Source organism: Lytechinus variegatus, chromosome 12 (assembly GCF_018143015.1).
Source record: "Lytechinus variegatus isolate NC3 chromosome 12, Lvar_3.0, whole genome shotgun sequence".
In the NCBI taxonomy this organism is placed as follows: domain Eukaryota; kingdom Metazoa; phylum Echinodermata; class Echinoidea; order Temnopleuroida; family Toxopneustidae; genus Lytechinus; species Lytechinus variegatus.
In genome coordinates this window covers 21,223,793-21,358,403 of record NC_054751.1, presented here as the reverse complement: position 1 = coordinate 21,358,403, position 134,611 = coordinate 21,223,793, and the positions used below count along the sequence as shown (strand labels likewise).

Genomic DNA, 134,611 nt, shown 5'->3' with positions numbered 1-134,611 from the left:
ATCTTCCCATCCAACCAAAGTTGACATGGATCATCTATTCATATCTTCTTAATTGATCCCTTGTCTTTCCTTTTTAATCATAAGCTCAGTCCACCTTACTCCAACACAAAAGAAAAAGAAGTGTGTGCAGTTAAAGAAAGTGACCTCTAACCTTTACAAAGATATATTGTGTCTACTTCCTCTTGAATAAATACCCTGAAGTATTCAAATCCAAACTCTGGCATAACACAGAGGATTTTACTGTATGTACTTAGTCATCTTCAATTGTATTCAAGGCTTAGTAAACTACTATACAGGTTTACTTCTTAGAGCTCCAGATAGTCTCTGTTTAATGCTTAGTGTAGAGACATGAGATCCTTTGAGCAAGGAGGTTCAATCTTCAAACAGCAAAGAATATGTGGTACATGTAATGTGGGAAAACAAAGTGAACAATTTTGCAGCATTCTTAATTTTAAAAACAGCATGTATCATATTTTCTTTTACAATACAAGGGAACTTTACCTGACCTGTACATAAACTTTAAAGATACATAACTATAGATTTGTTGTTACAGAAGTTCAAATTGTCACAAGTTAAAAACAGGTACCTGGAATACAGAGTCAAGGATTTATAGTTTAAAACTAATATAACATTTAAAAACAAGTAATGATAATTCAAGTGGGTAAAATTTTTCCTTTCAAAATAACCCTGATTTCTTTTGTTTTACAACTGAAGGTAAATTGTATATTCTGTATGCTCCTTCCAACTTCTCATGTCTTCAGCATTTTCATGTAACCTTCAGGTAAAACCATCCATTCATTAAGTGCACACCCACAGTTAGTGCTAAACTCACAAACCAGAAAAAAATAATGATTATTCTTACCAGCATAAAAATCAGTAGAATTGCTTCTATCTGTATCCAAATTAGCAGAATCTTTAGATGGCACTCCCTCCACATCTTCCAGCTTTAGGACTTGGTCATCATGGTCTGAGAAGTTGAGATTCTGTGTCTTTCTCTCTGGGTATTGCTCTTCCAAGAGAACTTTGAAGACCTCTAGAACAGACCTGAGACTTTTTGAGTACTGAGTCAGTACAGGAGCTACTTTGGCATCACCAGCTATGCCCTTAATCTCCCGACGTAATCTCCCAAATGCCAAAAGTGCATTCTTGTCATTTTCAATCCTTTCCTTGAGGTTCTGGATCAAGTGTGGAAGCTGACTGGTCATATTGGATTCAACAGCATTCAACACAGTCTTGTTCTTGAAGAGCCTTTCTTGGATTTCTCCTTCAGTGTATGTCATCAGGACTTGGTGGTTTGCAGAGGGAAGCGATCGATTTGCAAATGATTTCAGTGTGACCGGTTTTGGGTTGGAGAGGCTCAGCTGTTCAAGCTGCTGAATGGCTGTTTTGTAGGAAGCAGTAGTTTTCTCAAATTCAATTTTGAGACCATCATGAAGGTTCATGAGAGATCCTGCGACTTTGACCAAGCTGTGCTCACCTATCCCTTGGAGGGCATTGTCCATCATCTTTTTCCGAGCATGGACTACAGAAACAATGTCTGGCTTGACAAAGAGGACAATTTGTAAGATGTTTCTAATAGACTTGTTTGTTTCATCATTTGCTTCATGGGAGCCACCATCAAGCATGGAGTCTGCCAAGGCTAAGTGTCGCACAATCTGGAAAACTGTAGCTTCAATAGCTAGCTTTTCCACAGGGAAGCTCTCTGGGTCTAGAACAAACAGTTTAGAATACAAACTCTCTACTGCGACAAGGGAATCTGGGATGTTTTCAATAAAAGTATGAATAGGCAATTCATGCAGGACAGACTTGATGGTAACATTGTTGAGCTGGTTAATGAGTTGTGAGACGTCAACATATTTCTCTTTCTCCAGAAGAAGAACAATCTTCCGCAGAGCAAAGGCTGGATTGAGGTCCTGGGGGTTTCCTAGAGGGCTTGGTCCCTGGGAAGAGAAACTCTGGACCCAGGATGAATCCCTCCAAGGTCCTGATTGATTGTTTGGAACTGGCGCTCTTCGTTTGGTCCTTCTCTGCCTGGGACCAACACCCATGCTATTGGGTGCAGAAGAATAGGCGGATGATGCTGTTGAATACATTGCTGACATGATTCACTATCCCTAGAATGACAAGAAAATGGAAAGAAAACAAAGAACTTTTCTGTGAGTAAGGGAAGGATTGATTACAAATTCATTACATGTTAGACAAACAGAAATAATTCTCACATGGCTGGCTGGTATAACAAATTTTCGTAGACCCGTTTCATAAAGAGTTACAACTGTTGTAACTTTGCCATTATGGCAACTACCATGGTAACCATGATTTTGATTGGCTGCTGAGAGCTGTTGCCATGGTAGTTGCATAATGGCAAAGTTACAACAGTTGCAAATCTTCATGAAATGTTCCCATACATGTATCTATAGAGCTGAACCATGTTGTTAAAATTGATGGAAGATAAATAACAACATTTAGTATACATGACTGATAGCCCTTGTATTCACATAATGCCAAAGTGCCCAATGCATATTCAAAATATAAAGTTTTTAAAGTTAAAGTTAGTCCAAGAACTAGTAATTGGTATTATTTCAATTCACCACTAGATGTGTAAAACTGTTATTGCTGAGATATAAAATATACATGTATAAGGTATAGGCCTACATTAAAATTGATATGATACAGAGCTACCAAGTCTCACGCATTGTGCGTGAGACTCACGCATTCAGGGTCCGTCTCACGATCTCACGCATGGCACCCATTTTTCTCACGCATCGGGACCCGACAGAAAAAAAAGAGAAAAAGTAGCATTATTCGCCAGATTATACGACTGGCCGACCGCCTTCGCGTCTAGCCCGGCACGCGAGACGAATCGAGAGCGCAGTCAGCGCACAGCTAGCTAGTACGTGATACAATGAATCGCGTGGTTTTGAAGCCCATATCTCATGCGCGCGCGCCTTTTCGCAACGTACGTACGAGTGTACTGGCCGCGCGTGCACAGAGACGTCGAGTCATGAAAATCTCACGCATAACATTTTTTTGAACTTGGCATCTCTGATGATACATGAAAAATATATCATTTGTATCTGGATACATATGATGCAGGGCCCTCCTGGGCGTAAACGCATCGGGTACTTTATTTTGCCGGGACCGGCAAGGCTGGGATCAAGACAAAAACTATTTCTTTTCTAGGTAAGCCTACTTAAAGAATAATTAATTTTTAATATGCTATCACTTCATTTGTAAAATAAATGTTGAAAAAGCTTGGTTGAAAAGAAAATTGAAATGTTGAGGACTCCAATGTAATTTACATTACCCAAATCTTAGCTAGTCGAAACATTCACAGAACAAAAAGCAATTACAAATATATACAAAACAGGGCCTTGACAAATAAAGGAAGATTAAAAATTTCAAAACAAAAATTAAAATAACACCATGGGAAGAACAATGTACTTTGAATTTGATGTTAATAGAACCATAGCATAACACATACTAAATCATAGTTTGACCATTAAGACAATCATTCAATGAACAAGGTTATAATATAACCTTGTTCTCAGTTATATCTCCATGTGTGGCAATATAAGGGTGGCAATGTTTGGCTTATTTTCTCTTTTTCTTTGGGGCAAATGCTTGATTTTTTTACACTGACAGTTTCCATTACACCTATTATTCATAAAACTTGGCTCTAATTAAAATTTGATTCTTTAAATCATTTTTTCTTAATTAAAAATAGAGATTAAAAAATGAAAATTTTCTTGCCATATTACTTTCCACCAATAGAGGGCGTACCCAAAAATATGCCCAAAATTCAAGTTTTTGAACGCTCTGGTGAATACAAAATTATTCCCAAGTTACTAATGAAAAATAAATTGCAACTGTATGGAAATTAGTAATTTTGGTCACAAAAGTGATATTTTAATGATTTTTTAAAGTGTGTGCTCTGTACAACATTGGCATACTATAGTCCTACCTGTAGGTTCCCCACAGGCAGGGTGGTAGCAGTGAACAAGTGCATTAAGACATGAAAGTCAGCCTCCATGTGCATGAATACAGAATCTGAATTTTTGTTTGCGAGAAGAAAAAAATAAAACAAGTCCTTTCACAATTAGGCACTACACCGCACCATTACATTCATTTGTGAGTCAAGACAATAAAGTCAATATTCAATAATGATTGTCATTAATCAAAGCTTTATAAGTTATTTGGTGTGAAATATCAACATGTAAAGTGCAACCTTACCTGGATTACACTTTTTGAAAACATACATTGAGATATTGAGTTTACAGGCTGAATCTATTCAAAAGTTTTAAATTAAAGCTTAAACAAAAGTTTAAAGTTTTAAGGTACACATCTTAAAATCGCCCCCCCCCCCCCACAAAAACAAAAACAAAAACAAGGTCTAGATCAAACAAGAATAAATGTCGTTTCTGGGGATTTATTAGAAAATATCTGACATTTACTGTGAGTGGAGCCAAAATAGTTCAGTGGAGCAACCAATGTACAGAAATTGAAGTTTTTGGTCTACAAAACAAGTAAAACCAGATGAGTGGCGCCGTTTAATTACCTTGGTCATAGCCACGGGAGCTCGAGGAATCAGGCCGAATCTTTCGGGGAGCGATCTTTGCCGATTCCGGAGGAAGAATTGACGTTCAGTAGAGATAGAGGCGATCAAACGGTACCTACATCAACACGGCGACTCTTTCGGCAAAACACCATCCTGAGACTCAGAATAGCTCTTAATTTCGGCTTTGTTACGACCTGATTCCATCGGTAGAATTGTGAAAAGAGAATTTAGTCAAAAAATTATAGACTTCTTTATCGCAGTCATTCACACTTTTCTGATTGTCATAGCCATACATACAGGATACTGAGCATTGTCGATCGCCGTCGTATTCTCTCTGCGCTGGTCACAAAGCGACGGATGCATGACGAAAAAAGAGACGCACTGCGTCTATCTATTCATTCATTCCCATTCAAAGGCACGCAAGCGTGAAGACGAATTCGTCAACCAAGCGTTGGCAGTGGTCGGCATGGTCGGTATATTCACGAGTTGAAATAATTTTGTTTGCTGCGTTTTGGACCCGGGGGCCACTTACATTGACGAGTGGATACCATGCGCGACCAAAAAAACACGTAAAAAGGATGTCTTTTTCACGATAGGGCACGTTACGTACGTAACGTGATAAGGGTGTCAAAAACGCAAAAATAATGAAAAAAGGGTATCTATTTCACTAGGAAAATTACGTGTTTAGGGTCGAATTTGCGGGGATGATGAGACAAAATTAAAATGTCTTATAAAGGATGTCCTTTTTGCCCCAACACTACGTGTTTAGAGTCCGATTTGCGCGGGGTGTAGAAGGTGGGGTCGTACTAAATCAAATAAGGTAAAGCCGACGACCGAAGGACCCGTAACAATAAAACATTCCTGTACTTGTTTAGGGGTTCATTTCAGGGAATATTTGCCAAGAATATCGTTTTGTTTCGAATACTTGTTAAGGGTAGGGTTTCACACGCCAATACTTGTTAAGGGGTGCATTATCAGAATATGGAAATTACGTGTTTAGGGTACTTTTCGAGACCCCATGGTCGCGCATGGTATCCACTCGTGAATGGAAGTGCCCCCCCCCCCGGGGTTTTGGATTGAGTGATCTAAGTTATATTTGAATTAGTAAATGTCCGTTGTAATTTTAAAAGCAAGCTAGGGAACAAAATTATCAGGCTAAAAGCTGCCCGGAAAGCTGCTGAGTTCCTCCGGAAGTTTCTTAATATAAAAAAAAAAAGAGAGAAAGAAATATTCTGCTTGGGCAACAAAATTTGAAGTTAAAGTTCAATTTGTTTCACCAATCATTAATCAAATTAAAAAATATATTGATACATCTATAGCACAAACAAGGGAAAGGAGGGAGAAAATCGAGAAATAACCAATGGAAAATAGATGAAATACAGGATCTAGTTGCAGGACTAGTGTATTCAATTCATTATCTCGTATGATTTGCAGAGCGCCATCTTCCGTTTTGAGGGGCACCAAGAAAAAAAGAGCACTTCCAAAAACACAGAAAACCTATTTTTTGTAGATCAGTGAACTGCTCCATCCGATTAATCATAAAAATAATAATGATGATGATGATGGTGATGATGGAAATGATAATAATACTGATGATAATAATAATAATAATGATTATGATGAAAATACTACTAATAATGATGATGATAATAATAATAAATAAAATAAGTTATAATGATGATGATGACGATAAGAACAAAATTTCACTGATTTTCTAGATGAGAATGTTTTCATTTACAATATTTTCTTCCTCCTCCCTTTTTTCAGTCGAAGAGTTTTTCATCTTAATCATGGCTGTATTCGACCACTGGTGGATCCGGCCCAATAAGCGACAAAATCCGTGGCGCATATTTATTTTGAAATATTTTTTTATAACTTCAATACCGAGAAAGTGCTTATTTTGTACAATCGTTCATAATATGTAAAACGTATATCTTTTTACATTATTACGCGAAACAAAATTTGCTTTCCATCCGTGTTATGCTTAGAAATGTTTTGTAAATGTAATCAAAACTTCGGATTGTCACAGTATTCCCAATATACATCCGATGTGGATTGAATTTTTAACGTTGTTCGACCTTTTTCCCTATTCATTCAAATAAATTTGTTGTATGGTGATGGACTTCTCTTTTCAAAGTATAATTTGATCTTCATTTAGGGGTGCTCCCAAACGGGCCTCCACTCGCTAACGATATAATACAGGAACACTATTTGATGATTTTAAAAAAAAATCTGTCTTGAAAAGTGTGGGGTTGATTGTACATGCCATACCCCCTCTCTAAAAAGTTGGAATATATCCTCGCACCCCCCCCCCCCCCGAGATTTACTCCCGTGCAATATGTATCACAAAAATCAGCTCGCTCTTTGCGCTCACAATTTGCGTTTTTAGCAGTGAGATACTTATCCTGCTCATATTTTTTTTACAAATAGTCCTCAAAGTGTTCCTTTTAAGATTAGTTTATGAAAAAAATAGCGCGCGATTCTCGCTTGCACTTATTTTGGAATTTAGGATAAATGATCAACTTGTAAAAAATAAGCTTTCCGATTTAGCCCAAAATATGGCTCGATTTTTTCTTTCCTGTCCATACTGGACCGGCTACTACCACTGGTAAACCTTTATCATAATAATCTACAGGCCAACAACTTCATTATCTCCGTCGGGTCTGAATATTGTATTCATTTTGTGATATTGCGAATAGGCATGAATATATACCGGGTGAGTAGAAAAAAATGATACTTCACAAATTCCCAATTTTAGGACAAATATGTAATGAATACATATCACCAGAAAGAGTATCTTCTCCAAAATATATCGATTTCATATTTATGTGGTATATCTTCACGCTTGGACCATCAGTAGGTATTTGATTTGATTTGATTTTATTGTTTACTTCTGCAATTACATCATTCGTATATAATACATTTTCCATAACATAACAAACATAGTATATTGAGAACTTCTTTTGGCATGAATCATAACTAAATGTACTAAAATTATCATTACAAACAAAACTGATCTCATACCAAATTAGTTAACATTTACAATTTGCAGGAGAAGGATTGTCATCATAAGCAGATTGCTTGAAAAAATGACAACCCCAGGTTAGAACTCATTGATTAATATAATACATTAATACAGCAGAATCGATAAACAGTTCATTTCATGAAAAACAGCAGTAATGTAATTTGAGCAATGAAGATGGAGATGATAAGGATGAAGATGATGGTGAAATGGTGAAGATGAAGGCGATGGAGAGGATGATGGTGATGATGCTTTAATGACACATCGACACAGAAATTTTACTTCAAATATTCTGATATCAACATAGATTTAACGTTTGCCTTAAATGAGTAAAGAGACGTGGATCTTTTTATAGATTCAGGTAGAGAGTTCCACAAATCAGGACCATGGTGTCTTATGGATCTCTGCGCAATAAGCAATTTGGGGTTGATTAAATGGAAATTAGAAGAGTTCCGCGTAGGGTATGAATGGATAGATGTGTTCATAGTATAAAAATTGTGAAATGAAGGTGGGAGCATGTTATTTACGTATTTGAACATAAGCAGTAAGCTTTGAAATGAGTTTATGTCAAAAATAGTTAGAGTCTTTAGTTTATGGAATAATGGATTTGTGTGTGATAAATATTGCGAATTAGTACAAATTCGAATTGCTTTTTTCTGTAATAAGTATATTATATTAATTTTAGTTTTTGCACACGTTGCCCAAACTATATTGCAGTACGATATATACGGCAATATTAATGAATTGTATAGTAGAACGAGTGTAGTATGAGGAATTATGTTTTTCATTTTGTAAAGTACACCTACGTTTCTGGAGATGTTAGTAGTTATACAACGTATATGTTCATTCCAATTTAAATGTTCATCTATTGTGACACCTAAAAACTTTGTTTCTTTTTTCCTTTTGAGTGGAATATTATCTATGCTTATGTCGTATGGAAACTCAGTAATATGTGAACTTGTATGCGTAAAATACATAAAGTTTGTTTTGTCTATATTAAGTGAGAGCCTATTACATTTAAACCATAAAGATAGTTTAGGTAATTCACGATTAAATGTATCTACTAAAGTTTCTAAGCTAGTGTTTGAACAAAAAAATGTTTGTGTCATCGGCAAATAATACAAATGATAATAAAGGCGTTACAGTAGTCAAATCATTAATATATATAAGGAAAAGTAAGGGGCCAAGGATCGATCCTTGTGGAACTCCGCATTTTATTGACTGAAAGTTAGAAGAAATATTGTTGTGAGTGACATATTGTTTCCTATCAGACAAATAACTCTCAAACCATGATAGTGCGATTCCCCGAATTCCATAATTTTCAAGTTTTTTAAGTAAAATCTGGTGGTCAAGAGTGTCGAATGCTTTGCTTAGGTCCATGAATACTCCTATTATGTGTTCTTTATTTGTCATTGCATTTGTAATTTTATCGTATATTTGTATTAAAGCCTGATCAGTTGAATGCCCTTTCCTGAATCCATATTGGTTTGAATTTAGAAACTGAAAAGTATCTAGGAACTTATAAAGTCTTTTGTAAATAATCTTCTCTAATATTTTGGATATGCTGGGGAGAATAGAAATAGGCCTATAATTTGTTATTTCGTGTGGATTGTCTTTTTTTAAAACAGGATTTACCTTTGCAATTTTTAGGGAATCTGGACATTTACCGGTGCTGATCGACAGATTAAAAATATGACACAATGGAGAGACAATATAATGTATGATCTGCTTAAGAAGGAAAGTACTAATTCTATCATATCCCTGTGATTTGCTGGATTTGAGATTTTTAGTTATTTCAATTATTTCCTGAACATTTGTGGGGTTAAAGAATAGGGAAGAATTGATGGGTGTGGGAAGAAATTTTGCAAAACTTTGGTTTGGTCTGGCAAGGTTGTTAGCCAAAGAGGGTCCTATGTTAACGAAAAAGGAATTAAAGGTATCAGCTACATCATCTAAATTTATTGCAGCAGCATGAACTGTGAAATTGTCTTTAGGTAATACTTTGGGTTTCTTGCCAATCAAATCATTGATTATCTCCCATGTGGCTTTCATGTTTGATTTAACTTTGTTAAGTTTCTGGGAATAAAACAATTTGCGAGAAGCCCGAATTATATTGGTTAGTCTATTTCTATAAGTTTTATATTTATTTTTGTTTTGAATAGAAGGGTTCTTTAAAAATGTCTTGTATAGTTTATTTCGGGTGTGTATGGATCGTAGAATAGCTTTAGTGATCCATGGCATTTTTGCTTTTCTTTTTTTGATAGGTGATAGAGGAAAATTTTTATCGTAATATTTCTGCAATTTTTTGTTAAAATTTGTGTAAGCAATATCTGAATTTGACTCATTAAATACATCTAACCATTCCTCAATTGCAAGATCACTTTTAAACGATTCAATATTGATTGGTGTTTCTTTACTATACATTGTAGATTTAGGTGAATTTTCTTTTGAAATATCATTATCACATAATAAAAAAACCGGTAAATGATCAGCTATATCAGATATTATTAATCCGCTGGAAGTATCTCTGTTTAGTATGTTTGAAAATATGTTGTCGATAAGTGTTGATGAATGGCTATCAATTCTGGTCGGTTGATCTATGTGGGGATAATAACCAAATGAATGCATAGTGTGTAGGAATAAATCGTTTTCATTATTTTGGGATAACAGGTCAATGTTAAAATCACCCATTAAATATATTTGTTTATCTTCTTTTGTTATGGTATGAAGGCATGTTTCAAGCTCTTCGCAAAATAAATTTGCATTGCCATGAGGGGGTCTGTAAACTAACCCAATAATTATATTTTTGCCTTTCGGCTTCATGATTTCTAAGAATAAAGTTTCACTTTGTTTTAATGATATTTCTTTTCTTATTTTAAACTGCAAATGTTCATTGATGCAAATGTTCATTGAGGTATTCTTTGCAGTGATATAACTTTGATTTCAACTTGCGCCAAAATGACTCCAGTAATAAATCCAGATGTCAATAAACCATATGAAGGGGCCGCGGAAACGGGGGGGGGGGGTGGGGCATTATTTTCCCAAACCGTGTACAAAAACGTAAAAATGACCATCTGATTTTGATTTTTTGCATGGTCAGCCCCCCACTTTTGGCTCAGCCCCCTCATTCAAAACCGTTCCGCGGTCCCATATGCAAGACACTTATAAGAAACATCAATCGGAATTATCAACAAACTCAAAATATTTTCTTCCATCTCACACGCTACTTACACTACATTTATTATATTTTAGCATGGGGTTGTGCAATCCCAAAACAAACAAAGGATACTGTTCTTGCAGAAGAAGGCCCTTATATGTTCTCAATTCAGATAGCACACAGATATCCTATTTTTCAAAAATGATGAAATGAATGATTTATATCTTTAAGTCGCTCGATTTATGCTTACACTAAGTAGCCTGATTTCCCCATATTTTTTTTTTGCAAACTCCGATACACGATTACCAAACGAGACAATGCAACTATTATCACCTACCCCAACGGACCCCACGAGTACTATATTCGCAAAAACTTGTCTTTTTTGAGCAGTGCAAATTCCCTGCCGAACGACTTTAAAGGACCTCTAAGCATATTGTTTTCAAACGCAAAATTAAAAAAAGATGCTAATTTGTCAATACTTCACACCAACAGGTCAGGCTAACACAATATAACAAACACTGAAAGTATTTACATTATTTTGTCAAATATTACAATTAACGCACTGATTCATTGATTTGCCAATACACGCACATCATTCCCCACACCTTACGCACACACACACACACACAAAATATGGTGCCGGGTAAAAATGGCAGAGGTAAAACTGGCAAAGGTAAAAATGGCAGAGGTAAATATGGCAAAGGTAAAAATTGCGTAGTTAAAAATGATAGAGTTAAAGGTGGCAGAAGCAAAAATGACAAAGGTAAAGATGACATGCTACAGCAACGAGAGAGAGAGAGAGAGAGAGCCTTTTGATCTTGAACAGAGTCTTTTTGATGAAATGAGCTATATGAACAAATTACATATTATTTGTCTTATTTTTAATCATTATATTAGGTTTATAATTTATCGTTGATATTATTAAACTAAAAAAAAGTCTTGCCAAAATTCCCGGGGGGGGGGGCACTTACATTGACGAGTGGATACCATGCGCGACCAAAAAAAACACGTAAATAGGATGTCTTTTTCACGACGTGATAAGGGTGTCAAAAACACAAAAATAATGAAAAAAGGATATCTATTTCACTAGGAAAATTACGTGTTTAGGGTCGATTTTGCGGGGATGATGAAACAAAAATAAAATGTTTTATAGAGGATGTCCTTTTTGCCCCAACACTACGTGTTTAGAGTCCGATTTGCGCGAGGTGTAGAAGGTGGGGTCGAACTAAACCAAATAAGGTAAAGCCGACGACCGAAGGACCCGTAACAATAAAACATTCCTATACTTGTTTAGGGGTTCATTTCGGGGAATATTTGCCGAGAGTATCGTTTTGTTTCCAATACTTGTTAAGAGTAGGGTTTCACACGTCAGTACTTGTTAAGGGGTGCATTTTCAGAATATGGAAATTACGTGTTTAGGGTGCTTTTCGAGACCCAATGGTCGCGCATGGTATCCACTCGTGAATGGAACTGCCCCCCCCCGGGCCAAAATTATTTCAATTAGTGAGTAATGAAAAGATTTATCTTGGCCTGTTCGCAAGTAGAACAGCGCTTCACATGCAAACGCAACGAATTTAATATAAACACCAATACGAACCACCATGAACATACTGAAATATACAAGTTGAGATTACACTTGCATAAATTAGATAACAGAAAAACAACATTCTGTAATAAAAATAATTGTCTTTACTTCCACATCATAATAGATCCGAAGAGATATAAATATGGCACATTGTTTAATGTAAATGATGCAATGTTTTAAGTAATGACTCATTGTAGCTAGTCCAAGTGAACGTCACTCGGTTCCCAAACAAATTTCTATGGTACGGATACCGCATGAATTTGGAAATATTTAGCGATAAAATGTATGGATGTTTCTTACACTCTTGAAAATGTTGGGCAACTACTGTCCACACAACAATTGGTTAAAACTTTATCTAATTCTGGGCAGTTTTAAACCAATGTGTGCTTTGGGTGAAAACTGCAGCATTCGTTGAAAACTATACCAAAACTTGGATAATTTTTTAAAACCAATATTTGTTGTGTGGACAGTATGTTGCGTGACATTTTAAGAGTGAAGGATCAATTCTATCGACCTCTTTTGAAGGGGAAGTAATTCGCTCTGAAGAATAGTTGTAAGTGATTGCAGAAAAATTATGTTGGTGAAGGTTTTAGGAAAATCCATTAAATATTGAGAACGTTATTAAAATATTTTGATCTGTGATATATATATATATATATACCTTATTTGGGGAAACTGTAGTAAAACCAACCTTGAACATTTACTTTTATTACAAAAGAAAGCTGTTGGAATTTGCACAAAATCAACATATCTTTCACACACTGATCCTCTTTTTTATCGTCTAAAAACGTATAAGATATATGATATAAATACCATACAAATAGCTATTTTCATGTATAAATATCATTACAAACTGCCGTATTTACCGATTTCTTTTCATATAATAACAACTTATCCAACACGGACTTGTCAGAATATTCACTTAGAAAATCCTATACTATTAGCACATAAAACACTTAGACATCATGGGCCTGACATATGGAATACATCAAGTTCGCTGAAACAGTTAAGATTCATTTCTCCTTTCAAAAAAGGTATTAAATCACTATTATTGAATAAATATTCACAAAGTTAATAGGCTATTTCTCTATATCTTATGAAACATGTTTAAAAAAACAGAAAAACAACAACTATGAGAATACAAATAAAGCATACATTATGAGGACCAAGCGCCCCCCCCCTCCCCCGTCATTATGCACCTGCACCCTTACGTTAAGATAATGTAGTAAGAATAATTATCATCGTTTTCTGGGGTTGCCACGCAGTCAAGCTTAGCTTATAGTGGCAGTCCCTGCAACCTTCTAATAATCGATGTTTTAATAGAAAATGCATTATTTTTTTTGTATGTTTTGCTTGTCAGTTATATGTATATTATTGTTAATATGTTCATGAAAAACTGTTGCAGAAACCAATAAATGAAATGAAATATATATATATATATATATATATACGAGCACCAACCCTATATTTTATGTACTGTAAAATGTGTATACTTTCCAATTTTTTAATGCTTCATGATTGCTAAAAAAAAAATTTAAGGAGCGGATGTGAAATGATCGATTTATCCGTTGATAAACCGAAGGACAATGAAAAACCGTCTTCCCTTTTTTTTTTTTAGAAAATGACATTTTATTTTCGTTTATCACACCATGCATACATGGGAAAGCTGCTCGATCGCAAATGGCGTCACCATTCACATATAACATTCTAATAGTTTCTTTTAATCTTGGATGGATTTCCTGAACCGTCACCAATACCATTTTAATTATTTTTTTCCTGCTATTTATACAATAAACTTAACGCATGGAGGGTGTTGGATTTAACTTGGCTCACTTCAATCTGGTAGATTATCTGCGCCAGGTCGTTCGCATGGGCGAACTTCCCCTCTAAAACAATACTTGGGATCCAAAGTGTGCTTCAAATTTGAATGTTAGTAGAGCGATTTGACACAAGAAGGCCAAAGTACATGTAAGTCCAGGACAAAATACCAACCCATATATATATATATATATATTGGCCCTAATTATATCGTACAGCATCACGTATTGGATTAAGATAACAGAACAATCAAGACAAATGGGACAAATCCCGGAGACAAATTCAGTTATAATGCTGCAGACGACCTATATATATATATATATATATCCCGGGGGCCACTTCCATTCACGAGTGGACCATGCGCGACCATGGGGTCTCGAAAAGCACCCTAAACACGTAATTTCCATATTCTGAAAATGCACCCCTTAACGTGTGAAACCCTACCCTAAACAAGTAACATTACGATATGTAAATATCTTGGTAAATATTCCCTGAAATGAACCCCTAAACTATACAGGAATGTTTATTGTTACGGGTCCTTTGGTTGTCGGCTTTACCTATACGACCCGACCTCTCGGTTCTACACCTCGCGCAAATAGGACTCTAAACACGTAGTGTTGGGGCAAAAAGGAATCCTTTATAAAATATTTTAATTTTGCATCCCCGCAAATTCGACCCTAAACACGTAATTTTCCTCGCTAGCGAAATAGATACCCTTTTTTCATTATTTTTGTGTTTTTGACACCCTTTTCACGTTACGTACGTAACGCGCCCTATCGTGAAAAGGACACCCTTTTTACGTGTTTTTTTTTTGGTCGCGCATGGTATCACGTATTGGATAAAAACATCAAGACAAATGGGACAAATCCCGGAGACAAATCCAGTTATAATGCTTTATTTGCCAATCAATTGCCTCAAATTTTCGACATGTCCATCTCCTTTTTTAGGAGGGCATGCACCCCCATACACACATTACATGGTATCTGCGGTTTTTGCACATTCCAGTTTTTACTATTTGTAAGCCCAAATGTCATATTTCTGGGATAACAAAACAAATGATAAAAAAGTGACAGAAAGCCTACAAGACGTTGTCGGATTTAAAACAAAAATTCAGCTTAAGAGAAACCCGAAGAGAACAGTTTTTTTTCAATTGATGTCACAAAATTAATACATTTTGAAAATTACCTTGGTAACTCATACAATACACCAAAATGAAGTTAACGAATGGAATGTTTATTATACATAAAATTACAAATAAAAGAGTACAGCTTTGTCGAGTCTAACTGCGAATGAGGTCAAAGTTGAACACCATAGCTTCCAGAACCCGGATGCACGCCAGAATTAGAAATCCTCGAAATCAACTATAAGATCGAGCGAAAGAATCTGATCTACGGACCGGTACCGGTACGATACGCCCCATGGCTCCGGTCGGCAGCTAGCGAGCTCCCGCTAGCGCTACGGTACTACGTGCTTAAGCTGTGTTGTGATTGTTGCATTGTTCAAATTATGTCGGTCGTGACAGATCCATGTTTCACCCGCCGATGAGTTGTCTTACTTTATCGTTCAAGAGAGGGATCGATGTGTGCAATGGAAGTCTTCAAATTTTCTATGCCTGTCCCAACGTTAGGATTTGGTCGAAGTTAAGACATTAAAAAACGCAGCGATAGACCGGTGACATTGATTGATAAATGAGTCTGAGTGATCCTGGGAGTCCTGGACTGGATGTCGATGGAGTAACGGGATGCATCAGCGCCCGAGGGCCGAGGCTGAGTCCACTCTGCTCTGCAGCCTCAGCTCCGCTACCTCGCTGACTCTGCGGCTGGCCTCATGACCCGACGCTATCTCATGTAAGAAGTTATTGAACACTTTCCATTAATTCAATCACATCAAAACAAACGTTAACATATGATGGTGGTCCCCAAGTCTGCACACCTAACGATTTGAGTTAAGATTTAGTCCTACATGTCCTAACGTGAATTTCTTTTTATTTCACAAAATCTTTCAGTTGAAAATGATCCTTATTGAGTTAGCTGCCAAATACAGTATCTGATGAAAATATGAAAGAAATACCGGTACGGTATGGTGAGACTACCACATATCGACCACCTCTTTTGAAACCGACCACCTTGCGCGTGTTGAAATCATTGCGTATTACAAACGATACGTGCTGGAGAGTAGGCGCAATGTCCATAGAAACAGTAAGAATCAATTTTACGAGAAAAAAAGAAGCAACAAAAAGTAAAAATTTAGTAGAATTAATCAAAATTGTATTGACCAAACCCAAATCCCGCTGAAAAACCAAAAAATCCGATAGGAAACGGCTTTAGAACAAATATCCGTCGTTAATCGTCGAATCATGTGCCGGAGCTCGCAGTGGAAGTAGTGAGACGATCATTTAGCATGTTGACATCTCAGAACTTATTTGAAAGAGTAAAAATATTTCGCCACCGCGACAAGAATCGGCCGTAAACTTAGTGTACCGTGGGTGGTCGGTTTCAAAAGACGGGTGCAAATGAGCCAATGTAAAATCGTCGCATTTGTTGTTCGTCGATATATACATGTACATGGATTGAATCGTAGTCACCAAGCGAAATATGGGAATCTGATCTGCTTAATTTTCTGCACAAATGAGACGAAAACTGGATAAAATTGATGAATATTTTCGCAGATACGATGCTTAGAAGATTAGGTGGTCGATAAGGGGTAGTTTCCGCGCGTAACACCTTAACGCAACGCAGAAACACCGTTTTTTTACATCATTGCATTGATAATATAATTCTGAGCTATTTGATACCTTGATCAACCTTCTACGACCATTAATAACGAAATTAACACCCGTTAAAGTTTGCAGCACGTGTGCGCGCGAGCTCTCACTATAGGCCATATATGGGCAAAAACTTGCCTATTGAAAATTCACTGTAGCTCTTTAAATAGTCCATTGACCCCCAATTTTTTTTTCATATATCGAGAGTATGAGTTGTAGATTTGATTTCATGTCACCATTGTCCCTAAATTATATCGTGACGTCATCAAAATGGCGCCTAAACTAAAAATTTCATTTTTTAAAAAATGACGTCATCAAATTTATGCAAATTTGGTTGTAACTTCTTGAATATAGATCATTTTTCTCCCAGATTTCGATATGTTGTAGTTTAGAATGTGTTCTTTCTCCTCAGTAAAAATGAATTTTCGTTTTGAGAAACGCATCATTGCGTAAAACAGCAATGAAAAGAGGCATGTCATTTTTCCTCATTTTGCGTGTAATCTCTATGGGACATGACTTTTTCTCAAAACTAGATTCGACATTCCTCTATTTCGTGAGCCATATCTCCATTTTTTCTTGTCGGTTTTCCCTGAGCGTTTAGTATGTTGTAGCTGAGATTCTAAGCTTTCGCTAGTGTGCCCTGCATTTTTTGATCAGATGCCGGGATCATGCCCGTATTTCGCTTGCAAAATTGGACTTGTAATTCTCAAAATTACTTATGTGTAATCTCCATGGGGAATATCGTGGCTCAATGGATAACGCATTTGACTTGCTTTCTCGAGGGCGGAGGTTCGAGTTCTGGGGAAGACAAGATGATTTTTTTTTCAATTTTTTTTTCTTTTTACCACCTCGTACATGATCCTTTATGATGATTTAATGGTATAAAAGTTAAAATTGAGCAAGATAAAACAGATTATAATTACTTTTTTCATATCACATGTATTGTCATACATCAAAGAGACCCTTTTCACAGTGCTTTATCATCTCCTGTCTTTCACAAGTATTCAATCCATAATGAGCATTCCGTTGTCATCATGAAGATCATATTGATATGCATGGACATGGTAATAGTAATCATGATGCCGAGAATAAAGACAGACCACCTAATTCGTCCGCATGACAAATTAAATTCTAGTTTTATTTGAGTCTTTTTACCCTCTCAAAAGTGACCCTAAACACCTAGCTTTCCTAGTGAAATAGATACCCTTTTTTCATTATTTTAGTGTTTTTGACACATTTATTATTACGTTATGTACATAACATCTTGAAAAAACATCCTTTTTACATTTTTTTTTGGTCGCGCATGGTATCCACTCATCAATGTAAGTCCCCCCCCTGCATTTCATTCATTCTGTTTTCACATTCTCCTTAATGTCACCTCTATTTTCAGAACCAGAGTGAGTATATTGTAATTGATTCTTTGACCTGCAGTGAGCCTTACAGACCTCTGACTCAAGTGTTGACTTGATCTGTCTTGGAGGTTGAATATATTTGGCTTTCTTTTCAGTGAAAGAAGCAATCCAAACCCCTTCCCATTTACCAGTCCACTAAATCAAACAGTCTGTTCCATTGATAGTGTCATCCAGGAGTCCAATTCAATTCTGGGTATAAACCTGAAGGACATGTCCTCATCCCCCATTTTTCCAACCCAGCTGTGCATGCTTGAAAAGAGTCCCTGGTTGTCATGGTGATGATGAAGCATGATGTGGTTCTCTGAAAGGAATCTCTTTTGTTTGGTTTGGTTACATTGTACTTAATATCTCTGTGGCTGGCAGATTGTGGGTTTCCTTTCAACGTTGTTCAGAGATCTATGCGCTTTTACTTACATGTATATCTATATTTGATGAATTTCCAAAGTCTTTTGGTTTCCTTGTTCTGATACAATGACTGCCCAATGATAATAGTATGGACCTAATACCCTTTCATAAACCCATCCTCCAAATAGCCGCCTAATGCGGATAATTCAATAAAAATTGTGTTCACAAATTTCGAAAATACTCCGCACCATTATGACGAGCGTCTGTCCTAAAAAAGGCGGATAATCGTCATGGCAACCGCACACACCCCCTCCGATGCGGTTGTGTTGGAAAAGGGTGACCTTGTGACCGCACCATGCAATTATCCGCATTACTTTCGAAATGCGTTCATAAAGTCAAAATCTGGTCCCGATGCTGCTATTATGCGGATAATTGCAGCATCAAAATAATGTGGATAACTCTGGTCCTCCTCCAATTTTACGACCAAATTATGCTGCTATTAGCCGCATAATTTGGTTTATGAAAGGGGTATTATTAGATTGCTTACAAGCTTACAATGTTGTGATTAGCTTTTGATTGATGAAAATCTATTTGTCCATAGATCTACAGGCAATTTACTTGTAAACATATTTAAGGCAAGGAGATATCTTGGTTGCATAGTATCAAACTTGCAGTTTGCATTTTAATGATGATACACTGGGAAACCATGGAAAATTTTCCATTTGCAGTAACAAGCCAAAATAAAACCCTCCAAATTCAATTATTCTCTTCAACTTAACTTGGTTTGAGCTTGTTTTTACATTGTAATTAGTCTGCCATGTTTGGTTGAATAGTCAAATACTATGTACATGTATTTCGGCCAGAGCCATTTTGTAATTTTTTCCATGCAATAAATATGATGCATACATCTCGAATTCTCGATTTAAAAAGATTCTGGAAATCATTGCTCACTGTGACTTCACAAACCAGGCTTTAAATGTATCTCTGTCTTGCAGAATTTTGCAATACTTAGTTACAAACAAGTTATGGACCTGGTCTGATTACAAAGTGTGTATAGATTTCTAATGCTTATGCAAGAATTATTGTGTAAAAATGTGTACTATTTGAAGTACATGTATGCCTCAGAAGCCCACTTTATAGGAATTCCATTGATTATTCACACAATGACCGATGCCCTGAGCTGCTCATCTCATCTGCTTCATGCATTCTTATTGAGCTATGAAGGATATACACGTACGTGTATGTATTCCATTTTTAATTAGTGAGATTCAGAAATCTACTTTTAATAATTTGAAGAGAGGTGTCTGAGATGAGCAATGATAAAAGTTTTGCTATTGATTAGGAGAGTTGGCTCTCTTTGTTACTAAATTACAAGTAATATGACCACAGCACTCATTACAAATTTAAAGCCATTAAAACAAGGCATCAGTAGTGAAATGTGTTTTTCAATGTTACGCATGCACTAAATTAAAGGAAGAGTTCACCCTAACAAAATGTCGATTTGAATGAAAAGAGAAAATCCAACAAGCATAGCACTGAAAATTTCATCAAAATTGGATGTAAAATAAGAAAGTTATGATGTTTTAAACTTTCGCTTAATTTAATACAACAGTTATATGCATATCATTTTTGGTATGCAAATGAGGAGACTGATCCACTCACTATCTCTTTTGTATTTTATTATAGTCAGGCAGCATATGTCATGATTTACCGGCTACTTCGACAAATTGGCTAAGTCTGATTTTTCACTTTTATGTGATTGGTAAAATCACAAGGATCAACTTTCAACTTGGTGACAAATTTCTAATGGTCATCTTGACCATGTGAGGGGTCAAAATGGGGTCAATAGGGGTCAATTTTTGGAATTGCCCCGATTGTGTCAAGTTATACATCGAATTGTTTGTCTGGTTATACTGATAAAAAAAGTGTACACAAGCATATACTCTTGATCTCCCGTAAAAAAGTTATGACCGGAAATAGCAAAAGGTCAACGAACTTTCGTTACATTGTATATATGGCAAATTACACTGAAGGTGTTAAGAAAGCTATTTTCCGGGGGGGTTCTTTCTTTTCTTTTTCATGTTTGTACTTTTTTTTATTTTCGATTTTAATAAGTTCACCTTCAGAGGTCCTTATCCAGAAGATATTAGGGTCAAGACAAGGTCAGGGAAAGGTCAAAAGGTCAACATGTAGCTAAAATACACTAAAAGCGACTAGAATCGTAGAAGTCTCATTTTTTATGGGTTCTTTATTTTGGAAAGTCTGTATTTAAATAAATTAAGATGCTTATTTAGGAACAAAATAGATTAACAGAGATAGACGTCGAATGCGTTTAGTGTGGTATCATGGTATTGCAGGAATACCTTGAAACAACTTGACAAACCCTTATGCCCTTAAAATCTTATCTTCATGAAAATAAGTGCAACCAGCTCTTTCCGAGTTTCTTTTTTAAGGAAATCAATTTAAGTTCAATTCATTTTCAATTTAGTCTTTGATACGTAAAGAAACATTTCCTTCATTGCTTTGTCAGAATATTTCAATCAACAGAAATTATTGTATTGTAGTAAGGTATAAGTGTAATACTATGTTAACAGAATAAACATTGATTGACCAGTGCCCCAGCTCCTAAGAAAGATGCATAACATTTCATTTGGATTAACTTAAGAATCAGATCGATGAGGTTTGGATTGAGGATGATATTATAAGTTGAGCTCCAATTGCTCCTTAATTAATTCAAAATGTGTGACGGTTATATTATTTCTGACAAAGAGGCAACATCATGCAGGCATGCGTATTGTAGAAGTGTAAGTCAATTATGCTGTTGTGATATATTCTGACCATTACTCGATCTCTGGAGCCAAGAAGGACTACACAATTCTGGTGTTGTGCTGTTATGAGTCATCGGGGCCGCTTTTGCATATTGTAAAGAGAAATTTATAGATTTCGTGCATACTCTTGGTCAATTTTTATTTATCTTTCAGTAAAAAAAAAAATGCAAGTTTTCACAATTTCTGGGGGCCACTGCCACCTCCGCCCGCTGCGGCATGGCCGTGGCTTACTTCAATGATATTTGATGTGATTATTCTTTCTGGCAACATCCAGGTAGTTCACAAAGTAGGAGAAAAAAAAACGACAAAAGAACAATCAGCATCTATGCATATCACTATCGTGAGAACAGATATTAAGTTTAGATTCACGTTGTATGCTCTGGAAAAAAAACTTAATAAACACTTGATGAAATAGTAGGTCTAAAAGCCGTGTTAATGACAGCATAATCAGAAATATTGTGCAGTCCTTTTTGGCTCCAGAAATGGTCAGAATATATCACATCAGTATAATGGACACTAACGACTACAATGAGCACGCCTGAAAAATTTTGCCTCTTTGTTAGAAATAATATAACCGTCACTCGTTCCAATTAATCAAGGAACAATTGGAGCCCAACTTATCATATCATCCTCAATCCTAACCTCATTATCTTATTCGTAAGTTAAGTCAAATAAGATGTTGGGCATCTTTCTTTGGAGTTGGGAGCACTGATCAATCGATGTGTTTATTAGCATAGTATTACACATATACCCCAGTACATAACAATATTTTCTGTTGATTAAAAATATTCTGTACAAAGCAAATAGATGAAATGTTTCTTTACATATCAAAGACCAGTAAATTGGAAATGAAAAGAACTTGAATTGAGTTCCTAAATCAAGCAACTCGGAAAGAGCTGGTTGCACTTATAACGTCATGAAGATGATACGATTTTTATAGGTTTTGTCAAGTCGTTTCAAGGTATTCCTGCAATAAACCATGATACCACACTCAAACTATTCGACGTCTATCACTGTTTATCTATTTCGTTCCTAAATGAGCACATTTTACCCCCTTTTTATCTAATGGATAATGTCTTCTTAGAGACTTTTCAAATGAAGAAACTACTTCTAAATTCAAACCGCTTTTATAGTGTATTTTGGCTACCATTGAAAGTTTGTTGACCTCTTGACCTTTCCCTGACCTTGTCTTGACCCTTAAAATCTTCTGGATAACGACTTCTGAAGATGAATAAAAAATAAAAAAGTACACACAAGCAAAACAGAAAAAACGAAAATATTAGCTTTTTATCACATTCAGTGTAATTTGCCATATAATATACAATGTAACGAAAGTTCGTTGACCTCATGACATTTCTGGGCTTAACTTTTTAATGGGAGGTCAAGGGTATATAATTGTGTACACTTTTTTGTTCAGTATAGCCAGACAAAAAATTTGATATATGACTCAACACAATCGGGGCAATTCCAAAAATTGACCCCTATTGACCCAATTTTGACCCCTCACATGGTCAAGATGACCATTAGAAATTTGTCACCAAGTTGGAAGTTGTTCCTTATGATGTCACCAATCACATAAAAGTGAAAAATCAGACTTAGCCAATTTTTCGAAGTAGATGACATATGCTGCCTGACTATTATGTGAAATACTGAATATTCTAATTTTTACCTCATTGTCAAGTGAAACAAAGATGAATCCCTCCCTGAACATGTGGAATTAACATAATAGCATAATAACGTAATAACATAAACATAATAGCAGGGCCCGCTGGGAGAACAGTTTTCGGAACTTAAGTGGCTACCCTGGTAAATATGCCACTATTATTATTATTTTTTTTTATTATTATTTAACCCTATCTAGGCCGGGGTATTTTGGGAGTTCATATGGCCGGGGGGGGCCTCCCAGGCCCCCCCCTAAAATCTCGGCCGTCGACCACGCGATTGCGCCGAAAACTGGCATGCTGGTTGCCTGGGACATAATCTCCAAAATTGTATAGTAATTTTTTTCGTGCGAGTCGCTATTAAGTGATAATGCTAATTTATGCGTAATTAGTATGCGAAATCATACTTTTTCCTCTAACTCCCTAAATAAAGCTCCAAATGTAATAATTTTTGGTATAGAAACTCTTTGTGGTGTTCTTAGCAAGTGTACATGAAAAAAATTGCGATATCAAATCATTTTCTTATGTATTTTATTGTTTTTTGCAATTTCTTATGTATTTCTTTGTTTTTTGACCTTTTGTTTTTCATTGTTTTTTCAATGAAATTTGTTGGGGACTCTTCTGTGATCATAAAAAGCATAAAATAAATACATTTAGAGCAGCAAAACTAAAAATAATCATACATTTATGAATTTTGGTTGAAAACACAATTTGCATTGACTTTGTACACGAAATCACGTTTTTGAGCAATTTTCGGTCTGACATGCACTTACATAATGTTGCGTAATTTCGGAACCACGTACCCGGAGGACGCAAAGTTGGTCTCAAAAGTTGCGCAAGACTTGAAAGTAAAAAGTCAGCGAGTGGCGCGGTCAAAAAATTTCGCGTGGCGAAAATATTGCGCAATTTGTTGAGGGGGGGCCTCCGAGGCCCCCCCCGGCCTAGATAGGGTTAATACTAAATTGGTCAGTCAAGTTGGCCCTTGTTGTCAAATCTGTAAAAAATGAAAAATTGTATAATTCAGACAATAAAAAGCAAAAGAAATAATGAGTGACATCGTTGACTCTCTCATTTTCATGTCAAGTTGTGCATATACAGCTGTGTTATGCAAAATAAGCAAAACTTTAAAATGCCATAACTCTCTTATGGTATTTTACATCCGATTTTGATCAAATTTTCAGCATTATGCCAGTTTGATTTTTCTCTATTTATTCAAATCAACATTTTTCTGGGATGGACTTTACCTTTAAAGAAATACAGTAGGAGCAAGGCCACGGGCAAAAATGTTGATGCTAATTCTTCAAGTACTTGGAAGGGCGTCAGGGTAATTTCTTTAACAAAAAAATATACACTTGAGTGACAAGACTATCAAAGTCAACTATAGAATTAATTTTTTTGACATCATGGCCCATTTTTTGCACTTTGTAATTAATCTTTTGTTTGAATTAGTGACAATATAAGCAAAATACTTCCCCCAAAAAAGATTGTCGTGGTAAGGTGGCACTGATTCAGTGTAATTGCTACATGTACATGTATTGTTGAGCAAATATTCAAGATTTTTTTATGAGCATAAGATACATGTAAGAGTGTTCAAGCAAATGAAAATGAAGCAAATTGAGTTCCACGACATTTGCTCCGGTGGCAATTGCTGTGATGGAAAATCTGCACAATAAGCCAAACAGAAGACAACCTCCAAGACTATATAAGCCCTTATCCTTATATTTATATATATTCTGAACCAAAAACTCTATAACAATCCTAACTCTAACCCTATTCCCTCTTGAGATATAGATGTACATTGTATTAAGACTAGAGCAAATGTTGGGTCACTGTTATTTGTGCTCAGGGGGCCGTTTCTTAAAGCTGTTCGTAAGTTAAGAGCGACTTTCAGAACGACTGGTGAACCTTTCTTACACGCTAAACCATCGGCAGTGGTGTATTGCATTTACCATAAGAAAGGATCACCAGTCGTTCTTAAAGTCGCTCTTATCTTACGAACAGCTTTAAGAAACACCCACCAGGTCTATGTTTGGCTTTACATGTAGCTAGCTTTTTGTTTTTGGTCATGGTGATGCCCCCCCCCCCGATTGAAAGATGAATTTGATCAAATAACCATCTCGTTGTAGATGGTTGTTGTAGCTCATTTTGTTCAGGTACCGGGAAAGTACATGTACATGTATGCCACAAACTTTTGTTCTCTCATAAAAATCAACTGCTTTCTGATAGTCAAAGAACTATCTTCTCAACTTCTATGTACAGTGCATTCACTCAGTTGTACAAAAAAAAAATTCATGATCCTCTTGCACATATAGTATGTTTAGCTTTATGGTTTTTATGGTGAAAATAATATGTTTTACCTTTCTTTTCAGAAATGGAATGATTGTCAGTGAAGTATATGTTCTGCCAAAGGACACAGAATGAGTAAGTTACTCTAGGAACTGCGCAGATAAAGGAAAGATACTTTTGATGATCACTATATTTCAGATCTGCCATATCTCTGAATGACAGTTATCATGAGGAAACAAGACATTCTCCCTTGATTAAATGAACATTTGACGAAAAAGCGCTCGGATTTTATTTTCAAAATGGAGGACAAGCAGCAGCGCAATCTGCGCAACTACCATCACCAGGCACGGATTCTCCTGACTGAACGGGAGCGCGATCTTCTTCATGACATGCTGAAGGAGTACCAGAAATACCACAATGCTCGGCAGTTCATCTCTGATCTACGCAGTATTCTCAACACGCCAGCAAAGATGGACCTACTCCGTGAGATTAGAAACCTGGTGCCTCCTGCTTACTTGCAAGAATTTGACACCTTGGCACCGTACGACCGCATGGCTCACCCGATGGCCACGCATTTAATGCAGGACGCTCCTGTCTTTAAGAGGGCTCCTAGCTGGCATGGGAGGGCTTATGAAAGGTCTTTTGATACGCAGAGTGAAGATTTAGGTAAGCATTTTAGGGACACTGGATACAGGTTTCATGTAATATGCAAGTACAGTATGGTGATAATGATGCCATAATTTAAATTATGAAACACAAAGCTTATACATAATCTTCCATCAGTGCTTCCAAAACATTCAGTTGAAACAAGGGTGGTTATTGCCCATTTTTAAACTTGAATTGTTCTGTTCATTTATAGAAATATTTAAGAGGTGATGACTGTCTCAAGCCTACATGTACATTAAACTTAAAACTTGTCAATTGATCTGTAGGAGTTATTTACGTCAGTTTATTTTTTTAATTCTTGGATTATGCGGATCCTGTTCTTTTCTTCAGAAAAAATACTATTGATTTTCACCAACTCCAACCAACCCAGACTAACAAAGGGTCATTGAACCTAAATGGTCAAGCTTCTTGAATTCTGAAATTTTCACATCTATAAACATTATCTTTATCCATGGTAATTGATGCATTACCTCACCACAAGATATTGACTTCCAATACGTATGTATTACTATAAGTCGTGAAGACTTAAAAAACCCCTCAATGTACAAATAGAAGAAAGGAGGGTCAAGTAATCAACTCATTGTGCCTTTTAAAAATGTTTATTCAAGAACCTTCTTTAATAGGTGATTTATGGTCTGTCATTTCAGAGCTACATATTTATATCTGCAAGAAACATAATAGGACAAACATGTACCTCCTTGATTGGAAATGCAAAGAAAGCATTCATATTGATTGAGTGTGGATTCAATTAAAAACGTTTAGAACTTCTTTCTTTTCACCATTACACTCCCCATTTGTGGATACAGTAGATCAGAAAAAACACACGGACCTTTTGATTTGTTATTGAATACAAGCCTCAGAAAATGAAAATAACGTGATCATGGTTGTTGGGTCATACTCTACATGTTCCATCCTGTTGAATTATCAGTCTAACATATGCTTGAATATACGTGTAATTATAACCACATCTCAGTGTATGTAATTGATAATTGAAAATATACTGATCCATTTTGAAAACAGTTTAAGCAGGCATACATGTACCATGATATACATGTACATTTTGTATTTTAGTATGTTGCATGTCTTAGATGCTATGTACATGTATATTATATGAAACCATGCTGAATCATCAGTTGCTTTGCAATAACATCCAGACCCTCATTGCTACTTAATCAATAATTAGTCTTTGCAGAGCGTTGCTTGCAAACAATAGCTGTTGTTAACTGGTTAAAGGACAGTTTGAAAGGGTTTGTGTTGGCATTCTCAATGAGGTTCATTAAGATCAGTCTTTCAAGGAGGACATCTTGGCATTGTTGTCTAGCTTTAAGAATGGCATTGACTTCCCTTGAGGGACAGGTCCTAATGTACCTGGAGTCCCGAACCTTCTAAAGCATTGCAAAGATGATTTGTAGATATGAATGACAAGACAGACAGGTGATGAAATATTGACAGTTTGGGTTTTTAGGAAGCGTCAGAGTCTGTCTCATCCATTGTGTTCAAGAATCTACTTCGCCAAGGGCTATGGTGTGGATGTTTTTTGCAGTAGCCCTATAAATGCCCTTAAGGGTCTTTGTTACAAACTATTATTGCCTGTTAGAGTTGATGTAAGGATCACTTTGTTCAGAAAGAACATCGCAAATGCAGATATATCATGTGCAAAATCCCTTAACAGACTTCTGAAAGACTATTGAATAACCATTGTATGTTGGCAATATGATGACGTGGAGATTCTATTAAATTCATGCCAATTTTTCAGATTTTTGGGGGTACATTTTTGTTTTCCAGATTTTATTTTATAAACTAAGAAACTCATAGATCTTTGATATTTATAATAATAATGATAACAATAACTTAGATTTATATAGCGCTTTCATGAAATCATACCAAAGCGCTTTACAATGTGGAACATACAAAATACACAAACAAAAGTGAAATTCGAAATCATACAATTAAGGAAAAAAAATATAAAGGACACTGTAAATGGGGCTATGTTGAATATGATTTCTTAATGAGGTACGTCTTTAAATTAGATTGAAACGAAGTGATATTTGGGATACAACGGAGGGAAGCTGGAAGAGCGTTCCAAAGACGTGGGGCAGAGCTTCAAAAGGACCTATCACCAAAAAGTTTAGTTTTTGCTTTTTTGACTGTTAAGAAATTTTGATTTGCAGAACGAAGGGACCTACTGCGAGTATATGCCTGGATTAATTCGGAGAGATATTTTGGAGCATGTTCATAAAAAAATGAGAGAATTAGTTATATATGCTTTTTAATATACATTTTGAGCTACCAGGAAAAGTATATAAATTCCACTGATAGACAAACATATTTCTTAATATATTAACACTTGTATGTAGATAAATAGGGATTTCATCAATATCAGAATCAGATAAATATTCATACGTGCAGTGTACTATCAAGATAACTGTGTTTTACATCTTTTACATGTATGATCTTCAGCAAGGAAATACATTTTCTACTTCTTTTGAAACTGACATTTGCATCCAAAATCATCTCTGTGCTCACTTGCAACATTTCTTAAAATATCCAACAGAGATTGTTGCACCTGCATTTGTCTATTGTAACTTGTTTTCTCACTAATTGATATAGAAGTATCTATGCCACTATTTATGCACGAGTGCTCCTCAATCAACCCCTTCCATTGAGGTGGGGGAAGTGAGCTCTGCATGTGAAGTCACTTTTATTGATTTCTTTTGTATTTGGATTTGATAGGGTCTAAAGCAAGGTTACAGTTAGGCAGTCATCAAATGGGTATTTAAAATTGCACCCAGGTTTAAAATAATCCTTGTGATTGTGCACAATATTAAGTGGGCTTTGAATTCATGATGACGTTTTATCTCTTGAGGAATTTGTATCGCATTAAGTGTCTAAAATAACACCCAATGACCTCATCAAGAAAACAGGTAGGTAGATATTGATGAATAATTCATGATTGCACTTCATATGGACATTTTTATATCTGTTTTCCATAATTAATGAGTGAACTGAGCCACAAGTCACAGATAATCTGATAAAATGTGTTGGCAAGATTCATGTTAAGTCAAAATAAGCTACTATTATTGTACATGATGTACAAGGCCTGGGTGAAATGTCAGGTAGGAATTGAGTACAGAAGAATAAGTATGGGAAATCTGTATGATGATAACTTGACTTATCACTATACTCGTTAAACTTTTTGAAACTGTTCAGGAATTATGGATTGGAATTGAATGTATACATGTGTAGTTGATAATCTTTCTTTCCCTCAATCTCATTTTGTTTTGGACCAGATATGAGTCATTATGTAGCAACCGGTCCCCGAGTTTTAACAATCACCAACAAGAATGAGGATTTAGGCTTCACAATCAAAGGAGGATCAGAGCAGGGTACCCCGGTCTCTGTAAGCAGGGTAGAGAGAGGGTCTGATGCTGGTGAGTAAAACAAACCTGTCTATTATGATCACCTGTATAAAAAGGCCAGTCATTAATTTCTATAACATTTTCACCTATAACATTTTGTATATGTATTATTCCTTGCTGCCTCACCTGGAGTCGCAAGGAATGACTTGCTGGTCAATAAAGGAATTGTACATAATTTCTTTTTTTCTTCTAGGCAACTCCAGGGCTCCGTAACACAAAGATTAGCGATCAATCGCTAAATGAAGTGACCAATCAAGATCAAGCTTACATGCAATTTGGCGCAAAATACTGACCAGGAACCAATCAGTGCATTTTTCTCATATTTGCAATTCATCGCAAACCTTTGTGTTATGGAGCCCAGGACTGCAGCGGGGGAGTCCTTTTTAAAATTCTGTCATACTTTGTAATGTCATCATTCTGTGGGTCTGTCTGTTGTTTGAAATGCCGAAAAAATAAAAGTAAATAATCTTGTAGCAAGATTGTTTTAAGCATTTAGTAATATTTCCCATGTTAGATATTATCAAAGCAAAAATCAATTTCTTGGCTTTGCCATTAAATTTGTTTCTACATACTTCCACAACGTTTTCCATTGCCAATTGAGGTAATGATTTCAAAGGAGTTCGAACAGAATCCATTAAAATGACCACCTATTATTAGTGTTTGTATGTGTAAATGAAAATGGCTCTGGAAGAAAATGAGGAATTGGCAAGAAATGGGCAACATAAACTTAGAATTCCATCACATGTTGAGCAATGTTAATATACTGTCTCACATATATTTTTCTGTGTTAGTAATCACAAGTGTTGTCAGTTTTCAGCTAACATTCATGATTTCACAATGACAAGTTTATGTTATTGTACCAGATCAATTTGATAGGGTGACGATTAACCTTGATTTTAAGACTTTCTCATGAAATAAATGTTGCTTTACGTTTAATACTTGTCATTGCTTAATCATTTCCAGTCTGAAACATATTTTTTCCCCCTGAAATCGGAATTGGATTGTTTACAATTTGATTACATTGAAACAAATATAAAATCAATTTTTCTGTCACTTTCATTCCTGCAGAGAAAAATGGACTGGCAGTTGGTGATGAGATTTTAGAAGTGAACAACATTAATTTTGAGGAGATAGCCATCAGCAGTGCTATCCGTGTATTACAGGGATCCAATAAGCTCCGAATGACCGTTCAGCATAATCCTGCATTAGTACAACACTCTCAAAGAAGACAATCAAAAGAGAAAACAAAATGGTGAGCAGATAGGCAAAATTTAAATTAGTTATTGTGTTTTTTATATGAATTCAAAGGCCAAGTCCTCAATGGCAAGCTGTTTTTAACAGAGAGATAAAAATTTGTCAAGTGTAGCACTTCAAATTTCGTCAAAGTCAGTGGCACATGTAAAATATAAAGACAGATAATACTTTTTGAAAATTCATTTATTTTCATAAAACATTCTAGTTGAACCTACCAACAGTTGATTGACAGACACGAGTCAGAACCAATACACCAATGACTGTCATTTATCAGACGTGAATGAATCTCCAATGCACTGTGCATAGATGCCAACCAATTTAATAAGATTGTATTTAGTTCCTAAATACCCATAAAAAGTATGATTTTCTGATTTTTTGTTGTCTTTTGTTTGTATTGTGTCATTATTACATTTTTCTTATGTGACTGTGTGTAGGTTTGATACCTATTCTCGTGCAAGGGGCCCGCCATCAGGTCTGAACGCATCCACTGCTGGTATAAACCGAGAAAGGAAAGTAGTGATTCAGCTTGATGAGAAACACAGGTTTATTGGTTTCAACATACGAGGAGGAAGCGAGTATGGCCTGGGAATATTTGTATCCAAGTAAGTTTTCCATTATGTTTTCTTTTAAAAGATAACAAATCTTGCCTCTATAATCAAGTATCAAATGTTTATTTGAAGCGATCAGAGCTTGTTTTTAAAATTTCTACTAAAGACCTGTGAGATATGAAAAAAAGAAGTAAAAAGGAAAATACATCAAATACAGTGGTGCTAAAACGTGAGTGAACCCCACCAGAAAATGAACATACATGTATTTTAAGTGTTCAAGTTCTGCCATGTTCTTTTTATGTATTCAATTCAATAAAGTTTGTTTTTCTGGGCATTCCAGACATTGTAGTTTTGTCTATATTCATCAATCAGTATCAAGGAGGGCATTTATTGGTGTGTTTCACTAACTTTTGAGCACAACTGTATATGTGATGTGTTGAACCTTTGAATGCACATGTCACTATTGTGCGATTTTAATTTTCGTATGTGAACTGCCAAAGACATCTTAATTCAAGAGCACTGTACATTTTCATATAATTGAGACCATTCATTCATTCATTCATGGGAAAGCAGGGGTTTTATTTATTTTTAATCACATTAAATAAATTGCGGTTATTTTTTTTTACAATTTCTCCAAGAGGGTGGCAGGTTAGTATGATGTAACTTATGAAGGTTTCCATTGCAAAGAAAAATAGTGTAGTACGTTTCACGGTACACCATGTACCTTTCTTGGAAAAATGTTGCAACAAAACATAACTAAAATAATTCAAGGCTACCTGATTTTCAACTGATCAGAAGCACACATTTGGGACTTTCTTGCATTGTCTTCAAACACATCTCCCTTTCTGCAATATATTATTGCCTTACGACAAGTCGATAGTGAACGCATCTAATCATTCCATATTCTCCCACCAGGACTGATAGGGGTGGTATGGCCGAGTACCACAAGATACAGGTAGGGGATCAGATTCTTTCAGTCAATGGGACTAGCTGTGAGAACATCCCTCATGCTGCGGCTGTCGATCTCATCAGAGGACAGAAGAGACTTGTCTTGATCATTCGTAGCATGGCATCAGACAACCTCAATCAAAGCCAAAACAGTAAGTCAAGATATATGCTCTACGTGTGTGTGTATGGTCAAGTTTTTATGTGCATCTATCAATTGCAATCAGACATGATTGTTTACAAACACCAGGGATGGACCATTGCATGTACTTATTGTTCAGTATACTCAAAATCAAACAAACTGAAGAGCTCTGTTAAATTGGTAATCAATATCAAAGCTTTGTATTGGGGATTATTATTAGTTTTATTTTGTTCAAAGAAAGAAATAGAATGAATGCTAAGAATATAGATCAATGAATGTTACATTTAAATGTTAAAATATAGTGTTCATATTTTTTTAGTTCAAATATTGTGTCCCAGTTTGAAATGCTAACCTTTTTATTGTTCGATAAAAAATTTAGCATTTCAAACTGGGACACAATATTTGAACTAAACTTTTATTAAGGGATTTCTTAATGATTTTTCCATTCTCTTTCCGTAATTGTAACAGAATCAAGCAGGTCACAAAGTACCACTCCTTCCATGATTTCTGGCATCTCCAATCAACAGCAGCAGAAATCACCCCCATTTCCTAATGGACCAGTCCCACCCATCCCTAAGCAGAACAAGGACTGGCTGACCAGAGCACCACCTCACGGGGGTGTGCAACGTCTTGATGCAAGGGACATGAAAACCAAGCAATCTCCAGGTGAAAATGTTCCAGTAATCATGTCAGCAAGACAAAATGTCCAGGTTTGTTTACTTGTCAAATTACTTTCTAAGTTCTCATAAAATTGGTCAAAATTTTGTGTTAATTACATGTATCACACAATGTAAGTCATTAATAAATTCAATTTCAATTTTTACAATTTTTTGGGGGGCTTCTTAGTGTCCATCGTGTAATGAATAATTTCAGATTATCTAATAGATTTCTTTAATAATCACAAAAATTTGTTCCCTTGTGTATTTCATCTGTGTATATATTTATGATATCAATTTATCCAATATTATTCTGTTTCAAACTTCATTTAGTATTATCTTATCCCATCTTTCCAAAACACCTTTTCAATTACCTCTTCATTGAAAAGTTTGTGATAAATTTTCTTTCTGTAAATCAATATTATTTTTTCTTTCACAAATAATGTGCCTTTCTTTCTATGCTAGTTCACGGTCTTGATCACTTTTGTTGTAAAAAGCAGTGTATAAATATAGGATAATGTTTTATTGATGTTATTAAACTGATTTCCTGTTTTCTATCAATATATTATCAGGGAGGCCCTCATCTCAGCAACACAACTATCACAGATCATCTCCCCAGCCGACCCTCGTCTGTCCAATCTCAGCAATCTACCCAGCGGACACAGCCATACCCCAGTCACAACCCGCGACACACCCTACAACACAACCCCCAGCACCTCCACAGCAACATCTCAGACCATCGCCACCCCATCACCCCCAGCAGGTGGTATCAGGCAGGGGTGGGGACAGCGGGGGTAAGGAGAAGAGGCGTGGCCTTGGGAGATCTCTTAGTGTCAAACATCCTGGAGGTAAGAATTCAATGGTTATCTGGACCTTGTCTTACAAACCATTGCCATAAGTTAGATCAATAACAATCTCTAAGTGTGATTTGAAAATTAAATCCCTTTGCAAGAATGGGCCTAGCTGTGTGGCTTCATATTTTTTAGTGTGGTTCAAACCTTCATTGTTTTTCGTTAATACTTTCAAGTAGGTCTTATGCCTCCGTCCACCAATTTTACTGGTCATTTGTCTATACTGTTTTTGTTGTAATGAATTTTACCAGTCAACTTCATATTTATTAATGTAGGAGTGACCATTATCTGATTAGTTGGGAGAGATCTTGAGGTCTAGCTTTAGAGGTCACATTAACACAATACTGCTTCAGTAATTGATCCTCATTTCCAATATTAAATATGCAGATATGTTGTCCTTTAATGTGTAATAAACTGAAGTGAAAGATCTTTTACTATCCTCATTGTTTCTTTATCTGTATTCCAAATATCCCTAAATGATTTCACTCCATTTGCACCATGTTTCTTCTGTACCAGAGAGGAGACTTCCGGTGATGGAACAGCAAAGTCCCAAGCACAAACCAGCCAAGGTCAAACGAAACAAGACATTCCGTGCCCTGTTTGGCCTCAAGCCCAAGGTCAAAGGTCACGAGAAGGAGCAACGTGAATACGACCGGAGCCCTGAGAGGGAGATCTCCCCTCCATCTCCCAAGAAGGATATTGAGGAGGAGATCCTGGCAGAGTCATTTGATGAGGATCTAGCCAGGGTGGATCCCATTGGGCAGGAGGCAGGAGCCCATGATGAGGATCCTGGAGGAGGGGTGATGGAGAAGGAGGGCAAGAGACATAGAAAAGGTGAGCTTGATCAGCTGAAGGGTTGTTTTTGAGAGGGTACCTAGTAAGTGAACAAAAGTTTTGAATGAGAATATAATTCTAAGAACTTATGAACTTGCATCAGCATAAGAGTTTCTGCTTAGAACCTTTGCCTCTTGTTTTAGCATTCAAAGTTTAAATGCATGTAAAAGTTTGTATCAGAATTAAATCATGTTTTTTTTAAGTAGGATTTTTCATTGTTTATTTTACTACCTTTGAAGAACAGATGATATCAATTGCATAATCATAACTTTGTGTACTTTGCTGACTATTGTTCGTTCCTACATACTTTCTGTTATTATCTTAATGTGCGTTTTTGATGTCCCTTTAGGAACAAATTGTTCAAATCATGAAAATATTTTTTAGGCATTATCAACAATGTCCCAATGGGAATGAATTTCATTAAATCTTTAGATGTAGGTCCCATGCATATTCAGGAGCCTTATTCTCTATAATGCATGAGCGCTTACATAACAGAAATTTAGGAAAGATTCTTATCTTGTTCATTGAATGCTCTGTATCTCTGTAGGGAAAAATAAGATGACCGGTATCATCGCAAGTTTCCGCAAGACCAGACCGGAGGGTATTGTAAAGAAGCGTCACAACATCTCCTTACCTCCAGAGGAAGAACAAGAAAGGCCGCCCCCTGCTGACCGTCCTGGGTCAGCCACTAGTTGGGCATCGAGGAAAGATAGTTTAGGGGAATCACTCAGCAACAGTAAGAATTCAGCACATTTGTATCATTCAATCATACATCCATCTATCTATTCATCCAACCACCCATCCAACCTCACATGTGTATGGAACAATGTTTACATAACTTATTGATTTTGCCTTGAAAAGAAGAAAGAAATTCTATTTTTTTGCCAGCTTATGTGAATTTTAGTGCTTTTGGTTTTTCACAGAAAACTTGGGACTTTAACTCAAACTGGGTACATTACACAACTGTTTGGCATTAAGAAGTGGCAAACCAAAGCAAGTCAAAGGTCACTAAGGTTTTTATATACCTTAAAAAATCCTGTTCTTACAATGGTTATAAATAAGCACATTGTAATTGGGCTCTTGAAACCTTGAATCTCAAAAAAAAAAAAAACTTGGGGACAATGAAGGTAGTAGTATTTTTATTGTGCTTTGTTGAGAATCCACCATCTTTACAATTTAAAGAGATTGTGAACCTGACAATAATATAAGTAACTGTTTCAAAAGCACTCGAGACATTCAAGAGTCTACCTGTGTTGATTCAATGTGTTTCCATGTGCTTGTTGTAGGCTCCCATGGCAGTCTTGGCAGGCAGAAGGGAGCTTTCATCGCTGGAGCAGGAACACAGATCATGCATGTCCATGCATCTCAGGCCAGTCAGATGCCTATACTCTCAGAAGCTATCAAGAAAACACTCAATCAAGATGAGGCTGCTGCTGTCCATAGACACATCAAAAGGGTGAGATTGAAATTGCTTTTGCTTGATGCTAGATGCCTTTCTTATCCAGAACTTGATGAAGAAGGCTTTCTTGTCAATTTGTAATGTGATTTTACTACTCTTACTTAGATCAGCAGAACTTTTACAAGTTGAAAATGACTGAAGGCAAAAATGGTGATCCTTGCTTGTGGCTACATGATACATCAATTTGTAGCTGACTGAACGCCAAAGAACATGTTCCAGTCGTGCGTAATGTCATGTGCAACTTTATGAACAGCTTTATGAAACATCCACCAGTACTGTATTTGAACTCATTACAATTTTTGTTGGTGTTCGACTGTTCGTACATGACATACAGATAAAGAGGGGGAAGTATATAAAGTCTTTGGTTGCAAAAATCCTAAAGCATACTCCAAGCTTCTATGGCACCAAGATGTTATTGAATTATTTTTCTCCCAGAGTATATCCTGCCAACACAAGCACCTTGTTAAAACTCTGTACCGAGTCTTTTAGCATACTTTAGCAGTGTTTTTGCATTTCATGTTGTTTTGTCTTGATGGAATGTGAGCATTTTTAATGAAAAGTCACTTGCAGGTTGCCACTTGCCTGTGAGAAAGACACAGCTCTGATTATTGACAAGGTGCCTTGAACAAAGAAAGCAAAAGTATCTTCATGTTGAATCATTCTACTGAGGGGCTCATTTGTGAATGTGTTTTTGTTTTTAGTTTGAAACCGTGAAGATAAACCCTGAAACCGGTAACAGCAGAAAAAAAAATGGTCAAAAAATGGAGATTGAAATTTGCTCTAAATAACCATCCTGGAATATGACTAACACAGATTGCTTTTAACCATTTTCTATCGAAATTAGATTGACCAGAACGAACTTCTCTTTAATTATCATTTTTAAAATCATATTTTACAGTATCATACAGAAGGGGATGTTGACGCTCTTGTGACTCCACTCCTGGCGATCTTGGACAAACCTGAGAAGGCGGTTCTATTACGAGAAGTCAGGTCAGTATGTCATCTAGTGTGTTAATTACAGTGAATCCTGTCTACAGTATCTACCCATGGTGGAAGGGGGTAGGGGGCAGAGTGGGCTTTATGAAGTTCTGGCTGATATAAACATGCACTCAAACATATCTTGTTGAATTCATGAAGTTTCATTTTTGCAAGTGTGCATTCGTGACTGCAGATGCATGCAAGATATTTTCAGGTAAGCGCAATTGAAGATATTATTTATGTTTGAATTGTTCTTTACCACCTGTTATGAAGATGGCCTGTATGATTCATGCATTAATAAAGCCACTTTCTTAAACATCCTCAACAATTTCAGCTATTAAAAGAGCAAGATTTCAAACCTTATACTCAATATTAATTTTTCCAATATAAGTTGTGATGGCATATTTTGTTACTACACCAATAATCACTTGGAATTAGTTTTGTTTCTCATTGGAGTGATGTCATCCGTATTCCTGGCCGTCTTTGACTTTATTGATAATCATAACAAGTCTTTTTTTCTCCCCTCAGAGGAGTGATAGCTCCCTTAGACCTGGCTGTCTTTGACTCTATGGTATCAAGAAGAGAGCTTGAAGCAAGGAATTATCTCAATGCCAAATCAGGTAGGTTTACCACCAGTTTTGATTCTATGATCATCAGTAAAGGCAGTTAATGCTAATCTACATTTACATAATGACTATACTTATGAAAATTACCCCCCCCAAAAATTCAAGATTAATTATTTTATTGGAATTTTAAGCAAAATGGTGTTTTACTTTGCTTGAAAGTGCCTTCTTTGATTTTTGTTTGCATTTATTTTTCTTTATTTAGGGTCTGTTTCACCAAGACTATCATTTGACAGGAAGCTTCCCTCAAATCAGCTTGATTTAAACCAACCAGGTAAGGAAAATAACTTGAAATGGACTACTTTGGTCTTATTTTAAATGAAGAGAAATTACACAAATGTCTTGATTCCATCATTTCTTTCTTCATGTAATAAGCCTGTAACGTTTTGTAAAATTTCAAATTAGCATTTGTTGAATGACCTGATTTTATTTCAAATGTAAGGATGTTTGTTTTCACATTAAATTAGACAATGGGAAAGAAGACTTAATGGTTAAAGAAAAAACACAAAGGAAAGTTAAGTGTAATACTGACTAAGTTGACTAGCGATTTGGTATCAATAGCATTAGGGTACAGAGAGTATTCATCATATATGTTGAAATTAATACGAATGTTCTGTGGTTTTACAGGTACCTCTAATAACAATGAAAGCGATACAGAAAAGCAGAAGAGGCATCAGAATGAATTGGAAAGACTGCGAAAGCAGAGACAGGAGGAGGTACGACAGGCAACACTAACGGCTACTGGGAGATCTGCAGACATTGACCCATCACCCTACGGACAGATTGGCTACCCTGCTAACCAGAGCCGCCACGGGAGCTTTGATACATATTCCTTTGGAGAGAGGAGGGACCAAGCCCCGCCTTCTTTCTCCACCTTCAAGGGTGTGGCAGTGGGTGGTTCTGGAAGGGGCAGTCCTGCAAGCAGCATCTCTGATGGTAGCCTTTCCAAGAAGACAGCTAAGAGAGTCCTCATCAATGCAGCTCCGCAGATCATCAGGACAAACTCCACTGGTGATGATGTCTCACCACGCAGTGAGGAGGGGCAAGGTGGACAGGACCAAGGAGATGGTGTCAAGGATAATGTCTTTGAAGATCGGTTTGGGAGAGGGAGAAATGTTCATGGGTCAGGATGGGACCCCTATGAAACGATACCTGTGAGCAGGCTGGGTGATGACTTCTCTGAATCGCCAAAGATTCAGAACAATGAACTTGCTGGTCGGAGGCAGGCGAGTCAAGGTTCTGGAGCGACGAGTAGGGGTGAGTTCGACCCTCCGTATGCAGCAATCAAGATTAACCCACTGACTGATGATGCTCATGACACCACCGATGCAAATGAGAGTGGTCATGATAGCTCAGATTCTGACTACAGCATTGGTAAGAACGGGATGTACCGCATCATGGGCAGCGATGCAGATGATAACTGGGATGATCGGGATTCAGCAAGTCCACCAAAACCCAATTCCAAGCCACACAAGCTGAGCCCCATCCCTGCTTCTCCACCCACTCCCAGAATCATCGAACCCACTCCTCCTTCATCTCCATCCGAAGCCAGTCAGAACCTCGATGCTCTTCTGCAGGTCGGGCGAGACATGATCTCTACCCCCAACCGTGATGGGACCAGCTCCAATCGTTCCAGCGGTAGTAGCTCCGATGATCCTGTCTACGCTCAGGTCATGAAAGGAGCAGCAGCTAGGACTCCTGCTAACTTCCTGGATGTGAGGGACTCTGTGGATAGTGCTTCGGAGTCTGAGAGCAGCGCTAAAAGAGTTAGCTTCAGTGAATTCAATGGCTCACCAAAACCCCCAAGGAAAGGAATACTGTAAGTACATTGGATAGCATCATTGACCGAATTTGAAAATATGCGAATCATGATTAAGGTTTAACATCCTTAATAAGAGTAAATCAAGTGCTAATAAAAACAAATTGCCTATGTGCATGTTGAAATTATCTCACAGTTGTCCTTGATTTTGTCTGCATTCTGACTTAATTTGAGGTATTATCCTCACCGAATTAAACTACTGTATACAGCATGTTCTACAATGGAAAGTACTTGTCTTCAGCCAAAAAACTCTTGCAACTTTATGCAAAAAAAATGTTATTTTCATGCCACAAATCTGACATGACATGTAGATCTACTTGACTGTTGTTCATGCAGGAAAGAATACCAGATTAAAAAATCTCTTCATTTTGTGATTGCGTATGTATTTCCTACCCACAGCAAGAACAGTTTCAATCGCAATGAGCGTCCTACCGTCCCCATCAGGAACCCACAGCTTTATCTTGATGATGACGATGATGATGAACCTTCTCCACTCAAGGAAATCATTAGGAGCAGGCGAGGAAAGTCACCTATCAAACCTGCTGCTAGAAGAAGGATTGACGGCTTCCCAGGGAGAGAGATCTTTGAATTTGAGCTCTCAAAGTCACAGTCATCACTGGGTAAACCATTTTTTCATCATGCACTTTTTTTTAAATTTATTGTGTACTCTTACTCTCTATGTTTTGAAGGAATTTGAGTGCTTTTTTGAGACTTTGGTTGACACAAATACATTTTGGCCGTGTCTTGTTGGATGTGATATAGCTATTCAGCAAAACTGCTTTTTTTACTTTTTGTTGAGGTTAATGGAAATTTACAAATTGGTCTCATTTTTAATGAATCATTCATGACACATTCATTTTATGGAGTTAAGAGATAGTGTTTAAAATTATTACATGTAGTGTCAGCACAAAACTGCTATTTAAAAATCTCTCAATCTGCCTCCCCCCCTCAGAAATTATGCATTATAAACCAAAACTTACAGTTGAATCCTCATTAGTTAATCTTCAATAAGTAATACAATCATCCAAGTTGAAGTAAATATTACCATAAGCAAAACATGTTATTTTCCCCTTCAAAGTTAAATTTTGCAAGTCAAACAAATTTTTCTGGTTCCAAGAGATTTTACTTACACTGAGTCAACTCTATGTGCAGTTTAAAACAGAATAAAATTAAGTATAATTGTTTGAATTGTTTTGTAGGACTCAGTCTAACAGGAGGAAAGGACTATAAGAACCAGCCCTATGTAAAGGTAGATAGGATATACCCAGGAGGTGCTGTTGCAGATGATGGTAATCTTACGGTAAGTTAGAAGGATTTCATTAAAAACTACTTTTATATATATGTTTTGCTTCCCATATATGGCCAGATAGTCCAATTTTAGTAGTACCAAAGAACATGTTCCAGTCATGTGGAATTTACCTATATCATTATGAAACAGCTCTGTTGTTTTGAAGCAAGTACATATAAATTACAATGAATGCAGTTCTATTGCCTTTGTTAAACAACCATGATCTGACACATTTCTGCAACTGTTACATGAATAGAACACCCCTAGGCCTTCATTCTGAGAAGAGTTTTCAATGGTACCATGTTACAAAGTATGGATTATGTAGATTTCTTGTTACATCGCACTTCATTCAAGCTGTAATTTTAGTGCACTTACCAAAAAGATTGCATTTACAATTGGACCCTTTTTATCGTATGAAATGAGCAAAATTATGTACATGAAATCTGCATAGTCCATTGACTTTTGTACAGTTTTCCATATTCAAATTCAAATTATACAATATAAAAACATGATAAAAAATACAAACAAGAATTGATTAAAAATGACAAAATACAAAAATACCAGTACCAAAAACTACTAAAATGCAAAAAAAAAAAACCAACAACCAAAGAAGCAGAATATAATACGTAATCTGAATACGGAGGAATTGCCAAAATGCCAAAGACACTTATTGAGGGCATTCTCAGAATTAGAGTCGTGGTGAAAAAATACATTTATATCATGTACCATAGTACAATTGAAATCTCTTTTGAGAATACAGGCACATAACTACACACATGCCTAAAATTGTATATTCTCCTCTGTTGTTTTGCAGTCTGGATGCGTCTTGGTTGGTGTTGATGGGATGTCCTTACTGGATGTTAGTCATCAGCAGGCCATGGAGATCATCCGTTCAGCTTACAACGATAAGAGTAAGAAAACAATGCAGGTCGAGTTCATGGACGCTCTATAACATGCTTTGGCAGTCCAAGTTCTGCAGTTAATGGCTACTCTGGCGTAATTTCAATCAGCAACATTCCTTGCTACTTAACAACTTCAAGAACGACATGGATGCTAAGTCAAGACAATCATGGGCATGAATCGTAGAATATGTAATGTTTCTTCATTTTCAATCATGTTTTAACTGTCAAACCTTCCTATTGTAACTACAGTACTTGCATTATCTTATAATCATATTTCTATTTATTCCATGAAGCCGTTTTACAAGTCAGTTTGATTGAAAACCTTTCAGAAATTATTTTGATAGTGATCACAGAAATCTTTACTCATGAAAACTATGGAATCTTCTTTGTCATTGAGCGAGTTGCTCAGTCATTTACATGCCATTGTCAATTATTCTGGTCAGTGTATTGTCTTATGAATGGTGAAGCCAGCAAATATGGCAGATCAAGATTTGTTTGCTACTCATATCTTTTGCTTTGAGGAAAATTTAAGAAAGAAGGGTGATAGAGTATACATACGTAATACATATGATGAAATTTGTACTATTGTCACCATACTCATTTGACCAAGAATAATAGTGAAAGAAAAATGGTTTGTAAATTGCCGCGATTGGGGCACTGTAGGTTTTAACTGTTGCTTATTTCCCCTTTGCTCTTTAATCTGCCAAATTCCACTGAAATCACATCTAGCTCTTCTTTACTTAGCTTTTGAAATAAAAGGGTTGGATGCTGAATACCTCACTATACCAAATTGTCTATTGCGCTATAAATCGAGAAGTTTTCTGCTTTTACAGTGACCATTCCCTGGCTATTTTTCATTAAATCCTTGTAATTACAGGAGCAGTTGCTGCATTCAATATTGTAAGGTTTAGCATTGCAAAGAGCAAGGAAAAGAACAATTGATTGAAGGCTAAATAGACTATTGCAGTGGATTTTCTTGACAGTTTATACACTCGTGTATATAAGTGAGGTGTTGGTGATGGTGTACATTTTAAGAGAGCAGAGAGAAAACGAAACCTTGACGACAAAAGTAACATGCACATCCTGGGCGATAATGCAACTAAAGGCCTGATCCCATTTGCCAACGTACACAAAACGTATCCATAAGGATACAGTGGACAAGCAAAATTTTTGGGTTGCTCCATCCATTTTCATCTTCTCCAGACATTGGACAAAATGGGCAAAAAAAGAAATCACAAGTGGACGTGTGCTCGATGGATATAGAGCGTATGAAACAGGTATGCAAAGAGTACACAATGGATACATAACGTTTTGCAATGGATGGCTATCCTCCCTGCAGTGCAGTGGGACCAAGCCTTTAGGGAGGCGATGGTGTCATATCTCTGAAAGGCTGATTTTTTACATCACCTTGTGTAAAGTACTAAACTGATTCAGAAATTATGTTATATATAAATAAGGAAAGAAACTTGAAAGGCTGTAAAAATAGTAGAAATGTTTTCCATGTTTATCACCTTGAACTATTATATCAGTATAAAAGATGTTATTCTTTCCTTTCAACCAGAATATGGTAGATCTTTTTATTCTATGCCAAAAGTGTGATTTTGTATTTGAAATATCAACAATCCGTCTTCTTCGGCTCTTTCAGCAGATTTTATATAAAATATAACTGTTTGTATTACTTATATGAAAAGCAGGGCAACTGTGTGATAATAGAATGTTTGTGTGTGTTTGGTAATAAGATTTATAGTTTGCTGAATGTTAGATGCTTTGTTTTAAATACATACTCTATTACTCTCAGTATCCTTTATTTTACTCTGTGTATGTAATCATGTGTAAAATATACTACATATTTGTGAATAAGGATGATGTTTGATTATGATGATCATGTGCAAATATTTTACCTGAATATGTTAATTGTGTAATTTGAATGCAAGATAGTGGTTATATCACAAGCAGGAATGAAGGCAATATAATGAATCCAAATAGAAAATGCTTTAGATATTAATAGACAATGGAGTCATGTGCTAGTTAGAGCAGAAGCAAAACTGCTATGTCAATATGCTATGTTGGATTAGATTTTTTCCAATGAAATTTGTATTGTATTCTTTCCAAAGTAAAAATAAAGTATAAGTCTTCAAATGATTAAGTGATATTTTGAATTAAAAAAAAAAACAAGAGTAATATAATTTTTGAAAAAGCTGTACCAGTGTGAATAATTCTATGCTGAAAGATTCTAAGTAAATTAAGAAATCCAAATTTCCCAAATACCCTTTTCTTCAGAATTCTGAAATACATTTGCAGAACTAATCTACCAAATTAATCTTTTTTAACATCTGATTTCCCTTTCCATTTTTTCCGGGAAAATCAGATTTACCATTTCAGGCAGGTCTTACATGTAGGGGTCAAACATACTCTATGGAATTGACCAATCAGTTCATTTTTATATTGACAATTTATTTCTGCCGTTTATTTTTCAATACTATATAATTAGCATTGCTCTTCAGCTGCTTGTCTAAATGTAAGTTAAAAATTAGTCGTATTTGGCAAATTTTGAGCAAGTAAAATGTATAAAATCATGTCAGTAGTGAAATTTGTGTAAACCTGTCTAACCTTGCCGTAGAACATCTTGTATAGTTAAAGTTGTGAATAGTACTAGTTCTGTGTTTCCAAGTTATTTTAATCTCTTTATTGTTTCATTTTTATAAACATATTTAGGCTGCTGTTTAAATTTGTAATAATCAGTCAAATACCACATTTATTCAGTTTGTTTCTGTATTACTTGATGTGTTTGTTGACATAAAAAGGCCCAAGAAAATTTATGAATTGATATTGTACCAATCATAAATTGGAATTGTACCAATGTTAGTACATTTTTCATTGCAATGCTGATGGGATGAATACAATAGAAACATTATTTGTTACTTTAGAATAGAAAAATATTGTTAGAACATACATCCTTGATAAAAGAGTCTTTCAGAGTTATCCTATGCAACTTGAGAACAGAAATTCTGTCATACTTCATCCAAAACATACAGTTCTTTTGATTGGCATGAATATTTAATGGATAATGGTAATTTAAATAGAATAAACATTTTATTTAATGTAATTTAATCAGATTTGTTTTAAAAAGGCTACAGGTATCTTCAAATTCTTCCGTCCAGTTTAGAGACCTGCCTCTTCTTTGCAATGGAATCACCTTGTTTTGTATTCAGCATTAAGAACTTTTACACCTTTCTTAGTGCATTTTATATCGTGTTTAAACCCTTGACAAAAGGCTGCATTTTTAAAGCATTTTCAAACATAAATCATCAGTATTTATTGTTTTTAAACTTGTATTCCATTTTCATCTTGATGAAAGTAGTTTTGTGTGCTATATATGAAATGAACTTATCCTTTTTTGGTGAAGTGAATTAGTCTATTAAAAATGCAGAAATAGGCCAATTCCAGATTTTGTTTCTGAAATGAATTCAAAAGAAGTGTGATGTAGATTGCTTGAATTTTCATAAGTGTGAATTGAAGTCTGAATAATTTTATTCTCTCATGTAGTAGATTCATTTCATTTGTCATTTAGGGTTACTTTATAAATCTGTGCATTTGAGATTTGATTCATTCTATCAACTATTCATCACCGTGTAATATGCTGAAAGAATAAACAGCTATGTGCTTTTGAGGCTTTCAGGAATATTCGTTCATTTATCTTTTCTGTAAAAGTGTGAATGTGTAGTGTTTAACATCGCATTTAAGGCTCACAAATTTTGTAAATATGGATAGTTCTGGTTAGTTGGAGTGGTGTGTCTGTTCTTGAGAGTTACATGAAATTAATAGGATTGAGTACATGTAAATATGCAAAATCAAATATAAAAACCATTTCGAAATTGGTGAATATGATGATAGATTTTCATTAATTGATAAATCAATTTCTGTGGGAGATTATTTCAAGTCATGGCCATTTAAAAAAAAAATCTATTTTTTTTTAAACTCTCTTAACACAATACAAAATCAAAAGTTTTGATTTTGACAATTATATTTGACAAATTCTTATCAAACCAAGGCATTTCTCACATTTTCACATTCTATCAAACCAAAATGATGTCAGAATGAGCTTAGATAATGACCTCAACTAGTTCATTTATACTTGTGAGTGATCATATAAAATGGAATTCTTAACATCTTTTCAAGACAGGACCTTTAATATTGTAATATATCTTAAGGTGGGTGTTTCATAAAGTTGTTCCCAAGTAAAGAGAGACTTTGATAACTGATGAACCCTTTTTTACGCGCTAAATAATCACCAATGAACATTTAATGGTGAATATCATTTACCGCAGGAAAGGATCACCAGTCGTTATATTATATAGAGGCGCCTAACAGGCAGTCCCTTTCTGAGCTCCAGAATATTTCTGATTTTGTCACATTATTATTGTTTGAATGCTATTTTTACTATATCAGTTTGTAATATATATCGTCAGGATCACCCTAGACTAGTTTGGATCTGTTTGATGGCCTACATTGGAAAATCTGTATGGAACTAGTTTTTGCAGTTTGACTTCATTGCTGAACCACCATTATATGCATGTCCTCCATGTATCTTGACCTTGGCTTTCAAGTTCACTCATCCACACCGTCCATTGTCTTCATCAATAGCTTCTGAACACAACAATGGAGTTGGTCAACTTGATAGCAATTGTCCTCATTGTGTCTACAATGGGAAGAAATGAAGTGGAGCCCTGTATTGGCCACCATGTACATGCATTCAAGTGCTGTTTTAAAGAAGGTAATTCACATACACAGCTGAAGTTCCTTGGAACGCGGATAGTATACTATTCTAATGCCACATCAACCTTCCAGCTTCAACTCTTGTTATCAGGAGATATTAGCTTGAACCCGGGACCAAGGAACTTTGATACCACCACGATCACCGATGAGTGTTACAATCCTAGTGACACGGCGAGAACAGAATGTAAGGTAAATCGACATGTATATGATAGAAATAAGTTACTGGAGATCAACCAGAATAGACAGTTTCTAAGAGGGTGCAGACTTCAGGATGGCGTTTGGAAGAATATATGTTCTCTCGGGATTGCCAAAAGGCAAAGGTTTCATAGAGGTAAGAGAGCAGGGAGAAGGAAGCAGAGGCATATCCCAGTATTGATAACTCCTCGTTTGCCTGTCAACAAAACCTCTAGATGTGGCATCAATCACAACAATCTGAGGAGGATACCCAGACACGATCCTAACATTCAGTCTGGTACAAAAGTACATTTATGGAATGCACGTTCTCTGAGAAATAAGGCTTTAATCACGTATGACTACATTCTTGAACATGATTTAGATATATTTGTCATCACAGAATCATGGCTGAAAGATGACGATCAAGTTATCAAGGGTGAATGTACCCCACCTGGATATACGCTCATCAACACTCCACGTAAAATTGGAAGTGGGGGAGGCATAACAGTTATCTTCAAATCTGAGCTCAAATTACAAACCCGCACTTTGGTGAATGAGTTTAGGACATTTGAGTGTGTCCATGTTGTGAACAAGTTATCGTCATCTTCTTCACTATTGAATCTGGTTGCTGTTTACCGACCGCCACCATCACCCACAAATGGACTGTCCTTGGTGGATTTCATGAGTGAATTTGATACCTTTTTGACTGATATGTATGTAATCCCAGGCAAACTAATTTTGCTTGGAGATTTCAACTTCCACATAGACAATCCTACTAAGACAGATGTGAATGGTTTTCTCCAGGCTATATCAGCGGCCGGCTTACATCAGCATGTTACAGGTCCAACCCACTCACGGGGACACACACTGGATCTTGTTTTCACCAGAGAATCTGAATCAATAATCAAGAGATGCAGCGTGCAGGATATGCTGATGTCTGACCATTCTGTAGTGAGGTTGGAGCTGACAATCCCTGTCAGTCAGCAAGAGATGATCACAAGAACATCTCGTAATTATAAAGCAATTGATAGGGACAGATTCAGAGATTCCCTTCAAACGATGACTCAGAAGTTTTCACAACATGAGGATACTGATCATAGTTTTGATTGGTACAATGATACACTGCGTGGTCTTATTGATTCCTTGGCTCCATCGACAGAAAGGACCTGTGCTGTACGTAGAAGAATGCCTTGGTACACCGAGGAGATCCATCTTGCTCGACGGAAAAGGCGCAGAGCTGAAAGGAAATGGCAGAAAAGCAAGTCTGCAATAGATCACGATAGCTATCTAGTTGCAAAGCGTGAAACATCAAATCTGATCTGCAGGACAAAGATGTCCTACTTTCAACATGCACTTTCTTCTTCGGATACCAAGGAAGTCTACAGGACATTGGACTATTTACTGAACAGAAAGAATATGTGTCTTCCTTTCCATGACTGTGCGGAGACCTTGTGTAATCAGTTTTCTACATTCTTTACCAACAAGATTGAAAAGATTCATGAAAGTCTTGGGGATATCACTTCCTGTTCCGGGACCTCGATTGAATCTAGACCGTTTTCATCATCTCCTATGGTCTGTTTCGATCTGACAACTGAAGATGAGATATTGAAAATCATCAAGGGTTCTGCAAGTAAGTCATGCAGTCTGGACCCCATTCCTACATGGTTCCTAAAGGAAAACATCCAAGATCTTCTTCCCATCATAGCCAAGATAGTCAACTCCTCGCTCTCATCAGGAAACTTTCCAGCGGCAGCGAGAACTGCAGTTATACGACCACTTCTCAAAAAGCCATCACTCGACAGGAACTGTCTTTCCAATTATAGACCTGTGTCAAATTTGAGTTTTGTTGGAAAGATCATTGAAAAAGTTGTATGTCGAAGACTTATGGATCACATGGCTGATAATGACCTGTTTGAGCAACACCAATCGGCATACAGACCACACCACAGTATGGAAACAGCTCTAGTGAAGGTGAAAAATGATGTTTGCCTTAGATAAAGGTCATATGGCACTTTTGTTGTCACTTGATCTATCAGCAGCATTCGATACCATCGACAGGCAAATTTTGATATCTCGTATGTCAAACAGGTTAGGAGTCAACGGTATTGCACTCAAGTGGTTCAAATCCTACCTTGCAGACTGGACTACCAAAGTAGAAATAGGTGGGAAGTCATCTCAGTGTAGTGCGAGTTCTATAGGCTTACCGCAGGGGTCTGTATTCGGGCCGATCGGCTACTGTATCTACACCTTACCTGTAGGAGACATCGCTCGTCATCATAATGTCTTCTACCATACTTATGCTGATGACATACAGCTTTACGTAACATTTGATCCTAAGGTTTGCAGTGTAGATGAGGCAAAGAAGACTCTTTGTGCTTGTGTCACAGACATCTGTAGTTGGATGACTCATAACAGACTTAAACTCAATGAAGGAAAGACTGAATTTCTTGTCATAGGTTCAAGTCATAACCTTCGTTCCCTTAGTGATGTTAGCCTTGGTATTGGTTCTGCTACTATTGTATCATCCAAATCTGTTAGAAACCTTGGTGCTTACTTTGATTGTAATATGAATATGTTAGAACAAGTTAATCAATTATGTAAATCTGTCAGATTCCATCTGAGAAACATATCGCAGATAAGAAAGTACATAACTGAAGAAACCTGCCACAGTGCTGTTCGTTGTCATATTTTGTCCAGATTAGATTACTGTAACAGCCTATTAACATCTGTTCCCCAAGTGTATTTGAAGCGCCTACAAAGTTTACAAAACTGGGCAGCCCGTATTATCTTTAGGGTGGACTGACGTCATGATCCTGGCCCTTTACTTAAATCTCTTCATTGGCTCCCAGTAAAGAAGAGAATTGTCTTTAAATTACTTCTTTTTGTCTTCAAAGCCTTTAATAACCAGATGCCAAAATATATCAAAGATAGCCTTTCTTCCCATAGACCAACTCGCCCTAATCTCCAATCATCTAAAGACCCATATTTGCTTGCCATACCCAAAACTCGTACAAAATCAGGTGATCGCACATTCAGTGTTACTGCTTCTAAAGAATGGAACAACATACCCACTTTCATTAAATCATCAAACTCTTCAGATCAATTCAAGAAACTTCTAAAAACATACCTCTTTTCTGATTAATTTCTTTTGAATGTATTTTTATTGTAATTATTATGTACTCTTGTTTAAACTCGTTTGTAAACGCTGTGATATAGTTAACTATGGAGAGCGTACTAAATGCTAGTTATTATTATTATTATTAAAGTCACTCTTAACTTATTTTTACGAAACGCCCCTGGGCAGGTTGGCCAAAGTCAAATCTCTTGGGATCACAGTAATATGTGTGACTAAGGAAAAATTTGACTGCAGAAAAAAAATGCTATGCACGATCTGATCTAAAAAATCTACCTTGACTTGTAATTATTCTTCTTAAGAGGTTGTGTTCTGCACACTCACTTGTAATTAATGTATTATGACACAATGACAAAACAAGGGTTAGACATCAACATTCTTTTCATTTAATGAATTTTACTGCATATTAAGATCTCTCCTTATTAAGCCTGAGTCGAATCGATTTTAAAATCGGTGTTCGATCGATGTCATCGAACACCGGTGCAGATTTTGCAAAATCGATGCATCGAAAAAAAAATACGTCGGCCGGCCGATTCGTTTGGTTTACACAATCAATCATCAAAATATCAGTAATGCCCAACTTTAATACTACTTACTTGATTTCTATTGCCCCCAAAATGAAACCGATTGAGTAATTATGATGCTATTCACCATTAATTTGAAGTTTATTTCGATCATAGTTCGAGTCTTACTCGTCTGCTCGTGCCGAGATAATTTATGCACGATGAATTCATGAATGGAAGTCATGGCCATCGTGCATGCGCAGTACTCTTCTTTAATCAAACCAGAAAATGGCCGGAAATTGACGCGATCAACGTAAAATAAATCTTGCTTTCATGAACAATATTAATATCATGACCATAGAACATTATTTAATCGTAATATTTAACAATAATTTGCATATGATAATCATTAATATGAATTTAGAGCTTGATGTGAAACGTTTGTATTTCGTTTCAATTTTCAATGGCGGACATCTCATGACGATCGACTTGACTTCGAGCTAGTGCACTTGTCTAAAAAAATAATCATCACATCAGGATTGATTCTCGAACATTGTCTACATGCAAAAACTCTGTTCAAGTTCGTAATATCACCATGTAATAACATTTTACATGACAAAACAGAGAAAATTGCGTTTGATTTTTTTTCCCCATCAATTTGAAGCTAGTTTGTGCCCAACTTTGGGCTCTGATTCCCGGGCTCTGATTTCATGAATGGGAAAATATGTCATACGTCATTGAACACGCATGCGCATTGTGCTTATTTTCTCGGAGCTTGGATGGAGGAGACGTCCATCCAGAGATGGAATAACAATAGAAAAATCCGGCCAGTATTAATGCTTCCATATGAACATAACATACTTTGCTGACATCGTCAATATTCTTAGTATGACCATAAAATCTTGTTAAATCGTAATAATTTAGATGAATTTAGGGCTCGATTTGAAACATTCGTATTTATTTTGATCGCATGCTCAATTGCGTCTAAAAAACTGGATTGTCATTGTCAGGTTTAATTCTCGAACATCGTCATAACTCATATTCCACAATCTTTCCTCACAATCGTTATATCAGCATTGAATAGCAATTCAAATGGCCATCCAGAGAAAATTACGTATTTATTCCCATAAATTTATTTGGAGCTCATTTTGAATCCAACTACACAATCTCAGGCAAGTTACAGCGCTCTCCGTTGATTGCACTTGTTTGCTGGCGCTGACGTCAAGCACGCCTGTCGTTTCGGGAGAGTGAGTGTACGGAGCTGCGGATGGGGCTGGTGAATGGACTGCAAATGCTAGTTGACCGAAAATCATTCGGATCGACTCTGCGTGATTCATGTCTTTATTATTGTTTCATTTTTAACTTATATGTTGTCATCTTCAAATATCATTGTTGAAGATATTTTGGGAAGAATTCTGCTTTGGTCCCCGGCCTTTTTTTGTGTGTTTTGTGATCATGGAAAATACAAACGAACTTTGCTGTCATCTGCTTGTGCAACGCTCACCCGGCCAATGCCAGCGCATACCGTCAGTGCGTAGTGCATATGCAAAGCGCATCGCATCGACGCAAAAACAAAAGACTAAATTTTCCCCGCCTTCAATATTCGATCGAATTAGAGCTGTCGAACACCGGTTTTCAAAATAATCGATATGACTCAGGCTTACTCCTTATGAAATCACAGTATACCTGACCTTTCAAAATTAATACAGCGTGAGAAATTATTCATTTTCAGTTCCAAATCATAGGGAAGGAATCTGACACCTATTCATTCACATGCACTTTATTCTTCTGAATAGGTCAAAATTATTCTGATGAATTACAACTTCAATAATGGGAGGGGGGGGGGTGAGGGGGTGATTATGACCATTGGGACGTTCTATTGTCAATCATTGCTTGCTCAAGATATTTCATCATGGCTAACCTGACAATGACAGTTACTGAATAGCTTATGAGAGTCCGACATGTGACAAGTCCACAACCGATGACAAATCTTCAATTTGGTTGATTGTCGACATCCTCCTCATCACTCTTTTGCAAGGTTATGTCAATCATCTGTTTCATTCTACTCTATCACTACCCTCTTGATATGTTCAATCTGTGTTACTTTGTCATCATGTCCATGAAAAGCCATATTTTATTGTTCGAAATAGATATAAAATACTCAGAAAACTTGCTTTGCCCAGTTGATTGATTGACGAGGCTCTATCCCTTTAATCGTTGAATGCCCAACAGGGCAGCAGCAACTCCATCTTTTGGTCTGACGCGACCGGGTTTTGAACCCCCAACCTCCCGGTTGTGAGACGGACGCTCTACCAACTGAGCCAACCCCCCGGTTCATCTTCATCCTCTTCCTTCATCTTTTTTTTTTTAAGAGCAGCATATCAATCATCTGTTCCATTTTCCTATATTACCATGGATATGTCCTTGTTCTCCAGTTGCCTTTACTTTCACCCTCCTCCTGTTCAGGTGACAAAGTCGATAACCTGTTCCATTCTCCTCTTCCACCACCATCTTGATATCATTAAGCCATATTCTTCATCCTTCCCCTTCCCTATATCATCACTCTCTATTAGATGAGGAGAATCAATCATCTGTTTCATTGTCCTCTACAAATACCATAAAAGTGGCCTTTGGTTGTGTGTCGTCATTATCGTCATCGTCTTCACATCTCCCACATCCCACTCCTCCTCATCACCCTTTTCTAGAGGAGGCAAGTCAATCATCTTTTCCATTGTCCTCTACAATCACCATAGAAGTGTCCTCAAGTTGTGTCTCTTTATCATCGTCTTCACCATCTCCCTCATCTTACTCCTCCTCTTCAAGTCAACCATCTGTTCCATTGTCCTCTACAATCACCATAGAAGTGTCCTCTAGTTGTGTCTCGTCATCATCTTCCTCATCATCTCCTTCATCCTCGGCATCCATGTCAAAGAGACGCACCCTCCTCTGGTTTGAGAACAACTGAATTCGGGAAGAAGACAAATGAGAGATCCTAAACACGAGATGATTCACTATGGGCTTACATGCTTGGAAAAGTGGGATGCATTTGTCCTGACATAGTTTAAAGATAAATGCCAAGTTGTGGTAACAATTTCAAAACAAGATTGTACAGAGTCCAATCAAATGACCCCCAGATGTCTGTTTGCATAAACAAGGGTGTTGCTGGGGCAAGCACATGATACGCCTGCCAGTAACACGGAAAATGGAATTATGGTCAAGCAAAAAAAAAGGGAAGTTGGCAAATTGTCTTTTGACCTTCTGACCTCAAAATCAATAGAATTGTTAGGATATATGCTAGTATCATACACACCAAATTATATGAGCCTAGTATAAGTTAAACTGAAGTTGTGTTTACAAGGAAAAGTTAACGGACAGGCAGACGGCGCCGAGCGTGATATCATAATACGTCCCGTAATATTTGCCAAAGGATTCTAGGAGAAATTGTGAAAATTGCTATAGAAGAAATTAGCGATATAAGCAAGGAATCAAATTCAAATATTGGGTATTTCCAAGCAATAATAATAATACATGATCCCACATGCGCGTATCTGTTTGGCAATCTACAGTGTGATCGTTTTTCTGCTTGGAATTCAGGATTTCACAAAGTTCTGTTAAACTGTACTAGATATAGATCTATGATGATATAGTAAAAATCAATCTTGGTTTTACAGACTTTAATCTTTAAAGTGACTGTAATATTTGGCCAATTTCAGATACACTTTACACTTAATGTAGACAACTTGACACTATATCTTAACAATTCCAAATTAACAATCGATAGCTACAAACCTAGACATGAACTTTCAAACTGAAAGGAGTGGGGAAGTATTAAAGTAATAACCTTAATATCTGAAGCACTCATGCAGGTTTAAGAAAATTTTCAACTTTGTAAACATCACATAGAATGCATTGTAATCTTTAATCAAATGGTTCTGTCTTATCTGTTTCAAGGAACCGGATCCTGACTACATGATTACCTATCCTGACAGGCATGTGTGCGTAATCAAACATCCAAAATAAGTAGGCCTGCTTACCACACAAGCAACCTTTCTTGACCCACTGACTGCTAGCCTGGCGGCTCTCATATTGTCCATCCGCCTGGATGTAACTAGAGGTCCTGCATCGAAACTTGGTCTAAAGAAAGACAAATATCAAATCAATAAATCAGAAATCATAAATATACATACAATGCTATTTTTTCCTTTTTCAATACACACTATTTTTTCAAACATTATCGGTTATTTCGAGTGGGGTTTTAGAATTTTGAGTTGCACTGCCTTACATGCCATTTGTCATGCAAACCCATTTGCATCGTTGTGATCAATATTGCTGTAATCAACATCAGTATGCTATGTGAATCACACAGGTGTGACCAGGGGCCTGTTGCATAAAACTTTTTACCTGAGAAAACTCAGGTTGTTTTTACCGGAGTTTTTGCCCTGTGTTAAAGTCAATGGCAGAATTCAGACTAACCTTAGTTTTCAGTTTTTACCAGAGTTTCTCAGGTAAAAAGTTATATGCAACAGGCCCCAGCTCTAATGGGGTGTTGCAAGCAAATATTTGCAATCAATAGCAAATATTCTGTTGTAACTTTACAACTGATCAGTTTTAGCTGCAACAAATCAGATGACACACCCTGTTTCAAGAAGCAGATTAGTAATCAATTGCAAAATTAAAGACATATGATTGATTTAGGGACCAAAAAATAGACTTGCAATTGATCACAAGTCTCTCGCAACACCCATTAGTCTAACAAACTGACGATTTGTCATTCAACATGGCTACAATCAATCAACAGAGCATATTGTTAGTCAGACTGTGAAATCATCATAACTAAATTTAATGTCATCATTTGGCATTCATTCTATTTCACTGGTGGGTAAGGCCTCTGCACACCTTACGACTGGTCCGATATCCAATCACGGAACAAATCGCATTTTGCACATTTCCTGAAAAAGTGAATGAAGAGGATCTTTTAATTAGAGGTTCAGATTAACTGTAAGAATACTAATGAAACAATTGCGGACAATTGGAAGCCTTTATTTTTTAGTAAAGTTCCAATTGATTTTAAATCATAGCCAATCATACCACTGCTATGACGTAATTACAACTGGATATTGAGTTTACTTTTATTGCAATTAGGATGGTAGCATAGTCACAAATTTGAAAATTGTACGATGATTTAGAACTTCACACATTAAGATATTCATGTACCATGTCTCGATATCCCCCAAACTGGTGTCCGACTTATTGTAATGTGAATGGTGGCCTTAATTCTCCTTGTAAATTCAAGAGAACATTATGGAAGTACACATATCTGTTAAATTTAAGCTTGCCCACAAAAAGGAGAAAGCCACTTACACAGTTTGTCCTGTTGATAGATGACCTTTGACCTGTGACATGGGAGTGAACTCTGCCTCTGCTTGGAGTGCTTCCAGTGGCAACTGACATAGGACAGGCTTACCGTTGTTACTCTCATCATCTTTAACCTCTTGTAGAAGGAGCGAGAGGGAGTGATCACCGTAGAATGCAGCATCCAGCACCATATGACTATATTTAAATCAATTAATTAATTTCAAAAGGAAAAATGCATTTTTACATGTAAATGTGATAGTTAAATGTGCATTAAAATTGAATATACTCCAGTACAAAGTTCCAAAGACTCTTTGATGATGATTGGCTGACAAGCACTGGCCACCAACTGTTACTATGGAAACAAAGAACTATAACCTGTCAGTGCTGACAAGCTTCATGAAACAGTGCCCTGATATCTACAACTCCTTTTGGATCTACTCTTGAAATATAATAATAATAATAACAACTAGAATTTAATTCGTCATGCGGACGAATTAGGTGGTCTGTCTTTATTCTCGGCATCATGATTACTATTACCATATTCATGCATATCAATATGATCTTCATGGTGACAACGGAATGCTCATTATGGATGGAATACTCGTGAAAGACGGGAGATGATAAAGCACTGCAAAAGGGTCTCATGATGTATGACAATACATGTGATATGAAAAAAAGTAATTATAATCTGTTTTATCTTGGTAAATTTTAACTTTTGTACCTTTAAATTATCATAAAGGATCATGTATGAGGTGGTAAAAAGAAAAAAAAATGGGAAAAAAAAATCATCTTGTTCACCCCAGGACTCGAACCTCCGCCCTCGAGAAAGCAAGTCAAATGCGTTATCCATTGAGCCACGATATTCCCCATAGAGATTACACGTAAGCAATTTTGAGAATTACAATTCCAATTTTGCAAGTGAAATACGGGCATGATCCCGGCATCTGATCAAAAAATGAAGGGCACACTTCCGATAGCCCAGAATCTCAGCTACAACATGTTAGAAGCTCAGGGAAAACCGACAAGAAAAAATGGAGATATGGCTAACGAAATAGAGGAATGTCGAATCTAGTTTTGGGAAAAAGTCATGTCCCATAGAGATTACACGCAAAATGAGGAAAAATGACATGCCTCTTTTCATCGCTGTTTTACGCAATGATGCGTTTCTCAAAACGAAAATTAATGTTAACTAAAGAGAAAGAGTACATTCTAAACTACATCATATCGAAATCTGGGCGAAAAATAATCAATATTTAAGAAGTTACAACCAAATTTGCATAAATTTGATTACGTCATTTTTGAAAAAATGAAATTTTTAGTTTAGGCGCCATTTTGATGACGTCATGATCAAATTCAGGGGCGATGGTGACATGAAATCTAATCTGCAACTAATACTCTATCGATATATGAAAAAAAATTGGGGGTCAACGGACTATTTAAAGAGCTACAGTGAATTTTCAATAGGCATGTTTTTGCACATATATGGCCTACAGTGAGAGCTCGCGCGCACACGTGCTGCAAACTTCAACGGGTGTTAATTTCGTCATTAATGGTCGTAGAAGGTTGATCAAGGTATCAAATTGTTCAAAATTTCATTATCAATGCAAAGATGTAAAAAAAAACGGTGTTTCTGCGTCGCGTTAAGGCGTTACGCGCGGAAGTGCGCGCGCAAAATTTTGAAATGCTTAAAATGACCTGAAACGTACTCTACTTTGGTCAAAAAGTGATTTTGAGCATTTTGAAATTTTGACGCGCGCGTACGCGCGAGTCGTGTCCTCCAGGTGACCTTTGATGACATGACCTAATGACTCTTGACGTAAAGTTGATGTGATGTTAATTTGATTGATTTTTGATAATTGATAATGGAGATATGATTGATGTGATTTTACAAAATGGCGCCTAGATGACGTCATCATGACCTGATGACCTTGAAAAGCTTATTTTGACGTGTCCATGACAGATCCTATAGATGACATGAAATTCAATGAAATTGATCAAGTCCATTTTGAGATAACTTGGCGACAAAAAATTGTTAAAAATAAATAAATAAAGTAATAAGAAAATTCTGACGAAATTAAGAGGTGATCTGTCAAAGACAGACCACCTAATAACACCTAATAATAATAATAAGCATTTATATAGCACCATCTATCTAGAAATATTCAATTCCAAGGCGCGTAGTTATTATTATTATTACCCCGGCTTTAGCACGAGCTGCCTTTCAGCGCTCATGCATTCAACGAATTAATCCTGCCGGGTACCCATTCACCTCACCTGGGTCGAGTGCAGCACAATGTGGATAAATTTCTTGCTGAAGGAAATAACGCCATGGCTGGGATTCGAACCCACGACCCTCTGTTTCAAAGTCAGAAGACTTATCCACTGGGCCACAACGCTCCATATAAAGAGGAAACTGTGTCTACAGATGGTAGAACTCTGTGTCATGAAATTTGATATCTATAAGCCAGGAATCAATCACAAATTAGTAGATAAATAGTAGCTTAAAAACTGTTTCAATGATAATAATTTTCATATGACACTAAACCCAGGAGCCCATCAATGGAAATGCGAGGCATCTACCACTTTAACAGCAAATCAAAATCTAGGAGTGCTATAGAAGCTACCAATTGATAATAAAACTTAAATTATTAAGTGATTATTTTATGGTAACAGTATATGACAATGTTCTTCAAATAAAGGCAGTATGCATTGACAATAGAACAGACATCCCTCCCCAAAGCAACAACACAAGAGACTTATAATACTTAAAAACACATTTTCATACCTATCAGCAGCAAGTGAGACTACACTTTCATCAGGATCTAAGCTCCCCAGAGTTCCAAAGGTCAGCTGAACAATCTCTGTTACATCACTGCTACTTCTGATATGGGTAAATTAAAAAATATAGTGAATTAACAACAATTAAAACAGGTTCAAGGATGTAGCCAATGGTGAGTGCGTATTCAAGTCACATGTTCATGCTTTAATTATGCGCAACCTTCCAGTCGTGCATTTTTCGTGCAGCACTGTGCATTTTTTGTGCAGCACTATGCAATTTTTGTGCAGCATTAGTTCCAATAGCACGTAAAAACTGATACGCGTTCAGTAAAAGAGGCTGGCTAGGATTTTGATGCGCTTACTTAGGCGCGCATAGTAGATACGCCTGTGATGTCATAATTGATAGTCTTGTGATCTCTTCGTCTGTGCGATCGTACACAAGTTGGAGGGATTTGAACAAGATTTCCATGAAAAATTATTTTTGCCGACCCGTTTTATAAAACAATTAATGCACATTTTAAGATTCGTGATGTTAGTGACGATGCGAGCAACTCTCGGGCATTCACAATATTATGCAAAAGCACTCAGTGCAAGCGCCTCTTGCTTTCGCATCGTCATAACACACTCATAAATGTGCATTAATTGTATAATCTCAAAGGGTGTGAAGCTATCAAAAGCGACTTGCATAGCTCTATGTTTTTAAAGTCATATGGGTATCAGCTTTTACGGGCGATGGATTAATGTTCGCTGATACCCCATACTTTGTGAAAAGCACTAGAAATACCATTATCAGAGACCTCTTTTTTTGGGAAAGCAAACTCAATGTATCATCGAGAAATGCTTCGGCTAAGCATGCCTAGCCTCTGGCAACTGTCAGGCAAGAGCAGGCGTGATAATGACTTTTACCCGGGTGGAAATTTCCAGTGGCATTACACGATGTCTACTGGTCATGAATGATATTCTACTCAGGGTGATCGACATCAGCTGTTACGGCCTGCTGAGCATCTAAGTGGTGTCAAATTTCCCATGAAAACTGACGAGAATAAACTTTAATAAATTATTGATTATCTCATATTGTTTGTGTGATGTATTAACTCCTTTTCTGTTGCTCTTAATACTACCATAATTGCAAGTGGAAAAAAAGTTGTCAGTAACTATGTAAGGGGAACTGTTGTGTGAGGTAAATTCGGCCACCCCCATTCAAAGGGGACGAAACAAGATTTTAAACTTTGATCTGCTGACTGACTGACAAAGACAACAATCTTGTACAATCATGCAGTGATGGAGTCAAGGCATCAACCCTGAAGGCCAATAGATCCACATTCAAGGTCAAGGCCAGCGCTAAGACATCAGCCCCCAAGGCCATTTAATAAGTGACCAGTGGGGTGTTTCATAAAGATTGAACTATGAATTAGAGTTGCACTTAAATGCCTGGTTGTGTGCGTTATAAAAGGCATGGCCACATTGGTCAGATCATACCAAGAGGATGTGCACTAATGCGTATTGATCAATAAGATTGCGCGTCGCATATCTTGTATGCATTGGCATTGAAGTCATACTTAAATCTTTGTGAAACAGCCCTGGTACTGGAAGCTCAATTCATACCTGTCAGGCTTGGTGTTTTGTCTGGTTAAGTAGATGCACCGAGTAGGAGCTGGCTCCGTCATGAACACAGTCAGAAGCTTACTCTGATCTTGGAGGCTTTGTCTAATAAAACAACATCAGATGCATGGATAAATCAGATAAATTCCAGCTCTGGTAACAATCATGTAATGAAGTCAAACAGGGGAGCGCATCACGAAGAGACTTGTCGGACGTTTTATCCAACAAGTCCCAATTTATCCAACATTACCAAAGTAGCAATATTTCACTGCCAATAATAATCAAGTAAAGTTGTCAAATCTGGTAATTTGACGGATAAAATAGTTGATGTAACATTAACCTGACTTATAATAACCACCCAAGTGTATTCATGCCTCTTAATAATCATAATTTAAAACTTTACAAGACTGGGGGCTGTTTCATAAAGCTGTTTGTAAGTTATTAAGAGCGACCTTAAGAATGACTGGTGAACCTTTCTTGCACGCTAAACCATCGGCAATGAACATTTTTGTGTATACCATTTACCACAAGGAAGGATCACCAGTCGTTCTTAAAGTCACTCTGAACTTACGAACAGCTTTATGAAACACCCACCTAGGACCATATTAATGAAACCTTAATAAGTCTAATAATGACCTAAATGAGTGCTGCAACCAATGAAATTACTTGACAATAACAATAAGACATCATTTAATGAAGGGCATAATAAATATAAACTATGCGACTTTCAAAAAAAGAAAATACATATCATAACATAACAAAAAATAAGCCTCTCTAGGTATACATTACAGTACTACAAGTCTTAAAGAATTATTTGATCATGCAAAATGTAAACTTAATTAGTCGGGTATCAATAAAATAATTTTCACATGCTATTTTACAACTAAGAAATAAAAAAAAAGGGTTTAAGTAAAGATTTGAAAGTGGAAGCTGTCAAATTTTTAGAAGTTTTTTTTTAAACTAGTAACTAGATTTCTTCAGGTTTTATAAATATGGGTCATAGAGATATCTAAACTGAGCTTTAACTTACTGTGAAAGTGTTCTGTACTCTGGTTCATCAGTTTCTGATCTCTTGTCCAATGTGAAAGACTCCCTGCATGTAAGAGATTCACCTCCAACACTCTGTGGAAGACATGGAAAATAATTATATCAATACTATTCCCTAAGCCGTCTGATAACAAGAATACAACAGATACAATTTATATTTCCCTGAACCTACTGTGCACAGAGCTCAGTCACATTGAAAAAAAAACAAAATGTATGTACATGTATATTCTTGATGTTAGAATTTTTTTAATATAAATATGAAATTCATCTTACAATGACTGTTTTTGTGATTGTGTTGAAATTACTTCATCCCAACAACACATCCCCCCTGCCCCACCCAAACGATCAATATAGACAAGTGGAATGCCTCTGGCCGTCTCACCTGCATCACACGATTCAACATAGCAGCAGTGCTGACTTTGAAAACTACTATAACTCACACAAGATGTTCAGTGATACTTGGTTACTCTTATTTCCACGTTTTATGAACTAGACCAATACACTTACAGAAATAGGATGGGAATTCAACAAATACCCCTAATGTGGCCAAAGTTCATTGACCTCGCATGACCTTTGACCTTGATCATGTGACCTGAAACTCACACAGGATATTCAGTGATACTTGATTACTCTTATGTCCAAGTTTAAAAAAGTCAGATCAATAAAATTGCAAAGTTATGATGGTAATTCAACAGATACCCCCATTATGGCCTAAGTTCATTGACTTTTGACCTTGGTCATGTGACCTAAAATGCGCACAAGAATAGTACACCATGATACAATGATAAGTACCATTGGGGCCATACCAATGCATAAAACAACACATAAAACACACATGCACACACAAGAGAAAAAGCATGGAGCTCTTGACCTCTAAAAGTACTTTTAGTCTCCCCAGTGTTCTAACAAGAGTGCGTTGTTGCTCTATCCATTTTTTTTATATTGATGCCCCTAACACACACTTAAATAGATGGCCTGCATCACTCCCTTCCGATTACTTTGAAAAAAAAAAAAATTTCAAGCAACCTGAGGTCGACTTAGGGCATGGTCCACAGCATCTTTCACGACATCATGAAGCTGGCTCAGCGACCTCTCACGTTGCCATGGAAAGAGTAGATCACTATCACGGAGGCTGGGTGTGGAGGCGACAAAATCTTGCCATGAGTTCGGAGCCGTCGCGACTGGGAACTGAAGGTCTTCTTTCCTGAGGTACTGCCCAACTCTCTCTAATGTGAAGCCTGATTTAGTCACGTCTAAGCTGGGCTCCTACAGCAGGGTGGGGGGGGCATGAGTAAATGTACGATGGTGGGTAATTTTGTGCGAGGTTACTTCCCAACTTTATTTATCTTGGTCTGTCCCTTCTCACAAATTAATGAAAAAAATACAATACTTCTGCGAGTGCTGCACCTAATCCATTTTAAATGAGTATCCAGTAGGATTATTTGTCTGCACGGTTGCTCAGATTTTATAGTGGGGGTGATAATATGATACCTTGTTTTAAGAAATACTAATCATTTCAATAAATTATCTATGCTATACAATGGGATCAATTATCATTGTCTTCTTTCTGCTTGTTAAACAACAAATGACATATCAAGTTTGATGATGAAAAATACCAAATACCAGGGTAAAAAATAATTGTCATTTTTTAGGGGCTATTTTTCCTTACCACAATGAGGCATTTCAAAATTTTTGGGGCTATTTATTCATTTGAAGAAATATTTTCAGGGGAAAAATGTAATAGTGCAGTGAAAGCAAATATTATTCTTCTACCACAGTTAAAATATTGATTTTCTAAGTAATCTTGAATATTGTTTGAATCAGATCTTGGGGCGACTCGAGAAAGAATGGTCGCTCCGAAGCATGCATTTGGGGGAAATTTGGGCTGCCATGAGGGAAAATTTGCCTGTTACCCTCATGTATTTACTACGCTGGTATTTCCATTCAAAGGTAAGCAGTGCAAGAAGTTATAATGGCTACTTACATCTGTGAAATTTTCTGCAAGGAAGTCTGCAACAAAATTGATGTCCCTCTGATACATCTAAAAAAACAAAAGGGATAAAATCAAACACATGCAATTATCAGAGTTTTTCATTACTAGAGAATGTTACACTTCTTTCCTCATCAAAGGGGAATCTATGTTTACAAAGCCATAGGCTTCACTGTATCTCCCCAGCCACATTTGATTGTATATAATTTCTATGTATTTTAAAAAGTTAATAAATTTAATTGAACAGAAACAAGATACTTAAAGGGAACATTTATTGGCAAAGTATAAATATTCATTGTGAGCCTACATATTGGGAGACGTTTGCTCCTGCGACAATCGCTCCAGGCTTTATGTCTTCTAAGATGTAGGGTTAGGGTTGCATTAGGGTTTTATGTTAGGTTTAGGGTAGGGTATAGTGTTAAATCAAGATTTGAAGTTAGTCATTAGTTAAGTGGGTGGAATCTAAAGCGGAGCAAATGTCATGGAACCCCAAATTCTTTTCAGGTCATTTTTATAGGAAGAATGCCCACTAGCCAAGAATTGCTCTACAAATGCTATCATGTGTAACCCCCCTTCTCTCCCCCACTGGACTCACCTTGCTAATGCTTTGTTGGATAGGTTCTTCCATGAGTTGCATAACAATTACATACAGCCATCTGAAGAAGGCTTTGAAGTTCTTAAGGCTACTTTCTATTACTCTGTAACGGTTTGAACAAAGAAATAAATATCAATGTATTGCTGAATAGAAAAGTAGAAATAGTCAATGAAAGACAATCACAACCTCTGACACTAGATAATATTTTCAGTTTACAATTCTTTTGATATTATTTGCTTCAATATCTAGAGAAAACGGGCAAGCTCATATCATACTTCTTTTTGAGAAGAAAAAAAATCACTGCTTTTATAACAAGGGTAATTTCACACACATGTAAAATTATTGAGCTTGTTTGAATAAGAACTCATTTGAAAAGGGCCTTTATAAAGACAAAAAATGCAAACTTGAAACCAGGGGACCTCCTCACAAATTAGTTAAAAGACACAAACAATTCAGAATAAAATGATAACAGCACCAACATCATAGCCATTGACCAGCTGAGAGCAAAGTTGTCATAATAGTAGCATACATGAGTCACGTTTGAAATTGATCTCTAAGAACGTTCTTCAATTATCATGAGAAAGAGATATTATGACCATGTCCTTTGACCTCATCCCAAAATCCAATCAGATCATTGCACCTTCAATATGCATACTCCACGCTAAATTTTACCTTGCAATATTGTTTGACATATTTCTTTCCCGAACCATGATAAGTTCCACCACTTCGCACTGCCTATGCTCAAAAATTGCAAACAAAACCCTTAAGAATATTGAAAAATACAACAATCATCAAATTTCTACTTACTGCAGCAGTTCATTAGCTTTCAACATGAAAGAGCCCACTGCATTGATGGCATCTGAAGTAAAAATAATATAAACAGTTTGAAATCAAAATCCCAATATGCTGAAATTTGGATAAGATTTAGAAATTAAAACCACCATAATTGTCTTTGAAAAATACTGTGAGAAAAAAGAATACACGACTTAGAAACCTATAACACATCAAAAAATCATATTGTCAATTAAAACATGAAATTTGGGAAATCTTATTAAGTATGTCCAACCTCTGACATGATGAGCCTTCCTAACATTGTTTTTCTCTGTTTTCTATTTCATATAAAATAATTTTGATGTTCTCAAATCTGAAAGGCTCGAATAGTTCATAAAGCGAAATTAGAAGTTGAGATAATCCGGGTTGGCTGTACATAAATGTTTATTGAATTGAACTTCCAGTTTGAAAGAAACTGGATTTATATCACAGGATCATATCAATATACTAACAACATTTCCAAAATGAAATCCCCCTACATTTCTTGAATTTAGGATTTCAAATAACTGCAATAATTTTGTTCTAAAGACTTTTCATGTGTTTTACTTAGCATTTCACAAATGGCCTCTATCTAAATATTTCAAATTTTTAATGATAATGTTAAATGCTTCTTTAGACATTCAGAGCATTCACATCCTGGGGAGCGTTTCATCAATATTTTTGTCCGACAAGTGGTCAGATCTGACATCTTTCCTTGAATCTGATTGGCTGAGAGGTACTGTTGCTACGGTGATTGTCGGATAAAACAGGACTTGTCGGATAAAACGTCCGACAAGTCCTTTCATGAAACGCTCCCCAACTCTGACAATGTAATATCAAGTGAGACAGAATTGAGAGGAGTGTTATGGCCCAGTGGATTGGTCTCTGGACCTTGAAAAACAGGTTGTGGGTTTGATCCCAGCCATGGTGTAATTTCCTTCAGTAAGAAATTGATCCATGATGTGCTGCATTCAACCCAGGTGGGGCAAATGGGTAACTGGCAGGAATGTATTCCTTGAAATTCAATGTGCATAATATCAACTCTGCTAAAGCCAGGGTAATTATGTTGCATTATTTTGAGCGCTTAGAGACTTCAATATAGTAAGTGTTAGTGCTATAAAAGGCAAGTATAATCATTATTATTATCAAAACCAAGAGATATGAATACACTAACCTTGGATAGCTGTTGCACTGAGTCCCAGCATGCCATACTTGTCATACCACAAAGCCATACCCTTCAATTCACTCAACTGGAACAATAGAGATCGTCCAACACTAAAGAGAAGACGCAGATTAAGTGATGAAAATATGAATCATTTTTAGCACATCACTTATGAATTTGAATAAAATGTGAACCGATGCATTACGCCCAACAATGAGTACGTACTAACAAATATATTTGCTTGGGTCAATCACTTTTGCTCAATAGAATTTGGTTGCATTTACGTGCAGATGCTTTTTTTGAATTATAAACTACTAAGCTATAGAATGCAAGACCTCTGCATTGGTAAGTGCATTGACCTCGAATAAGCTTCTTTCATTGCATTGTGTTTGACTGTATTTGTCTGTGTCGGCAATCAACAGCTGAATAAAAGCCCAAAACGCAAAGGTGTGAGCCAGCACACTATCTAATTCCTGAAAATAGTGACAATCTAAAGCAAATTTGAGAGTTTGTTCAGGAGAATAAATGCTATAGTTAGGCCGTGTTTATGCTTCCACTTTTCAGGCCAGAATCAGCGTTTCCAAACGTGATTAGTCCAAAACACGGTTGCGTCCATGCTTACTTTCATTTAAATGCTGTTTCAAAACGCCGATCGTAAACTCACAAAAAGGTGCGTTTGTAAACGTCGTTTGACCAGAATCAGGCTTTCTGTGGAAGTATAAATGGAACCACAATCGTAAACGTGTTTAAATGACGTCATTTGGTACATGCTTCCGCTGACATGAAAATCTGTGGGCAAATACAGTCGCATTGCTCCGTGTTATCTCCACGTAATAACAACACTAAAAAAAAAACTTTCGAAAAAAGGCGCTCCCAATTTGACCTCGCTTTACGATGCGAAGCCAGCTGGAGATCGTGATTTGCCTCTGAAAAGTTAAGCATAAACAGCACTCCCAGAACCACGTTTACAATCGCCGTTTTGAATCGACGTTTGAAATCGCTGATTCTGTCCTAGCAATGGAAGCATAAACACACCCAAATAGAAACAAAGTGTATTCACCTGTGTATGTGCTTGAGTACTAGCTTTTGGATGCTGACATAGGAGTTCTCTACAGACTGGTCTAACTTCTTAAGGCCTTTCTCAGTGAGATCATGGACCAGGAACTGCTGTAGTTCAGGACTAGCCTTCCCCCATAGTAGCAACTGAAGGAACTCATCGCTCAAAGATTCTTCTGTAGGCTTTTGCTATTATCGAGAACCAATGAATTACAAATAGGAGTAATACAAGGAATGCAGGGAAACACATGTCATGGCTGGGTTGATAAAACCTTCTATCTCAAAATTTAAATATTTTTAATGACAGGTAAGAATAAGCTAGGTTTTAGAGTTATAAGATGGGTAGCAACCTTCTCATGCCTCAAAAGAGTTCTTGACAGGTATCAGAAGACTGTTTTAAGACAATATAAGACTGCCACCAATGCTATGTTTTTAAAACACTGCCTTGTCTCAGCTGCCTACAAAATTTGTTAATTTTGAGATACAAGGTTTATTATCAACCCAGCCAAGATATGAATAGGTCACCAGAGACCTTTACTCAAACTGACAAAGCAAGGATAAAGCATCATTCTATAGGAGTGGTCCCTAAAAAAAGGCTTTATTGAATCAATATTTCCAGCTTTAATAAAGTTATTGACATACAATTTTCAATCAAGATGTTAGTAATCTTTCATCACATTATGATCATCAATATACAATCAGACAGACAACACACAAAATTTCCCTCTGAACTAAGCACTTTCGAACAACATCCAATTATTTTACCTGTGCATATTTGGTGAGCTTATTTTCCATTTCAATGAGAATGTCTTCCTTGGCCTCAGTCACTGCCTTCAAAGTTGCCTCTAAGTACTAAAGAAAACAAATCACACAAGATACTTAATATTTATTTTTGTCTTTGGAAGGTCATTTTCTTCATGTGTTACTATCTAGTTCAAAACTCAGTGAGCTCCCATGCAACATTCTCTGCAATAAACCAAACTTGTCAACTGGCTTAAAAAAATAAAATTGAGAAAATTTGCTATCTGAAAGAGTACCTCTTCCTCCACCTACAGTCACATTTGTAAGGTAAATATTCAAAGGACCATTTTTAAAGAAAAATATGACAATTACAGAGAAAGTTGATACCTTAATGGTTCCCAGGTAATTGCGAGAACAAGATATACGATGGCATCAATGACTTGTTACCTTTGATCTTGATACCCCCCAAAACTAATCAGATCATTATTATCTTACTTGGACCAATTTTGAAGTTCACCAGTCAAAAAGTTCTTTGCAAGGAAACAAAGGAATGGATAACCCAACAACAAAATGCCTAAAGAAACCATCTACAGTAACAAGAGGTATAATAATAGCAAAAAATCAAACTTGCACTAATGCTTACCTCCATGAGAGTCCGTATCTTGCCAAACTTCTTAGCGTATCTTGAAATTTCTTGATGCCTTGAAGCCAGGAGAACACAGTCAAGCTGTTACATTGGAAGAAGGCATGAGATATACAGGGGACTGTTTCATGAAAGTTGTCAGCACTGACAGGTTGTCTTTCTCAGACAGTTACCATAGCAACAGTCAGAGGCCAGCGCCTCTAAGCCAATCAACACCAAGGATTTCGCCGAAATTGTCAGCACTGACAATTTGGTCATTGCTGACAACTTTCATGAAACACCCACCAGATGACTCTGCTTAAGCTGAAGCTCTTCAGACCACAAAAATTTGTTTCAATTTGGTGAAACTCGTCTTAAAAGATGTTAATAACACACGATTTGCATATTCTATTCTGAAATATTGCTACGATTTGGGCGGAGTATTTGACTTATGGAAGGTCGACCTATGCATGGTCTACTGTACATACATAATATTTTGCAAGCGAGGACAAAGAAAATAAATCTGAAAACCAGAAACAAAGAGAGAGATATATACTTCTTGAGCAGTTTGTATCACAAGTCCAATAATTTCTTGAAAACATTTGGAAAACATTGGAGATCCTCACATTCTGGTGTTCAGTCAAAAATAAAACAACTCAATTTCCTTTATTTTAAAAATGAATACTTTTCATTTTTTATTACATGCAATTGGGGAGAAGGGGAAAACTGTGTCAGAACTATTAACATCTTTTATAAAACGGGTTCAAGGATGTAGCCAATGGTGAGTGCGTATTCAAGTCACGTGTTCATGCTTTAATTATGCGCAACCTTCCAGTCGTGCATTTTTCGTGCAGCACTGTGCATTTTTTGTGCAACACCGTGCAATTTTTGTGCAGCATTAGTTCCAGTAGCGCGTAAAAACTGATACGCGTTCAGTAAAAGAGGCTGGCTAGGATTTTGATGCGCTTACTTAGGCGCACATAGTAGATACGCCTGTGATGTCATAATTGACAGTCTTGTGATCTCTTCGTACGTCTGTGCGATCGTACACAAGTTGGAGGGATTTGAACAAGATTTCCATGAAAAAATCATTTTGCCGACCCGTTTTATAAAACAATTAATGCACATTTTAAGATTCGTGATGTTAGTGACGATGCGAGCAACTCTCGGGCATTCACAATATGATGCAAAAGCACTCGGCGCAAGCGCCTCTTGCTTTCGCATAATTGTAAATACCCTCGAGTGTGCTGCATCGTCATAACACACTCATAAATGTGCATTAATTGTATAATACATAATTATTCAATTTCCTTTATTTCAAGAAATAAACAAAAATCCGGGAGGGCATTAGAATTATACATATTAACAATTTCAACGATAAAAATATTTTCATTAGCAAGTACGAGGTGAAACCTCTCCTGACTATGTTATGACCAATATAACCCAGCCTGAAATAGGCTTTATAAATGAAGGCTAATTCCATAAAATATGTAAATTTGACCCTCTAAATAAGGGACCTTTCTGAAATAATGTCTTTGTATTCCAGTTCATATAACAAGTTGTAAAGTTCTCAATATATTATGGTTCAAGCAGTTCATAGAGTGAAGTAAGAATGGATGAAATGGATGTTGGACACACGTACATGGTTGATTATTAATGGAATTACCCAGAATGTATATGCTGTACAACCTCAGGCGATGGTTCATGTAGGCTCCACTCCACTAATTGTGTGTGGGTCATGCGCAATTCGCGTTCGCCATTTTGGATTTGGCAGTGAATAAATACGTGTGGGGAACTGCAAACCGGCTTCAAATCACTGTGTCGTTTACAAGAAAGGGCAAGGAGTGAGTCTGAATCTAATGGTAAGTTTAGTCACTTTAGAGTACGCTTAATGTTTTTTTTTAAATGATGAGTCGCCTTTTTTACCAAAAAGAAACCCAGTTTTCACTGTTTTTGGAGAGCGAGTACTTATCGCCCAATGGTTTGGGTAGGTGTAGCGGAGGAGGTAGTGAAGTGTAGTGGAGCCTACACGAACCATCGCCTGAGGTAATGCTGTACTTACTGTGAGTAGAGACTGGTAAATCTCAGTGATATCCTCTTCATTGGAATACTCCACAATGATGGAGATAGTGCGTAGGTCTGATGACAGAGAAGCACCAAGGAAATCTCCACACTGTACACAAAACAACAATTGTTTATTTTACATTACAATTGGCAAATATTCAATGTTCAATGATCTATTCTGTCCAGCTGCAAAAAAATCAAATCATATGATCCAATAAGAAACCATCATATGTAACAAACAAGATATATAATTGAAGACAGATGATTTGATATAACTTTTTTTTAAAAGATATTCAGTCATAAACTACATACACACACAAGCAAGATTGATATAAATATATTGCAGATTACTTTACGGAAGATGCGGAACAACAATCAAAGAGGAATATTTTAATAAAACATAAACATGCAGGAAACAACAAGAAACAAAAATATCAGCAGTAAAAAAGATAAACAAACAAAAACAGGAAAGATAATGTTTGAAGGTTCACATGCTAGTAAGTATGGACGAGCATGGAAATGGTTGACATTACACCAAGTGGCGAGTCTTTCCAAGGACTAGGAACTAAAAATACTGTAATACATTATTTTGGATGAATATATGTTTACCTACCTTGGTTGTTTGAATGAACTGTGACATATCTACATTGACGATTGGTGCTACTCCAAAAGCAAGCAGAGTCAGGGTTCCGCCATGACATCCCACTGCTAGCATGTTCAATCTGTTCATGAAGCAAAATTCATTAAAGGACAAGTCCACCCCAACCAAAAGTTGATATGAAAAAAGGAGAAAAATCCAACAAGCAAAACACTGAAAGTTTCATCAAAATCGGATGTAAAATAAAAAAGTTATGACATTTGAAACTTTCGCTTAATTTCAAATGTCAAGTGCAACAAATTTTTATTTCTCCCTGAACATGTGTAATTACCATTATTTTAACAGTTTGTGTTTAAGTTAAGTTGATCCTTATTATCAAATCTGTAAAAATTGAAATATTGTATTATTCAAACAATACAAAAAAATAGTGAGTCATGGACATCATCGATTCTCTCATTTGCATATTGCTGAGTTGTGCATTTAACTGTTTTGTGAAAAATAAGCGAAACTTAAAAATGTCATAACTTTCGTATTTTACATCCGATTTTGATGAAATTTGCAGCGCTATGTTTGTTTGATTTTTCTCTATCGATTCAAATCAACAATTTTCTGGGGTGGACTTGACCTTTATATACTTCAGTTTTGAAGTGAAAACTGATACCTGTCCAAGAGCGTTTTATCAGGATCTGTACATATCTCTGAAAAAATTCCAAATGGTGAATGGTTCTTATAAACTGTAATGTTAAAACTAGGGACAAAATTTTTGGCCTTTCTCAGGCAAACCCTTCAATTTAATACACCTCATACACCATATCTAAAGCAAATAATCAAGGACCAAATGATCAAGTACACCAACAAAATATTTTTCAAATATTAATCTAAGGCCACCGGGTCCCATGACATAATAACCTGCCTTATGTAATGGCCTCAATACCCTTCTCCTCAGCCCTTTGTCAACTTTTCTTGTTTAATAGTGATGTAATAGATAGAAAAGGGACATTACCTTAAAATCAATTTCATTGCATTACAATTTTTTGATATCCATTCATCAGAATATGATACTTTGGCCAAAAAAGCAGTTAATTCTTTTGTAGAGGAAGCATTCCTTACCTCTTCTGTTCCTTGAGCTTCTTTGCATCTTCTACATTGTCATCAATGTAACTCTTGATAGATGAACTGCAAGAAAAAGAAATAATTATGGATAAGAGTTTAATCTTTATTTCATCAGTCATCTGTGAAAAAAGGAAGAGCCCCAACTGTGAAAAAGAACAGACACCTTTGCCATGATATGAATATTGTAATAGGCATTCACATAGTGCCATATATCTTGTTAAAAAATAGGTGTATTATTTCAAGCATTGCCATTGGCCAATACGCATCACATGACATCCAACTTTTTTGGTGCACTGCACGGCAGTACAAAAGGTATGCAATGAAAATTGACAGTGCACGCTCAAGCAAACCAGTGCGGTAGAATTCCAGGAGAAGTCCAACAAAACTGTATTGTAACTTTTTAAGAATTTGTTACTGCGACATGTTGCTTTTTTATAGAACAAATAATGCACTTGCTCTGTCATGCGTAACAATAAATGTAGAGAAATCTCAGATTCTTCAGATGGTGCACACTGGGCACTCGCCGCCAGCGGCTCATGCACAGAGCTGCACCTATCTAAAGAAACCTCGCGTGCTCTGCATTTCCACTGTCGCACTCGGCTGCATCCATTATTTGTATAATAAAGCTGCAAGAAATTTATGTAAAAATATGTTCACACTCACATTTTTGATAGAGAGGGAAGCTTGGGCAGGAACTTCTCGGAGAGATTCTCATTGGCTGCATCAGGGGTAACCCCTAACTCTGCCTTGACCGATGAAGACTGACCATTGGCTTCACTATCCAAATCTTTGTCCAGAGCTTCAGTCCACTGCATGCATGTGATTGGCTGGTCAACATGAGTGGTGTGGATGACCTCTGCTTTTTCTACTCTGCACAGGAGAAGCCTTCCTGACTGGTAGCCAACAGCTAATACTGTAAATTGATAATGAGTATGAGTTTCAAGAGGCATGTTGTTATCATTTATTTGTATTATGAAACCCAAGGCTATTACCATCAGATTCAATGGCGATGCTTCATCTCAGAAAATATCAGAGGGTCATTTAATAAAGCTGCTCCAAAGTTACATATGACTTTAAACAAGAAAGTTGAATTTTTTTTTTTTGCTAATTGAGACCCCCCACCCACAGTTTTCACTTTTATTAATAACATAAATCGAAGTTCATTTTCTTTAACACTATTGGTAATCAGATTTGGAAAAAATATACGACATTTTTATTCAGATGCTTATTAAAAACAAGAATTTCCATCTAAGCATACTAAGATAAGATTTCAATGCTTATGGGAATTGAAATTATGAGAATCTGATTTAGCCTTCAAGAAAGAGGTTATCATTCATGATGAGAAAAGTCATGCAGAATTAATGGAACACCATTCGTCATTCAGAAGAAATTTCACCTTCAAAGTATGCTACTTTAAATCCATCTTCTTCTTTCTTTGGCTTTATAACGGCAACCAGTCAGAATTGTCTATTTTTGCCACAGCATTTAACAATAATTATTTTTATATCCCACATGAATTAACTCCAGTATGGTGAGAAAACATATTCCAGGGGCCCGTTGCAGAAAGAGTGGCAATCAATCGCAAGTCTAAAAATCATGCGCAAACAGTAGGATACAAAACAAATATACCAGGCTCTTATTTCAATTTGACCAGCAATACTACTATTTCTTCCTCACCTACGAAAAACAGATTTGCCAGTCCAACCTCAGATGAATAATCCCCATTATACTTCCTCAAAGCCTGGTAAATTTGTATATTATTAGCTTCTCTTATATTTAGTTTTTTTTTTCTTTCTCCTCTATTTATTTGAACCAAATTAGTCTTCATCCCTGGTGATCAGTAAACTTACAGGACAAGTCCACCCTGACAAAAGGTTGATTTGAAATAAAAGAGAAAAATCCAACAAGCACAACCATGAAAATTTCATCAAATCAAATGTAAAATAAGAAAGTTTTGCTTAATTAAAAAAAAACAGTAATATGCACATTCTCGTCGGAATGCAAATGAGGAGACTGATGACGTAATCCACTTACAATTTCTTTTGTATTTTATTATATGAAATATTCTAATTTCTCCTTAGTGTCAAGTGAAATACGATTGATTCCTCCCTGAACATGTGGAATTTATATGGTTCAATCATGTTGGTCCTTACTGTCAAATCTTAAAAAAATGAAATATTGTATAATTCAAACAATAAACAAGTGGAATGCCTCTGGCCGTCTCACCTGCATCACGCGGTTCAATATAGCAGCAGTGCTGACTTTGAATACTACTCTAACTCGCACAAGATGTTCAATGATACATGGTTACTCTTATGTCCACTTTTTATGAACTAGACCAATAAACTTACAGAGATATGATGGTTATTCAACAAAAACCCCAACATGGCCAAAGATCATTGACCTTACATGACCTTTGACCTTGATCATGTGACCTGAAACTCGAACAGGATGTTCAGTGATACTTGATTACTCTTATGTACAAGTTTCATGAATCAGATCCATAAACTTTCAAAGTTATGATGGTAATTCAACAGATACACCCAATTCGGCCAAAGTTCATTGACCTTTGACCTTGGTCATGTGACCTGAAACGCGCACAGGATGTTCAGTGATACTTGATTACTCTAATGTCCAAGTTTAATGAACTAGACCAATAAACTTTCAAAGTTATGATGGTAATTCAACAGATACCCCCGATTCGGCCAAAGTTCATTGACCCTAAATCACCTTTGACCTTAATCATGAGACCTGAAACTTGCACAAAATTTTCAGTGATGCTTGATTACTATTATGTCCAAGTTTCATGAATCAGATCCATAAACTTTCAAAGTTATGATGGGAATTCAACAGATTTCGGCCAATTCGGCCAAAGTTCATTGACCCTAAATGACCTTTGACCTTGGTCATGTGACGTGAAACTCATGCAGGATGTTCAGTGATACTTGATTAACCTTATCCAAGTTTCATTAACTAGGTCCATATACTTAAAGTAATGACGTCATTTCAAAAACTTAAACTCAGGTAAAGATTTGATGTTGACACCGCCGCCGCCGCCGGAAAAGCGGCGCCTATAGTCTCACTTTGCTTCGCAGGGGAGACAAAAACAAAAGAAATAGTGAGTGAGGGACATCATCAACTGTCTCATCTGCATATCACTAAATTGTGCATATAACTGTTTTGTGAAAAATAACGAAACTTTAACATGCCGTAAGTTTCTTACTTTACATCCGATTTGGATGAATTTTTCACCGTTATGCTAGTTTGATTTTTTTCATATTTATCAAAATCAACATTTTTCTGGGGTGGACTTGACCTTTAATAGATCGAACTCACCCTTGCCATCTGGTCTCCAAGCCAAAGCTCTGACCTCCTTACCCTCATCTTCCCCTGGAGGTGTCAAGGTCCAAATAGCTTGACGTTGCCAAGTCAATCTCTGTAATAGAACCTGGTGATAATAAAAAACATATTTCTTTTGTAAACGAAACATCACTCATTTTTATGACCGAATGCCTGCTAAGAATCCAAATCCATAGTACACACTTGCAAACTTTTTTTTCCATAAATTAAACTAATGAACCATTGATTACCCAGATTCTATATTCTTCATTCATCAGTTATGATTAATGTTACAAGACATTTACCCTGTGTTTAAATTTAGTTGATTATTTCTGCTGACACAAACACACCAATGTATCAATGAGCCATCAGATGCATTCCTGGATTCTATGTTCTTCATTCAGTAGTTATGATTAATGTTACAAGACATTAACCCTGTGTTTAAATCAAGTTGATTATTTCTGCTGACACAAACACACCAATGTATCAATGAGCCATCAGATGCATTCCTGGATTCTATGTTCTTCATTCAGTAGTTATGATTAATGTTACAAGACATTAACCCTGTGTTTAAATTTAGTTGATTATTTCTGCTGACACAAACACACCAATGTATCAATGAGCCATCAGATGCATTCCTGGATTCTATGTTCTTCATTCAGTAGTTATGATTAATGTTACAAAACATTAACCCTGTGTTTAAATCAAGTTGATTATTTCTGCTGACACAAACACACCAATGTATCAATGAGCCATCAGATGCATTCCTGGATTCATGTTCTACATTCATTAGTTATGATTACTGTTACAAGACATTAATTAACCCTGTGTTTAAATCAAGTTGATTATTTCTGCTGACACAAACACACCAATGTATCAATGAGCCATCAGATGCATTCCTGGATTCTATGTTCTTCATTCATCAGTTATGATTAATGTTACAAGACATTAACCCTGTGTTTAAATTTAGTTGATTATTTCTGCTGACACAAACACACCAATGTATCAATGAGCCATCAGATGCATTCCTGGATTCTATGTTCTTCATTCAGTAGTTATGATTAATGTTACAAGACATTAACCCTGTGTTTAAATTTAGTTGATTATTTCTGCTGACACAAACACACCAATGTATCAATGAGCCATCAGATGCATTCCTGAATTCTATATTCTTCATTCATTAGTTGTGATTGATGTTACAAGACATTAACCCTGTGTTTAAATGAAGTTGATTACTTCTGCTGACACAAACACACCAATGTATCAATGAGCCATCAGATGCATTCCTGGATTCTATATTCTTCATTCATCAGTTATGATTAATGTTACAAGACATTAACCCTGTGTTTAGATTTAGTAGTTATTTCTGCTGACACAAACACACCAATGTATCAATGTGCCATCAGATGCATTCCTGGATTCTATGTTCTTCATTCAGTAGTTATGATTAATGTTACAAGACATTAACCCTGTGTTTAAATTTAGTTGATTATTTCTGCTGACACAAACACACCAATGTATCAATGAGCCATCAGATGCATTCCTGGATTCTATGTTCTTCATTCAGTAGTTATGATTAATGTTACAAGACATTAACCCTGTGTTTAAATTTAGTTGATTATTTCTGCTGACACAAACACACCAATGTATCAATGAGCCATCAGATGCATTCCTGGATTCTATGTTCTTCATTCAGTAGTTATGATTAATGTTACAAGACATTAACCCTGTGTTTAAATTTCGTTGATTATTTCAGTAGTATCAATGTGCCATCAGATGCATTCCTGAATTCTATGTTCTTCATTCAGTAGTTATGATTAATGTTACAAGACATTAACCCTGTGTTTAAATCTAGTTGATTATTTCTGCTGACACAAACACACCAATGTATCAATGAGCCATCAGATGCATTCCTGGATTCTATGTTCTTCATTCATCAGTTATGATTAATGTTACAAGACATTAACCCTGTGTTTAAATCTAGTTGATTATTTCTGCTGACACAAACACACCAATGTATCAATGAGCCATCAGATGCATTCCTGGATTCTATGTTCTTCATTCAGTAGTTATGATTAATGTTACAAGACATTAACCCTGTGTTTAAATGAAGTTGATTACTTCTGCTGACACAAACACACCAATGTATCAATGAGCCATCAGATGCATTCCTGAATTCTATGTTCTTCATTCAGTAGTTATGATTAATGTTACAAGACATTAACCCTGTGTTTAAATGAAGTTGATTACTTCTGCTGACACAAACACACCAATGTATCAATGAGCCATCAGATGCATTCCTGAATTCTATGTTCTTCATTCAGTAGTTATGATTAATGTTACAAGACATTAACCCTGTGTTTAAATGAAGTTGATTACTTCTGCTGACACAAACACACCAATGTATCAATGAGCCATCAGATGCATTCCTGGATTCTATGTTCTTCATTCAGTAGTTATGATTAATGTTACAAGACATTAACCCTGTGTTTAAATTTAGTTGATTATTTCTGCTGACACAAACACACCAATGTATCAATGAGCCATCAGATGCATTCCTGGATTCTATGTTCTTCATTCAGTAGTTATGATTAATGTTACAAGACATTAACCCTGTGTTTAAATTTCGTTGATTATTTCAGTAGTATCAATGTGCCATCAGATGCATTCCTGAATTCTATGTTCTTCATTCAGTAGTTATGATTAATGTTACAAGACATTAACCCTGTGTTTAAATCTAGTTGATTATTTCTGCTGACACAAACACACCAATGTATCAATGAGCCATCAGATGCATTCCTGGATTCTATGTTCTTCATTCATCAGTTATGATTAATGTTACAAGACATTAACCCTGTGTTTAAATCTAGTTGATTATTTCTGCTGACACAAACACACCAATATATCAATGAGCCATCAGATGCATTCCTGGATTCTATGTTCTTCATTCAGTAGTTATGATTAATGTTACAAGACATTAACCCTGTGTTTAAATTAAGTTGATTATTTCTGCTGACACAAACACACCAATGTATCAATGAGCCATCAGATGCATTCCTGGATTCTATGTTCTTCATTCAGTAGTTATGATTAATGTTACAAGACATTAACCCTGTGTTTAAATTTAGTTGATTATTTCAGTAGTATCAATGAGCCATCAGATGCATTCCTGAATTCTATGTTCTTCATTCAGTAGTTATGATTAATGTTACAAGACATTAACCCTGTGTTTAAATTAAGTTGATTATTTCTGCTGACACAAACACACCAATGTATCAATGAGCCATCAGATGCATTCCTGGATTCTATGTTCTTCATTCAGTAGTTATGATTAATGTTACAAGACATTAACCCTGTGTTTAAATCAAGTTGATTATTTCTGCTGACACAAACACACCAATGTATCAATGAGCCATCAGATGCATTCCTGAATTCTATGTTCTTCATTCAGTAGTTATGATTAATGTTACAAGACATTAACCCTGTGTTTAAATTTAGTTGATTATTTCTGCTGACACAAACACACCAATATATCAATGAGCCATCAGATGCATTCCTGGATTCTATGTTCTTCATTCAGTAGTTATGATTAATGTTACAAGACATTAACCCTGTGTTTAAATCAAGTTGATTATTTCTGCTGACACAAACACACCAATGTATCAATGAGCCATCAGATGCATTCCTGAATTCTATGTTCTTCATTCAGTAGTTATGATTAATGTTACAAGACATTAACCCTGTGTTTAAATCAAGTTGATTATTTCTGCTGACACAAACACACCAATGTATCAATGAGCCATCAGATGCATTCCTGAATTCTATGTTCTTCATTCAGTAGTTATGATTAATGTTACAAGACATTAACCCTGTGTTTAAATTTAGTTGATTATTTCTGCTGACACAAACACACCAATGTATCAATGAGCCATCAGATGCATTCCTGGATTCTATGTTCTTCATTCAGTAGTTATGATTAATGTTACAAGACATTAACCCTGTGTTTAAATTTAGTTGATTATTTCAGTAGTATCAATGTGCCATCAGATGCATTCCTGAATTCTATGTTCTTCATTCAGTAGTTATGATTAATGTTACAAGACATTAACCCTGTGTTTAAATCTAGTTGATTATTTCTGCTGACACAAACACACCAATGTATCAATGAGCCATCAGATGCATTCCTGGATTCTATGTTCTTCATTCATCAGTTATGATTAATGTTACAAGACATTAACCCTGTGTTTAAATCTAGTTGATTATTTCTGCTGACACAAACACACCAATGTATCAATGAGCCATCAGATGCATTCCTGGATTCTATGTTCTTCATTCAGTAGTTATGATTAATGTTACAAGACATTAACCCTGTGTTTAAATGAAGTTGATTACTTCTGCTGACACAAACACACCAATGTATCAATGAGCCATCAGATGCATTCCTGAATTCTATGTTCTTCATTCAGTAGTTATGATTAATGTTACAAGACATTAACCCTGTGTTTAAATGAAGTTGATTACTTCTGCTGACACAAACACACCAATGTATCAATGAGCCATCAGATGCATTCCTGAATTCTATGTTCTTCATTCAGTAGTTATGATTAATGTTACAAGACATTAACCCTGTGTTTAAATGAAGTTGATTACTTCTGCTGACACAAACACACCAATGTATCAATGAGCCATCAGATGCATTCCTGGATTCTATGTTCTTCATTCAGTAGTTATGATTAATGTTACAAGACATTAACCCTGTGTTTAAATTTAGTTGATTACTTCTGCTGACACAAACACACCAATGTATCAATGAGCCATCAGATGCATTCCTGGATTCTATGTTCTTCATTCAGTAGTTATGATTAATGTTACAAGACATTAACCCTGTGTTTAAATTTAGTTGATTATTTCAGTAGTATCAATGAGCCATCAGATGCATTCCTGAATTCTATGTTCTTCATTCATCAGTTATGATTAATGTTACAAGACATTAACCCTGTGTTTAAATCTAGTTGATTATTTCTGCTGACACAAACACACCAATGTATCAATGAGCCATCAGATGCATTCCTGGATTCTATGTTCTTCATTCATCAGTTATGATTAATGTTACAAGACATTAACCCTGTGTTTAAATCTAGTTGATTATTTCTGCTGACACAAACACACCAATGTATCAATGAGCCATCAGATGCATTCCTGGATTCTATGTTCTTCATTCAGTAGTTATGATTAATGTTACAAGACATTAACCCTGTGTTTAAATCAAGTTGATTATTTCTGCTGACACAAACACACCAATGTATCAATGAGCCATCAGATGCATTCCTGGATTCTATGTTCTTCATTCAGTAGTTATGATTAATGTTACAAGACATTAACCCTGTGTTTAAATTTAGTTGATTATTTCAGTAGTATCAATGAGCCATCAGATGCATTCCTGAATTCTATGTTCTTCATTCAGTAGTTATGATTAATGTTACAAGACATTAACCCTGTGTTTAAATTAAGTTGATTATTTCTGCTGACACAAACACACCAATGTATCAATGAGCCATCAGATGCATTCCTGGATTCTATGTTCTTCATTCAGTAGTTATGATTAATGTTACAAGACATTAACCCTGTGTTTAAATCAAGTTGATTATTTCTGCTGACACAAACACACCAATGTATCAATGAGCCATCAGATGCATTCCTGAATTCTATGTTCTTCATTCAGTAGTTATGATTAATGTTACAAGACATTAACCCTGTGTTTAAATTTAGTTGATTATTTCTGCTGACACAAACACACCAATATATCAATGAGCCATCAGATGCATTCCTGGATTCTATGTTCTTCATTCAGTAGTTATGATTAATGTTACAAGACATTAACCCTGTGTTTAAATCAAGTTGATTATTTCTGCTGACACAAACACACCAATGTATCAATGAGCCAGCAGATGCATTCCTGAATTCTATGTTCTTCATTCAGTAGTTATGATTAATGTTACAAGACATTAACCCTGTGTTTAAATCAAGTTGATTATTTCTGCTGACACAAACACACCAATGTATCAATGAGCCATCAGATGCATTCCTGAATTCTATGTTCTTCATTCAGTAGTTATGATTAATGTTACAACACATTAACCCTGTGTTTAAATGAAGTTGATTACTTCTGCTGACACAAACACACCAATGTATCAATGAGCCATCAGATGCATTTCTGGATTCTATGTTCTTCATTCATCAGTTATGATTAATGTTACAAAACATTAACCCTGTGTTTAAATTTAGTTGATTATTTCAGTAGTATCAATGAGCCATCAGATGCATTCCTGGATTCTATGTTCTTCATTCATTAGTTATGATTAATGTTACAAGACATTAACCCTGTGTTTAAATTTAGTTGATTATTTCAGCTGACACAAACACACCAATATATCAATGAGCCATCAGATGCATTTCTGGATTCCATGTTCTTCATTCATCAGTTATGATTAATGTTACAAGACATTAACCCTGTGTTTAAATCAAGTTGATTATTTCAGCTGACACAAACACACCAATATATCAATGAGCCATCAGATGCATTTCTGAATTCTATGTTCTTCATTCATTAGTTATGATTAATGTTACAAGACATTAACCCTGTGTTTAAATCAAGTTGATTATTTCTGCTGACACAAACACACCAATGTATCAATGAGCCATCAGATGCATTCCTGGATTCTATGTTCTTCATTCATCAGTTATGATTAATGTTACAAGACATTAACCCTGTGTTTAAATCAAGTTGATTATTTCTGCTGACACAAACACACCAATGTATCAATGAGCCATCAGATGCATTCCTGAATTCTATGTTCTTCATTCATTAGTTATGATTAATGTTACAAGACATTAACCCTGTGTTTAAATTTAGTTGATTATTTCAGTAGTATCAATGTGCCATCAGATGCATTCCTGAATTCTATGTTCTTCATTCATTAGTTATGATTAATGTTACAAGACATTAACCCTGTGTTTAAATTTAGTTGATTATTTCTGCTGACACAAACACACCAATGTATCAATGAGCCATCAGATGCATTCCTGAATTCTATGTTCTTCATTCAGTAGTTATGATTAATGTTACAAGACATTAACCCTGTGTTTAAATCAAGTTGATTATTTCTGCTGACACAAACACACCAATATATCAATGAGCCATCAGATGCATTCCTGGATTCTATGTTCTTCATTCAGTAGTTATGATTAATGTTACAAGACATTAACCCTGTGTTTAAATCAAGTTGATTATTTCTGCTGACACAAACACACCAATGTATCAATGAGCCATCAGATGCATTCCTGGATTCTATGTTCTTCATTCAGTAGTTATGATTAATGTTACAAGACATTTACCCTGTGTTTAAATTTAGTTGATTATTTCTGCTGACACAAACACACCAATGTATCAATGAGCCATCAGATGCATTCCTGGATTCTATGTTCTTCATTCAGTAGTTATGATTAATGTTACAAGACATTAACCCTGTGTTTAAATCAAGTTGATTATTTCAGTAGTATCAATGAGCCATCAGATGCATTCCTGAATTCTATGTTCTTCATTCATTAGTTATGATTAATGTTACAAGACATTTACCCTGTGTTTAAATTTAGTTGATTATTTCTGCTGACACAAACACACCAATGTATCAATGAGCCATCAGATGCATTCCTGGATTCTATGTTCTTCATTCAGTAGTTATGATTAATGTTACAAGACATTAACCCTGTGTTTAAATTTCGTTGATTATTTCAGTAGTATCAATGTGCCATCAGATGCATTCCTGAATTCTATGTTCTTCATTCATTAGTTATGATTAATGTTACAAGACATTAACCCTGTGTTTAAATTTAGTTGATTATTTCAGCTGACACAAACACACCAATATATCAATGAGCCATCAGATGCATTTCTGGATTCTATGTTCTTCATTCATTAGTTATGATTAATGTTACAAGACATTAACCCTGTGTTTAAATCAAGTTGATTATTTCAGCTGACACAAACACACCAATGTATCAATGAGCCATCAGATGCATTCCTGGATTCTATGTTCTTCATTCATTAGTTATGATTAATGTTACAAGACATTAACCCTGTGTTTAAATCAAGTTGATTATTTCTGCTGACACAAACACACCAATGTATCAATGAGCCATCAGATGCATTCCTGAATTCTATGTTCTTCATTCAGTAGTTATGATTAATGTTACAAGACATTAACCCTGTGTTTAAATCAAGTTGATTATTTCTGCTGACACAAACACACCAATATATCAATGAGCCATCAGATGCATTCCTGAATTCTATGTTCTTCATTCAGTAGTTATGATTAATGTTACAAGACATTAACCCTGTGTTTAAATTTAGTTGATTATTTCAGTAGTATCAATGAGCCATCAGATGCATTCCTGGATTCTATGTTCTTCATTCATTAGTTATGATTAATGTTACAAGACATTAACCCTGTGTTTAGATTTAGTAGTTGATTATTTCTGCTGACACAAACACACCAATGTATCAATGAGCCATCAGATGCATTCCTGGATTCTATATTCTTCATTCAGTAGTTATGATTAATGTTACAAGACATTAACCCTGTGTTTAAATCAAGTTGATTATTTCTGCTGACACAAACACACCAATGTATCAATGAGCCATCAGATGCATTCCTGAATTCTATGTTCTTCATTCATTAGTTATGATTACTGTTACAAGACATTAACCCTGTGTTTAGATTTAGTAGTTGATTATTTCTGCTGACACAAACATACCAATATATCAATGAGCCATCAGATGCATTCCTGGATTCTGTATTCTTCATTCAGTAGTTATGATTAATGTTACAAGACATTAACCCTGTGTTTAAATCAAGTTGATTATTTCTGCTGACACAAACACACCAATGTATCAATGAGCCATCAGATGCATTTCTGGATTCTATGTTCTTCATTCATTAGTTATGATTAATGTTACAAGACATTAACCCTGTGTTTAAATTTAGTTGATTATTTCAGTTGTATCAATGAGCCATCAGATGCATTCCTGAATTCTATGTTCTTCATTCAGTAGTTATGATTAATGTTACAAGACATTAACCCTGTGTTTAAATCAAGTTGATTATTTCTGCTGACACAAACACACCAATGTATCAATGAGCCAGCAGATGCATTCCTGAATTCTATGTTCTTCATTCATCAGTTATGATTAATGTTACAAGACATTAACCCTGTGTTTAAATCAAGTTGATTATTTCTGCTGACACAAACACACCAATGTATCAATGAGCCATCAGATGCATTCCTGAATTCTATGTTCTTCATTCAGTAGTTATGATTAATGTTACAAGACATTAACCCTGTGTTTAAATTTCGTTGATTATTTCAGTAGTATCAATGTGCCATCAGATGCATTCCTGAATTCTATGTTCTTCATTCATTAGTTATGATTAATGTTACAAGACATTAACCCTGTGTTTAAATTTAGTTGATTATTTCTGCTGACACAAACACACCAATGTATCAATGAGCCATCAGATGCATTCCTGGATTCTATGTTCTTCATTCATTAGTTATGATTAATGTTACAAGACATTAACCCTGTGTTTAAATCAAGTTGATTATTTCTGCTGACACAAACACACCAATATATCAATGAGCCATCAGATGCATTCCTGAATTCTATGTTCTTCATTCAGTAGTTATGATTAATGTTACAAGACATTAACCCTGTGTTTAAATTTAGTTGATTATTTCAGTAGTATCAATGAGCCATCAGATGCATTCCTGGATTCTATGTTCTTCATTCAGTAGTTATGATTAATGTTACAAGACATTAACCCTGTGTTTAAATTTAGTTGATTATTTCTGCTGACACAAACACACCAATGTATCAATGAGCCATCAGATGCATTCCTGAATTCTATGTTCTTCATTCATTAGTTATGATTAATGTTACAAGACATTAACCCTGTGTTTAAATCAAGTTGATTATTTCTGCTGACACAAACACACCAATGTATCAATGAGCCATCAGATGCATTCCTGGATTCTATATTCTCATTCAGCAGTTATGATTATAAATGTTACAACCCAGTATTTAAAATCAAGTTGATTATTTCTGCCAACATCATGATTTATATTTGTCGTCTCACCCGTAAACTTCATTTTCTTTGTAAACATATGATTTTTTAATGCATCGGTGAATGGCAAATTTCCCATAAAGAGTAATAAAGCTTGAATTCAATTCATACAATGAGACATTGCTTTGATTTCTGATGACAGATGGATGGGAATTTTTTTTCAGATACCCTTAAAATTGATATACTATTCTCAGCTAGCATACCTGCTGAATCTGAAGCCTAACACGCAAATAGGAAACGAAAGGTTGAAAATAGAAAAATTCCAGTTTCCTATTCACTTTTAGTAGACATTTTTTTTTACCGGTAACAGAAAGTCAAGACATGGTGGTTGAGTGGCTCTTTCACCAGAAATAGGGATGGATATTAAATAGGGAGAGTTGGCAGGTCTGTATTCTATATGAAATGAATGATGATGACTAAAGCAATTATTTACGAAAAGTCCCAAAATAATCAGATTGTCCTACTTGCACATTCAAGAACAAAGTGAATCCCAAATTCCTTGCTGAATTTTCCTTTACCAATGACCTTTTCTTACTTTTAATACCAGGATCTAACAGGAGACTAAGGAAAAACATGGAAATGAGTATAAAGTTTCACATTTGATGGAAATTAATAAAATAAACATGAATTACAATTTTTTCCCCTAAAATTCTTATCAAACATTTGTAGTCAGTCGGATCCTGAAATTCATTCTGAATAGAAGCTTCTGTTGTAAGAGGGGTGAAAGCAATAATCAATAGATTTATTGCAAATGACTTATCTTCAAAAGCCCTGACATTCAAAATACAACAATAATATTTTGACTGAACAATAGTGATTAAGATTGAAGTGAGAAGCACAATGGGAGATACAAAATTCTCACAGCATATCCAGTGATTTTGAGGTGCACTATAATCAACAAACATTTCTTCCAAAACTCAATCTCAAGAACTAGTAAGGGCCTTGCTGCAGAATACAATAAAATCAAAACACAAATACAGAAATCAGACTCAATTCTAATTTTCAATGAATTACAAATATCCAGTTTAAACAGTTTGTATTTCATTTCTTTTCTATGAAATGGCTGGAGCCTAACTGTAAATTAAACAAAATGGTAAATGGGCTACAAAGCAATTAGACCAAACGGTTAGACAGCCATTTGTAGATGAATTAAGACAAGGCAAAAGCAATTTTGTGTCTCGCCCACTTATGAAAATAACCAGAAATATCGGGATTTGCGAGGGCACGCAACAGAATTGTATCGAACTTCATTGTGAAATGACTGGGATGGAACAACACTTGTCATAAGAGCCTTGCACGTAAAATTTTATGTTGACCTGAAAATGAACTTTGACCTTACCATGTGACAGCGGTTTGTAGATGAAAAAATAAGACCAAGTAAGTTGGGACAAAACAGGAAGTAAAAGAGTGAGTGTAGGAACAGGGTTGGGCTAATTACGAGGTAATTGATTAAATATGTAATTAATTACATTTTTTGAGTAATTGTAATTGGCAAAAGCAAGTTGTAATTGTAATTTTTTAAATGTAATTTAATTGAAAAGTACTTGTAATTGAAAATTTCTTCAATTATGTAATTGTAATTGAAGAAATTAATTGAGCCCAACCCTGGTGTAGACCAATTGGTAATTTATTGTTAATATACTACACTCTGTAGGAACATACCTCTCCATTTTCATTGGCTAGGGCAATGAGATCCATCTTGGGGGACCACTGCATAAGGGTAACCTCTACAGAGAGGTTTCTCTCTTCAAGCTGACGGAATGACTGCTGCATTGTGGGTGATCCTGTGGCTTCTTCAGATCTATAAGGTATGCCTTGGTCACGTTGAGTACCTGTCTGTTTCAACAAAACCATTAAGAATAAGAGGGTGACAGCCCATCAAAGCCAATGGCAAAGCTCTCGGGTAGCTTTTTGGTGCCCAACGAGTACAGACCAAACAATGAGCCTTGTCATTTCCGTAATGTTGTTGTTCTATAACATATTCCTAGTTGGAAATTTATTTATTTATTTATTAGAACATATTTAATCAGGTACAAATGATCAGTATAAAACTGTTTTTCATCAATGACCTGATGAAAACATAAAGAATAGCATAAATCATCACATCATACATGAAAATAAAGTCAAAATCTAAATCAAAGATAACAATACCTAGTAACATAAATAAACAAATATTGTTACTTAAATGGTAATATCAATCAAACTAAAATATTTTAAATTATCAAAAGGGAACAGTAACTAATTTTGATACTACTAATTGTATAATTTATTCGCTGATAAAAACAATGAACAATGAAATAATTCTGGCACAATAGAAAATCGAGTGAAAAAAAATGGCAATCAGTTATAAATGTATGTCTAACTATAAGAGGGTTAGGATCATTACAAATAAAAGCAATGTAACATCAATATTAAAGAGGAATAGGAGAATTGTATGTTACAACAAATGAAATATGAAATGGAATATGGATGTGCAGCAGAAAAAAACAATAACTTAATTTGCTCTGGTTAAAGTTGCATCATAGAGTTCGAGTGAATTTCAAGGAGTTTTTAACATTAAAAAAAAAATTCTCCTCGTATAGTATACATGCACAGATGGCTCGCGATGGTGCAGACACCATTAGGGGGTAAACAATGCAAAGTCCCCCCCCCCGGCAGTGCAGGGCTCATCTATTTTTGTCTTTATTTCATAAAAATATATAGAACTGGACCAAAATAAAGAAAATTATGTTTTGGCCTGAAATGCACCAAAACAGGGAAGACATAAGTTATAAGGACAACCATGAAAACAGTGATTTACTTTGGCTGTCGTGCAATTTCCACTTCCTTGGTTTGTCCAAACTTAATAGTATAATACATAAACATATGGACATTGAGTCCCACTGCAGATTGAGTGTCTTCGGTCTCTGACTGTATGAGAGGAGCTAACGGCAACGGAACAACTAATTTTACATTTACAGAGACCGAAAGTCGGCGAAGCTTGATCTTCCTTAAAATATTCATGCCCGGCCACGATTTCAATCATCTAATTTTACTAAACTTTACCGGCATTATATTTCATGATATTGGGACCCACTTACCACCATTCACTTCATACAGCAGTGCTTTATTCAGTCACATGCACGGTTCCTAGTATGATGGGGTGTCCCAACTTCGCGCACTTTTCAAAAACATTCATCAGGCTCAATTTTGTTCACAAATTATTTATAATTTATACAAAACCAATTCAAGGAATAGTTACCACATTGACGGCAAGATCGTAAACTATAAAATCATGGACGAAAATGTAAAGTAGGTCGGTATCGCGATGACGCGATCTCAAAATTCTATTCCGATCGGCGATCTGTGGCTGTGCTGGAAAACCGTTCAGAAATAGTGTGACCTAACTTCGCGCACCAATGCTTTTGTGGAGATTTAATAAATACTGAACTCATCCTAAAAAAACTTTCACCCAAGGGTAATTTTAGGTTGCTTTTCACGTTGATGATGTCAGATTTTAAGAATACTGGCTTGTTTTTGAGATAATGACCGTCCGCGAAGTATGGACACGCGCAAAGTTTGGACTCACACTCACAGCCATCATGGCCATACTTCTTCCATTCCACCTCCATTGACCATTCACTAGACTGTACAAGTGCGCGTACAAATCGACGAGTGGTTCCTGAACTTGAAGGCGAAACCATGATTTGGTCACGTTATTCTAAATAATAAGCCAAATCCTGGTTTTGGGAACCACTCGTAGATTTGTGTACGTGCACTTGTGTACAACAAAACAAAGTCAAGTGAATGGGCGTGTGACTGAATAAAAGCGCTACTGTAGCTGTACAAAGTGAACGGTGGTTCCCAATATCACGATAATGCCAAATAATCTAAGTTACTACTCAGAATCTTAGTTAATTTAGATCTAAAGTTTATAGACGATGTTGTGTGAATTATGTCAAAAGCTTTGAGCGTCGCGCCGTCAATCTTAGCAGGAGCTCGGCCCGCGCCCGAAGTTGCGGCGAGGGCCGGAGCTGGCATGCGCTGGCAGACACTGATGACTCAGACCGGTCATTGCCCTCAATGCCGCCCTTGCTGAAACTTAAACTAAGTGCAAAACATGGCAGTACGGTATAATATTTTTAAATTAAAGTATGATGCCGTAATATGAAAGGCACACTCTCTATTTACATTTTCTATTCTATTTCAGAAAATTATTAATCAGAACTAACTTTATTACAAATGACTTACACATATGTTACAATTTCAAATACCGGTGCATGATTTCAATTTCGATCACAGGCCAGAACTATGGGACGCCTTAAACTAAGATTTAAAAAATAAAATTCATTTTACTCCAACAAATGATATATTTCATTTCATATATTGAGAAATATACATATTTTCTCTTGTATAAAGCCATATATTTTCCTTTTACGAAAAAAACATTTATCTTTCCACAAACATGATAATGATATTCCACTTCAAGAAAAAATATTTTTCACTTTTCACAAAAAATGTAAGTTGTGGAAAAGTTTAATATTTCATTAAAAAACACATGAACTATGTTTTTTAATGAAAAAGTTAAGTATATATTCATAGCAGTGAAATGATTCATGGAGAGTGGGAATGAAATGTTATTTCTTAAACAGTACATTTTTTCAGGGGGTGGGCGAAAATGTCGAATACAAATTATGTTTGAAATAATCATGACTTGTGAAGCAAGGAGCTTTTACACCGTTCCTTAGTAAAAGTGCATGTTTTAATTAAAAGTCAAACCTTTTTTCAAAGCTAGTCCATAACTTTAAAATAGCCAGTAATTATACTTGAGTGTCATCTAACGTTCTAATAAAAGTGTCATTGGCTATTATGAAAAATACGAGACATTTGGCTTCCTCCTGCTCGTACGCACGGGCGTCCGTCGATATAACACATGATATTTTTATGAAAATATGCACCCTTTTTCTTAAAAGTTGATGGAGAGGGGGAAAAATTAATCGTATCAAGTCGGGGTATTCAGTAATGAGTACAAAAGAAACTATATTTCACTGATTTTCATGATTCATTCCATTTGATTAACTCATCTATTCGTGTTTTGGGGCTAATCTTTCCCTTACGCATTGATTTTTGGCAGAAGTTCTATGGAAAATGCACCTTTTTTCACACAAACTTTGAGACACTCTGTATTCATTCCCCCATTGCTCGAGAATGAATGGGCAGTTAACGACGGGGTTAAAGATTTATTGAGGAACGGAATGTATATTTCATGAAAATGAAAGCCATTTTCCCATTGGATATCTTCAATACGTGTTTTTTACTAGATGAAGTTAGTTGTCGAATAGGCTGTCCTGGCATTTGAGGTCTCTATCGGTGACGTCACTCAGGATCGTCATGCCTGAACCATCGGCCGGGCAGGGGTCGCAATGGTAGTATGATTTATGGATAATGCACTCGATATATGCAATAATCTTGTCCTCCCGTTCAAATGAATGTGAAACTCATATAATTTTCATCAGAGCATTCAACAGGAGTACTCAGTACACATTTCTCTGTTATAAGTGAATTAAAGTCCCTCCATATCAATTTGTTTGCGCTCCTTTTTTGCAGTGCGTAGCGTGTTAAATTATTTCCCTATGGAGAATAATAGAAAATACGCAGTTTTTGAGGGATTTACTAAGATATCTCCCAAACGCGTCAACAAGGTGATCTATCAAAACAGAATAGAATAGAGCAGATTCTCACCTTGAACATGATATTATTTTCAGTCAATTTTAGTCAAATTAAGTTCTGTCACTTTTGAGGTTTTTGGAACCTTTCTTGATGATTTTGGAAATCCATTTGTACATGAGCCAATGGGCAAGAGCGGGAAACGAAACGTTTGGTGCGACTTCACATTGTTGTAAAAAAAATATATACGTCACAATAGACCCTATCAAAAAAAGACATTTTGCAGAAAATGCTGTAGATTGCGAATACCTAAGAATGATTTTGATTGGATAAAAAAACCTCTGTCACTTTTCACATTTGCAAAAGCTGTTGCAATTTTGGTCACTATAATTTGGCGGCCGGTTCAGCCGATTGCATTGTGTGTACACAGTACAGTACACAGTAAACACGCATAGCTAGGCAACGCAGCGCGTGAAGAATTTCACTATTCGTACAGCGACGACTTGAGTGTATGTTGGATAGAACCGTACCATTTTTGACCTGGGGGTGTGCCAATGAATGCAAGTGATCAAGAAGAGTTACAAAACTGAAGGGAGTGAGAAAACAAGGAAAGTGAAAGGGAAATTTATGAAAACAAGTAATGCGAGGAAAAATGACAAGAAAAGGAGAGAAAGGAGAAGAAGTGAAAACACGCAGCTGAGTGCGCTCAGATATATAAGTTGAACACCCCTGTACCGCAATGTAGCAGCCCGCCACTATACACGTAGACTGCCTGCACGATGCGAAGACAGCGGCGCGTATTAGTGACTGTGCCAAAGACCTTATAATATATTACTAGACCGAAAGCTGCGCGCGCGTTCAGCACAAAACAAATGAGATTAGACTCCGCCTACCGCGATCATTTGAAGACAAAAATAAGCCCCCATTGACATTCATGAGCGTAAATATATTCATATTCCGGCCTTGTCATTGGCTAAGAGCGTCATTAATACGCGATTTCCCCGATTCTTTGTCATCGATACTAGTGGTATCGTGTTACAGAAGTAATTATTCATTTGACCTCATTACGTCATCTAATTTATTCATTCTGAAACTTTTCTTTCCACACAAAAATGGACCTACGAACACTCCGGTGAGTACGTATAAATTGATATAACCACATGAATTCAGTGCACTATTTACAAATTTCACACTGTATTTTGTGATCTTAGGTTATTTCTCTACCAAATTAGAGAGTTTACTATCATTCTTCTGTTAAAGGAAAGCAGAATTTGGTCTTTGAAATTGAAGTTAGATTGTCATCGTCGCCCAGTGCAGCCTGTATGTTGCTTGCAGTGTTGCGGTTATGCCGCTGTGTTAACCACATGTATTTTGTACGGGCTCCTAGCCGATTGGTCATCGAGAGAATTTCGGGCCGGTTTGGTTCACCTCCAATTAACAAGGACCAACCCACGATTGATTAAAGCAAGAAGAATGAAGCTTCTTTTTGTACACTGTAACGTTAGATCTAGAGGGAGATCTGCATCTATCTTCAGTAGATCGAAACCCAGTCAGGAATAAACTGTGAAGTGGAGTGTGGATGAAGATATATTGCCTGTCATTGTGTCAATCCTCACTTTCAGTTTCAGATATCAAATTTATTTTGCATAACTTCAGGCTTCTTCATTTAGCCCCCACCCATTTTAACTTATTGTTATTTATAAATAGGGTCTATAGTTAGACTCCTAGATCTAGATAGGCCTAACGTTAGATCTAATTTCTAACTTGGTTAACAGAGGATCTAGGCCTAGTGTTACTGTTGCTTCTTATTAATATTATTTTAGACTTAGATCTAGGCCTACGGTACTTCACTTTTATTCATCGATGCTTTCTAATTCTAGGCCAACCTAATTCAAATCGAGTCATCTAAATTATACTTTCCCAACCCGCGACACTTACCCCAGCCAGGCCCAGGGCTTATGATCTAGGTCTGTAATTTAGGCCTAGATCTAGGTCTGGGCCTAAACGACTCCATTTACATGTACGAGTATGCCTGTCAGTGTCAGTGGACCAAGGACTAGATCTAATCTTGGTCAATAATGGCAATGAAGTTTAAACTTTTAGCCAGGAATAAAAGACATCAAATCCATATAGGCCTAGATCTCAGTTTAGAACCAAAACTTTACTTTCTAGGTCTAGGTAGATCGAGAGTCCATCGTTACTATCTAGATCTAGACCTACGAAAGTACGAGTAATTTAGATACGCGAATGCTGTTGCACAGCTCTGAGTCTTGGACTAGATCTATACTTTCTTACAAATAGATCTAGACCTAGTGCATGAGATGAAATTATGTTAAAGTCAAATGAAATAAGATTCGGAAATAAAAAGATGCAGATGTTTCTTTTTTGGGGGGAGGGCAGACATTTGAAAAAATTTAGAGAAACCTAAAATTCAGAAAGCGAGGGCCAGAAGTAACCAATATTACCTATGGCCGTTTTGTGCATTTTCTAAAATAAAATTGAAGGATGTCATGCAATTCTTTTTTTGATGAAGGTTTTCACATTTCATCTCTTACCCAAATCCCTCCCCTATACATACGGCCATGAAAAATATCACTTCTTATTATTGTACTCTCTTTTCTTTCACAAACAGGTTGAGTTTGAAGAAAAAGAAAAACAGGTTGAGTTTGAAGGACAAGAAAAACAGTATAGAGGTCTACCTATATGGTTCAAGATGATGATCATAAGTGCATGCATCATTTTGCAGATTCTCATCCAGGTATAAAAGTTAAACTAACCCATTACAGATACATTACATGCATTGAATGTTAACCATGTTTACATTAAATAAAAATAACCTGAGCCACAAAGAGGTAGGATCTGTACGGAACATACACTTCTTAAATATACAGGCTCTCGAGTCTAAAATAGAACCAATGTCAAAAGTTATGTACTTTGGGCAAATTTATAAAATTAGGACATGTCCTTGATCTACTAGTAATTAAATTGCCTTTTTATTTCCTATTTGTTCATAAACAAAGCAATATTTATTTTTCATGAGTTATATTTTATAAAATTCATTTTATTCATTCTTTAGTGTGATATTCATATTTCATATTTGTAGATTTACAATTTTTTTTGGGTTGTACATTTTGTCTAATAGGATGATGCAATTTGACAATTTCCATGGAGGTGATTGATGATGATAAATAATTGGTGAAGTAGGCCTAATAGAACAGTGCCTGGACGGGTGTCTGGAAAACGAAGACCGAAGACCGAAGACCGGGGACACGTATCACACTCGTGTGAAAGCGTTTGTAGTTCACGCACGAAGCGTGTACAAAGCAGTGCAAAGTGTGTACAAAACACGTGCGCGGGTTAGAATGGACTTTGGACCTTGCCCCCTACACATGTTCTCCCATTGACATAACGCATGTCCCCGGTCTTCGATCTTCGTTTTCCAGACCTGTTGTTGGGTGTCTGGAAAACGAAGACAGAAGACCGGGGCCATCGCATCCGTCTAGCTAAAATAAACCATTATTATATTCAGATCAAATTCAGGAATATTCTGATATTGGATATGTAATGAATTATGATTGGTTAATGATTAATTGTATGGATATCGTAATGTGAATGATAATTGATTGAGCAATATATCGCGCTCAGCTCAGCTGGCATTAAAATTTTATACCATTGACATAACGCATGTCCCCGGTCTTCGATCTTCGTTTTCCAGACCTGTTGTTGGGTGTCTGGAAAACGAAGACAGAAGACCGGGGCCATCGCATCCGTCTAGCTAAAATAAACCATTATTATATTCAGATCAAATTCAGGAATATTCTGATATTGGATATGTAATGAATTATGATTGGTTAATGATTAATTGTATGGATATCGTAATGTGAATGATAATTGATTGAGCAATATATCGCGCTCAGCTCAGCTGGCATTAAAATTTTATACCATTGACATAACGCATGTCCCCGGTCTTCGATCTTCGTTTTCCAGACCTGTTGTTGGGTGTCTGGAAAACGAAGACAGAAGACCGGGGCCATCGCATCCGTCTAGCTAAAATAAACCATTATTATATTCAGATCAAATTCAGGAATATTCTGATATTGGATATGTAATGAATTATGATTGGTTAATGATTAATTGTATGGATATCGTAATGTGAATGATAATTGATTGAGCAATATATCGCGCTCAGCTCAGCTGGCATTGAAATTTTATACCATTGACATAACGCATGTCCCCGGTCTTCGATCTTCGTTTTCCAGACCTGTTGTTGGGTGTCTGGAAAACGAAGACAGAAGACAGGGGCCATCGCATCCGTCTAGCTAAAATAAACCATTATTATATTCAGATCAAATTCAGGAATATTCTGATATTGGATATGTAATGAATTGTGATTGGTTAATGATTAATTGTATGGATATCGTAATGTGAATGATAATTGATTGAGCAATATATCGCGCTCAGCTCAGCTGGCATTAAAATTTTATACCATTGACATAACGCATGTCCCCGGTCTTCGATCTTCGTTTTCCAGACCTGTTGTTGGGTGTCTGGAAAACGAAGACAGAAGACCGGGGCCATCGCATCCGTCTAGCTAAAATAAACCATTATTATATTCAGATCAAATTCAGGAATATTCTGATATTGGATATGTAATGAATTATGATTGGTTAATGATTAATTGTATGGATATCGTAATGTGAATGATAATTGATTGAGCAATATATCGCACTCAGCTCAGCTGGCATTAAAATTTTATACCATTGACATAACGCATGTCCCCGGTCTTCGATCTTCGTTTTCCAGACCTGTTGTTGGGTGTCTGGAAAACGAAGACAGAAGACCGGGGCCATCGCATCCGTCTAGCTAAAATAAACCATTATTATATTCAGATCAAATTCAGGAATATTCTGATATTGGATATGTAATGAATTATGATTGGTTAATGATTAATTGTATGGATATCGTAATGTGAATGATAATTGATTGAGCAATATATCGCGCTCAGCTCAGCTGGCATTAAAATTTTATACCATTGACATAACGCATGTCCCCGGTCTTCGATCTTCGTTTTCCAGACCTGTTGTTGGGTGTCTGGAAAACGAAGACAGAAGACCGGGGCCATCGCATCCGTCTAGCTAAAATAAACCATTATTATATTCAGATCAAATTCAGGAATATTCTGATATTGGATATGTAATGAATTATGATTGGTTAATGATTAATTGTATGGATATCGTAATGTGAATGATAATTGATTGAGCAATATATCGCGCTCAGCTCAGCTGGCATTAAAATTTTATACCATTGACATAACGCATGTCCCCGGTCTTCGATCTTCGTTTTCCAGACCTGTTGTTGGGTGTCTGGAAAACGAAGACAGAAGACCGGGGCCATCGCATCCGTCTAGCTAAAATAAACCATTATTATATTCAGATCAAATTCAGGAATATTCTGATATTGGATATGTAATCAGTTATAATTGGCTGATAAGTTAATGATTAATTGTATGGATATCGTGATGTGAATGATAATTGATTGAGCAATATATCGCGCTCAGCTCAGCTGGCATTAAAAATTTTATACCATTGACATAACGCATGTCCCCGGTCTTCGATCTTCGTTTTCCAGACGTGTTGTTGGGGGTCTGGAAAACGAAGACCAGTGATTTTGTCTAGGTAATTACCACTTATAGCGTGCTAGGGACACGTTTTCGTGCAATTGTACTTCGTTTTCTTCAAGTCGACTTATAAAAAGTTATATGTCGCCATGACGAGATATGATATCTTATAAAAGGTCATATAGCCTATGTGGACATGGCATGATTAAGTTTCTCGCCAAGTCGATGGCACTTAAACGTGTAAAAGGGATGGTCCGGGCTGAAAATATTTATATTTTAATACATACAGTAGAATTCACTGAGCAATGTGCCGAAAATTTTATCAAAATCGGATAGCAAGTAATATTAAGTCATTGAAATTTAAAGTTTAGCAATATATTGTGAAAACAGTCGTCTTGAATATTCATTAGGCGGGCTGATATTGTCACATCTCCACTTTCCGTTTTCCTATGTTATTAAATATGATCATAATTTTTACATTATTTCATACTTGTGCAAATAATATGTCTCCCTTATAATGAAATAAGTTGCAGCAACGAATATTTGATGCACTAAATCCCCTAAATCAGTTGCCAATCCAATTTTTCTAGTTCTTGGATGAAAAAAATTGAATAAACCTAATTTCACATACTAAAATACAAAAGAACAAGTGGAGATGTGACATCATCAGCCAACCTAATGAATATTAATGACGACTGTTTCCACAAAATATTGCTAAATTTTAAAATTCAATAACTTTGTTTATATCCGATTTTGATGAAATTTTCGGTATTGTACTCAGTGAATTCTACTCTATTCATTAAGCTAAACATACTTTCAGCCCGGACCATCCCATTAAAAACTCCGTATAAAATAAACCTAATAATTGTAATAGAAAGCAATGTCATCGACCTAAGACAGGTGGCAAGCGCGCCCTTGGAGAATGTTTTCCATACGGTCGGCGAACATGAAACACTAGTGTGTGGCTTGCTTACTACTTTGCGGTTAAACCCGAGACGTTCCCACGCGTACATTTCGAGACAGCAACATTCAGTACGCGTTTGGAAGAAAATTACCCTGTTTACACGTGCATCGGCTTTTGGTTCAGAACCAAAAGCCGATGCAGAATTGGCTTTTGGTCTATCTTGCACCGCAGAATCGGCTTACCCTCTCTGGGAATCGACGGGCAGACGACATTTGGATCTCTTAGTCTCGCCTTCACCTCTTGTGGGCGAGACAAACAATGAGAGAGAGAAAGAGAATAAAGAAACAAGAGGAGAAAGGAAAAGGACGTAGAGTGAACAAATCTAATCATCCTGAAATAGGGCCTACTATTAAACAAGTGAGAAAGGGGTTAGAAATAAAGAGATGGCAAAGTGAAATGGAAATTTTAGGCGGGAAAGGGATGGAAAAGAGGTCAAAATAAACGGGATGTGAAAATGCTAACATGAAATCTGAATAGAAAACAGAAAAACAAGGGGGAAAAGAAAGAAATTAAGAACACAACAGCTAGTGGCTGTGTCAGGGCGGGGGGCTCCCCCCCCCTGAGGTTTGCTGTGAAAAAAAATTGGCAGAGCAAAAAAAAGAGAGAAAGAAGAAAAGATAAAAGGAAAAGAAGAAGAAAAGATAAGTGGAAAATAAGAGGAGGAAGACGAGTGAATGAAATAATGTGAGGGGAAGACTTCCCCCAAAAAAATCTTCCATGTTACTATAAAAAAATTTTTTGCTTTTGCTTCGCGCCAGAATTGCCTTTTCGATGAGATTCGTATCTTGCTCAATACATGTAGGCTGATATGGAGCAAGTTTTGAATTTATTATACAAAACATAATTAGCTCGGACATCGAGCTTTCAATATTTTTTTCATTCACAAATCATAAGTGCTCTGTAAAATGTCCCGTTTTATTGTCTACATATCAGCATTTTTTCTAAAGCTCACGCTGCGTGGTCACATTGTTTGATTTGCCAAGTTCCTATTGTCTATAATGTTTCATTAAAGAATGTATTCAGAAAGCCCAGATTCTAGGTCTAAATCTAAAACATGCGCGATAGCCTGCATGTTCTTTATTTAAAATCTATTTGAATTATCCAGTTTCACATCATAATATCAATAATTGTCTGCTCGCGCCTCACGATCGCATTAGTAATGATACCCAATTAACTATATCTTATTTATTATTTACAAAATATGAATAGTGTCCCGCTTTTAGGTCTGAAATCTCTTTTTTTCCTCTCGCGCTTCGCGCTCGCATCCATTGTTTCGTTACATACCTATCCCTTTTATTGATACAAAAAAGTAATTACCATTCTTTTAGGTCGGAATGTTAAAAAAATGCTTTATTGAAATATATACCGTCTTCGTGGGTACCTATAAACAGTCCTTAACAGGTCCCTTTTCGATAATGCTAGGACAGTTAATAACAATTTCTGCTCGCGCTTTGCGCTTGCAGTAATTATCTAGTTACATACGCATCTTGTTCAGGTTCACAAACATTGCCCAGAATAGTCAATTTTCAGGTTAAAATATATACATGCAATTCTAAAAATTTTCAGCTCGCGCTTCGCGCTCACATATATGGAGCTTAAAATATCAAGATTTGAAGTTAATATACAAAACATATTTTATCTCGGATATCGAGCTTTCATTATTTTTTCAATTTACAAATTGATTTTTTCTTGAAAGTGCTATGTAGGTCTAAATATTAATATTTTCAGCTCACGCTGCTCAGTCGCATTATTTGATTTGCATAGGTCTACTTCTATATATATTCTTACGTACCGTCCTTAAAATGCATCTTAAACGAATGGTTTACTATCATGATTGCCAATTTGTTTAGAAAAAAACACTGTTTTTGATTATGTCATATTCTTTACAATTGTTTACAATTTAGTAATTTTGGTACTTAATTTCCTTCTTTAATGTTGCTTTCATCCAAGAGTAAAACACAAAAAACACCTTGTAATTTTACCATTTAGGGCCTAAATGGTAAAATTACAAGGTGTTCTTGTTTGTATTATCTTTGCATAAAGTTTTTGAGCTTGCTGGAATGTGCACCAATCGTTTCATAATTTCTAGCTTCTTATTAGTTGAATTGTTTTAAAATAACAGGATTATAAGTCCTACTTGACAGTGTTAGTGTTGATAGATGCGTTATCGACTTTCAATATATTTTTACCTATAAAGGTGTCTTTTTACGTTTTATCTATTTGCCTGATTTCTTTCCTGAAATTGAACCCAAAATAAATATTAAAAAAATCAGATCAGTTGGAATCGGAGATATTCAACATTTGTGATTATTATGACTAATCGTGTTCAATTGATCTATGAAAACTTAGTATGAGGGCCAGTTTACACATTTTCTGATGAATATACGCATAGCCAAACGGGAGATTTCGGGTGCAAGACCCCCCCCCCATTTTTCATGATGCAGAAGGCGCCGCCAAACAAACAAAAAAAAACCGAAGAAAGAAGAAAGTGAGAGAAAAGGAAAAAGAGCAATATCAAAGAGAAATAAAAATTATCAAGGTAAGATAATGTAGAAAATATTTCGAAAAACCTGTGCCACCGACCAAAACTTAAAAAGGGTCCCGCTTCTAACATTGATGCTGGAGAGAAGGGATGACTTTATGGGGGGAAATTGTCCGGGGGATAATTGTCCTCGATGGTTTTTGTCCGGGGGCTAATTGTCCTCGAGGATAATTGTCAGGGGGGTAAGTGTCCTCGGGGGGCTTATTGTCCGGGGTAGTTGTTCGGGGGGTAGTTGTCCGGGGGGAATTGTCCGAGGGTGATTGTCCAGGGGGTAGTTGTCCGGGGGTAATTGTCCTCGGGGTAATTGTCCGCAGGGTAGTTGTCCGGGGGTAATTGTCCGGGGGGTAATTTTCCTAGAACCATTCACACAAATAACCATAACTTATCCGCAGCCAATCATAGCAGATGACGTATCCAAGATCAAAATATTCTTGAACTGGTGCTGAATATTATAGGCCTATCTTAGCTATAGACAAAATTATACGCGATCCCCGGTCTTCTGTCTTCGTTTTCCAGACACCCAACAACAGGTCTGGAAAACGAAGATCGAAGACCGGGGACATGTGTTATGTCAATGGTAGTAAAATTGCAAATGCCAGCTGAGCGCGATATATTGCTCAATCAATTATCATTCACATCACCATGATCACGATATCCATACAATTAATCATTAACTTATCAGCCAATTATAACTGATCCAATATCAGAATATTCCTGAATTTGATCTGAATATAATAATGGTTTATTTTAGCTACACGGATGCGATGGCCCCGGTCTTCTGTCTTCGTTTTCCAGACACCCAACAACAGGTCTGGAAAACGAAGATCGAAGACCGGGGACATGCGTTATGTCAATGGTATAAAATTTTAATGCCAGCTGAGCTGAGCGCGATATATTGCTCAATCAATTATCACTCACATTACGATATCCATACAATTAATCATTAACCAATCATAATTCATTACATATCCAATATCAGAATATTCCTGAATTTGATCTGAATATAATAATGGTTTATTTTAGCTAGACGGATGCGATGGCCCCGGTCTTCTGTCTTCGTTTTCCAGATACCCAACAACAGGTCTGGAAAACGAAGATCGAAGACCGGGGACATGCGTTATGTCAATGGTATAAAATTTTCATGCCAGCTGAGCTGAGCGCGATATATTGCTCAATCAATTATCATTCAGATTACGATATCCATACAATTAATCATTATACCAATAATAATTCATTACATATCCAATATCAGAATATTCCTGAATTTGATCTGAATAAAATAATGGTTTATTTTAGCTAGACGGATGCGATGGCCCCGGTCTTCTGTCTTCGTTTTCCAGACACCCAACAACAGGTCTGGAAAACGAAGATCGAAGACCGGGGACATGCGTTATGTCAATATAAAATTTTAATGCCAGCTGAGCTGAGCGCGATATATTGCTCAATCAATTATCATTCACATTACGATATCCATACAATTAATCATTAACCAATCATAATTCATTACATATCCAATATCAGAATATTCCTGAATTTGATCTGAATATAATAATGGTTTATTTTAGCTAGACGGATGCGATGGCCCCGGTCTTCTGTCTTCGTTTTCCAGACACCCAACAACAGGTCTGGAAAACGAAGATCGAAGACCGGGGACATGCGTTATGTCAATGGTATAAAATTTCAATGCCAGCTGAGCTGAGCGCGATATATTGCTCAATCAATTATCATTCACATTACGATATCCATACAATTAATCATTAACTTATCAGCCAATTATAACTGATTACATATCCAATATCAGAATATTCCTGAATTTGATCTGAATATAATAATGGTTTATTTTAGCTAGACGGATGCGATGGCCCCGGTCTTCTGTCTTCGTTTTCCAGACACCCAACAACAGGTCTGGAAAACGAAGATCGAAGACCGGGGACATGCGTTATGTCAATGGTATAAAATTTTAATGCCAGCTGAGCTGAGCGCGATATATTGCTCAATCAATTATCACTCATATTACGATATCCATACAATTAATCATTTACTTATCAACCAATCATAATTCATTACATATCCAATATCAGAATATTCCTGAATTTGATCTGAATATAATAATGGTTTATTTTAGCTAGACGGATGCGATGGCCCCGGTCTTCTGTCTTCGTTTTCCAGACACCCAACAACAGGTCTGGAAAACGAAGATCGAAGACCGGGGACATGCGTTATGTCAATGGTATAAAATTTTAATGCCAGCTGAGCTGAGCGCAATATATTGCTCAATCAATTATCATTCACATTACGATATCCATACAATTAATCATTAACTTATCAGCCAATTATAACTGATTACATATCCAATATCAGAATATTCCTGAATTTGATCTGAATATAATAATGGTTTATTTTAGCTAGACGGATGCGATGGCCCCGGTCTTCTGTCTTCGTTTTCCAGACACCCAACAACAGGTCTGGAAAACGAAGATCGAAGACCGGGGACATGCGTTATGTCAATGGTATAAAATTTTAATGCCAGCTGAGCTGAGCGCGATATATTGCTCAATCAATTATCACTCATATTACGATATCCATACAATTAATCATTTACTTATCAACCAATCATAATTCATTACATATCCAATATCAGAATATTCCTGAATTTGATCTGAATATAATAATGGTTTATTTTAGCTAGACGGATGCGATGGCCCCGGTCTTCTGTCTTCGTTTTCCAGACACCCAACAACAGGTCTGGAAAACGAAGATCGAAGACCGGGGACATGCGTTATGTCAATGGTATAAAATTTTAATGCCAGCTGAGCTGAGCGCAATATATTGCTCAATCAATTATCATTCACATTACGATATCCATACAATTAATCATTAACTTATCAGCCAATTATAACTGATTACATATCCAATATCAGAATATTCCTGAATTTGATCTGAATATAATAATGGTTTATTTTAGCTAGACGGATGCGATGGCCCCGGTCTTCTGTCTTCGTTTTCCAGACACCCAACAACAGGTCTGGAAAACGAAGATCGAAGACCGGGGACATGCGTTATGTCAATGGTATAAAATTTTAATGCCAGCTGAGCTGAGCGCGATATATTGCTCAATCAATTATCACTCATATTACGATATCCATACAATTAATCATTTACTTATCAACCAATCATAATTCATTACATATCCAATATCAGAATATTCCTGAATTTGATCTGAATATAATAATGGTTTATTTTAGCTAGACGGATGCGATGGCCCCGGTCTTCTGTCTTCGTTTTCCAGACACCCAACAACAGGTCTGGAAAACGAAGATCGAAGACCGGGGACATGCGTTATGTCAATGGTATAAAATTTTAATGCCAGCTGAGCTGAGCGCAATATATTGCTCAATCAATTATCATTCACATTACGATATCCATACAATTAATCATTAACCAATCATAATTCATTACATATCCAATATCAGAATATTCCTGAATTTGATCTGAATATAATAATGGTTTATTTTAGCTAGACGGATGCGATGGCCCCGGTCTTCTGTCTTCGTTTTCCAGACACCCAACAACAGGTCTGGAAAACGAAGATCGAAGACCGGGGACATGCGTTATGTCAATGGTATAAAATTTTAATGCCAGCTGAGCTGAGCGCGATATATTGCTCAATCAATTATCACTCATATTACGATATCCATACAATTAATCATTTACTTATCAACCAATCATAATTCATTACATATCCAATATCAGAATATTCCTGAATTTGATCTGAATATAATAATGGTTTATTTTAGCTAGACGGATGCGATGGCCCCGGTCTTCTGTCTTCGTTTTCCAGACACCCAACAACAGGTCTGGAAAACGAAGATCGAAGACCGGGGACATGCGTTATGTCAATGGTATAAAATTTTAATGCCAGCTGAGCTGAGCGCAATATATTGCTCAATCAATTATCATTCACATTACGATATCCATACAATTAATCATTAACCAATCATAATTCATTACATATCCAATATCAGAATATTCCTGAATTTGATCTGAATATAATAATGGTTTATTTTAGCTAGACGGATGCGATGGCCCCGGTCTTCTGTCTTCGTTTTCCAGACACCCAACAACAGGTCTGGAAAACGAAGATCGAAGACCGGGGACATGCGTTATGTCAATGGTATAAAATTTTAATGCCAGCTGAGCTGAGCGCGATATATTGCTCAATCAATTATCACTCATATTACGATATCCATACAATTAATCATTTACTTATCAACCAATCATAATTCATTACATATCCAATATCAGAATATTCCTGAATTTGATCTGAATATAATAATGGTTTATTTTAGCTAGACGGATGCGATGGCCCCGGTCTTCTGTCTTCGTTTTCCAGACACCCAACAACAGGTCTGGAAAACGAAGATCGAAGACCGGGGACATGCGTTATGTCAATGGTATAAAATTTTAATGCCAGCTGAGCTGAGCGCAATATATTGCTCAATCAATTATCATTCACATTACGATATCCATACAATTAATCATTAACCAATCATAATTCATTACATATCCAATATCAGAATATTCCTGAATTTGATCTGAATATAATAATGGTTTATTTTAGCTAGACGGATGCGATGGCCCCGGTCTTCTGTCTTCGTTTTCCAGACACCCAACAACAGGTCTGGAAAACGAAGATCGAAGACCGGGGACATGCGTTATGTCAATGGGAGAACATGTGTAGGGGGCAAGGTCCAAAGTCCATTCTAACCCGCGCACGTGTTTTGTACACACTTTGCACTGCTTTGTACACGCTTCGTGCGTGAACTACAAACGCTTTCACACGAGTGTGATACGTGTCCCCGGTCTTCGGTCTTCGTTTTCCAGACACCCGTGCCTGGACCACAGAGAGAAATACAAACTACAGCAGTTATATGAGTGAGTGAGTGAGTTAGTTAGTGATTATTTTTGATAATAGAGGTTGTTCACATTTTTTTGGCAACAAATAGACCTGCCTTTGAAAAACCCATTTTAATTTTGTTTCTAGATTATAGTTAGTGTCGTTTTTAATTACAGATCAAAATATTCTGTGCAACAAAACATATCAACTTTAATTCTGACTATTCATATAATTTACATATGTTAATTTATATATTCATATTTACAAGAAATCTCTGTCATTTTTTCGAAGGGTACATGTAGTTAGAATGGAGAGTGGTATGTAAACTGCAGAGAACATGTTGAAGTGATATGCTTTATAGAAGTACAACTTTATAATTAGAAGTAAGATTTCCTATGGTATGTGTTGAAACATATATACCTATGCATAGTCTCACTTTTCTTAAAACATTTGTTTTATAAATCATGACAATTTAATTGATTTTCTTTCTCTATTTTTTTCAATCTGCAGGACTGGTGTAACGGATGTTTTCATTCAAGAAATCCAACTATTCAACATTGAAGACTTAGGAACCACGTGATGAAGATGGAAAAGGTTTTTTTTTCCAAGTCCAATTAAAAAAAAAAAATTATTATCACAACCCAAATTCATGACGTATGAAATTTCTTATTGATTTTCATTAAAATTGGTTGCAAAAAGAGAAGCTATAAACATACAAATAGGAGCAGCGGATTGAAGTTGCTTGAAAGTGGGGGGGGGGGGGCACAGGGAAAATGCTGTTTTATGTGAAATTTTTAAAAAGTTGCGAGCAAGCAAAATTTTGACATTTTAAAAACAAATATCCAATTTTGTGATAGATTTCGACAAAATATTCAAAATGATATATTTCACCCTTTGCTTTCCTTTTTCTTTTTTCCCCTTGGTCGTGATTTTTTTTTTTTTGGGGGGGGGCAAGAGCATTGGCGGCGGAAGGCAAAAAATTTAGGGGGTCCACCTGAATTTATCCACCTAAATCTTAGAAGGGACCACAAAAATTTCCAGCAAAAAAAAGGTTGTCAACCACAATTTTAGGGGGGGCACAACAATTTTTAAGGGGGGGTCTACCTGAATTTAGGGGGGACGCAGGAAAAAAAATTGACGAGCAAAAAAAAAAAGATTCTCAACAAAAAATTTAGGAGGGGGGACTGTCCCCCACCTCAAATTTAGGGGGGACAGGTCCCCCTATCCCACCGCTTCCACCGCCTATGGGCAAGAGTCCTTCAAGCCCCCCCCTCCATCTGTACGAATCTGCTTATATACCCCACTCACATGAATTATTAAACTTAATGCACACAGGATTTCCTTCAGAAGTATATTATAGAAATGAAAATATTGTTTTCTTGTTTCAAAGGGCACTCGTCATGGTGACCATAAAACAGATCCTTCTCAAGTGAAAGGGGCACAGAACAAATTCTTTAGAAGCGCTCTTCTTGGGTAAAAAGGGGCAGTGATTCAAGAAAGGGCACTTTCAAGAAGGCGAGGGGGCACTTTGTATTACATGAAACGGGCTCTCAGATGGAAAGGCACAGAACACGTGGGGGGCATTTTTGGGTGAAAAATTGCATATAAGGAAGAGCACTAATTGGTATTACCTAAAACAGGTTCTCATCAGGTGAAAGGGACACAGTACACGTTCGTGAGGGGGCATTTTCTTGCATAAAAAGGCACTTTTCAGTGCTTCAAAAAGTAGGGGGAATTGTGCCCCCCCAGCATACAAAAACATATTTATTTTGGTTCAAACTATTAACATACGCTTAAGAAAAAGGTAAAGCTTAATCCTCTGATAATGTGATTTTTTTCTGGATAATTAATAAAATTCACCACTAACCAGAAAATTCCTTCATGTCTTTCATTTGTGTTCATATAGTATTTGTACCGAGCTAAAATGAAAGGGATTTGGAATTGGCAAAATTCAAAGTGAGACGGAGATCGAGAGAGGGAAAGAGTGATGAGAAGTGGGTTGAAAAGAGATGAGAAAGAAATGGAGGGGCACATAATTATGAAGAGATAATTTAGAGGGGGTGGTGAGAGAGCTGGTGTTGGAAGTAGGAACAAAAGGGGTGGAAGAGAAATAAGACGAGATTTTTGGAAACCAGGAGACAGATAACAAGTGGGAAAATAAGAAGGAAATATATGAAAAGTTAAGTTGCAAAAGGGGCTAGGGCCACTCCAAGAAAATCATTTTTTTTTTATTCTCCCATATTGCAATATTCTTATGCGAAAATGAATTTTCATGATACCCTACCATTAGAAATTCAAAATTGGGTATAAAAGAAATCTACTTATCTTCATATTTTTTAAAGATATTATTTTCCAGAAAAATTATGAATGGACCTAACCCCTTTTGAAAAAAGTGAATTTTCTTTTTTTAGTTCACTTTTTATGGGAATTTCAACTTTTCTATGGTATCATCTTATAGAGCTACTAAAAATCAATTAACATAAAAATCAAATTTGATTAAAAATGGACCTAACCCCTTTTAAAAGTGAGCTCTTCATATGTAGGAGAAGGGCGGCACAAAAGAACATGAGTGGGAAAATGATTAAATGGAAAAAAAGGGACAGGAAACATATTGAGCATGATAAACTGGGGCCCGTTTCATCATGAGTTACAAGTATGGTAACTACGAATACCAATCATAATCAAGCTTCCCACGGTTATCACAATAATAGCGATGTTTAAATAGCTCAGTGTAATTCATTATGAAACGGACGCCAGAAGAAAGCAGGCACGGGGATCATGAAGATTTTTTTTTTTTACTTCTCCAAATTAAATTTGTAACAAGAAATTACTCTTTGTATTACCATCATTGTAATAACCATGATTTGCCCCCACCCCACCACCTTTTTACCTAATCGCGACTTGATCTACTCTTTTCATCTTCCCTTTTAGAATTAGCATAGGCCTATAAGACGCAATACAAACATTGTTTTGTTTTTAATTGATATCGCTTGTGATATCGATACTTTATAAAGCGCAACGTATCGTCTCAGATTTGCGCTTGCTTGATTCGCTGAATCCTTCGCGTCACAAGCGCGTAACAAAATGAATACATTAATAAATTTGCCAAGTTGACCTTTGTCATTGCGCTGGTGTGCGTATTGTCTAATACACGTACAAAACCACAGTTGACGAGGGAGCATCGTACGAAATTAATATTAATGGGGGCTTATTTTAGCTTCTAATGGATTAAACAAAATGGCGGTAGCTTCGGGGGCCTGGACTGTGCGTTAAACGTCCCATTTCTATGCCTTATAAAAGGAGCGTTTTTTGTACACAACAAATTGATATGCAGTGAGTTTGATCACACCTATTGCGAAAATGTATCACCCCTACGTTGTAACACAGTCAGCTATGTGCACTCAGGGTCACTCCGTGACCTGTGTGTGCGTTCAAGAGTTGTACACGATTTTCTGTCTCATTTAGGCAGAAATCTTTCACAATGTTCTATATTTTAGAATTAAATTTAACAATTTCAGCAGTTTTTTTTTAAATCTAAACACGTACGTGGCACACGGCATAAAATGTCATATTTGTATGCAGTATTTGCTGCCCCTACTGTTAGAATATTTGTACTGCCTCAGTGAATTTTGCCTCAGTAGCGGCGCCTATAAGTATCAGTAATGTTTTATTATTCCGAAAACGGCACTTTCAGCACTTACTCTACGAAATTATCAGTCCATGATATCTCGATCGGGAAAACTTTGATGAATATAATCCCCAGGATAACACATTGTGAAAAAAAATCTCGTAATGGGTGGGACAACTCGGCCCGCGGTCCCAGTTGCCCCGACCCCTTGAAATAATTACTTGATTAAGTCTCATTTAAGGGAATAAAGTTGCTCATTTGAGTCACTACGTACAGTATAAGTTCCAGCCATTAACCAAATGATGACGGCTAATTTTGCTAAATCGACATGTTCGATATATACAAGCCAGAATTTACAAAAATGCTAGACTCTGCCGTCTTCTTTAAAAAAGTTTTTGGTGCCAAAACATCCTGTGATTAATTCTTAACCATCAATATAATACTTAGTGTTCGTTTCAAGTTATGTGTTCATCTGAGAGTGGAAAGAATTACATCAGAAATGCGTAATCTTTTAGTTTTTTTTAAGATTGATGACAACATTTTATCATGAGTCAGTAATATTTTTTTTCTTGTATTAAAAAAAAACAGCCCCGTCTTTAAGCTCCCTGACTTAGGTGGGGCAGTCAAGGATCATACGCCTACGTGTACAAATTGGGTCAATAAAGTATTTAAATTATATATAATGTGATTAAGATGAGTTGTAAAAAAGAAAAGAAAATGGTGAACTATGGTGTATTGGTTAATAAGATGCAAGTTTCAAAGGAAATTTTTCACAGGTTTGCTTCAATACCTCTTAAAAAAAATCGTAACTAACTGGTCAGGAATTTTACACTTTTCTCTATCATAGCTCAGGGGGCGTTTCATGAAAGGACTTGTCGGACGTTTTATCCGACAAGTCCCATTTTATCCGACAGTTACCATAGGAACAGTGCCTCTCAGCCAATCAAAATCATGGAAAGATGTCAGATCTGACAACTTGTCGCGGATGAAAATATTGATGAAACGCTCCCCAGTCTGAATGCCGAACATGAACACTAAATAATTGGTTCCCTTATGGCGTGCCGTAGATGTTATATTTATATTGTTGTTTTTCTACTGTATGACTGACTGTCAGACGCCGCGCATCCCGCGCTCTGATCCGAAAAATGGCGCATGAAAATCATGGTCTTCCTCCAGAGGAACACATCGATCACTGGAATGAAGCAACTAACATTTACATGGTTGTCATCGTCGTTTCGCTTTGGTTCTTTTTCTACGTCCGAAAGTAAGTTTCGATTTTCTTTGACTAATTTTACTAGAGTCGTGTAGCGTTCTACCCGGTTGATACGGTACGGTCTTAGCGCGTGCGATTCTAGTGCATACTCCGTTGTGCAAATTAATAGAGCCAAACATATTTATGTGTTGGGCTCCGAGTAGTATCCCGTCATAATAAGTGAAGTCATAAGTCAAAACGGCAAGACTTCCATATGTCCTCTCCACTAAAATTGAAAAAAAAATATGGAGAAGGTTTATCAAGAATTATCTAACATATATCTAACCCTTATAAAAATCGCCAATGGTATTTGAATGGTGCCGAATGGTAGTTGAATGGTGGTCTGAATGGTAAATGGTACGCGAATGGTATTTAAGTGGTGTTTCAATGGTAAGTTCTTAATGGTAATTGGTAGTTTATTCAATGGTAAATGGTATACCATATACCCAATGGTGTCTCAGTGGTATGTGTCTAATGGTATGATTAGTATGATGAATGGTATACCATACACCCAACGGTGTCTCAGTGGTATTCAATGGTGTCTCAGTGGTATGTGCTTGTAATGGTATGATTGGTATGATGAATAGTATACCATACACCCAATGGTGTCTCAGTGGTATACAATGGTGTCTCAGTGGTATTCAATGGTGTATCAGTAGTATGTGCCTGTAATGGTATGATTGGTATACCATACACCCAATGGTGTCTCAGTGGTATTCAATAGTGTCTCAGTAGTATGTGCCTCTAATGGTTTGACTGGTATACCATACACCCAATGGTGTCTCAGTGGTGTACAATGGTGCTCAGTGGTATTCAATGGTGTCTCAGTAGTATGTGCCTCTATAATGGTATGATGAATGGTATACCATACACCCAATGGTGTCTCAGTGGTATACAATGGTGTCTCAGTGGTGGTCAATGGTGTCTCAGTAGTATGTGCCTCTAATGGTTTGACTGGTATACCATACACCCAATGGTGTCTCAGTGGTGTACAATGGTGTCTCAGTGGTATTCAATGGTGTCTCAGTAGTATGTGCCTCTATAATGGTATGATGAATGGTATACCATACACCCAATGGTGTCTCAGTGGTATTCAATAGTGTCTCAGTACTATGTGCCTCTAATGGTTTGACTGGTATACCATACACCCAATGGTGTCTCAGTGGTGTACAATGGTGTCTCAGTGGTATTCAATGGTGTCTCAGTAGTATGTGCCTCTATAATGGTATGATGAATGGTATACCATACACCCAATGGTGTCTCAGTGGTATACAATTGTGTCTCAGTGGTATACAATGGTGTCTCAGTGGTGGTCAATGGTGTCTCAGTAGTATGTGCCTCTATAATGGTATGATGAATGGTATACCATACACCCAATGGTGTCTCAGTGGTATACAATGGTGTCTCAGTGGTATTCAATGGTGTCTCAGTAGTATGTGCCTCTATAATGGTATGATGAATGGTATACCATACACCCAATGGTGTCTCAGTGGTATACAATGTTGTCTCAGTGATATTCAATAGTGTCTCAGTAGTATGTGCCGCTATAGTGGTATGACTGGTATGGTGAATGGTATACCATATACTCAATGGTGTCTCAGTGATATCCAATAGTCTCAGTGGCATATGCCTAATGATATGATTGGTATCAATGGTGTACCATATGCCCAATATTGTGTCTTAGTAGTATGTGCCTAGTGGTATAATCATTGGATAGTTGTTGGATAATTGTAATGCCATAGTGGCTTAGTGGTGTGTGCCTAATGAATGTCATTTGTGTTAATGGAGAATGGTATGCCCAATTGCATTACCCAATAACATAATTTCGAAGATTTAAAGAAAATATATCAAAGATTTAAAAGTATTTAGAGTTAATAAAATTTTTGAGTCGTGACTTTTATGCGAGCAGCTTCCCCTAATCAAGTGTAATCGCTCATGATGGTAAACATGGTCTCTTGCATTCTTTTAAATTGTCTTTGTCCTTATTAAGTAAAAGGTCTATATGTGTTTAAATATAATTGATCCAGTGGTTATAATACAATACTATAAATTTGTATATTTTACGATTGTACATATTACCTTCTAAATTTAAATCTGATGCAATGGGTGCAAAATCAAAATCAATCGGTCAATGAAATCTTATTTGATAAAAAGGGTTTTAATTGTACCTTAATACCAACGGACAAATTATTTCACAGCCGCTCCCGAAAGTTCCCTGTAATCATTTACCATTAAAATCTTGAAATTCAAACATGCACGTTTTATAGGGAGCATGAAGAAGATGCGTATCGTGCTAAATAGAAAATTGTACATTGATCACCATCCTCTCTTTTTCCCTTTGTTTCCTTTCGCTTTTTGTTTCTTGGTAGTCAAAATTAATGAACGGCATGAATGTAGCTCCTCTATCGTACGGTATACTGTTCGTTTTTATTTTAAACTACGTTCTTCATATTTTTATTTTCAAAGTTTTATTCTATTTAATTTATAATCATTTTGCTTATTTATGGCCGCTTTTTATGAAGAGAACTATATCTGGAGTGTTCCAAACTTAGATATTTGCAATTAATCCCAAGATACAAATTTATAGGTTATATACATTAATTTTATCTAAAACATATCAATTTGGATTTTTTTGATGGAAGAAACAATAAATCAGTTGCAAGTTTGCAATGAAAAGTATGACTTTCAATTGATTTTGGAGTGTGAAATTGATTTTCGTTCGATTGAAAGTTTCTTGCAATGCCCGCGGCCCATATTTTGCTCAAAATGAATTCACTGTTGGTTGTCTTGGTCCCCCAACCTATATCAAATTCCCATCCGCAAACCCTGATATGGTCAGTCTGCAACGTCCAAAGCCCCCTCCGAACCCATTTGTACCTTATAGCTGCTTCCAATCATGAATTATTCCTCTCTTTTTTTTTACAAATGATATTTTCAAAATTCTAATTCTATTTTTAGGCCCTAATTATTCTTTCTCACGGACGGCGTTCATAAAGAGGAGAGCTATTCTATAGGACGGTCATTACTTGATTGAAATGATTTATCCATATTGTCTTGCTCCCCCACCCCTATCAAAATTCCCTGCCGCCATACAGGGTATAGTACAATGTAACAGAAAAGAAATATACTGAATGAAATCTCTATTTCAATCAAAACAAAAGCAAATTGAAAGGGAAGAGGAATGAGTAAAAAATATACATATAAAGGGAAAAAACAAGAAAAGAAAAAGGCAGAGGAGAAAAGAAAAAAAGACAACGAAAATAAAAAAAGAAAAGAAGAGAAAAGAAAAGGAAAAAAATGAAGGGATCGAAAACTATTTTTCATAGATTCCAAGATCCAAGGGAAACCCTGGCAAAAATTGATCTCACGCCATCATGGTTTCCAACCACGAACCAATCGAGAGGAAAAAGAAGACACCCCTGATTTGGGTTTGATTCACCCCCCCCCCACCCATATCGGGATGTTTATTTATCTTGGCGAAGAAGTCCCCTCCCCCAGATTTGGTCATAATTTATCCCCCCCCCCATATGTGTTGGCGAGCAGGGCCGCTTGGCTGCTTGCCAGGTAGCTCTATTATAAATACGTATTGTTCTCGCACGCACGCGCGAACGTCTAACCGCCGAGTGCAATATTTGAAAAAGAAAACTCGATCTACCGGTAGGCCTACTACCGTTTTGCTGTTGATAAGTCCGTCGATAATTCATCAAAAACTAAAGGAACACGGGTCAGATTCGGACAGCGACTTCAAAGTCATTTGTAGAAGGCTAAACAGTAAGTTCTATAACAATTTTCTTTGATTTATTTCTCAAATTGTCTCAAAATGTTAGATGTCGTTGTACTGCCACGACATGCACGACCACTGCACTGCCACCGTCACTGCCCCGTTGGCGCTGGCCGCTGCTCTACGGGCCGGGACGTGGCTTTGACGATAGGGAGTGCTTATGGTTTTTATGCTTTGTATTGGCAGAGTTTAGCTCGGCGAGCAGTGAATAGTAATTCGCTCATATTGCCTGATGTTTATTGTCAATGTTTTACAAAAACCATCTCTGAATAGGCCTACATTGAATTCATGAATGAATGATTTGTTAATGCTAATGTCAAGACTGTCAAAGTTTTAATTGTGAAATAGACCGTTACTGCACACGTTAATTCACTGAAATTGAAAACTTGCCGACAAATATTGCTTTGAAATTAGGCTTATAATTTGTTGTTGATAGATGTTGGTATTGAAATGAGATAAAATGGAGGTGAAACATGGGTCCTAAAGTTTAAAAAATGATAAAGGCTACGCAGGTCTATAACTTAGCTATACTGTTCACCACAACGGCAAATTGTCCATAGACTGTGTACAACGGATAGATCGTCTCCGCACAGCGATTCGAAGACCGCTGATTGGTCAATCGCGCAGATCACGTCATGATCACGTGGTCCGAAAAATAATTCCTTCGGACTGCGTGCGGAAGTATCGATAGCGATAACGATATCCGGTCATGATGTGTACGCGGTAAATGGTCTTGGTTCGTAATCGGATCGCTCCGGTATCGATCAAAAATTATCGAAACTCTGCAATTTCATGCATATTCACGCGAGGCTCCGAAACCAGGAAGCCAATTGACTTTGTGCACGTTGCGATAGACTCTACAAATTCCAACGAACACGATGACATATAGACGCTAATTTGTAAGATTTTGAAAAAAAAGCAAAAAGTAATCGAAAATCTCTTACCTGTGCGGTATCGGTGAGAAAATAGATCCTCCGAGAATACCTTTCATAAAAGTGAAATTCTAGGTCGATTTTGGTACGAGGTGATAGAGAATTGCACACTTGTTTTGGTGGAATTCTGTGTGGGGAAATAAAAGGCTTGCACTGCGCATGCTTACTATATTTTCATTCATAAATTGGTTCTCGGCAGTGGCTGGATGACGTCATGTAATAAGCAAAAATGTACACGACCGCTACGTTCACGCTCCGCTATCCGTTGTACACAATTTGTCGCTGTGTAATTGCACATACTATTTCAATGGTAAAATGTGCACTTTGTGTGTGGAACTGTGACTGGACGGAGTGACAAACGATTCCTATTCAATTTTTCTACAGAGGCTGCAATAATTATGCAGAGAAAACTGGCGCTAATGCAGTTTTGCACCGGCCGATTACCAGCATACCTCATCACCAAAACTTGTTCCCAAATGTCATGACAGGTCTCTCAGTCACATTTCTATGTTAATATACCCACCGCTTTTCAAAATATTGGGAACGGCTATATTTAGTCTTGATCTCGACGTCGTTGATCTAATCCGTAGACATCACTTCGCGATCGCTGGGATTCGCCTTAATATATATATGGACTGAAGTTAGCAACCAAATCATGCTAACATGTGGCGAACAAACTGCCAGCATGCCGCATGCGAATCTTTTGATCGCATAACTTCGGTCCATATCAACATGACGGCGAATCCAAGCGATCCGCAATATTTTGAAAAGTGGTGGGCATATTGAATATTGATCTCAAAATGTGTGTAGACAACTCTGGTGGGGAGTTTTGCTCGAAGTTGCATGCACAACAAACAATTGTCCATAGACTGTGTACAACGGATAGATCGTCTCCGCACAGCGATTCGAAGACCGCTGATCGGTCAATCGCGCAGATCACGTCATGACCACATGGTCCCAAAAATAATTCCTTTGGACTGCGTGCGGAAATAGCGATAACGATATCCGGTCATGTTGTGTACGCGGTAAATGGTCTTGGTTCGTGATCGGATCGCTCCGGTATCGATCAAAAATTATCGAAACTCTGCAATTTCATGCATATTCACGCGACGCTCTGAAACCCGGAAGCCAATTGACTTTTTGCACGTTGCGATAGACTCTACAAATTCCAAGGAACACAATGACATATAGACGCTAATTCGTAAAATTTTGATGGAAAAGCAAGAAGTATTTGAAATTCGCTTACCTGTGCGGTATCGGTGAGAAAATAGATCCTCCGAGAATACCTTTCATAATTCATATAAAATATGCGAAATTGAAATTCTAGGTCGATTTTGGTACGAGGTGATAGGGAATTGCACACTTGTTTTGGTGGAATTCTGTGTGGGGAAACAAAAGGCTTGCACTGCGCATGCTTACTATATTTTCATTCATAAATTGGTTCTCGGCAGTGGCTGGATGACGTCATGTAATAAGCAAAAATGTACACGACCACTACGTTCACGCTCCGCTATCCGTTGTACACAATTGTTCACTGTGAGTTGGCTGGTGTGAAACTGCATTAGTGCGGGAGGGTATTCTTAGATCCTTTCATGGGGCTAGGCATATCAATTTTTTAAAGTAAATTTTATCCTTTTTTAAAGTTAAGTTTGTCCTGTGATCACATTTTATCTGTTTTTATTTATTTACTGATCAAAACTTGCCTAAAAACGTCTGGAGTCCATCCACTGGCATATGATTGTCCATGAACAGATCCATGATTTCTCAAAGGGGGTAGTGGGGCACATTTTCCCAAGGAAACTTTAAATAACAAGCAAACCAAAAAAGAGATCCTCTTGTATGAGACAATATTTTTAATATAAATATTTGCTGTAACTTTCGAAGGGGGGGGGGAACACTTGTGTAAGAAAGCCACATTTTTATCAAACACATCGACTATTGCTCTCTAGGTGGGGGCACAGGTCAAATGTGCCCTCTTGGATCTGCTTCTGCGGTTGTCAATACCAGAAAAATGGAATTTATGTCATCGATTACCCTCTTGAAAATTGCTGCTATAGACATTTGATTTCAGATGACCTAGCTTTTACTAGTATAAAGCATGCACAGTTATAATACAGCCTTGTCTGAACTACGCTGAATACTATCACATTTCCTTATTTTTATCCTGAATTCTGGGCTGGTAATCAGAGATCCATGAAAAATATCTTTAACATAAGTTCTAAGATCATTTTTTTTCTATTACTATATTAGTATTCTATTTTTGCTTGTATCTGCACATACATGCAGATTTTACAACTCTCAAATTGATTTTATTTCATTTTCAAAGTTTGGACGACGGATACACTGGATGATAAGGTAGATGGTCCAGCCTTATCTGGGAATGACACGACGGGTGTTGAACACAGAAAACGTGCCATGTACAAGAAACAATTGGAGTTTATGAAAGGTAGGTGTGTAAGAATTTTCTTCAGTAGAAAAAATTGCAAAGCTTCATGAGATAAAACAGATTGTATTCCTGCAGTGGCATAGCTGGAAAAAAAAACCTTGTCAGGAATGGTAAAAAATCCTGAGAAAGGACAAATGTCATCCCTATTTAGAGGAGCACAAGTCTTTTCTGACACCCCCCCCCCAGAAAAAATATCAGTATGTTGGCTGAGGGGGGAAGGGTGGACAATTTGTCCCCAGGTATTCATTTGTTGTGGTATTTTTCATCATTGGGGCAACCTCCCATTAGATAGGTTATTGTCTACCCATCTATGGTTAAACATAAATTTATTTATCATATTTTACCAAATGTTTTGTTGATATTTGTTAATTGGTATCATTCAATTGAATGGTAGAGTATACTGCAAATTTCTCGATATATAAAAAAATATATAAACTTCTAAAGAAAGCTTACACACACGACAAGCATTCATATTTTGAACCCTTAGCTAATATACGGTCCTTTGCATTGTTATCATCCAATATTTCTTATTACAGCTTCAAGGAATTAATCCTGCCGGGTACCCATTCACTTCATCTGGGTCTAGTGATGCACAGTGTGGATGAATTTCGGGCTGAAGGAAAACACACCATGGCTAGGACTCAAATTCACGACCCTCTGTTTGGAAGGTGAGAGTCAGAACCACTAACCAGCTGATGTCATATCCCCACTTGTATTTTATTACAAGAAGTCGCGCTAATTTACATTTTGTCCTCCGAGAACTATAAAAAATGGAGTGAAAATTTATTTCAAAGACATGTCCACCCTAACAAAAAAGTTGATTTGATTAAAAAGAGAAAAATCAAACATAAAAATCGGATGAAAAATAAGAAAGGCATGACATTTTAAAGTTTCGCTCAATTTCACTTAATAGTTACATGCACATCCAGGTCGGTATGCAAATGAGGGAACTGATGACATCACTCATTCACTTTTCTTTGTTTTTTAAATATGAAATATTATAATTTTCTCCTCATTGTCCTATGAAATAAAGTTTTATTTTGATTTTTTATTGTCAAATCTGTAAAAATTGAAATATTGTACAATTCAAACAATGAAAACCAAAACAAAAAGTGAGGGACATCATCGATTCTCTCATATGCATGTGGGTAAATTGTGTATATAACTATTTTGTGAAAAATAGGCGAAATTTCAAAATGTCATGACTTTCTTATTTTGCATCCGATTTAGATGAAATATTTTGCATGATGCTTGCCTGATTTTCTCTTTTGATTCAAAACAACCTTTTCTGTGGTGGACTTTACCTTTAATGTGAAGATATGCATTGCTGGAAATAATGATATGATACTTGGGACATATCATACACACATGTATGAAAATATGAAATAATTATTTCATTTTATAGAATAAGCCTAACAAATATTCCTGACGATTGGGTTAATTTTTTACCAAAATGTTGTTCAAATTCAATAACTTTGTTATTATCAGATTTTAATGAAATTTTCAGCATGATCCTTTTCTGATTCATTCTCTCCCTACCAAAATCTCCCCTTTTCTCATGCTTTCTTTCTATGGTCCCCTTCATTCTCCTTATAACTATGTTATATGTAAAATGTAACCGGTCGTCCAACCAATTTGATTGAAGGGCTAGAGGTACTCGAGACTGAAAGCTATGTGATATAATTCAAAGTGTACATCAGACAACAAAAAACACTGAAAATTTCATAAAAATTTGTTGAGGATTAACCAAGTTTTGACGAATTAAAGTTGTTATTTTTTGGTAAAACTGTTCTCTGCAAGTCCTCATGAATATACAAGATCACAATTTATATATTTTTTGTATTATATGAATTTAAATTTTGTCCAAGCTCGGTTGTAAAAAATTACGATTGACTACTGATTTACTGTGTAAGACAATAATCATATTATTTCTCACACATAGTTGAGTTATTCATCTGATTTAACACAACAAAAATAGAAAGAAATTAGTGGGTATCTTGTATATATTATTTTCTATATTTTTTGCAAAAAGGTCTCTATTTTTCTTCTGTTTTTTAGTGTTCTAAATTGAATAATTTTCTTTCCCTATTTCATTATATTTTTTTTTCTATGTGTGATATATTATTTATTTCTTAATGTATCATTATTGTATTTATGATAAACTTTTGGCGTGTTTGTACATTAAATCATTAAAAACAGGTTTTTTTCCGGACTCGAATAACCTTATCGTTCTTAAACCAACCTCTTTCTACAGACTGAATAATCTGATAACTTGCATTTCACGCCGCAAATACGGCGGAAATCGGAAAATCGGAAAATCGGAAAATTCAACCTATAACCTCACATTGCATTTTGGTATGTCAAAAATTGCATCTCGTTAGGAAAATTTTCAAAATTCATGGTAGATCTCACTCATTGTAACAGGTACACATGTTTCGCGATCAGCTGGCGAGATAAAAACCGGCCAGAATATATGTATACTGTGAGATCGCACTTCTTGGTTCACGCACTTAAGCCAGACACGTATGCTATTTTGCCCCATGTTTTTACAAAAAATTTAAACGGATTAACATGGCAATAACCACCTCTCAGAGAGATGGTTATGAGAAACCGTATTTTGTGCGATGCAATTTATTAATAAACCGCATCGCGTCTGTTTCTACAGTTATCCGGGATTCTGGATACTTAGGCGGGTAATACCTTTTAACAATTCTATGTAGAAACATGCCATTGATATATCTTTTTAGGTGAAAAGAAAAAAGAGACCAATTTGGGGGTACTATTTTCCCCCCTTTTGGGGATATTTCATTTCTTCTAGGTGTGGTACACTTTATTCATTTGGCCATGTGAAGGCTATCACACATTTTGAGTTTAATCTTCGAAAAATGGTGTTCATTAGTTTGTTGTCCAAACTCTGTCTTACATGTAAATTTGTTTATAGGAAGATTAACATAATATTTATGTGGAGTGCAATCATTGATCTCTTGTGGAGTCGCACAGTCACATGTATTCATAATATGGTGCTTTTATGCCATACCTGTCAATACTCTTTTGTACTTGAACTTATTAGTAAAAAATGTGTATTAATGTCGTTGAAAGCAATTACACATAACAGATTTAACATCAAGTTTATTGTATTACAAGTATCAGGTTTGTATGCAGAACAGTGGTTTTGCCAAGTACTCAATCCATGTAAAAAGCAATATGAGAGAACAGGTTTATTCTTGGAAATGTTAGTCTTCATTTGTTGTGTTTTTCAATCAAACTCTGTCTTGATGCATGTTTATTTTTAGATAACAAGATTGACAGAGTATAGATATCAATGAGTAGCTAAGTCATATATATTAATAACTTATGTGCTTTATTATAAAGTCTATACTTGTGAATACTCTGTGCCATTTATGCTGTACTTAAACTTCTTATAGTAAAAACATTTTATTGACGTTCTTGAAATAAGTAACTGTTTTCATTTTTTTTCTTGTGTATACTTATTCCATTATTAAGCCTACCATTAACCCCAGAGATATGCTGTTCACCATTGGTCTACCATTCACTGTACTTTATTGGCCTACTATACATTGCACATCGTTGTTCTACTGTCTACCATTCAGTGTAAACCATTGGTCTACCATTGAATTTACACTTGTGGTCTATAGTGTATGACCAATGATGTTATTTGAATGGTTGACTAATAGTATAGTGTGTATGACAGTGTTGTATGGTAAATGGTAGGTCAATGGTGTACAGTGTATGGTAAGCCAATGGTGTATGGTAAGCCTATGGTGTACGGTGAATAGTAGTTCAATGGTGTATGGTAGGCCAATGGTGCACTGTAAATGGTAGGTCAATGGTATACGGTGTATGGTAGAATGGTGTAAAGTGAATGGTCAATCAATGGTGAACGGTGTGTGGTGTACGACGAATGGTAGTTGAATGGTGTATGGTGAGCAGTGAATGGTACACGAATGGTGTACGGTGAATGGTGTACAGTGAATGGTACGCGAATGGTGTACGACGAATGGTAGTTGAATGGTGTATGGTGAGCGGTGAATGGTACACGAATGGTGTACGGCGAATGGTGTACGGTGAATGGTACGCGAATGGTGTAAAGTGAATGGTACGCGAATGGTATACGATGAATGGTACGCGGATGGTGAATGGTACACGAATGGTATATGGTGAATGGTACACGAATGGTGTATGTTGAATGGTAGGCGAATGGTGTAAGGTAATTGGTAGGCCAATGGTGTCCAGTGAATGGTGGCTGAATGGTAAATGGTAGGCCAGTGAATGGTGGCTGAATGGTGAATGGTGGTCAATGGTAAACCTGTCTATAGTGGCCATATGGTAGATCAATGGTGAATGGTGTTTGATCAATGGTATATGAATGGTAAATGGTGCTCATGAATATGGTAATAGTAACGTCCGAATTATTTAAATTAGTTTGAATGGTATACCATTGAGGCTTGAATGGTATACCATTGGTGTATGGTGGGTGCTGTGCGAATGGTATTCCAATGGTATATCAATGGTGTATGATAAATGGTAGTCAATGGTATACCATTCAATTTTTTTTATAAGGGAAGACTTAGTTAGGCACGGCCGTAGTCACTAGATGGCGCTGTCGCGGAAGTGCTCAAAATTTGTACGTAAGTTTCGTCCGCTTGTCAATGAGTGAAATCGCATAGCGATGCGATATCGTCAAAATTAAGCCCCTGTCAGCGCGGATGAATATGATATTTTCTCTTTGTGATTGTCCTCCCGTGCGATGAAAAATATGTCATCGTAATGCATAGGACTTTCGCGAGCTACCGAAGTCATTTTCGTGCCCCAAATTCCATGAAATCTTCCAAAAATAACCATGAAAGTGTCGGTAAGTCAAAAGTGTCGTGAGTTGCTCTCAATTCTTACCTTATTTAGTTGTATTTCTTGCAAAATGGGTCTCGAAGTGTTCTGGATTTTCCGTTGATTGTGAAACTTGAATTGATTTCCTTTCTGTGTCTTGCAGTTAAATTGCAGCGCGGGGAATCGCAAAGGCTGTGGAAGCCCTTCTCAGTGAGGTTTACAAGCTGAGCTGCCCTTGAATTTGGTCGAATTTCGAGCCATTTTAATCGCGCGCACGGGATGATTAATTAACATAACAATTAGCAGATTAGAGATCAAGATTACGTCACGTACGTGCGTACGTGTGATACACAGAAATGAAATAGAACTTGAATCACACGGAATCACAGTCAAGAAATGCTTTGTTTTCTTTGTTTGCTAAATGATTTCCTGAATTTAAAATCATGAATAAACACCAGAGTAATGACATGAAGGAGATAATCATGGTCATATGAGGAATAACTAAATATTTTCTGAAAACGAGTGAATATGATGGGGCAATAATGTGCATGCACTGGAAAATGAACATTCACCTCACTGTCAGTGCCGTGGTGTCAGTCACTCAGACACAGTGCTTTACTGCCTTTTACTGGCATTTTCTTTGCACTGCCGCCGCCACTGGTTTTTCTTTTGCCAACTAGATTAAAACTCATTTATATATTAATATGTTTATTGCAATTTTTGAATAAATGGTAATACAAGTGGAAAAAAATGAAGATAAAAATAATTTGGACTAAAATATGCCATCACCTCCCCCCCTCTAAAAAATACACACTATCTTGAATGACTCGTTTATTTAATTTGCATTGAAAAAATAAATAATTGTATTTATGCACTTTTTTATTTCTCATTCTTTCTGCCAGAATATCAGATGCCATCATGAATAACCTCACCTCCAGATTGAATTCCTAAACATCTTGACAATGACTATCTACTGAGATATCTTGCCTTCTTGAGATTGGAAGTTTTAAGTTCAAGTCAGAGTGACCTAAGGCCCTACTAACAAGAAGAATCCAGATTTACATAAAAACAAATCCCACGAAAGATACAAACTGATTTTACTCTTAATGTGTAGTGTGTATGTGAGACTCTGTGTTTGTGTTTATTTTGAGGAGGACCTCCTGTCTCTGTTTTTATTATTTTATTGACTGAATGAATGATCAATACCTAAAAGTGAGAACTGATTTTTGAGGAGAGTACATTAGTGTATGGTTTTGAGTGAATTTGATTTGAGTAACTGTTTTTCTTTATTATTTTTCTCATGATTATTATTTTGCCTTTTATTTTCTATTTTCAGTTATATATTGTCAGTTACGTACATTAAGTTGAACTTCCAAATTTGATCAAAGTGTTCAATTCTTGGGATAGAATTTTATCAGGTAATAAAACTGAGTTTGATAAATCTAAAAAAGGACACTGAAAAAATATGAACACTTGGAGATGCTCACTAAGAAGAGGAAAAAACATGAAAGGAAATGGAACTTAGTGGATGTTATAGCATGCCTTTCGCAGATCTCCAAGCACCAGGAATCATAGGCGGCGGAAGTGGGGGGGGGGGGTATCCCCCTAAATTTGAGGTGGGGAGGGGACGATTCCATCCCCCTCAATTTTTTGTTGATAACCTTATTTTTTAATTTTTTTTGGCTTGTCAATTTTCAATTTTGTTTCCTGTGTCCCCCCCAAAAAATTATTTGGTCACTATCTTTTTTTTTTCGGGGGGGGGGGGGGGGTCAAAAGATTTTGGCGGTTCCCCCCTAAAATTTTTGGCTTCCCCCACCAATGCCAGGAATGTTGATGTTCAACTGAGAGTTGCTGAAGTGGAATCTCCGTTTGTCTGTGAACTTGTTATAGAGAATGATTATTCCAGGACAAGTTAGATGATATTACCCAGCCCATAGCATACATCCCAACAATGGAATGGAGGCAATATACCCCTGTAATACATGAAGTATCATATTATCAATTGGTACTATCTGGCAATTTGGTGGTTCAATCACAAGCAGAAAAAGTTTAGTAAATTGACACTAGTAAGACAAACAAATATAATACAGCCAAACTGTCTGACCCCTTACTTGACTACTGACTTAACTAATTATTGAAAAATGACAAGGGATGCTTAGGCCCTTTGTAACCATTTCATTGGGCAGACTGAAGCAGATGACTAGAATTCATACTTTCATGAAGATGAAGGAACATCAAAATGATTATTACAATTTAGCAAATATGAATTTATAACACTGTCATGGTTATAAAAAATAATGAATTTCTATCAAGTAAAATGACAATACAATGTAAGACATAACTGCAATAAAGTAATTTCATTTCCAAAAGATATCTTCCATAATTTAATAACCAAATTTCTCAAGATAATATTTCTTCTGCACAAAGTGTATGAAATGCTCAGTGTAAATCATGCTGTTTATAAATCTCTAGGATTTTTTTTTTTTCAAAATGAAAATACATGTAAACTTAATCAAAACCAGGGGTGGTGGATCCAGGATTTATCCTGGGGGGGCACATTTTCAGGATGAAAATTTGTCAAGCAAAAAAGGGCCTTACGGGGGGGGGGATTCTTTGATGAAAATTGCGTATTTTCATTACATCTTGACTGTAGCTCTCAAAGGGGGGGGGGGGGGTTGAGCTAGATGTGCCCTCCCCCAGATCCACCAGTGATAAAAATCAACATTTATGAAAGATTGCATACCTTATATTCTGAATTGGTAAATTCAATGCATATGTCTACAAAATGAAACTGACATGTTTGGATAAATTGCTTATTTTTGTTTCAAGAAAGAATTCATCAACAACAGCTTAGAGTTATTGAGAAAACATCAAGAAAAAATAATATTCTGATATGCAATAACTATATCTATTTTATATATGCTTTTTTTTCCAAAAAATTTAATCCTTGACATGGGGGGGCTGGTTTAGTAGTCAAATTCACCCCCCCCCCCGTTAAGGAAAATGCTTTATCAAAATAAGATTATGCTATCATTTATAAATTACTGCATTTTGGAGCCCATTAGAATTCAAAATGAATCATAGAGGGCAGTGCCACACCTTATTCACTGAAATTAAGGAGGGGCATGCACAGCTGAAAAACTATCAGAAGGGCAATAATTTTCACTGCAATGTTAGATATCCTAAAAAAAATCCTGAAAACACATAAAATGAAATTAAACTCACAGGAAGTGCCCCTGTATACTATTACAGCCCTTGACCTGTATATTCTCAAGGGGTTCAATAATTCCTTCTCTTCCCTTGTAGAGTCGGTTCGGGTGCGAATGTGTCTGAAAAAAAATAAGTAAAAAAAGGATCATTAGTAAAAATTGTAGATAGAACAGAACATATAATTTTTAAAAAATTTAGCAAGCAAAAACAAAGCTTGATCTGGCATTGGAAAATAAAAGGAAATTAATTAACACCGCCCCCCCCCCCCCCCCCCCCCCCGCTTCAACATTTTTTTGTTGTTTGCTTCTGCTTGCAACTTTATAAATTTACCCGATACACCTTTCAAAACTTTTGGCTCCATTATCATGATTATGCCACTGTTCAAGTATTATTTATTTGGAAACCAATGCTAAAACTATAAGGTGAAATGAAATTATATAAAGAAAAAAATATATATTTCACAAAGTATAAAATCATAATGATGTAGGTCATGTTGAAATTAGACCCTGGACTGGACTCAAAATTAGATCAAGTGTAGTGTAGACCAAATGTAAATTAGACAAAGTGTAGACCAAATGGCATTTAGAATTTTTTTAAAACCAAATGGGTCAAGCCCATTTGGTATATGTATAAAGACTAAAATATATGTATATAAGTTAAAAAATATAATTAAGTAGCCTAGGTTGTGCTGAAATTAGACCAACTGGACATTTCACAAAATGAGAATTGGACCAAGTGTAGACCAAATGGGTTTAGCTAATTCGGCATTAGACTAAATGAGAAGTGGGCAAATTGCATGTGAACCAAATGAATATACATATTTACAATGTGGAACTGCATGATATAAAGCCAATTTTATGTACCAGTATTTGACAAAGTAAAAAAATATATAATTATGTAGGTTATGCTGAAATTAGACCAACTGGACATTTCACTAAATGAGAATTAGACCAAGTGTAGACCAAATGGCAATTTAGTTGACCAAATGGGTTTAGCCTATTTGGCATTAGACCAAATAACAAGTGGGCAAACTGCATGTAGACCAAATGAAAATACACCAGAAAACACATTTCACAAGTTGGGACTGATATAGAGAGCCGTAGCAGACGACGGAGATGGGTACATGATCTGCGTCCGCAAAAAACGCGCACGCATCTATGTACTAACATGAAAAACAGCATATGGGAAGATCTGACTAAAAATCGCACATGCGGGGCTATTTGAGAGTCACAGCAGAGGACGGCTAGCAGACGCCGACGGGCGCGCGCATTTAGCGAGCACATCGTGATCGTTTAAACTATCGATAGTAAGGACAGTGCATTAACAGGGACCCGCGATGTCTATGACTTTTTCGACCCATGTTGGTGCTATGAAATTGCTCTTTTTTGCAGTTTAAATGAATTTTACGTAAGTTTTAATTGGTTTCACATGACAAATTAGATATTAAGAAATTTTTTGATATCATTCTTGGGGACAACAAACACATTTTGAAATTCTTGTTGTCCTGCCTATAGTCTAAGAGATTTAAGAAGGAAAAGTCGGATACATACCAAAATATGGCTTTATTCTGTCAAAAATTCGAGTGCAGTGTGTGTAATTCCCAATGGCATCGGTTTATTTAGTCAGAAAAATAAATACCCAATACTCTTGGAGAGTAGACTAGTCGCAATATCGGGCGTTGTGGCGTGCGCCTGTAATCCAAGCTGTGGGGAAGTTACAAATTGATGCAGAGGCATGAGAGGTGAGCCCTGGTCACGTCTCACAACGGCAAATTGTCCATAGACTGTGTACAACGGATAGATCATCTCCGCACAGCGATTCGAAGACCGCTGATTGGTCAATCGCGCAGATCACGTCATGATCACGTGGTTCGAAAAATAATTCCTTCGGACTGCGTGCGGAAGTATCGATAGCGATAACGATATCCGGTCATGATGTGTATGCGGTAAATGGTCTTGGTTCGTGATCGGATCGCTCCGGTATCGAAACTCTGCAATTTCATGCATATTCACGCGACGCTCCGAAACCCGGAAGTCAATTGACTTTGTGCACGTTGCGATAGACTCTACAAATTCCAACGAACACGATGACATATAGACGCTAATTTGTAAGATTTTGACGGAAAAGCAAAAAGTAATAGAAATTCTCTTACCTGTGCAGTATCGGTGAGAAAATAGATCCTCCGAGAATGCCTTTCATAATTCATATAAAATACGCGAAAGTGAAATTCTAGGTCGATTTTGGTACGAGGTGATAGAGAATTGCACACTTGTTTTGGTGGAATTCTGTGCATGTGGGGAAATAAAAGGCTTGCACTGCGCATGCTTACTATATTTTCATTCATAAATTGGTTCTCGGCAGTGGCAGTGGCTGGATGACGTCATATATAATAAGCAAAAATGTACACGACCGCTACGTTCACGCTCTGCTATCCGTTGTACACAATTTGTCGCTGTGCGTCTTTCGGATGGTGACGTTAAAGGTCGGTCCCAGACGTAAATAATCATATCTGATTGATACACGTCTGACAAAACTCTACACACACACACACGATAATTGTTATGAAACCCATGTTTCAACAATTCCTGCTAGCTCAGTGAGTAAGGCGACAGACTGGAGATGCTTCGTTCTGCAGCGAGAGGTTCGAATCCAATTCCCACCGAAGTAAGAAGAAAAAAAAGAAGAAAAAAGAGAAAGACAGAAGGGGGTTTTGGGGAAGTATTTTTTAAAATTAGTGGAGGGGACATATGGAAGTCTTTCCGTCAAAACAAGCTAATTTTACAAGTTAATGTGGGACTTGGCTAGAGCCTATTCTGGCAAATGGAATAGAATGGGGGGGGGGGGAGGGCAAGGGCCAACAATTTCTCAGCCGGAAAAACTTAACTTGGGGTGGCTGCATGGGACTAGAGTCACTAGATACCGGTAGTAGGCCTACTACTATGGACCGGGCAAAAATTATATTTTTAAAAGAAAAGTTGCGAGTGAAGGAGCAAAAATTTCAACATTTTCATAACAAAACTCGAATTTTGTGAAAGATTTCGTAATTTCGACAATATTCAGAAAATGATGTCATTCATTCTTCTCTTTCTTTTTTTAGTTTTTAATGCTCTTTATGCCAATGTGAACAGGGTTTTATTCATGATTTTCATTCATTAAACTGGAATAAAGGTCAATTCCTCTCCAGAAAATGTAAATTTGAATAAATATAGAAAAATCTAACTAGAATAAAACTGAAAATGTCAAAAGAAATTGGATGTAAAATAAGAAAGTTATGATATTTTAAAGTTTCACTTATTTTTCACAAAACAGTGATACACACAACTCAGCTCAGTGACACGCAAATGAGACAATGATGTCCCTCACTCACTGTTTCTTTTGATTTTTTATTGTTTGAATTATACAATATATAATTTTTGGACTGAACCATGAAGTATTAAACAATACCACTTCCATATGTTTAGGGAGGAATTAATTATTGTTTCACTTGACGATGAGAAAATTAGAACATGTCATATTTCATATAATAAAATACAAAAGAAATATTGAGTGGATGACATCAGTCTGCCATTTGCATGCCAACCAGGATGTGCATATATAACTGTTTTGTGAAATTAAGCTTAACTTTGAAATGTCATAACTTATTTTACATCCGATTTTTATGAAATTTCAGCGTAATGCTTGTTGGATTTTTCTATTTTCATTCAAATCAACTTTTTTTTGAGTGGACTTGTCCTTAAACATTTTTCCAATATGTGTTTATGTTTTTCAGGAACAAAGGAAAGATTGTTAGAATGTTGACTATGAAGAAGACAAGAGATCAGACAGATCTTATTAACAGCAGGTATAAAGAAGAGCTACAGCAAGTCAGATTAAGACAACAACTAGAATCATACTACATCTGTAAGTTCCTTTTTTTCCTCCTATGCTGTGCAAGTATTAGATTTCAATATTTTTATGTCAAGGCCACTGTTAAAAAGGATGTATTCTTATATTTCAGCACAAATAAAAAAAAAAGTTTAAAAGGCACAAAAGGGTGGCCTTGGAATTGGATCAGATATTTATAGCCCTTGCAATGTTTAAAAACAGCCCTACAGGTAATACAGAGACTTCATTATTTTCTACACATTCACTGGTGAATCTGGTTCAAGGGAAGAGCATGAAATGAGGAAGATTAAATTTTCTTTTCTTTTCATGAAAAATTGATTTGTTAAATTTTAAGGGACCATCGCATTTTTGTCATTATGGTAATTTTGCTATCCAATGGTAACTACCACGGTAACATCGCTCATCAGCCAATCAAAATCATAGATTTCAGGGAAGTTGGATAGCAAAGTTACGGTAATAGTAACTTTATAACGTGATAGGCCCCGGTGTCGGAAGAGGTTCATCTGGTTGCTGGTTAGTAGAGGGTGTAGAGAAAAACTTTGCCTGTACTTCATTAAAAACACAGGTTAATTACATGTACAAGTACCTCATAAGACTTTTACCAAATGTGCTGTCTAAGGACTGTCAATGTGCCGGTGCCACAAAGTCAACAACATCTCCGTCCAATCTGTTGGGCCATCTGAAAAAGACTACAGCAACTTGTACATAGTAGGTGAATGTTAAGGGTACTCTACCTAAGTTTCATGATTGTATAATGAAGAATCTAATCTTTATCTTATAAATATATCCTCTCTACATGCATGTGTTACTGCTGCTACCATTTTCATTCTGTGTTACCTTTTTTCGTTATTTTATTATTCATGTTTTTATAACAATTTTTCATGCAAAATCACAATATTTGCAATGGATTTACACAGTTAAAACATTCGACCTCCAAAGAAGAATAAAAAAGGCAGATAATATTTAGATAACAAGATAAAGTTTTTAAGAAGAAAGCTCTGAGACGGAAATATTGTTAGTGTTATACTAATATCATCTTTAACACAGCTCGAAAATGGGACCAAGGCAAACCTGTAAGTCAAGAACATCACATCAACTTGAATGGTCTGTGAATGACAAATGAGAGACTCATGAAGGACTTCGCAGATATGCTGGCATCACACTAGACATCCAATGAAAACTTTGTATGGACCATATGGTGAATACTTGAGAGGGGGATGGATTGATGTTCAAAGCTATTCTTGATTGAACACCATGCTCCATCTCAGATGGAAGCTGCCTGAAGCAACAATTTGCTGTGTCAACAGATATCATGAGGCACCTTAGTGAAAGTCCAAGCATCTTTAAGTGGCCCCTCTCATTGGTGTCTTCCAGCAGGAAGTCTACTCAGCGTCCTTTACCCGGGGATGCCACGTCTGAGACCAAAGTCTAATTTCAGAACTTTCCAACATATTTTTGGCCTCCGAAAACGCATTTTTCATGCAGGTAAGGGGTCATTCGAGATGATTTTTAGACTTTTTTAAGTTTAAAGGTCAAGTCCACCTCAGAAAAATGTTGATTTTAATCAATAGAGAAAAATCAGACAACAACAATGCTGAAAATTTCATCAAAATTGGATGTAAAACAAGAAAGTAATGACATTTCAAAGTTTTGCTTATATTTTACAAAATAGTTATATGAACGAGCCAGTTACATCCAAATGAGAGAGTGGATGATGTCACTCACTATTTCTTTTGTTTTTTATTGTTGGAATTATACAATATTTCAATTTTTACGATTTTGACGATTCGTACCTCCTTGCCTGAAGCACAAAATGATACAATAATGGAATTCCACGTGTTCAGGGAGGAATGAAACTTCATTTCACATGACGGCGAGAAAATAAAAATATAATGAAATACAAAAGAAATAGTGAGTCAGTGATGTCATCAGTTCCTCATTTGCACACTGACCGAGATGTGCATAAAACTGTTTTGTAAAATGAAGCGAAACTTTAAAATGCCATAACTTTCTTATTTTACATCCGATTTTTGATGAAATTTCATTATTATGCTTGTTGAATTTTTCTCTTTTTAATTCAAATCAAGTTTTTGTTGGGATGGACTTGTCCTTTAACAAGCCTATGTGGCATCCCTGTTAACCTTGTAATCCTCTCATTTCTGCATCTATAGACAAGTAATAAATGGGGATTTGAAATGCTGCTTGGAGATCAGGCATGTGGCAAAGCTTGTATGAAGCTGGTGACACTAAAGCTGCTTATTAGGAGCAGTGTTTTACCAAAGAGATAACCAGTTTCTGTCCTTGATCATGTGTCATGCTAAAACCCATTTGAGATTGCATAATTCGCTATAACACGTATGTTTTCCATATATGTGGGCTCAGTATCTAATGGGAATAATGTATTACATTTGTATCACAATATTATTGAATACCTAGGTGCCAGGAAAAAAAAAATATTTTGGGAGCTACAACTTGCTACGTAAATCTGCTACATGGGATAAGTTTTAACATTGCAATTAATGGTGATTTTCCAGGGCTCCTTTTTTAATGTCCTGGGGTCCGTTGCAGAAAGAGTTGCGTTTAAACGCAAGTTAAAAAATAAATCGCAAGTCCCAAATGCGCGCTGTTGATTGGTCGAAAATCAAGTTGCGCATGACTTTTAGAGTTGCGTTTGATTGCAACTCCTTCTGCAACGGGCCCCTGGTCTCTTTTGAACATTCGGGGGGGGGGGGGGGTTGAAATCGCCCCAAGCTCCCCTTTCTTAGCCTGCGGGCACAGACCCTTTGGTTTTTGCAATTCACATATTGCATAATGAAGGGTCTGAAGTAGTGAGACTAGATTCACTATGGACTGGCTGGTTCTACCAAGGTATTTGACCCTGTTATAGACCTGTTATTCAAGTGTTGAATTCGAGTCTGTGCAGGCAGACAGAGGTGCACTCACAGACATACTCGGTGTTTAGCAGCAACACGTGTACGAATAAAATCTGTAGGATGCAAAGTATAGTTAACAATTCAATAAAAAGTACAGTAATTTGGATTTGGTATACGAGTCTAGACATGGTTCTGATCAGGATATTCAATTAAAGTTTGGAATGACTTATTAAGAACAATGCAGGTTTTGAAGTTTTTATTCCTTACCTGTACATGTCCACTTGGATTAAGGATTTACATGGACAGCAAATGTGATCAGTGTTAAAACATGTAAAGAATATATTACTTATAATCCTTTTAGAGAGTGTAATGTACTACCTCCATTCAAAATTTCATTTGTAATGAAATATCCTTGATGTCATGAAAGGATGACAAACTAAATGAAGGATTTTAGATCACATGATTCCAAGAAATCTACTCTTAAATGTTTTCATTCCTATTTAAACATGCCGTTTTATCAGACTTCTATCATTACTAGACATCAGATTTTTATTAAAAAAAAAAAAACAGTGCTACTTTATATAATTTTCCTCAAAATATTGTATGTTACTTTTGCACTGAAATGTTTTTTACATTTAAATCATTTTTATAGTAATAGAACCATGTGATATGTGCATTTAAATGCCATCATATGTACATGTAAATGAAAATTTAAGCCATGAATGATGAAGAGTCCTGTTTACCTGTTCATGTAAACATTTGGGAGGAGTTTCACAAATTCACATAATGAAAAACAATTTAAAAACTTCTTTTTACCAACATAATGTATGATGATGCAGTATTGTGCTTTGGAAGTTTGCAGCACTAAATAGATGATGGTTTGAAAATTTAAGATACATGTAATTATCAAAATTCTTTTGAAAAAAATAGGAAGATTTGTGCATTTCTTCCACTTTTTGAGGGGGGAATGGAAGACAAATAAAATGTACTTTTTATATTTTGTTGTTGGGACATTAAATGTGAATGTAATTGTAAGTTTCTCATATGCAGATAATGGAAGAGGACATACACAATGGTAAGGGTTATAAAAGCAGGAAAAGGAGCATTCATATATTTTTTAAGGTTGTGATACATGTATATTTTAGAAGCGATGTGCAATTGTGAAATGTAACACCACTTAGATTAATGTAAGAATCGTTTATGCAGAGATTATTTGGAGGAAAACTTAATCTTTCAAATTGATCTATGTTTGAAAGTACTAGGCGAAGATTTTCTTTGTAGTTAAAATCTATTGTATTTTCTCGTATGAGGCAATAAATGGGAGGAATAAATTGAATTTATTGAAACATGTTTATGTAAATTGTGTAATCCATCATAATGATTTTCAGTTGAGACTAAAATGTTTTCCTCGTGTATGCAAGCTATGGTCAAGGACGTCATCAAACTGATGGTACAGTTTACAATAAATGCCGCCTTTTCTACATTATTTCTGAAATAGTCCAAATAGGACGGCAAGGATGATATGAACAAGGGGAATGGGTAGGGGGTCTAACACAATAGGTAAATATTTGGATTAAAATTACACTACAGGGCACAGATTAACCCCTAACTAGGCCGGGGGGGGGGGGGGCTCACCCCCTCCCCTTCCATGGTAGTTCACGAAATTATGCTCGTGACAAGAAAAACCTCTTGCCACAAACATAAAGTCATGTCAATAACATTGAAGGGATGATCCGGGCTGAAAGTATTTAAAGCTTAACAAATAGAGTAGTATTCACTGAGTAAAATGCCGAAAATTTCATCAAATTCGGATAACAAATGACAAAGTTATTGAATTTTAAAGTTTGGCAATATTTTGTTTAAACAGTCGTCATGAATATTCATTAGGTGGGCTGATGATGTCACATCTCCGCTCGTTCTTTCGTATTTTATTACAGTATATGAAATTAGGTTTATTCATTTTTTTTCTCCGAGAACTATATTGGATTGGCAACTGATTTAGTGCATTAGATTTTTATTGCTGCAACTTATTTCATTATAAGGGAGACATAATATTCACACAAGTATGAAATAATGTCAAAAATATGATTTTATGTAATAACGTAAGAAAACAGAAAGTGGAGATATGACATCGGCCCACTTAATGAATATTCATGACGACTGTTTTCACAAAATATAATTTTATTATTTGTTATCCGATTTTTAAGGAAATTTTCAGCATTTTGCTCAGTGAATTCTACTCTACGTATTTAGATATAAATATTTTCAGCCCGGAGCATCCCTTTAAAAACTCAATCGCACATGTACGTACATGGCTGTGTGGTATTTGTGTGAATGTTTGGATTTCAATTTCCAGCTCCAGTTAAATTCTAGTGAGTGACGCATGATGAATCCTGTAAAATTTCCAGTTTTAGAAGAAATTATATCTCAACAGTATACCTGTATTTTCTTTCATCTGTATTGTGTGATTCACATTGTCTTGTCCTACACTGGGGTTCTTCATACCGAGTAAGTCAGCTAGAGAAAATCTTTCAACCTCGAAATCGCAAATTAGTATAAAAAGGAAAGAAAAAACGACATAAACATAGGACAGCACCGGGCCGGGGGATATTGTGCAATGAATTTACTGCAATCATG

The 134,611-nt window shown here is 36.3% G+C and overlaps 4 protein-coding genes and 1 pseudogene across 4 annotated transcripts; 2 read left to right on the top strand and 3 right to left on the bottom strand.

The window, feature by feature from the left end:
* LOC121425335 overlaps positions 1-224 on the bottom strand; it is a 5,857-nt pseudogene extending 5,633 nt beyond the window's left edge.
* A 148-nt stretch (positions 225-372) lies between these two features.
* On the bottom strand, positions 373-4,037 carry LOC121425334. The gene is made up of 3 exons (XM_041621365.1): positions 3,962-4,037; positions 863-2,114; positions 373-377 (listed from the first exon to the last, which is right to left on the bottom strand). Exons 2-3 carry the CDS (start codon positions 2,100-2,102, stop codon positions 373-375), a joined length of 1,245 nt encoding a protein of 414 aa, XP_041477299.1. The 5' UTR covers positions 2,103-2,114; positions 3,962-4,037.
* Positions 4,038-15,466: 11,429 nt separating this feature from the next.
* Positions 15,467-42,896, top strand: LOC121425650. Its single transcript, XM_041621790.1, is given in 19 exon segments — positions 15,467-15,984; positions 25,517-26,099; positions 29,390-29,530; positions 30,587-30,770; positions 31,207-31,374; positions 32,236-32,420; positions 32,876-33,117; positions 33,636-33,735; positions 33,738-33,911; positions 34,431-34,748; positions 35,296-35,484; positions 36,035-36,204; positions 37,106-37,197; positions 37,714-37,805; positions 38,014-38,082; positions 38,436-39,627; positions 40,027-40,247; positions 40,827-40,927; positions 41,730-42,896. Coding segments are annotated over 18 exon segments (4,143 nt in total). The 5' UTR covers positions 15,467-15,984; positions 25,517-25,732; the 3' UTR covers positions 41,868-42,896.
* Positions 42,897-52,006: 9,110 nt separating this feature from the next.
* On the bottom strand, positions 52,007-89,716 carry LOC121425193 (anaphase-promoting complex subunit 4-like). Its single transcript, XM_041621197.1, has 21 exons — positions 89,710-89,716; positions 87,119-87,292; positions 75,273-75,384; positions 72,600-72,849; positions 71,934-71,999; positions 70,839-70,947; positions 70,224-70,334; positions 68,183-68,266; positions 67,564-67,650; positions 66,803-66,987; positions 65,755-65,855; positions 64,578-64,629; positions 63,771-63,873; positions 63,170-63,226; positions 62,212-62,451; positions 61,169-61,260; positions 60,142-60,243; positions 58,544-58,639; positions 55,765-55,953; positions 54,438-54,537; positions 52,007-53,364 (listed from the first exon to the last, which is right to left on the bottom strand). The coding sequence occupies exons 2-21, from the start codon at positions 87,227-87,229 to the stop codon at positions 53,227-53,229; spliced, it is 2,385 nt and encodes a 794-aa protein (XP_041477131.1). The 5' UTR covers positions 87,230-87,292; positions 89,710-89,716; the 3' UTR covers positions 52,007-53,226.
* Positions 89,717-109,771: 20,055 nt separating this feature from the next.
* Positions 109,772-130,491, top strand: LOC121425446 (small integral membrane protein 19-like). Its single transcript, XM_041621502.1, has 3 exons — positions 109,772-110,014; positions 128,986-129,116; positions 130,149-130,491. The coding sequence occupies exons 1-3, from the start codon at positions 109,896-109,898 to the stop codon at positions 130,211-130,213; spliced, it is 315 nt and encodes a 104-aa protein (XP_041477436.1). The 5' UTR covers positions 109,772-109,895; the 3' UTR covers positions 130,214-130,491.
* Positions 130,492-134,611: the final 4,120 nt, after the last annotated feature.

Bases quoted from the DNA above. Each gene is read 5' to 3' on its own strand.
- LOC121425334 (XM_041621365.1), bottom strand. From the start codon at position 2,102: ATGTCAGCAATGTATTCAACAGCATCATCCGCCTATTCTTCTGCACCC.
- LOC121425446 (XM_041621502.1), top strand. From the start codon at position 109,896: ATGGCGCATGAAAATCATGGTCTTCCTCCAGAGGAACACATCGATCAC. The intron at 110,015-128,985 runs GTAAGTTTCGAT...TATGTTTTTCAG, and splicing joins TTCTTTTTCTACGTCCGAAA to GAACAAAGGAAAGATTGTTA. The intron at 129,117-130,148 runs GTAAGTTCCTTT...TCTTTAACACAG, and splicing joins ACTAGAATCATACTACATCT to CTCGAAAATGGGACCAAGGC.
- LOC121425193 (XM_041621197.1), bottom strand. From the start codon at position 87,229: ATGCAGCAGTCATTCCGTCAGCTTGAAGAGAGAAACCTCTCTGTAGAG. The intron at 63,874-64,577 runs GTAAGTAGAAAT...AAACCGTTACAG, and splicing joins AAAGCTAATGAACTGCTGCA to AGTAATAGAAAGTAGCCTTA. The intron at 62,452-63,169 runs GTAAGTAGCCAT...ACCCTGCTGTAG, and splicing joins TTGCAGAAAATTTCACAGAT to GAGCCCAGCTTAGACGTGAC.